The 144179-nt window shown below is 40.0% G+C and overlaps 4 protein-coding genes and 1 long non-coding RNA gene across 14 annotated transcripts in view; 2 read left to right on the top strand and 3 right to left on the bottom strand.

Moving 5' to 3' along the window:
- Positions 1-2687: 2687 nt before the first annotated feature.
- Positions 2688-5286, bottom strand: LOC119883234 (ras-related protein Rap-2b). Its single transcript, XM_038693794.1, has 2 exons — positions 4388-5286; positions 2688-3807 (listed from the first exon to the last, which is right to left on the bottom strand). Exon 1 carries the CDS (start codon positions 4990-4992, stop codon positions 4441-4443), a length of 552 nt encoding a protein of 183 aa, XP_038549722.1. The 5' UTR covers positions 4993-5286; the 3' UTR covers positions 2688-3807; positions 4388-4440.
- A 19359-nt stretch (positions 5287-24645) lies between these two features.
- On the bottom strand, positions 24646-27664 carry p2ry1 (purinergic receptor P2Y1). Its single transcript, XM_038694053.1, has 2 exons — positions 27327-27664; positions 24646-27086 (listed from the first exon to the last, which is right to left on the bottom strand). The coding sequence occupies exon 2, from the start codon at positions 27061-27063 to the stop codon at positions 26002-26004; it is 1062 nt and encodes a 353-aa protein (XP_038549981.1). The 5' UTR covers positions 27064-27086; positions 27327-27664; the 3' UTR covers positions 24646-26001.
- A 25056-nt stretch (positions 27665-52720) lies between these two features.
- LOC119883023 (muscleblind-like protein 1) lies at positions 52721-120729 on the bottom strand. 8 transcript variants are annotated; one of them, XM_038693480.1, is made up of 13 exons: positions 114503-114642; positions 111505-111577; positions 108982-109005; positions 98962-99966; positions 71351-71521; positions 66551-66769; positions 63302-63541; positions 60641-60694; positions 59624-59774; positions 57939-57974; positions 57195-57286; positions 56779-56852; positions 52721-56415 (listed from the first exon to the last, which is right to left on the bottom strand). In XM_038693480.1, exons 4-12 carry the CDS (start codon positions 99133-99135, stop codon positions 56796-56798), a joined length of 1194 nt encoding a protein of 397 aa, XP_038549408.1. In that variant the 5' UTR covers positions 99136-99966; positions 108982-109005; positions 111505-111577; positions 114503-114642; the 3' UTR covers positions 52721-56415; positions 56779-56795. The 8 variants fall into 8 exon arrangements, with proteins under 8 accessions (XP_038549408.1, XP_038549407.1, XP_038549405.1 ...); XM_038693479.1 differs by lacking the exon at positions 111505-111577; XM_038693477.1 differs by lacking the exons at positions 108982-109005; positions 111505-111577; positions 114503-114642 and adding an exon at positions 120463-120729.
- LOC119883024 lies at positions 105972-119332 on the top strand. The gene is made up of 3 exons (XR_005440575.1): positions 105972-106008; positions 107235-107787; positions 117963-119332. It is a non-coding gene; the product is annotated as an uncharacterized LOC119883024 (long non-coding RNA).
- Positions 120730-132139: 11410 nt separating the features above from the next.
- Positions 132140-144179, top strand: part of LOC119883539 (succinate receptor 1-like) — a 12175-nt gene continuing 135 nt past the window's right edge. Inside the window, exons 1-4 of one of the 3 annotated variants that reach the window (XM_038694240.1) lie at positions 132140-133808; positions 134082-134240; positions 142867-142933; positions 143119-144179. The exon at positions 143119-144179 is cut by the window's right edge and continues 135 nt beyond it. In XM_038694240.1, the coding sequence (XP_038550168.1) occupies positions 142931-142933; positions 143119-144069 (954 nt within the window). In that variant the 5' untranslated portion in view covers positions 132140-133808; positions 134082-134240; positions 142867-142930 and the 3' untranslated portion in view covers positions 144070-144179. Of the gene's footprint in view, positions 133809-134031; positions 134241-139361; positions 140805-142866; positions 142934-143118 lie in introns of those variants that run through there. The other 2 variants (XM_038694241.1, XM_038694239.1) reach the window with 2 other exon arrangements.

Genomic DNA, 144179 nt, shown 5'->3' with positions numbered 1-144179 from the left:
CCTCGCTTACAGTCACCATTCCAGCAGTTACTGAACTCCCATAGGTCACGAGGCCACCCTGAGCAGCCATACCACATCCCAACCCCCCTTAACCATGGCAACCACATCACATGACCATCTCCCATGACCAGCAACTACTGACAAACCGGGCCATCTGTAAACCTGAACACCACTGATTTCCTGTTTTAAAAATAGCCTAATTAAATTTCTTTAAATTTCTTTAAAAAACAACTCAACACTGCAAATCAAGTACGCAAAAAGGTGGCTGCAACATACTGAAACTTAAACTAAGAGGATGAAACCAATTGAACGCACAACCATACAGAGCCAACATTGGTGCTGAGCTGTGCAAAACAAATAAATAACTAAAAGTGCAGGAAGTGAAACTTTCACCTTCTCGCTCCTTAGAAAGCGATAGATAAAATGAAACGGGAACTCAACAGGCCTCTTTCCCTCCAAAGGGCAAATTCTTCTGCTATCAGATGTTTATACCACAGCAAGAGACTGAAGCTGCGCAGCAGTCGAGGATGGTGGGGGTGTACATTTACAGTATCTGGGACATAGCTGTAATAACTTCTTCCTCTCATCCACTACCAGTTCAACTATATTATTTTGAGGCAGAGTTCAACATCAGCTCTGCTCAGGTCTAAACACACAACCTGAATCAAGGCCTTGGAGGAAACATGCTATTAGCACTGACTTTACATGGACAGCACAGTTGTAAACTAGCCGCGGCTTGTGGAGGATGGAGACCTGCCATCAACAGTCACACAAACACAAACCACGTCTGCACAGAACACTAAAACCAAAATATTAACATGTAAAGCTGCCATTTCAGCTTTAGGGAGAGAGAAACACACACACACACACACATACCCTGCAAATAATATAAGACTGTTCTACTTATACATCAGGCTGGGCATAATTAGGTACATAATTACGGTATTATGTATATATATATATATATATATATATATATATATATATATATATATATAAAAATGTAATATTTCTGATTATACATTACATTTCAATGGGAAATCCTCTTGTATAAAGATGAATAAAAAACCTTGAATCACTTAATCATTAGTTCATTGCACATGTGAGGAGTTGTCAAATGTAATGCATAGCAGCAGAATACAGGTCACTGCAATATATATACATTTGATTATCTTACATGTCATATGGCATACATTAACTGTATTGTGTATATCAATATTATAAAGACTCTTATTAACATCGCAATATTGATTTCAAACATATTGCCCAGCTCTAATGTACACCACTGTTCAATTGGACCGGTTGGATACAATTTTCATGCTGAACTGCCCTGTCTCACAACCCTGTACTCTGACCTCCCCATGCCCGCAGTCACATGGTTCAGACCCAACCCAAGAATTCATATGATACCATTACTTATACTGGCTAACAGGCACTGATACCCAGGCCTACACAGTCCCACAAAGTGGCCTGAGCCTGTGCAGGACAGTGACAGGCAGACACATATGCTCAGACTCATAAGACACATACATACCATAAAACAACACATACGCACTGTGAAGACCGGGCACAGACCAGAACACTTTATGTGAAGCATGTCTTGTGTTTGTTTACTCCCCCACCCCCCCGGCCATACTGTGGTACAGCAGCCAGCCGGGGCTAGGTAATCCCTGTAGGTAAACAGAAGCAGAGCGGGGCCTGCTCAGTCATACTGGCCTCTCCACATCATACCACTACACCCACACACACACTGCACTCAGGCTGAAGCTCTCAGCTGAAACACTTCTACACCCACACTGTTAAAAAGAGGAATTTCTCTGGAGCTGCGTAGCCTGGCCTCGACTATTTATGCATGTGAAGATGAGGAGTAGATAGAGGCGCTTTCATCGTGATCACATGTTGTTCGTCAACATGGCTCACCAAAGAGGCAGGATGACAGATCTCAACAGGTACTTTTACCATTATCTTTACACGAATTCCTGCTCTAATAGCCTGAAGGTAATGGCGCTTAGATTAGCATTGTTATGTGAACGGGATAACGGACTAACTAAAGGTGAGTTACTCATCTCTTTTTCAAACTAGTCATGCCATGTATACACAGTGGTCTGTTTTCTTTCAGCTTTTGATTTTGCACATGCATCATAGTGGTCTCAGCGTTAACCACATGGAACATTTTGTGTTTGAAGAAAATAAATAAATAAATAAAAACACGGTTAGGCAGCGGTAAAAAATAAAACTAGATTTTCTGAGCAACAGCAAAATGGCTTTCATTGTTTGAACTAACCCTGCATGCATTAAAGCTTCCATTAAGGTTGCCAGTAAATTTGTCAACATAAAACTCAATAAACATATTGCATCTTGCTATTGTCCTCCTATTTCCTGCTTGCCTGTGAACGATCCTCAACTATCAAACATCTCATATCATTTGGGGTTTTGGGAAAAGTCTGCTTATTGTAAATTATGCACACAACTGGATACTCACTTTTTGAACTACTGTATTACTGGCGATATTTGTAGTAATCCAGTTATTTGTGTGTATTCAAACACACTAAGATGATATTCAAGCAATCAAACTCTTATCCCAGCTACTCATGACAACTTTGTTTAGGCTCAGAAAACTGTCAATTAGCAATTATTGTCATACACTGAAATAAGTAGATGTCAATAAAAGAGAAAACACAGACTGGTTTCTTTTTTAAAAAATGCAACTTGTATTAAAATTCTTGTTTTAAAACAGACAAGCCCACTGTTAAAGGGCTGGTCTGAAATTAAACGTACAATCAGGTTAGATTTGTCAACGGTACATCATCATATTTCCTGTTAAAAACAACAAAATGAACATAACAAAACAGAATTTGATTTAAGGGGACTGGAAGGTAAGCGTTTGATGTTGTTGTCACGTCTAGGGGGTTCCAGTACCTGTGCATTTTCAAGATATAGGTTTGGCCAGACTAAGCAGACATTGCAAAATGAACACCTTAGACTTCAAAAGGCCAACATAAAACATACAGAAAACCACCATTCCATCAACAAAAAGCCTATTGTAGTTTCTTTTTTTCAGCCTCCACCCCTACTAGATTACCCAGAAGAACAGTTCACTAAATTGTAGATTGCCATGTTGAAGGGTTCTTTTGGTGATACATGTAGGTTGGCACTATATCTGAACAGCTGATTTGTTTTGGAAAGGCACTCGACACAAGGGCGATCAGGTCACCGTCCCCATGTCACTTCAGTTAAGGTCCTCTCACACACCGAAGAGGAGATGGAGGAAAAAAAGTGGCACTCATCACGTTTACTCCACCAGCAGAAAAGTGGCGTCAATTTTTTTTTACTTTGGGAAAAAATAGGATTTGGAGTGTTGCGGAGCATTGCTCCAAAATGGGTTGGGCAGAGATATCACCCAAATCTTTACCCGCCCCAGACTGTGCACTTATTTAACAAAATATACTCTATCTCTCCGTCTTCTTCTTATACAGAAATATCCATGTACACGAGTCTCTAAGTGTTGCCCTCCATGTCTTTCCATTGGGGTTTAGTTCCAGTTGTGAGTACAGCTGGAACTGGTGAAGGGGGTGTTGCTGAAACTCTGGACCTGTGTTGACATCAACAGTGGACACTGATCGTGCAGCAAAGATACTCCAACACAGCAGAATTCCTGAAGAGTGGACCCCTCCCTCTGTCTCTGTCGCTCCCCTCCTCCTCCTCCTCCTCTTCCTCTCATCCCCCTGCAGCATTGCTCCCTGTATTTTACTCCAAGGCCAGGGTGAGACACGAAGAAGAGCTCAACAGTACACTTGCTGCAACACACTGCACACAAACAAGAGATACAAAGAGTCATGAATGCAAGGCAACAAATTCTGACAAAGGATACTCAACAAAAAACAACTTCCTGGTGATTCCTGCATGTAGGCCAAACAAGAACACAGGAATCTCCCTCATTCTGGAAAATACCACTTGAGCAGTTGTTGTAATAACTCCAGACTGTAGGTGTGCAGATTCCACCAATAACTTTATAAACCTAATCAAATCAGTCATAGCTTGCCCCTCCAGTTTTGCAAATGAGTCAGACACTTCCCCAATCTGCTTAGCAAAACAATAGACTGCAAGTGTCCTACTATAAGCTCCCTGTTAAAACTAACACTGAGCTCATATGAATGAGGACTGACAATAAACGTAAAAATTTTTTTTTAAAGTGAATGCAAGTTGAGCATACATCCAGTATTTTCCTGTTCACTATTCTATACTTATATTTAACGTTACATGTGCTAAGAAAGGATTTCAATAACATGTTTATATAAAGTACTTGTAAGTGTAGTAAGTAAGTGTCATTTAATAACGAATAACTATCGCTGATGTCAACTTTTCAGGGTATGGTGTCTCAACTTACCATTGCAAACTTAAAACCGAGCAAAGAATAAAACTTTATGGTTGTCCTTGTTCTTAAAGAATGACACAAGACGAACAGCACTGGTCGTCGCCATTTGGTGTTGAGGCATAGTTCATCTGTCGGACTATCTCTGCAAACAGTTCGTCCACCGAGGTTTTATTTTTGGCTGAAGTTTCCATGAACGGGCAGTTCCACTCGTCCGCCAGTGCCTTCCCCTCACCGGACGAGACCTCCCTTTCCCCCTCCAGGTCCACTTTGTTTCCAACCAGAATCATCGGCACTCTCTCGTACCTTTTCACCCGAATGATCTGATCCCTCATCGGTTTGATATCCTGGAAGCTCTGCTGGTTCACCAAGCTGTAGACCAGGATGAAACCCTGTCCGTTTTTTATGTACAGGTCTCGCATGGAGGCGAACTGCTCGGTCCCCGCCGTGTCCAGGATCTCCAGGACGGACGGAGAGGAGTCCACCTCAATCTCCTTCCTGTAGAAATCCTCTATCGTGGGGTCGTATTTTTCTATGAAGGACCCCGTCACGAACTGGACGGTTAATGCGGATTTCCCGACCCCTCCGGACCCGAGAACCACTACTTTGTACTCTCTCATGGTTCCCAAAACAGCCGACAGTCCTGCTTCCTCTCCGCTGTGAGCCCGCTAGCCGACCTGCTGGGATTCAAACCGCTCACCGTTGCGCCTCCGCCAGCAATTTTATACGGGCTCCGGTCGGTGGATGCGGGGCGTGGCCGTAAACTATCGCCGTTCAGGAGGTAAATACGGTTGTTTTGGACCCACACTCAGCATTTGTATTGTGACATGCTGAGTTTTCCGACGACAGTCTAGCCGGTTCTTAAGCGAGCTCCCCCCAGTTTTCGTTCAAGTAGCCACCGTGTGCCAGTTGCTGTCTTTGGCAGAGTCAAGTCAACCGTAACGGAAACCTACCGCTTCCTGTAGGAGCTTTCAAATTAAAAGTATAATGGCCTAATGTGACCTTTAAATTCAATCCTGTTATTTTTTAAATATTTGTTAAATACAGTAATTCACAAATTATTTTTTTTAAACTGTTGTGTTGCGTACTCCTATCCTTAATTATATTGTTAATGCAATAATTATATTTTATGAAAGCATTGACTTTAACTGAGCTACTTGATTTCCGGTACAGTTCTTGTTAACTAGCTAACTTGACGCCGTGTGCTCCCTGCGCTTCCTGCCCACACTCAGCACGCAGTCTGCGTCTCACGTCACTCAAGTACTCTCCAGTGCTAGTTAAAGGTGCAGTGCGGCTGATATCGCACAGTCAGCACGACTGCTACTCTCAGTACCCACTCAGACCTGCCACACCTAAGTTTCGACATCACTGATCCTTGGGCTTACTACTACTTGACTCATTCTCACACCACGTACTGGAAAGGCCTATCTACTGCAATGTCTGCAGTCAGTTTATTGCTTAACCCCCACACGCAATGAGTGTCTGTGGTTCCCCTCACCTCTTAAACTCTGGGTTCATGACATGAGATTCAATATTTCCAAAGATAGGCCTACCAAATAAGTTAAACTCAATTATAAAAAAAACATGCATACATTGGAATACATGACAAAGTTTCCTAATTGATGGGGGACATCAATTAAGACAACAGTTAAGATGTGGATTTTCCCTGCTAGCTTATATGCTGTTCAAAAATATCAACAAATATTACATAACAAGAACAGTAAAGAGGAAGTGACTCACATCAACAATCCTGTGAAGCATGACACCACCAGATGTTTAAAAACCACCGTGTGACACATTACAGGGCTTTTGTTTTGCAAGTTCCGACACTCCTTTGTTTATTGTGTGTTCTTGATGGCACTCACTATCAGATTAATTTCCTTTTCACTGACTTGCTCCACTGGACTGCCTTTTCAACTTAATCAGATCAATATATGCAGCACAGTCAGACATAGCAGGAAGAAAAGTTGTTTGTTCTCTTGGTTGTTTCTCAAATACATTAAGATTCTGGAAGTTATCCACCACTCGTGACTTGTGGTGTGTTCTTTAATCCAAGTATAGGCTACACCACGTGATTAGCCTGCATGTGAGTGTGTATAAGATCATCATTATATCCTTTTGCAAATTGTGAAATAACCACTGTTTCCAATCAATGCCTGTCAGCACAGCGCAGAGATGATTAAACCGCACAGTTGTGACCTCATCACCTCAAGGGATTGCTGGGAAAACTACGCAGGATCAATAGAGTCTTAATTCATCCACAAATCACCAACAGCAATGCAACACACACTCACGCAGTGCGGTTAGGCCCGTGAATGTAGAAGTGAATCCGATGAGTCAGTGTGAGTCACTGTGATTGTTGAAGCTCAAAGAATATGTTATAAAGTTCAAATACAAACACATAAGATTTTCAAACACCTACACAACAGATCGGAAGCACAGAGGCAAAACACAGAGGATCATTTCCACAGGTTTGGTTTTAGGTGACAGTAGGTGAAACATGTTGATTGGCCTGTCATTTCAAAGTGTCCTGCAGCCATCCCCTCCCCAAATCCCATTAAGAAAGAACAAGTCAAAGCCTATACGAAGACAATCAACACTCAGCCCCATGGGGAGTGAGGGTAATGTGACAAAGAGCCTTGTGATGCGGATTGTCACATCGGCGAGAGTGATCACCCTAGATGTAAAACCAGCTCATCCTGTCAGAGAAGAGCAGAGTTTATTTTCACACATCACTGATAATTAGATAGACATGGTCACTTTATCAATTCATGGTATGCCCAACACCCCAGGTGAATTCTTAACAACAAACTAACTGGAGCTGGATAACAGTCTGATCAAAAGGCTGCCTGGGTGTTAGTAAAGTTGTATGAAGTTCCCTTTTTGTTTTACCTGCATTTTCTCAACACATAGAAAATGCACTCTCAACGTAAAGATTCAGATTTTTTTAGACGACTGTATCTTAAAACAATGGCTCTTTTTGTCCCTCCACTGCAGCTCAGCAAGGCGTCTAGCGAAACACAAACTGTACTTTCAGACTAAAAAGTAAACTTCAAATTATATTGTAACTTTGGAAGACTTTGGAATATTATCTAAAGGCTGAATTTAAGATTGGGTTTTTATTTTTGGAATGGAAAATTGTAGCTTTCCTCCTATTTCATTATTTATTATTTACAGCTAGTATGTAGAGGAGGAATGATGAGGAAGTACTTTAGTGGATGAACTCTTTCAATGTATGTATGGTCAAGTGAGTATTAAATAAAATCTTACCTTTCTGTAGATACTTATTTTTTTGGTTAATTCAGGGCTGTGGAAACGTAACACTGAAATAAATCATCACTTTTTAAGTTAATATGGTGAACTTCTTAGCAAACAGTTGCTTATTTTTACATTTAGCAGAAAGGGAGCAACATTACAACAAAATATGACATGAAATGAATTACCTTTCCTACTTTTTGTTGGAAAAGGATTGTTGAAACTGCTTTTGTCACTGTTATGGATTATGGTGGTGTGATTTATAGGTATGCCTCTGCCTCAGTGTCTACTCTTAAGCCCTTGGAAGCTGTTTATCATTCCAGTCTGGTTTATTACTGGTGTTTGTTTATAGCACTCATCATTGTATTTTGTATAAAAAGGTTGGGTGATCTTATTTGTCTTAGATATGTGATAAGCATGTATTTGCTTATTTACAAGTATCTTATTGGGAAGTTGACATCTTATATCTCTTCCATGCTAGTTTGTTCCCAGAGTTTTTACTGAGCTTTGGAAGATCTGCTTCAGTTTCCATGCTCTGTCTACCTAGAACTATTCACCATTAGTAAAAAACAAACAAAAAATCATTCAGCTTCTGTTTGTACCTGTTTACTTTAATTATTTTTTTATCATAACTTGTATCTTTTGTGAACTGTATTGATATATTTGTTTTAATTAATTGTTTTCTTTTATCTGTAGATTTTAATTCCTTTAGTATCTTTTAAATCTTTTAAACTGTTACTCGACATCATTGACCTCAATGATGATTCAATTCAAGTATAAAGGTAATATTAATAATCATAATTTTAAAAACTGCCCTCATGTGGAGTCTATTTCTGGCAAACTGGCGATTGTAAGATATAAGTAAGTAATATCTGGCTCTTTAGTGGCTAAATGCTCCGCTATCTTCACCAGCTAGTTGCTAACTCTGATTTTGATGTGGGGCAGCTAGCATACAGTGAGTATTTTGGAAGCTTTCAGCTGAAAACACCCTCCTGCTGATGAGAGCTGTGAGACTAAGCCAAACAAAAAATACAAACACTCCACAGAGCTGAGGGGAACTGAGTTGGGTCATAATTGTTTAATTAGCCACATCTATCATTTGATCCATTGATGATAATGGTAAAAATATTGATTATTGCAACACAAGGTTAGGGTAGGCTACTGTTAGAGTCTGAAGTGTACAAATTTATTGAACATTTTTCTTTACAGCCAAGCAACAATGTCAAAAGAAATGAAAAACAGCTCTCTTACAGCATTCTGCTTTGTTTGCATTGCTAAAACTTTCTTAATCCACAGATCTGTTCTTTCCCTATTACTGCTCCTTATAAGCTCTACCAAGAGACCTGGGCTCATTGCCCCTCACCTATTACAACTTTCATCTCATATTATCCTCAGCATGTTCTAATTGAAATAGCCTGAAATAGCCTAAGGACTGCCCCTGTGTGATCCATTCGTAAAAGGTGAACATCTACAACAACACAATAAGATGTACCGCGACAGGTCTTTAATCCTCACTCTTTGTCCTGAGAGAGTGACAGTATACTAATTAAAATGTCGGAGACCACTGATCTAATTAATAGCGGAGATAAGTCCCCTCCAATATTCTCATTCCACAGGGACCTTTTAAAAAACACGTATCAGGCTGTAATTTCAAAGGGAAAAGACTTGTGGCAAAATGTTATTACCTGGTTTATAGCCTCGTGCCCTTGAATTAATGACTCTGTTTTAATAGTTTGTATTTCCACTCATCCTTCATGGCAATGTGTGCGTTTTGATTTATTAATTATTCAGAGTGTGGGTGATGCCCATTCATCATAGCATAGCATAAATAAAATACTTTCCAAAGCCATCTTGTGATTACTCTTCACAGCTATAAAGTCACAATTGAAGCCAGAACATGACAGTTACAAATAAGAGGTTCCAAGTTTTACTACTTACACATAACGGCTAAAATAAAGGCTATGAATGGTTGTCATGTCTAAATCACTTCCTCTTTTTATCTATGCCTCTTACAAAAGTTGGTAACAACAGTTTTTCCTATCAGTGTTACCTGAGTTGTTCAGCATTTTGTCTTCATAGGTACCACCAATGTGTCCAGTAGTAACAGTTCTCACAAACTAATCTTAAGCCTAATGATCTGTTTGGCATCCTGGAGACACAGGTCATCTTTAACAGCTAAAACATAAACTACATAACATTGTTTCATCAGCTTGATACTTTATGACTTTAACTAATTTAAGGAAAACTTATAAGCACAATTTTAAACTGATGAAACGTTTCAGAAATCTGCTACAGAAATGTACACATTACTTCTGTCTGGGGTCTCAAAGGCTTCAGCTGTAAAACAAACAAATATAATGGGTTTTCAAACACTCGGTATCAGTGATTGGTGTTGACAGTACTTTTTATAGCACTACTCCCAAATAAGTCTATTTGGATTTCTGTTATTGGAGTTTTTAACAGGTAGTTAGGGTTGGGTTATGCCCGAGGGGGGCTAGTTCGTTTGACATGTTGTGCAGTGAAGTGTTTATCATGGAGGGGGAGACACGACAATTTTAAAATATGTCAGACATTCTCTCCTCAAAGGCATCCATTGTGTTGCACTCAGTTCACATTAAGATGAAATAGAGCCAAGAATGAAAAAAGAGTGCTCCTTTCCTTTCCTACCATCGCACAGCCAGTCACGGCGTGAAGTGGGCGTGGATGTCAGATTGTCGCAATCGGAAAGTTACAGAAATGGTCAGACACACTGGAGAGGCATGTGAATATTTTCAATAATTTTTTGTACATTATTTTGTAGATATAGTTCGCAATGAAAGAAGATGGGAACAACAGAGGTGAATGAAAGCTGTCCTGGGCCAGATACAAACCGGGTCCGTCACACTTTAGACCATTGAGTCACTAGTAAACAATACACAATTGCAGTAGTGGTTTCCCAGCAAGGGGGTAAGGACCTCCTAAGAGTGCGCTTAATCAATCTGAGGTGCTTACCTCCTCCAAGCTATTAATATTTCAATTAACAATTTAAGAGAGGACCATCGCTCTTGAACTGATTACAACTTTGCTTCACAAGAGTCACAAGCCAAAAATGTTGGGAACCTCTGAAATAGAAGAAGAGTTGCAGAGCTGCAGTAAGGCGTTTTGTCCAGTGGAGGGCAGCAGACCTACATCCAACCATGCTCTGACATTTCCTGCATGACTTCAGATGTTGTACACAGTTGAGGTGAGCAAGAGACTCCACGCTGAGATGAGAGTGCAGTGAAATTGTGCAGTGTGTCTGTGATTTTACATAGAAAATATAGAATTAGCATTGGACATTATGTGAATTCACATGAGAAGCAAACACTAATAGCCTATCTGATTGTATTTTGAGTTGTGTCAAAACACGTTTTATTGGATAAATATGTAACAGAGATTCACAATTCCGAAAGGCACACAAATATTATGCACAAACACAGCAAGGAGAGAGATTTCTGTTGACATCGTGCTGGAGGAGAATTCAGTATTGTTCAAACTGCAGAAATAATGAAGACAAAAGGCTGTTGTCTTGTGTCGAATGCCATTATATTCATTAACAAAGCCAAAACAGAGCGGACAGAAACTGATACACTGAGAACTCAGTCGCTGACATTGTGACGTATAACTTTTCAAACAAACTTACAAAATGTATTTTTTTTAAAACAGGGAGCAAGACAATACATGATGTAAGACGAGACAGAGAGCGGAAAACAGAAAGAAGAAGTAGTAATAGAAAGAAACAGGGGGACCGAGAGAGAGGACACAGGGCCTTTCATCCAGCCCACAATGCCAGCCCTTCATGTGTGGAATTTGGCAATCATTAATAATACATACAGTTCTATCCAGATCAGTACAGTTGACTGCTGGGGGTTAAAGTTTAGGATTGAAAGGCACAGTAACCATCATCACAGAGAAGAGTCTGACATTCTCACTTCCTCACTGAAGCTGATGGGGGGAGTTCATAATAATGAGAAACGCTGTAAGCGTGTGCGTTCTTTTCATGGTTTGGAACTCGAAGGTTGCAGCAGTTTTGTACAGTCCTCAGGCAGATGTGAATATTCTTGTCATAACCAGATGCCATTCTGGGGAACGTGATATCACGGTTCAGTGCTGTTGCCAAACAGAAATGAAATTACTGCTGCTGCTAACACAATGGGAGCAATTCATCCATTAAAATAGGAGGTGTGTGTGTGTGTGTGTGTGTGTGTGTGTTTGTGTGTTCATCCGCTAACCCACTCCACACACCCTCATGCAATCTGTGTTAAATAGGAATTGGAATCAGAAAGGCTCTGAGGTCCACTGGGATTTCATGGAAGAACTTGAATAGGCACAAACAAAGTGGCTAACATCTTACCAAATATTAGACTGCCTGCTGCCATTGCAGGAAGTGCTTGGGTGACATTTAAGGCATATCCACACTAATAAGAAAATACTATTGAAGGACGTCTGTTCACATGCTTTTGCATTTTTTCCTTTGCTGTGCAGTGTATAATCGCAAAATAACATTGAATATCCTTCAGTATCTTCTATTTTCTATCCTAATCTAGCTTTCTAGCCTTTTCAGGGGCTATTACGTGGTCTTCATCAGTAGCTGCAGTTTGTTGACTTCTCATTCAAGTTAAAAATTAATCAAGAAAGTTTGTTCTTGACTTTGGAAATAGCAATTTGACAAAATAATCCCAACTCAGTATCCACTTAAAAGCTTTTCCAAAGACTTCTATCCTTGTAAATTCTAAATCACCAAGTAACTGAAATAAGAAAATTAATTGTATTTATTGGGGAAGACTTTTATTGTGTCACCTCCAACTCTGTGATGACTTCTTTGTCTTTTGATTAGGGCTGCAAATATTATTATTATTTACATTGTTGTTGATTATTTTCTCGATTGATTGATTCAGTGTTTGGTCTATGAAATATAAGAAAATGGTTAAGAATGTCAGTGTTTCCCAAAGTCTGAGATGGCGTCCTCACATGTTTTGTTTTGTCCACATCCCAAAGATATTCAGTTTACTGTCATAGAGGAGTAAAGAAACCACAGTTTTCGATATAGTAAAATACATAAAGGGGTTTCACTGATATAATTGTGTTTGATGTTATACACCTGAATGCGTATATATTTGTGAAACAGTCAGCAACAACAACAACAGTCATAAACACAGCACTAATAACCAGGCCAAACTGCATTTCCTGGTATCAGCAATGACATAATTGCTTACATAGTTTTGCAGTCATCTGACAATAGGCTGTTTTCACAGCAGACATTTTGACTTGTCATGATAAGAAAATCACACGTGCTAAAGATTTCTCCATTCTATTATGTAATGTGTCCTAGTAAGAAATGACAGTGTGACAGTGATATTATCTGGCAATAACAGATATCAGGACCCTGAAACTGAAACAGCTCATTTTATTATCTCTCACCTGTCAAAATGGCTTCTGTGAAAAATGGCAATGTAAATAGAAACCCATGTCAGTTACAACACCTGCATCGTGACGTTAGGGAAGTGATTATAGAGACAGGTGAAAGTTTGGTCATGTGGTAATCATACTGAAAGCTCAGTTTTTATGCCCTGCAGCCACTCACAGCTGTCCCCAGCTGGATCAGTATCCATTTGATCGGTTTCACATGGTGTGAGATCAGCAGGCCAAAGCAAACGGTACTCATGCCTCCTGTACCCAGAAAAACAGCGCCAGGCCACAACCAAGACTCCACACTACTACTACTCAGTGAACCAAGATTATAACCACTCAATCATGACCACAGTCATTTGGCTAAATTTAGCAGGGAATTCAGGACAAGTGGATCGACTTACAGGCGCGCACACACACACACACACACTCGCATTGCCAAATACAGGAAACAAAAGTTGTGCACAGATTGAACTAAAACTGGACAAGCACTCTGGAGCTGAACTGTCAAACTTGAGATTCGGGAGTATAAAGCAGTTTCCATCTCATTGTAAGCTGTTATGGTCAGCAAGGGTAGTTTCACAATTGCAGTATGTTCCTCTTAAATGATCCATTGCTCATTTCAAAGCACATCACTTTCACTTCATTTTAACTGCATCCCCATTTTACTTCTCTCTCATACTCAGCCCAACGAGAGAGACAACCTTGCTCTTGAGTCAGTGTATGTCCAAACCCCACCAGACAACATATTAACAGGGCACCTGTGCAAGGTTAGTGTGTGTGTTTGTTGTGTACACATGCCTATACGTGTATTTGTATGTGTCTGTATGTGTTGCCATTTTTCACCTCGCCTAAGCCAGACCATTAATCACTCGCAGCCATTCAGTGGCCACCACACTCACACACATTGGCACCACTTATAGCCTACACAGACATCTATAAACACGCACACACACACAAACACACACACACGCACGCACGCACGCACACACACACACACGCACACACACACACACACACACACACACACACACACACGCACGCACACACACACACACGCACGCACACGCTACTACTGCTGCTGCTAGGATTAATAGGGTGAGGCAGCCAAGCAGCACAGGATAATAGAATCTAAACAAAGATGCTGGAGGGGAAGAGAAAGAGGAAAGGAGAAATTGGAAGAAGCGGTGTCTGGAGAGAGAGAGCGACTAATCACTGCAGGAGGTCGGGGAAGGGGAGGTGAATTTATGGTCTAAAAGGAGAGGTCAGAGGTGGAATTGATAACTCAAAGAAGGTGTTGGATATAAAAAAACTTTCATTTTGTCAGGCTGTTGCGTCTTTCTTTAATTAACTCTCACTCTCTAGAGGTGTGTCGGTGTTACAGCAGCAGTTTTAAAGGGCAAACTGTTTTGTCAGCTATTTTCTTGAGAGGAGAATGCACTGATCATCTCTTTCTGCTAATGGATAATGGAAGAGTGTGTGCATTTGCAGTGTGTGGATGCATTTGCATGTGGGATCGTTAATATTTGCGAATGTGTGTGTGTGTGTGTGTGTGTGTGTGTGTCAGTAGAATTCAAATAAAGTACCATTCAAAGAAAAGTGAAGCTTCATCTTATATACCATTTTCTAATTTTCTGGTTGACTTCATTTCTGTAGCAGGAAGCTGGTGAAATCTGGATTTGGTTTGAATGGGGAATGACAAGACCTTCCCTTGGTACATTTTGCACCTTAAACACACCCAAGCCAACACTGCAGCAGCCGTAAAACAGCTGAACACCTGAGCGTCAAGCATGCAATGTGTATCTCTGTCTAATGAGCTAGGGAAACACACCTAGATTCTTGATAACACAGCTTTGCCTGTGGTGGATCATTAACACTCACTTGCCATAATAGGAAATACAACACAAGGTCAATGTGTACAAGAATTTGTGTCTGTGTGCGTGTGCAGGAATCTACAACACACACACTTACAGTATGGAGAGGGGAAAAGTGACAAAATAATGGAGGCACAAAAAAGAGAAAAGAACTTTGAAGCGGTTTACTTTGAAGTAGCTAAATCACAATTTCAAAGGCAAAGTTAAATGCCAATTAGCACCATGTGTCAGCTTTAAAAGAGATTTGCTATCACTGCTTTTTCATGTTAATTTTCAAAGCTGCAGTTGTTAATTAGATTGTAAAGGATTTTTAAGCTCTTCACTAATAATTTGAGGCTTTATCATTTTTTTTATGTGTAAAATACACTATGTTTGCATTAAAAGTCTAAGTGATACCACATTTTGACTTTTAATTATTAGCAGCAGTTGACTCCTCCAGTACGTGACAAAGCATTTAGCTTATTGTCATACCTTTCAGAAATGACTTTTCTGATCTATGGTGTAGATATGTCAGTCACTGTCACAAAAAGGCCATGTAGCACAGGAAGTTATTTTCTTTCTTATCAGAAATGATAAAAACAAACGTGTTGCCATTCCACACGTGTTTCCCAATCCACTGTGATCTGGAAGTATCAGGAAACATAAATTTATTATTGTCCAATTTCATCAAAGGTTCAACGGACTGCATGCTGCTATCATGCCAAATGATCAGTGGTGGAAAAAGTACTTAGATATTTTACTTAAGTAAAAGTTGCATCAAAATATACTTACAGTACCAGAAGTAATAGTGTCCATTATGCGGAATGGCCCATTTCAGAATCATGATATATGATATCACTGTAATTAGTGATGCATTGATGGATAAGTGTCACTGATGTCGTAGCTGGTAAAGGTGGGGTTAATTTCAGCTACTTTGTAAACTGCTGGGTGGCTTAATCCATAATAATTTATAAAAATGTATTAGTCGATTTATATTTTGTATAAATAATCTGAATCTGAAAAGTAACTGATAAGTTATCGAATAAATGTAACGGACTACAAAGTTCAATATTAGCTTCCAATAATTTAAGGCCATATTAAAATGCCATGTAACTCAAATTTGTAACATGTGACCTGTTCCTTTCCTTTATGTGTGATGCTTGTTTGTTTTGACTATGCTGTATTTCTATTTAAATTGTATCTGGTGTGCTGTCTTGGCCAGGTCTCCCTCGGAAAAGATATTTCATTCTCAAGAGACTTCCTGGTTAAATAAAGGTTAAATATATATATATATATTTTAAAGGTATATAGCATAAAATGGAAATACCTAAGCAAAGTGAAGTTCTATTTAAATATCCCCAAATTGTACTTAAGTACAGTACTTAAAGCAATGTACTTATAGTCCACTATTGCAAATTATTATGGAGAACTTTACTAAATGCCTGCACAAATATGTGTGAATTACATTATTTAGCAAAACATTCACCAGTAATTTAAATTTGTATGCTAATAAGAGATTCTGATATAGAAAATGAATTTCAAATTGTTTAGAATCGGCTGTAGCTACACAGCTGCTCATGTAAGACGGTTAACATAAACACAGACAACACATCCCTCCCCTCCCCAACACACACACACACTCATACATAATCCTGTCCCCACACTTTACAACAACACTCAAATGTGCTTTATGCTCATGTTGTGAACTTTTGCACGTACTTGTCAGCATTGTATTATAGTATTATTGTATTTTTTGTATACTTGTACATTTTTTGATCTCCTTAATTTCTATATATTTCTATTTCTATTTATCTTATCTATTGTTAATGTTCATGTGTACTGTAAGCACCAATTTACACCAAGGCACATTCCTCTTATGTGAAAATGTACTTGGCAATAAACCTGATTCTGATTCTGATTGTACATTTTAATGAGTTCTGATACCCTTTTGCTACTTTTTCACTCTACATTTTTTACAGTGTTTGTACAGTGTACTGTGTATTAATTCAAAAAGAGTAAATACATATATTGAATAAGTTATAAAAAAAAGTCCTGAGACTTTGCTGTAAGGATCTGCATATGAGCACATTAAAACAAGATATACATCTTTATCTTTAAGGCCATAGGTACCACTGAGAGCTCAAAGGTCGTGTCTTCTGTATTGTAAATAAAATTGTGAAATCTGGGGGATTTAAAGACCTGAGGAGGAATTATTATTATTATTATTATTATTTCACACAAATTACACATGATGGATTTTTAAAGGCTAAACATGAACTTTTAAAATTTGACTGTTAGTAGCAAAAACATTAGCAAGAAATGTTATTAAAATAAAGCCTTTTTATAGGACATGAAAGGCATTAGGAAGGGGTTTAGATCACGTATAAGAAGACAAAAGTTCTATAAAATGTAACTGGAGCAGTTTATTTGGAAATTTGGCACTTATAAGGCAATGTTTCTTTTTCAATCAGCTTATAACTGTAAATGATTGAATCTAAAAGTTACAAAATTTTTGGTTAATTCACATGAGAGATTTATTTCATACTTCGAATTGTTCATACTGGTTTGAAGTGGGTGGGGCTAAAAATATTTTTTTGATTGTTGCTTTTTTAGTTAAATAAAACAGTTTAATTTAAGAGACATATATTTGAAACATTTGAAATTTTCTTCTTTTTATCTTGTCTAAACACTGATCGTTTTGGAGGCCATCCTCCAGACTTATTCCAGTCTCGTGATTGTGTGGGTTGTAAAATTGCAAAGGCATACGGCATGCAAAAGCTTTAAGATAGTGGATCCATAAACTCTGCTGAACAAACTCAAGAGTGGTTTCATGAACACATTTCAAGTCTGATCTAAACAAAAATGAATCTTCATTGTTAGGTTGTAGCACTGGGTGTGTAGATGTTCATCGCCTAATCCCTTACAGAAACAGAGGTTTGTGTCTTTCCCATCACACACAGCTCCAGACCTGCATGACAGCAAACAAGAAGTGGTGAGGAGGAGTGAACTTGTGAAAGCGAAAGATGACCTGTCTCCTTACTTACATGGCATATATGGTTATGTTTAATGTTTCCATTATTCACCTGCTGTATATATAGATATGCCTACCCACCCCAAAGTTTCATTCGTTTTCATGCACACAAACTTATTCCCACTCTCTGTAACCCCACAGTCACTGACACACTGAATATAGAACAGTGGATGTAATCTACTGGTACATAAATTATGGTCTTAACATCCACCCTGCAGCAGGGCAGCAGGGTGCCAACTAATAAAAGCACTGGACTCTCGGTGGAGTGCCTAGCTCATCACCCTTTACAAGTTTCACAACTTGCAGACAAGCTGCAGGCAGTGAGGAGCTCAAAGCTCTAAGGATCTTATTTCATACTTTTTGAAAAACGTCTTCTTGTGTTTGTTACTGTTGTCTTTGTGATAGGGAAGGCAACAGGGGTTTAGCACTAGGACCCAGGTAAAGGGGCAGAGTCTATAAATAGGGAAGGGAAGATCACCTGGTCCTTTCTTTCTGCAGTCACACACCTGAGGGAGCAGCTGAGGCCAGCCTTTGTTTGGTTCTTGATTGGGTAGGCTCTATTTTTAAATAGGTTTTACTTTTAAAAATGTGTAAAAATCTAAGGCTAATAATGCATTTCCAGAACTAGATCTTAGAATATTTTGTAGTTTATTTTATTAAAGATAAGTTTAAGAATTGTTAAAAAACCTGTTATTTATTAGACTTCGTGGTGGTGAGGGTCCAAAGCTTGGAGTGATTGTCCAAACACATCAGCTAAAGCACAGGTATGTGTAAGATGGTTTTAAACAAGATTTTAGCCTTTTTTTATATGAATGTAACAGGAATATTTGAAAATATAGATCCCAGTCACCTGCATGCCTTCAACGGCGGGAGGGGAATGTGTTTCTAAGTCAAGCAAGGTATGATAATTGTTACATTTGCTTATGTTTCATGAAATGTTTCTTTTAAAGTGTTTTTGTATCTTACTGTGTTTTTGTTTGTCTTGTTTCAAATAGAAGTTATTAGGAGAGCCAACCACTGTTTTTTCCCACCGGTTAGTTTTATTGTGCTCACACTAGATCCTTGAATGGGCCATATTTTGTGTTTCTGGCTGTGTTAAAGGGGGAAACTGAAAGACAGAGTTTTGCATGGGTGTTTTGTGTAATTAGTGTGTAGCATGCAGATAGTGTTTTTCCATAGTATTTGGTTTAATTGGTGTGTGGGTTATTTCCTAATTTGTTTATCTGTTTGGTTATAATTTGTCGGTGCTCAATTCTACATCAGTTTCCCTGGTAACGCAGTCTAGTCCTGAATTGTGTTTTTCTTTTGTTTTGATGTAACAAATAAACTTTATATTCCTATACTGATATAGTAGCCTCTGGTCCAGTTTGTTCTGGCACTTGTGTATGAAGCAGCGTGTGGTTTACATCTTCACAGCATGGTCCATCCATTCATCGTCAACCGCTTATCCTGCGTACAGGGTCATGGGGGGCAGGAGCCAATCCCAGCTTACATCGGGCGAAAGGCGGGGTACACCCTGGACATGTCGCCAACTTAGTTCTGAGTGGTTCTTGCTTCATGATTTTAGCATTTCCAGAAACTATTTTACTTGCTGTTTGACTTGGATGGCCCTTGGTCTCATTATATTTCACTTAGACTTCTGTGTGTATTTGGACATACAGAATACACATATTTCAGGTAAAGAGAAAAGAGCTCCAGATATAAGACAGTAGAGAGGTGATATGAATTGAAGTCCAGAGCAGCAGAACATTCATGTGATTGGCCTGACCTGCCACAAAGCCGACGTATGCACTTCATTTCAGAACCATTTTGGTTATCCATCCATCCATCGTCAGCCCTCCTGCGTACAGGGTTGCGGGGGCTGGAGCCAATCTCAGCTGACATTGGGCAAAAAGCAGGGTACACCCTGGACAGGTCGCCAATCCATCACAGGGCCACACATAGACAAACAACCAGTCACACTCACACCTAAGGACAATTTAGGGTGTGTCTTTGGACGGTGGGAGGAAGCCGGAGCACCTGAAGAGAATCCACACAGACACGGGGAGAACACGCAAACTCTACTCAGAATCTGTGGCTGTTTCACAGGACTGTAATAAGCATGGCCAATCAGTTAATTTGGTTCGAATGACTCGCACCAAGGGAGTGGAAATGTGTTTTGGGGGAGTGTCTTTGGAGGAAGGCCTGCAGGGAGGGGGTGGGATTTTTTCTCTTGGACACCAAAGCTGCCTACCTTAGCTTTAAGTAAGGATTTGTTTGTACCGTTACTTCTCAACAAATTCTCTCTAGTTTACTATTGTGACCTTGATCCATTTTTTAATTCTTCATCCTTCACTTACCCAAGTACATTCTGTATAACAGTGGGCTAAGTCAAACCAAAAATTTAGCTCTATCTTTCTTTCGCAGTACTTCTTTTCTCTTTATCCTGAAGCTTTTTTTATATGCCTACAGCACATTTGGTATCGCCACTTTTCTCATCTTCTTGTTCTAACACCTTGTCTTATCTTGTCTCTTCCCTATCCTCGCAAGCAGCAGGCACCCTTTTATTTAACCTCAGTTCATTTCAGAGCTACATTTCCTATCTCATAACTCTTATCGGACAGGCAAGCTCGTTTGCGCTCCGTCTGACAACGCTCCTGTCACCCAGCCTTGTGGGTCTGTTTGCATATATCTTCTGATATCTGTTAAAAGGGAAACAGCATCAGCTTTACCTTTACTAAATGCATGTAGTAAATTGTATGGAATCAACTGGATGAGTATGACGAAATCATTTGAAACCAATCAAGCTGGACCACTTTTAGAGTTTCAAACATCTTCCTCTCAGTCCGTGTTAAAATTCTTGATCGGATCTCTATGACCCCATTATATGAAATCATAAGCACAGTTTTGTGGAGAGCAGCCAGTAAGCTGAACTTTCAAGTTGATCAATGACGGCACCAGGAAGTGGCAGAAAATCAAGAAAAAGCCAGACGGGAGTGGCTGCAGAGATATTGATCTTAAACCTTATGACAGCTGAAATATTACAGCCTGCGCTCTCTCTCACACAGCCTCTCCCACTTGTTCTTCCTTCCCCAACTAATCCTTGCACATCTTATATATAATTCCAGTCTAGTATTATTGTTACTGGCGGTCATAAGCATGGCTTTACAGCAACCCCAGGAGTTCATAAGGATGACAGTTCCCGTTCATTGTTAAGCTCATGCTATCTGTACAGTAACAGAGCAAGGGGAGTGTCTTTCATTTTGTTTTTACTTGTATATACAAGTGTTGGATCAAGGCATTTATTTAGTTTTAACACTCGAACATGTACAGAATGTGTGACAACATGATGAAAATGAAGTCATTTCATGCGGTAGTAGTAGGCCAGCATCAGCGGCGACATAAACATATTACCCTGAAGACACTAACTTCACATTGCTTTTACTGTTAAAAGCAGCCACACCCCAGGTCATTTGTATGTTTGATATGGCGTTCATGCTGCATGGCTATATACTGGATAGATAGATAGATAGATATAGTTTTTGTATTTTTATTTTTATTATTTTTTCCATCTTGGCAGTATTGCTGTATACAGTGGCAGTGCAGATGCAGACATACAAACAACAGAATGGATGGTCATTATACGATGATCCAATTCAACTGAAAATAAAAAAAAATACCCTCTCAGTGCTTTTCTTAGCAAGTGCTACTTTGTTGATCTTATTTCTGTAGTGTAGATTCTATTTTGTTGCTCTTGTGTTTGTTACAACAATGTCATACAATGTGTCAGTGCTTTTCTTGCAAAGTACTTGTTGTGATTTTTGTTTTGAAAAGTGCTTTACAAATAAATCAAATATTTTCTTACAGTGTTATTATGCCCAGTAGTGGAAGAGGAATTCAGATCTCCCACTTTAGTAAAAGTAGCAATAAACCAATGTCAAAATGCTCAATTAAAAATAATGCATTACAAATTTTACTTAAGTACTGTACATATATAATATGTCAGTGTTATCAGCCAAATTTATAAAGAAAAAGCAGTCACTATGCAGGCAAAATTGCTTCTTTCAGTGGTACATTATATATCACACTATGGGATTGTTATTACTGATGTTTTGACATTTAAGTATTTTAATGTTGTAGCTGGTTGCGGGGGAGCTAAGGCTACCCATTATGGATAGTGTTGGCTAGTTTAATTTACTGTATAAATATATCATCATATTTCATATGCTCATATTTAAAAAGAAATCTTATTCTGCAAAGTAAATAGTAAATATAGTTTCCAAAAACATTTTGAGGAATAAAAATTTAATTATTCACCTCCAAAATGTAGTGGAGTAAAAATATAAAGTACTATAAAAACTAAAATACTTTAATAAAGAACAAGTACCTCAGAAAATGTACATAAGTACGGTACTTGTGAATAGTAAATGTGGTTACTTTTTACTTGGAGAAAGTAGCAGAAACAGCTAGAAAAAGTATCCATCTGAAAAAAATCCCACCCCTTACCTTCAGGGAATTTCTTACAAAACACATTTTCATGCACAATGAGTGCACGTAGGTAGTCAGGTAGACAAGCAAGTAGGCCAGCCAATTAAATGATTGGCTGTGCTTTTTACAGTCCTGCAACAATTAATTGATTGCTATTGAGGTGTAAATAACATTTCATGAAATCTAACAAAAAAATGCTTGTGAAAAAAATCGCATACCCCAGCTATAAAGTTTTGTGTGCATGTGCAAACACATGCACTCCCTCACTGATTGCACCCGCATTTCACTGTGACAAGTTGTTTGTCAAGTCGATAACTTGCTATTGCAGAGTCTTCTGTGATGAACGACTCCATAGAGACACACACACGCAGGCATGCTTATTTCCATTTGGGCATGCGTCAACTGCCTGATTCCTTTCACAGGTATTTGGATTGTCACTGAGGTGTGAGTTATCCTTACCTGTCCAGCAATGTGCGGTCCGGATCTTAAGTAAACCGCTGGATGATGTAGGCGTGGCTAACAGAAAACGTTTTTCTAATTTTAAAAAGCTCACAATAATGTCCAAAATAAGTCATTATAGTCTGACATCACCATAAAAGTGCAAGAACGCTCCTTGAGTGCTCTGGTGTTCTGTGGGTGGAAGGTTGATGCTTGATCAGAGCAATGTCAACACATATTAATATCAAAGCGTAGCAGTAGTACAGCGTCGTAGCCAAGAGAGACTGAACAAAATATTTTTCTAATATGTTTACTTAACTGTAACAGTTGGAAAGCATGTACCTGGTAATGTGACTTCTGGTGAAAAACGGCATTGATGTACAAACACTGTACCTCCACAATGCATGGCTCTGCACAGCCTCTGTGGTGCATACTGTACCCCTGAGTACTATGTGTTGCAAAAAAAAAAAAGACTGTGTAGTGTTTCATGCAAAATCAGATGGTTCTATTACATTTTGTAACATATCAGATCACACTGTTCTGTGATTGTTTTCATCATGGGATACTCACCGAGGACAGCATGCTGACATTTAAATTATGTTTGGTTTGTGTGTGGTTAGCGGTAGTTTTTGGCTCAAGAATATGGGGCCCTCGTGATGGATGTGGTTGTGCCAGCTCCCACTGTAAATCTCCAAGAACAAAGCTCACTATTTTAGTTTGGCTGTCCTGACTGTGATTACTCTGTGGGCCCCCCTGCCACAAACAGTGTCCTCAGGACAAAACATGCACACACACAAACTTTGTCCTCCACAACTGCCATTACTTCTGCCATTCTCACTCGACTCTTGTCTCTTCCCAACACTTAGTCAAAGAGTATTCCCTTGTAGGTGGTGAAATGCAGCGAAAAAAAGCTTTTATCTAATTCTAGGTCTAGGCTCAGAATAAAGAGAGGAGGATGTAAGAGAAAAGAGGTGAAAGGTGGCTGAGAAGGGAGGGAGGAGGTACTGGCAAGCATCCCAACTTTCGCAAGTCAAGATTTGACACTCAGGCTCAAAAGCCCTAATGTTGGCTTGAGATTTGGTGCTGGCTAAACCTAACCTTCCTTTCATCTAATCACGTGTACCACAGCACAGAGGATATATTCCACAAAGATATATACAAATATATTCATGTTCCTATGGTCTATGTATATATCACAGTGCATCTCCTTTTAACAATGAACCAACGCACAGAAAATACAGCTTAAAAAGCCATCTACTCGAATAAGGTCTCCATTGCCTTCAGGCTCTCTAATGCAGAGACACACACACACTTGCCAAGGCCAGCCATGCAGTTTGCACCTCAAAGCCAGGAAAAAAGCCGTTTGTATTCATGGGGGCTGTTTGGAGGAAGAGGGTTGGTTGGTTTCCTGTGCCCACAACACAACACAGGCCTGGGGTCTTGGCAACAGCCTCACACCGCTGTCTGCATCAATAACCCCACACCATTGTGATGGACAGAAAAGCTGTCTTAGGATAAGCCAGAAGAAAAAGGTGCCATTCTTTATTCCTCCCTTGTCCCCTCATTGTGTTGAAAAATGAAGTCAACAGCGGTTCAGGAGAAGGAGGAGAAGCGGCGAGAGGACAGAACTCTGCACGAATGTCTCCAAAACTAACAGTGTTTGTGCACTCATAAAAGTCATTTGTTTAACTAATAGGATGTGCAGCTGGTACAAACAAGGTAATATAAACACTATAAATCATAGACTTAAAATGACCCACCGTCTTAAAAAGAATTATGTGAGTCTTATAACATTGTCTGGCATGTTTTAAATATAAAAATTTATTGACAAAGACACATGTGGCCCCAAATATTCTTCTATATACAGGTGATTCACTTCTTTCCTTGACAGTACCTGACCACATTACAGATTTACAAAGATTTTAGTACAGACATCAAACATCTACGTACTCCAGGGCAAAATTGATACAAAGAGCTCCACAATCATTTCTCCAGAGTTATTACTACAGATACAAAAGAGAAATGAGTATCTGTCAAAACACGGACACAGTGCAGTACTTACTTTGAGGTATCTCATACATACAAGTACATACAAATTTAATATGTTGATGGAGTCACAAAGCAGGTGATTGAGTGTGTGTGTCTGTTCAGCTCATTTAAAAGCTATTATTAATTCCCAATGTTGCAATAAACACTTACAACAGTAGTTAGAACCTGCTGTGGTTATGTCAGTGTTTCACTTATGGTATTTGATACTGGACTCACGCACTAAAGGTCTGGATTAGAGATACTGACAAAAACAGTTAACAACACAAACTCATCTGGAACTTCACAACATCCTGTACATCACACCTCAAAAAAACATTAATTGTAATATTGTATACACAAAAAAATACTGTAAGTATTATCTTCTTTTTTTTTCTGTATGGGTTAACACAGAGAGGAAGATTGTGGTAACAGGGCCGTTGCAGACCTTAACCTCAGAGCTGTCAAAATGAAAAACTAGTCAAACAAATTCCTTGACCGTTCAGTAATAGATGGAGAAAGAAATGAGGAGTGATAGGTAGCCCACTGAACAGAGAGTTCCCGGTCATAGTGCATTACAATGTCTGCACGGCACATCCATGCAGCAATGTCAGGTTCAGTGCAATCACCTTTTCCTCTAAAAGCCATCCGATCCCAGGTACACTTTCCTAACCACAAGCTCTCACCTGCTTAATAGCTATTGATTAAGCATCAGCTAGATGGCTAGAGAAGGTGCTATCCATTCTCAGTCCTATTTTTCCAGAACAAATTGATGAACAGGACATTACAGCTTGTAGGGAAACCTATTTCCCCCAGCTCGCCTCATCTTAATGTTCATTTTGTCCAAAGTGTAAGCAATGTTAACTACTCAATAAGAATGAAGAGCAATGGCTTAGAGTACAATACATGTACAGGACAATACAGTACAATAGCTTATCAACATCGTCAGGCAGCAAGCAAGCGATGGTTGTCAGAGGGTTAAATATGGAGTATTTATCTTAAAGTTCTATAAACCATCGTCCACACAGGCTTGAGTCCACACAGTGCATTTATTTATTCAATACAAAGTCCATCTTGGTTTCCAAAGCTAATAAGAGATCCACACCCATGACTAGGCACACAGAGGTGCCATGTCACAGCCTCCGGTCCCCATTCTCCACATACTCAGCCAGGCTGTTGAGAGCTGTCTCCTCGCTCTTGGACTGAAGGACATTGTCCCCCTTCTTGGAGGGTTTTTTAGTGGCCCGCGACAGCTTCCTCCTGAAGGTATCTCCAGCCAGGAAGTAAAGAATAGGATCCACACAGCTATTGAGGCTGGCCAGCCCCCGTGTCACCTGATAGGTGGCGTAGACGCGGTTATTAAAAGCACACATGTCAGGGCTCTGGAAGTACAGCCTGGCCCTCATGTTGAGGTTCTTCATCACATGGAAAGGCAGGTAGGAGACAGCAAAGACAGCAAGCACTATGATAACCAGGTGGATAGATTTTTGCCGCAGGGGCGCATTGTTCATGTCATTGCAGATTAATGCTTTGACGATCATGCCATAGCAACAAAATATGATAATAAAGGGGATGCAGAACCCAAACACAGTCAAAGTCATACTGTAGATAAAATAACCCGGTAACTCATCCTCAGTGGTGGTGTCATAACAAGTGGTTGCATTACGCTTTAAGCCAGTCCTGGAATAATAAAGGATAGGAGAGATAGCTATAACAACCACCACCCACACTAAAGCACTGGTAATAACTGCATTTTTCTTCTTCAGTCGGCCCAGAGACTTGAGTGGGTGCACGACCCCGGTGTACCTGTGAACGCTGATGCATGTCAGAAACAGAATACTCCCGTAAAGATTCACATGGAAAATAAAACGTTGCAGTCGGCACAGAACGTCCCCGAATATCCAGTCTGTTTTGTTGAAGTAGTAGAAGATGAGGAAGGGCAGCGAGAGGACGTAGCAGAAGTCAGCCAGGGCCAGGTTGAACATGTAGACAGAGATGCTGCTCCAGGGTCTCATGTGGCACACAAACATCCAAATGGCCAGGCTGTTGCCCACCAGCCCCGTGATGAAAACCATGATGTAAACAGTGGGCAGGTAGTAGAACTGGAAGCCCGTCTTGGTGAGGGAACATCCTCTTGTGTGGTTATGGAGATCTGTTACATTCAGCAGGGAGGTCAAGTTCAGGTCCGTAGTCATGGTGTCAGGGGCAGAGGCAGGTCCTTTTACAGCATAAGAGGCATTGACAAATGAGGAAATATTAGATGTTTAAGCTTTTATCTGGCATTTAAATGCAGTCTTAAACACAAATATGTCAGTGATTTGTTGCTATATGCTGTAGTTGTTTAGTTTCAACTGAAATTATGTTTGCAAAAACTTGACTGTATACACACGCACACACACACACACACACACACACAGAAAGCGAGAGAAAGGAATGATAAACGTATTACAACACTCACCGCTGACATAGACTAGTATTCCACATTCCTATAGCCTTCACAGTTGAAAAGAAGCCAGTCAACAGCCGCATAGGACGTTACGAGCTGTCAGGTGTCTTCATTCAGTCCCCTAACAGTGTTGGAAATTGTTTAAAAGTAGCGATATCCTTCGGTCCCAGTTCAAGGCGAATAAAGTCTTCCTTCGGTTCGTCATGCGAGGCGACGGTTTCACAAAAAAAACGACAGTGGGACGCCTCAGAGACTGCTGCAGGCTCTGGCACGAAGAGCAGGAATCGCAAGCAGTCTTCGTAAAGAGAGAGAGGCTCTTTTCGTTAGGAGGAGGGGAGGTGCGCACCACAGACAACCACTGAGCAGCTTCCCGTCTCCAAACACGCTCTTTCTGTTCCTCCCTCCTCCCATTGTACCCTGATCCGACATGACCCGCCAGCACGGGCGGGATATTAGAGATATGTAGATACTGGCCACTTTTGCCAGACCGAGTCAATTTGAGATTTGTGCAAGACATTAATAATATTAGGCCTATAATGCGCAGATTTACCATGCCAAAAGGTTTAGTAATTGCATTAGGTTTTCAATTAGAAAGTTCAAAAGGGAACAAGAAGTCCCCAGATCACAGTGAGAATAATGATTTCAAAATGTTTTGGGAGCGCTGGGAAGAAAACGATATATTATAATTTCAATGGGAAGTGGTCAGCGCTATATTGGACAGCAGTGATATGTCATGGTTTGTCGTTGCAATTCGGATTGCAGATTTTGGGTGAAATATTCTTCCACAATCGCTGCCAATCATAAGGAGTCAATGATTTAAAAAGGGGCAGAAGCATAAAAACAATAAATTACTGTTTTCTACAACAAGATGGTCATTTTGTGTCTCCTAGATGGCTGAGACAGACAGCTGGATGCGTGTGTGACACAGCCAAGGACACCGCAGACAGCGGCAGAAGACAGAAGGAGGATGGTGGAGAATAGTGAAGGGATGTCAAACATCTTAAAAACTGTAGGAAAGAGGAGTTAGCCAAGACTTTAGCAATAATGTAATGGATGTTATTAATAAGATGCAGAATAAATGTCCACCATAAACTTGGACAGATTTCCATTATGGTCCATCTGAGGATATTAGGTGAGGTACAGTTTGGTGGCTCTTTCCTAAGTCCTTCACAATTTCTGCTTTTTTAAATTATGAAAACAAAACATGTACAAAATAGACAAAAGCAAAGGGCAACACTTTATTTTCCAGGTCCTGGAGCTTTTCTAGAAAGGAAAATTCTTAGGTTCCTGGAAGTGATATATAATTTGGTACCAATGAAAATGAGTACAATGGACTGTCAATCATTAATTCAAATTAATTGTTGCATAACAGGGAGAGCAGCTTCAAGGAAATTCCTGTGAAAATCAGCTGCTTATAAACTCTTGTATGCTACTATAGTAAAATTTCCTGTTTCCTCCTTAAAAACTCAAAAAAGACCTTTAAAATAAAGCGCTAACAAACAGATACTATATCCATCATCACACCAAATAATCACAAATCAACAAAAAGGAGCATAAAAGACACAAAAAATCCTAAAAATAACTAGAAGGTCAACAATAAACAAAAAATTATATTCTTAGTAATCTCAAGAAGATAATTTCTTTCCAATAAAGATTATTTCTAGGCACTCACAAACAACAATAATCTTTCATAAGTCTATCTAATGTTACTTGCAACACATTGGATAGTATCTTGTTTGTGTATTTCTGTATTGGAATGCATGTACAATGGATTGCAGCATTTTAACTCACTGTTAATCTGTTCAAGATATCTGACTGTACATCTGCCAAAAAACAGAGCATGAAGGAATATGCACCTTGTGGTTTTTCTCTTCTGTGCAGTGCGAACACAGCAAGTATGCAGCTGTTGGCATTGAGGAAAAGACTTCAATCAACACAGATTTCTGCAGTCATTATGATTGAGCAATCTCATTACTAAAACATAGCTGACGAGCAAGTTTGACAAGTTGACATGTGACCTTTATCTGCTCACGCTGTCCACTCTTATGTCCTGCCAGACTCCCCCGTATGTTGTCTTATAAGACAGAGGTGAAATGAAAAGCAGGGATGTGATATCCAAAGTCTCAAGGCAGGGTGAGCAAAGTTAAGAAATGCTCACTGCTCTTGCCATTACATTTCCTGCCAAGGACCCCATCCTATTTGGCTCCGACCTCCATTTTCTGCTTCAGAGGCTGACAGGGACAGAGACATATTGGGCACAGCCGGACACTCACTGTATAAGATTAATTTAAATATATTAAGCGCCAACATTGGCGAGGTCACTGTACCTCAACCTACCAGAGGAGCTGCTAAGCGATGTTTTCCCAACATTTCATACATGGATTCAAGACATTTTGTTGTAAAAATGAGACAATAGATTTATAAAATGAAATGAGCAATATAAGTCAAATTTAAGAATACAATAAGAACCTGGAAATACCATCAATAAAAAATAAGTGATTGATTGTTGACAAAATCATCTCACCTTAAGATCCACCTGTTCTGGAGCTTTCAATCACATCACATGGTCTACTTACATGGTTATACTTATATTAATACTTATCTAATCACCCTGACAATTAGATAAATATAACTTACATTAAGTTACTTATATCAAGTTATAATTATCTAATCGTCAGGACTCAGGTGAGGACTCAAATTCATGACTAATCAGAGTCAGACAGATAGGTGTAGAGTCAGGCAAGTCTACTCAAAGCAGACAAAAATACATAAAAATCTAAACTTTTGAAAAAAGATATATGACAATCTTCCTCATACAAAGGAAAATTTTAATTCATAAGCAACAAAATACATTTTAGCTCAATCCAGTACCCTCAGGTGTTGTTCAACTATCACCTTACTAGTCTGGTATAACTAGTAGTTTATAAATATCATTGTGCACTCAGTGAGTTGACTTTATGACTCTTTTCTACCTGTGTTCCTGCTACATTACACTTTAGCATTTACTGTTATCCAGTAATTGTCATTTGTGGCTACAGTGACAGCTGTTCAGCAAAAGTTACACTGGATCGCTTTATAGAAAAACAAGTCATAAATAAAATAAGCAGACCGTCCTCCCCAAAATACGTCTGTGCAAGTAGCTTATTAAGATCCATGTTGTTGGATCCGTCAAACATGGGACTTTCTCCCAGGAGGTTGCTGTTTGTGTACTGTGTGAGAACAAAAGCCAATGTGACTTACATAACTTAACTTTCTGTACAGAACGTAACTTACTTATTTTAACACAAACCATGATCTTTTCCTGCACTTAACCACGTAGTTTTGGTGCATAAACCTGACCAAACTGCAACCCTTTCACACCTGTGATGAGACATAACTTACTTAATCATGAAAGTCCGGTACACCTGTCACTGGTACTCTCCAGTGGTCATTTCTGGGTTTTTTGGGAGTAATTGGCAAATGACCTATTCTATTGCTTAAGTATAAGCGCATGTTAAAAATTAAATATGTCATTATTCTACTAATAAAGAAAAATACAAAGATAATGGAGTCAATGCTGTCTTTATTAAAATTAAAAACAGCCTGTTACATTGCTGCATGTTGAACATTATTTATGGATAAACCTGTCCTGGCTTTTACTTACTCAGCTCAGCACTTTCACAGATTTTGGTGAGTCAGGTGTTCCCATGTCTGAGGCAACAGTGTGGACCTGCACATGCTTCCAGGTGTTAAGTTAGATAAGGACAAAGTTGAAATCATCTTGTGCCACCCCCCTCCCCCCCCCCTCACTGCCTTCCAGTCCAAAACATCCTAACCCCTGCTACATTTGGTCTCAAGTGTATAAAAAGCAAAAGATAATGCACCGGGAAGCGTGACATTGTTGCAGGCAATTTAAAACAGGCCATTACTTGAAAAACACAGCTGAAATTCTTTAGAACACATTCTTAACTTTAACAAGCCCATTGGGTCCTGTTTTTTCTCAGCTGCACCGGTGGATGTAGTCCCATTGCCAAAAGTCTCTAAACTGATTAGATGTTATAACACTTCTCTTCATGTCCCAGATGCAATCATAATGACAAGTGTAAAGTCTATTTGTCTCAGGCTCTGCTTCAGAAATACGGCTTTACTGGCTCATCTGACAACCCAATCACTACAGTCTGGACGTCTGTGCTTCCTGCATGTGTCATTCTGCTTAACAGTGGTGGAACCGCTCCTCTGCAGCAGATGAAAATCAGACCCTAAGCTGAATTAGCATACTTAGACCAGCATGCATTTGTCTCAATAGGACAATCTAATTTTACAAATTAGTGGATTTATGGGAAAATTATTTTCCTTTTTGCTGTTTCAATCCTGTATATCTCTTCAGCTTCAGCATTTGGTCCCCATTTCATCTCCTTTGTTCTCCTTTTTCTGTTTTTCTCTTTTTTGTCTGCCTTTTTGCCCAGTATAGTTATTTTTTATTAAATGAATTTGCTTCATCCAATTCCAGGCTCATCACACACCCATAAGAAGACCACCCCACACAACACATGTGATTCTGATGAGCATCTTCGCTGGTATTGATCTTTCTTATCAGCAGTCCAGCAGACTAGGCTGGAAAATAATTATTTTTCCTTTTGTCTCACATATTTCTGTCACTCTGTATCACTCACTTTACAATTTCTTTTTTATGTTTCTTTTGTTTTCCCTTCCATTCATCCTTATATGTTTCAGATGAACATCCACATGTCCTACTCTCTTCCCTGAATGAACGCCCGTAAGATGATTTGAAGTCAGTATTATCCACGTGGGAATCCTCAGTAGCCTGTATTTTCCTGTGCTTGTTCAGCCTAAACACCCATTATTTCTGGAATTCTATACCGAGGGCACAGGAGAATATAACATTTAGCCACATTTCCAGTAATAGCATGTCTGATAGCCTATCTGACTCTTTCCCTGTGGGACTCTTGCCGTAATTACACTGCATGGCTTGCTTGGTAACCAACCTGGGTACCAACCACAGTGTGATCACAGTGCTTCAGATGTCAAAAATCTGAATGTTTTGTTTGTAGCAGTGAGCCGCGTGTAACAGAACTTAGATCATAGTGCTGACATCTTGCATATTTGGTAGCAAATCAAAATATTTATGATATCACATATTTAAACTTAAGGCTTTTTGTAAGTTTATGTTAGCTTTACACAGGGAATAAAACATTTGAAAGATGGCTGAAAATTGAGTGTGTACACAGGACGAATAAACATATTATGCAGGCCTAACAGTGATGATCTGTTAAATCCACATGGACATAAACTCATCCTGCAACTCATGACTTTTGTGTGACTCATTTTGTGGGGTGAGCAGTGTATTTATTCTTTAAGACAGCGGACATCCCTTTGTTAGTTTTCATTTGACTACTCTATAATCAGAAAAAAACTGTTACTGTAAAACTGTAAAACTGTACCTAAAGCAAGGGTGGGCCACGTTGGAGAAACTATCAAGAGACAGCAAGCACCCCAGTCAAAAAAGTCTAGACATGACATTAGCATTGTTTCAGCAAAGCATGCTCTAAAACCACACTGTATGCTACCTGCACCACTAAACACCAGAGAGACAAAGTTCTCAATTAGCTTGTGATCATAGTGAAGTATTCAGTGCTAAAGAGGGGTGGATATTTCCCAAGTTTGTGGAGATAAAAATAGAACAAAAAGGAGAGTGACTGCCTATTGGTCTTTGGCCCAGGTGGCCAGAAACAGAACTCTATATGAATCCTAACACTGCCCTGTATATGCTAAATGTATAAAAAGGAAACTGTTTGCTTACACCATATCTACTTTAACAGTGATGATATGTCATTGTGTACACAAGTTGTTTCTGCTGCCCCAGGTAGCCAAAAATATAATCAAAAATATACTGGACGTATTCAAGGACAGGCTGTAATGTTAAGACGTCATCACCGTGACCTTGGAAACCTTTTGATGACTGACATTCGTAACTAATCTAAAGTACCATGCTCCCCTTCTCTCCTGATATGATTGCCAAAGAACTAGGATTCACATTGGATGGACCTTAAAAGAAAGGTCAGTTAAGTCATGGTGCACTCTTTAGTTTTCTGTAAACAGCTCAAGTGTGTTCCCACACACACACACACACACACACACACACACACACACACACAAAAAGGTCAGCTGCTCCATAGGACTCCTCTGACTGCAACTGTGATCAACAGGCTAAACCTTATGACCAACCCCACATGCAGCCAATGCTCCACTGTCTCTTCTTTTTTAAATCTTCCCTCTCCCTGCCTTCCTATCACTCTATCTGCTATCTCACCCCCATGATCTGTCTATCTTAACCAAATGGCAAGAAATTATTAACTTTTTCTGGTCCACATTGAGCAACTGGCTTTTCTATGATCTGATCAATGCAGCTGAATGTCACAGACCCTTTCTATCAAGCAGAGAGAAGGTCAGTGTGTCTGTTCTGTGTAAATACCAAAGTAATGTAATTCCCGGACCAACATTCTGCCAGGACTTTTATAGCAGAGTGAGTCAAAGTATGGCTGATATTTGTGCATTTTTGCAAGGCAGATGTTATTTGAATGCAATCTGATAGGTCTTCCCAGAATTGAAAAGAAAACAAGCTGAAGTCTGAACAATGAGGCAAAAGTTTTGGCAATGTTAAGAGAAGTGATGAACAACGTTAAATATCTGATTATATTTCTGCCTAAATATTAAGCAGTTATGCTTCAAACTAATGATTTACATTAATCTGACCAAAAATATATTATGACTATACTAATCCCAGTTAAATGATTTGCTATTGCATTTCCCATTCCCGTCACTGTTTCTCTGAGGATACAAATTGTAATGCAGTGGATCAGCTTTTCCCATGAAAGAACTTCATTTCTAACATTCCCCCCAGTTTGATGGCATTTTACCCATCACATACTGCCTGATTCCTCCCTTCCAAAAATTCAAGGTTTTTTTATTCTTCACTTGTTTATTTTCCAGGATCATTCTTCTTCCTTCACCCCATCTATATAAAGCCAAATGAGATCCTTCTGGACTTCAAACAACCAAAACATAGGGTTTATGTTTATGCGAGTGCAAATCCAGAGTGAACACAAATGCTCAATAACACATGCATGTTCACACAAAATCTCTTTTAACAATATTTATTTCTTTTTTGTAATTATAAAGTTGCATGTGAAACAAAATAAACAGAATGTGTATTTTCATAAAAGAAAATGAGTAAGCATGATAATGAAAGTTCTCACAAAGTAGACTATATATTATGCAACACCTGCCCAATGCCATCCAGCCCATCCACAATCCGCTAACAGATCCCACTGAGCCTGATCATTGAAAATGACTGAGAATATAAGAATTCAGAAGACACCTGTGATACACAAGGTAAAGTACAAGATAAATATATTTAGCTGAAATAAAATAGTATAAATAGCGGATCCGGGTGTCCAAATAATCCTTAATTCTTGCACTGTCCTTTTAAATGTAATACTTCTTGTTTCAAAACATAAGCATGTCACAGGTAATCATATAAAGTACAGTTAAATATATTCCCACCAGTTCCTTGCATTAAAACTAGTTTAAATAAAGTAGGAATATTAACAAATGTATGTGTATGAGCCTCTCAATGCTGGCCTGGTGTATCTGGTACCTTCTTCCTAACCACAGCAGAGGAAAGGCACCCATCCATTAACCCTTGCTTCATCTCGTTTTGTTCATAGGCTTCCAATGGTCTCAAAGTAGAAAAGATGTTTATTTTCACTTGCTAGAGATGCATCAGCACTTGACAAGGAGGGGTGGTGGGGGGCTGGAAGGGTAGAAGGTTATTGTTGCTACTGGGAGACCAGAGTAAAGTCTCAAGGCAATTAAGGAAATGAATGCTCTAATGGAACCGGTTGCCGGAGTAAATTTAGTTAAGGCACAAATGGGTTTGAGGAAAAGTATTTTTGACACATCTTTTAGGGAGACCCTGAAAATCAAAGACCATAATATGTGGTAGTTAATGTGATGATTGGCCTTTATTCTAAGAGATCTAAATCAGGATAACTCTTGACAAACCTCTTGTTAGTTAAATCGATGCTTAAAACCATCTAAAGCTGTATCAGATGTTTGCAATCAAGAGAGAAAGTACTTCATGGATGAGTGAGCTTAGTTTTTCTTCTGGTTTTCCCACTAACACCCTTAATCAGATGATTTTACACAAAATATCATATTTATCATGTTTATCTTTTGTTTGTTTGTTGTTGTTTTTTTATGGGGGGGAGGGGGGCTGGTTAGTGAACTAAATATGGCTTTAATTAAATATTTCCTCAATGACTTCCATTTTTACCCAACATAACAATGGGCAGTGCCTGTGACACTAAGCGGAAATTAGCTATAATTGTGTTTGTGTTTCTGTGTGTATCTCTAATTTTATGTGGAAGAAGATAAATGAGTAAATAAATGGCGCCATCTGAATGCATAGTACCTTACAGCATTAACATTATCATCATGTCTGTAAACCATAATCAGAATGGCTCTGATTCACCAAATCCTTAATGGAATATAGCCGCATGATGAAAGATGGCGCTGACAAATGGAAAAGGAGAAAATGACTTTGTCAAACTTTTCCCATTAGATGACTAAGCCACCGTAAAATTGCTGAGCATTCAGAGAGGGAAGCGAAAGAGGTTGTGCATTTTATGAGCATTTTGACAAGGTGAAAAAGAATGTGTGTTTGGTGTATTTGAGACAAAGCACAAAACGTGAGCAGTAAATCATTTCATAGAGTAGGGATCTACAGTATGGTGTGTAAACTAGCGTGTCTAAACATGCTAAGGAGTGCTACTGCACTTTTGGCAGCCAAGTTATACAGAAGAAAAGATAGAGGGACCGAAGGAAAGAAAAAAAAATGAAATATGAGAGGATGACAGGTAACAATGGAAATGACTTGATGCAACAAGTTTACACGCTTTCACACTCATTTTCTTGGTGTCTCTCTCACTGACATACACACAACTGCATTTATACATGCAATGTAATCTAGTACATCTAACATTGTCCCAAGAAATGCACATATCAGATTAACCACACTGCAAAGCTTTGACTCATTTACATGTTTAATTCAGTTTCTTAACATGAGTGTTTTCATTGTACACTGCTGCCATGGCACAAAGAAGGAGAAACAGTAAATTATTGTGGTGGCACAACAAGAACTTTTAATTATTACATTACATGAAGCCAAAAGTCAGTATTGTCAATACTAACAAGTCTTGAGTCGATGCCTGAGAAATAAAAGGAAAACATTGATGTCATGTGGAGGCTTTTCAGGAGTTGCAGTCCAGGGTTTCTCCTTGTCAGACTGCTGCTTATCAATATTCTGCACCATGACAGGAGAGGGAGAGAAATGGAAGAAGCACAGGAGGGAGGATGACTTAAAAGGCAGATGAAGGGACAAGCCATAGAGAGAAGAGAGGTGTGACAACGGGAAGCATTAGTGACAGAGAGAGAGAGAGGGACCAAAGGGTGAATGAATAAAAGAGAAGCATAGAGAGAGAGAGGACAAGGAAAGGAGACTCTGAATAGAGAGCTCCAAAATAGGGGAAACTGACAGATACGAAGAGAAAGGAAGCAACAGTGTGTTACATCTGAGAGAGAAGGGAGCGCCAAGAAAGAAACAATTCATCCTTTCTTGTTATTGGAGGCAAAGAAAAGGACAGGAAGGCAGCAGTGCACCATGGGAGTTCTGAGGCATTTAATTGGACATGAAGAGAAGCAGGCTCAGAGCCAGGTTTAAAGTGAGTAGCACTGAAGAAAATAATTTGATAGTGAAGGTGAACGTTCAAGCATATCTCACTCTCAATTTGTGTCACGGAACAGGAACTTTTCAGTTTTGTTTCAGAAGTAAGAAAACCCCATTCAAAATCATATAGAAAACACAAATGAGTAAATACTATGCTAAATAACTATGTTGGTCTATTCTGTACACCCAACATCTGTTGCATGTCTGTCTGTCCTGGGAGAATAATCCCTCCTCTGTTGCTCTTCCTGAGGTTTCTTCCTATTTTTTCCCTAATTAAAAGGTTTCCATATCACAGAGGTTGTCGTATTCTGTAAAGATTATAAAGCAGCTTGAGGCAAATGTGTGATATTGTGCCATATAAATAAAATTGACTTTGGACCCAAACGTAACACTCAGTTTCAAACAGGTTTTATTAGGGAAAAGGGGCTGAGGGAGAGGTGGATGCCGGGGACGCAGGCACGGAGGACCAAGGAACACGTGGAGCAGAGGAGGTTGAGACGAGGGAGCCGAGGGGCACCGGGGAGTGTGATGCAGGAGTATGGTGGCAGGCAGATTGGCGTGGAACGAGGAGCGAGGAGGAGCCGGGAGCACGCCGTGGAGGAGGGCAGGTAGGCGAGCCCAGCTGACACGACGGTGGACAGAGGTGAGTGAACCTGGGGAAAGGCAGACAGGATTAATCACAGGGAAACAGAACGGGGAAACAGAGATTTGCGGGATTCAAAATGGCTTGCGTAATGCAGTGGCACCAGGTCAGGAGCAACGACGATCAAGCAGGCAGAGGAGGTGGCTGATGAGTGCAGGTGTGGACTGTCAGCTGGGCTCAGGAGCAGAGAGAGAGGGAGAGCCAACGCAGGGGGGAGCTAAGGCAGGGGGGGCGGAGGAGACACAGAGGTAGGGAAAACAGAGGAAAACAGAATGGTAGGAAAAAAGGAGAAATAAACAGGACACTCACTGTCAGTGGCTGCCACCACAACAGGTGATCCCTTTGTTTAATTTTATTTTGTTCAGCTTTTGTTTTGGCACACTAAATGAACATGGTGAACCTGGTAAACATTATACCTGCTAAACATCAGCGTGTTAGCATGATCATTTTGAGCACGTTAGCGTGCTAACATCAGCATTTATCTCAAAGCACAGCTGTACCCAAGTATGGTCAGAGCTACTAGGCGTGGCTGTGAATTTATAGTATTTTTTAAAATAAAACCTCATATAATTGTTTCTGTTTTTAGCGGGTGTTAACTGAACATCATTTGCCATAAGCAAGACCACCGCAAGTTAAACGTTGAAGCAAGAGGCAACTCCAAGGGAGAGTGAAGAGGCCACAGACACTTAATGTCTGCAAACAGGACTGTAAAAAACAAACGGTGTAGACGTTTTTGGTCAGCAGAGATTGCACAAAATTAGAGGGTTGGTGGATATCATGGATATATGGGGAGTTAACCAAGATATGATGATGTACATAGCTGTACTGCCATGCTGCTAAACTTTCAGAGCTTCAGCTTTCAGCTTTTATTAGCAAATGCTATAGTAGATGCTTATTTCTTGTTAATATGGCTAAACTCCAGGAACAGGCTTTACTTTTTCAGAACAATCAAAGAAATGTTCATTGAGATATTGCGTTACAGAAACTGGTGGAACAGCTGCAAGCCTGGAGGTAAATGGAGGTAAATTTTGGCTGTCTAAACAGTATGTGTAAGAACAGCCAAACAATTGCTTCAGTAACTTTCTTTTTAAACCACCTAAACTACATGCTGCCATTTCCTCTAATAGCCTACAGAACTACAACACTTTCTCCCTTACCCTTTAGGCGATTCATATCTTTGTTTCTTTCTCTTTCCCACATTCTTCAGTTTTTCCCCCCTCCTACTTTCTCAGAAACATTAGACCAATGAACAGATATTCTACTTTTTTAACTTTGTATTAGAAAGCTGTATGGTCTGGTGAGCACCATTTTCCATGCCTAATAAGGTGACAGAAAGGATTATAAGAAGAAGCCAGTACAACTTCTGACACTTCGCTTCTCTGGTTTCATCCACTGTCCTGGTATTATTGGCTAATTAATATTAGGTTGGCAAATATAGATTGAAATATAAGTGAAATTTGAAAATATGATCTGGTGCTACCCCAAACCAACAGTAACTCAGAAAGAAACAGAGCCCCCTGAACAGCTGTTTGCTATTGTGTGATAAAGTGTCTGTCTGAGTTATGGTGCCATTGAGAGTTATTCACACATGGGTTCATGAGAAACTGCCTGCCTCAGGTTTGGCTGCCTACATGAATACACTCAAGCTGAAGGTCACATCGAGGAGCACTGTGGTGGGTTGGGCACAGGAGCAGGAAATAGCAGAGTAATTAGACTGACTGGCCCTAAATAATACAGCAAGTCACTATTTCTCTTATTGTATTTTGACCCTTTGAAGTTTTCTAAACTCATTTCAAGTGTGTAGTGATAGCTTCAACCTGACAAGACCTCATTTTGGGACAAAATATTGCTTGACAAATCTAAGCAAAGGAGCCTGTGGCTGCAAAATATATTCTTTGCAGTGGTTGCTATCTTTTGTATAAATGACACAGACATTTCCTGTATCCTGTTTGGCACCAAAAAAAAATTAAGAATGACGTAATACCCAGCCACCAGGAAGCACGTGTAATTAAATACTGGCATGAGCGGCTGGAGAGATGAAAAGATAGTTAAAGTAATATCTAGACATTTTGGGAAATGCACTTATTTGCCTTCTTCTGCCTGAGAGTTAGATGATATGGTTGATACCACTCTAATACCTGCTGTTCAATAGAAAAGGTGCTTTCAGACAGTGAGTGGTTGCCTCTGCATCTCCAAAATGCAGATTTGGACACATCGGATTCTAGTAACGACCTGCACCATATACTACAGGCTGATGTTATCCACAACACGTCCTCATAAACAACAGAATAGGTGGATTTCCAGTGACTCCCAAAACAACATAAATGACCTGTCCCCAAAACAGTGATAGAACGGAACAGGCCCTGTGTGAGTTCACCCCAACAGCAGTCGTATGCGGATTGTTCTAGTCATTATTAGGCTATCACTCAATTCTTTTAAACAGACTGCACAATCTGATTGGCCTCTCAGGTACTGTTCTTAATTGGTTCCTGATCGTATCTCACTGATAGAGAATTCTTTGTGTGTATTGATGAATCTCTATCCAGAAGACATCAAATTAATTGGGGTGTTCCACAGGGCTCAATTTTAGGCCCTACCCTTTTTACTTTTTCACAGTTATGCTGATGACACCCAGCTCTACATTGCCGTGTCCCATGATGACCCAGGACCAGTAGATGCCCTTTTTAACTGTTTTACTGTTTTATGTTTAACTGTAAACATACGACTGTATGGCAGAACATTTTCTGCAGGTCAGTCAGGACAAAAGAGAAGTATTGGTAATTGGTTCTGAATCTCAGACGGAGAAACTCAAAACGAAACTGCAAATGCTGGGACTAAATCCCTGTGATAAGATAAGAAACCTGGGAGTTATCTTTGACTCAGATCTCAGTTTTGAGTCACATATTAGAATTATTTCTAAGACTGCTTTTTATCATCTCAAGAACATTGCTAGAGTATGACCCTCTCAAGCAAATACAGAGACACTTATCCATGCTTTTATTACCTCCAGGATTGATTACTGTAATGCTCTGCTTTCTGGTCTTCCAGAAATAAAATATCTACTGCAGCTGCTTTAAAACGCTGCTGCACATCTTTTGACTAAGACCAGAAAGAGAACACACATTATCCCTATCCTGAAGTCCCTACATTGGCTTCCAGTTAATTTTAGAATTGATTTTAAGATCCTTATACTACTTTATAAGTCACTTAATGGTATTGGTGCAGAATACTTATCAGATTTGCTGTTACCTTATGAACCTTTTAGAACCCTCAGGTCCTCTTGTAGGGGCTTTTTAATTATTCCTAAAGCCTTAACTAAAACTTATGGTGAGGCGTCCTTTCAATGTTATGGCCCGCATTTGTGGAACACCCTTCCTGTTAAGCTGAGAGTAGCAGGAAATCTGGAAATGTTTAAAGGCAAACTAAAGACATACCTATTTAACCAAGCTTTTAACTGAGCTGTTGATGGGCTGTTTTTGTAGTGCTTTTTGTCCTGGGGTCCTGGGATTGACTATTATCAAAACTATTGTTTTGAAATGGCTCTGTAGTGTGAAGCACTTTGTGTTACATGTATTTGTATAAAAAGTGCTATATAAATAAAGATTGATTGATTGATACTATAACCCCTTGGATGCCGCTTAACAATAAACATAAATGTGTGTCTTAATAAGCTGCTTGAGTGGATGGCTTATATAGCTGTTTTTCTGGTGAGGACAAGTTGTTTATCCACCAACTGTAGTGTACACTAAATAGAGGGGGATATAATCTTAAAGTAGAAGAAAGTGTTACAAATATGACTGGGCAAGTTTTGCTAACTATCATAAAGGTGGTTAAGGTGAATTCAGGTAATGTAGGACACCTATGTACTTGTGTGTGTGTGTTGTTGTCAACAGGTCTTTTACGATAGGTTCAGCATGGATGTCATGTGACTGAAATCACATGAAAATGTCCGGTTCAACGTCTGTCTAAATAACTTACTAGATTTGTCACTAGTCACTTTTTAGAAATAAGGCAGCGGACCGAACCACTGTGAATTAGTTATAATTCACAATTCAGTGAATGTATTACAGAATACAATGTCACCACTGCACCAGGGAAAAAGAGGGCAACAGAAAGCGTGATGAAGATGGAGAGAGGAAAATGAGGATACAGGGTACCACAAGCACACAATCAGGAGGAAGCCCTTTATCTCCCAAAAATATTTTAAAAACTCATCGTAGAACTTGTGAAGATGTTTTGATAACCCTTTTATTTTTTATGACTTTTTAAACGTTTTTATTAATTAATTACAGTCCATGAATACTATACTTTGTCTTATTCAGCTTTCTGTCCTCAGAAATTGGTGATATTGAGCTTGGCTAAGGAGATTTAGGGTTTGAGACTAATACAAGTGTCCCAGATTACAATGTGATCTGTCCCACATTATCAAATTCAGGCAGATATCTTTTGTTGTTGTTGCCACAGACAACACTTTTAGGTATGGCATATCCCCTATGGGCATCCTAGGGATTTTAGAGAAGCCTAATGTGTTAGATGGATATCTGTGGAGCCAGGACAGCAACTTTAAAATTTGACATCGAAAATAAAACTGGAACTGAAAAAGGAAACATTGGCATTGAAACATTTGCATAAAAAGTTGTATTGGCACTGAAACAATTAGAACAGAAAAATAAAACAGATAAAAAGTTATTTTTTGCATTCTGCTGTGCTTTTAATGGCAGTGTTCAGATTTTTTACTTCATGTCACTCTTTTTTCAGTGTCACTGGTCTTAAAGTGCCTTACCACAAAAACTGGAAACAGAAGGAAACAGCTAGTCTGGCTTTTTCTAAAGATAAACGATCCACATACCAGCTCCTCTAAATCTTAACACGTTATATCTACTTTGTTTAATCTGTTTTACTGAAAGGCCACACATGAAAGTGGTCTCAATCTTCTCATCTAACGCTCAGCAAGTAGCTTAAGCTAACAAGTGTATATATCCAACCATTAATTTAATAAGACCTTGTAAAGAAGAGGCATCATCAATGAAAGTGCCAGCTACTAAACCACCAATGGAATAATTAAGTAGGCTATTATCAACTATTGTCATAAGCCCCTTTTCCATTGCATGGTACCAGCTCGACTCGCCTCGACTCTACTCGCCTTTTTTTGGTTTTCCATTGTAGAAAAGTTGTACCTGTACCTGCTCGCATGTACTTTTTTTCATATCACCTCCGTTGAGGTTCCAAGTGAGCTGAGGCGAAACTAAAATGTGATGTGAAAACACAGCAGACTACAGAGAGAATGATCACTATTCACTGCATCATCATTTTGCGCGCCTGACAGAGGCCAGCAACAGAAAGTTTTATATTTTACAATTTTCATATGTTATATCATCACTAAATCCACAGAAGTTTTGAGGTGAGAAATCAACTGTGTAGATTTCGAATATTGACTGTTTTTTTACAAAAAGTGATGGCGGAACAAAAATGCGCTTGAACATTTTCGGAGTTGAGGAGTGGCGGTGGGGGAATCCTGTGGCAACCCACGGGAGGAGCTCACGAATCTGACAAGCCACCCTCTCACAGAGCCCTCTGGTCGAGGTGAGTTGAGCTGGTACTGGTAATGGTAAAACGGCAATACAGCACATAAAGCTAACATTAGAGAAGTCTCGACGGTAAAACAGTTGAGATGAAACACCTGAGACAAGATACTAAGGAAAGGGGAGAGCTGCAAATAGGTCACATAGGCCAAAAATCCTGTCTCAGCAATAGGCTCCTCTCACTCTTCCTAAATCAGTGTAAATTAATTACTCCACCGGTGATTTAGGCGTTAACTGCCACTGTGCCGATAACTTGGTGATAGCCTCAGTGAACAGACTGCTTTATGAACTAGACATGGGTGGCAAAGATGGACGAGATAAGGAAGAGTAAGGGAGAAAAAGAGAAGGAACTGTTGAGAACACTCATTAATGAGAGGGATGGATTAGCACATACACACACATACACGAGCGGCGTACTGATTTATACTTGGTCTAGCCCCAAAGTGCAGATTCATATTAGAGCTTCAAATAGTTTGTCTTTGGACTGAAAGGTGATCCCCACCTCCCCTCTCCTCCCCTCCCCACCTTCACAAGCTGCAGGGGTGAGAGTTGATTTGAATCCATTTTGGCTCCTCACTCATGTGACTCCTCACTTAATCCTCCTAGCTGTCCACGGAGTCCTGTCACAAAGATGAAGTTTAGCCTACACCACAGCTGTTACAACAGATTGTTTCATTCTTTCTTCCTGTGGGCTATGGTGTCACAGTGGGATCTTTCTTTAGGCATTGTATCTCTCCGTACAACTCTTTTTCTCTGTCAAATACTCCTCTGCTGCTTCAGTCGTCCTCAAAGAGTACCACAGTCCTGAAAAGACAAATGACTGGATAATTTACTCAAAATAAAGAATATCGCACAGTATGTTAATAGGACCTACATCGTGCCTTCTCTGACCTCCTCTCTCATTACTTTATTCCTGTCTTTGTGTGCTACACGTAACGCCGAGGGACATCCTGTCACCATGTGAATAGTGGCTGTTCATCTCTGGGTACAGCTGTGCTCTCAGTACCCTCTTTGTATGACCGATATTCTGTCAGCAAAATGTCCTGCCAGTTGTTATGTACCCCCTGACTTGTTGTTCTCCCGCGATCTCATAGCTAAAATATTCAGTAAACTGCTAATGCTGTCACTAAGTTTGTTCAAGCCACATGGTTATACTATACGCTTAACAATGCAATGTGGCGTTCTGATTGTAATTTGAAGATTGTAGTTCAAATATTTGTCATTACATTCCCATTTAAATTACAAAACAAGACAGACATGTTAAGTCTTTTATGAAGGAGCGCTCACTGACGCTAACACAGGCCTAGAATTAAAGAAAAATGATTCTGTGCCAATTAATTTTCAAACTTCAGCCTGTTTCCAGAACATATGCCACATGCACAACTTCATACGTTGTCGGATTGACCATATGTCATGGACCCCAATGGAGGTGCCACTGCATAGTTAATCGTTGATGAAGGTTTCTCCTACAAACAAACAAAAGAAAGAAATTTGACGTTCATATGGGATTGTGGGTTTATTCTGATTATCTATGATAATTGTAATCCTATAAATTATATAAATCTATGATTATGCAACTGTCAGTTCAACACTGAGGACTTTGAGGTATTCAGAGGCTGATTTACCATGACAAAGCCCACTTTAAGCTTACAGAAAAAAGCATCAGTGACAGTAGTAGTCAGTACACTGATCTGGAGGTGGGGACGTGTCAAAAATAGCAGTCTAGTAAAAGACTCAAAAGACTTGGCACTAGGTGTACATCATCTGTCTTATAGAACAGATTTGCTTTTTTTTAGGGTTTTTTTTTTTTTTTTTAGATATTTAGGTCAATCAGTATCAACTCAGATAGACGTGCATACGTCTTGCAAAACTAACAAATCCATCAGGACTGGCAATGTCTGGTGGTTTTACATGCAGAGAGACCAACGCTCATGCTCATCCTTGCCCCCCAACATGCTATGTCCACTTTTGAGAGGCTCCCTCTTTAAGGGTAATCACTTTATTATTTAACCTGGACTCTATTTTCCCTATTTGCTGTGTCTGTGTGTCTAATTAGGACAACATATTTTGAAATTGGTCCAGTATTTAGCGAGAATAAAAATGTTGTCCCAATTAGTCACTTCCAGGTTGAAAAATACCCAAGTTACCCTTTAATGTACTATACTTTCTCTTGTCTAGCCTCACAGCGACCAAAACTAATTGTGTATTCAGGCAGTCATCTTAAAAAACTAAAGTTGAAAACATTTACCACAAGGTAAAAATTTGAAGATACCCAATTTTACAGAACAGTGGACAGTGGCTTCCATCCAGCAGGTGTTGCTATATGGTGCAAGGAAGCTAAAAATTGTTGTGCCTAAGTGGACAGACACAGGGCCTGTGTTTTTCAACAGGATTCGGTTACATGACTCCACACAACCAAATCACAGGCCTGTTATTGGCAGCACGGCAGATGGTTGGTGTAAAATTTTGTCATGGACTTCAACTGATCAGATCGATACCTCTTCCCTTACAGGAGGAGATGTGATTAGACTAAACTGCTGCTATTCCCACTCTCTTTTTCCATCAGCAGAGGAAAACACTCACAGACACTTACTGTAAACACACACGCACACACACTTAATGTAATCACATAGCCCTGAATGCATGCAAACACACACACAAACACACACACACACACACCCTGGGGAAAATTGGATGTTTGAAGTAGCACTCAGTGAAAGTCAAGCGGTGATACAGCAGACAGATAACGGTGAGGGAGGGACAGTAACAGCGTTTAAGTCTAGGTGGGGAGGGCAGTGCATAAAAATAATGAAATGATTACTTTGAAGTAAAGGTGTCAAAGAGTGAAGAAGATGATAATCTGGCTGTCCATCGTTTTGATCATCATGTATCAACCCTGGAATTACCTGTCTCTTTTTGTTTGCACATAAAACCCCTTATGATACCTGTTATCTCTGATCTGTTGTTTATCTCTGATCTCAAGGAAACACATCATCATCATTTCCTCGTGCTCTGGCATCTTACTGTCGTACCGACTGCCAAATCTAGCACTCAGTAAATTTAAAGACTCACCTGCCACCGTCGCCTTGTTTTCGTTCTCCATTTTGGCTTTTCTTGTTCTTTTTTTCTTTGACTTGGTTTCACACATTACTGCCTCTATAATGATGCCATCCCTTTAGTCCATCATGGGGTCAGTTAAAAAGAAAAGGCATTAAATTCAACTGCTTATCTAATGCCTCAGTTGACCAGACATTCCACATCACTGTTTTGTCTTTATATTTAATGCACAAAATAGAAGTGTTTACATTTTTATTGCATTTCTCAGTATTTGATTTCATTCATTAAATGATATTTATTGTGTATTAATGGACACTTAGCGGCTGAGTGCTCACAGTGCAGCGCTTCTTTTATCCCTTTTCCCCACATGACAGCTTGGCTGGGGGTGCAGTCTTTGTATTCTCACACACTCACATTATTCTGGCATCATTGTTGTTTTAAGAACTGCCTAATTGAAAAAGTAGGCATGGGAAGGGGGCAGTGGTAAGTGAGATTCATGATGTGTTGCGGACATGAGATCGTACATCATAGTGTGTGAGGCGGGCGACAGAAGCTGAATTATTGGATCAGCACTGCTTCATTAAGTCTCCACATGACACAGTCTGCCACTAATGCCTGTGGACAGAGAAATGGAGGGATAGAACTGAGAAGGAAGGGAAGGACAAATGCTGGGAGGGAAAGAGATGGAGGGGATGAGACAAGGAAAGGGAAGCTGATAACACAGTGAAGAAGGAGAGACAGCCAGAAGAGTTGTGCAATGGAGACAGGGGAAGAGAAGGAAGAATGAGACTGAATGTGAAATGGAGATACTGGAAGAGAATGACGGTATTCTGCAATTTTCTTTAATTCAAGGTAATTTAATGATTTTTTCAGGCACATAATCTGATGTAGAAATCGGTGAGTAAGGAAACAAAACATTAGGGAAAATGGCCTGCAGCTTCCTGTGCATGCTGGCTTAGTAAACATGTCCACATCAACACAAGCAGTGGGTTGGCATCCCCTTCGGTAACTCACCGCATCCAGGTCTCAGAGGTTAATTTTCAACCATCCATCCAACCATCTGTCCATCTCATTTTCCCTGATGACTATCACTATTATTTCATTTGATAACACAAATCATCGGGAACAACAATCTCAGCCTATTCAAATACTTTTATAAGTAAAGAATATGTATCCAAAGATTCAGTATATACATAGCTTCAGTGATGGACTAACAAGTGATTGCAGATTCCTTCAGTGTGTCATCACAGCTGAACTGTGAGCCCCAACTGACAAAGAGATGGTGCCATCTGGTGGCAGTACTGTGCATCACATCTCAGACAAAGCAGCATGGTTTTTCATTTTGCTTTGGAAAACATTGGTTTCTGTGAGAAGACATCAAACTATGAAGCCCCTGCAAACCTGTACTGGTGCTTTCAATTCAAGTCTTTTCAGGACTGTGTGGACATGCACAGAATGCACTTGAGGTCTAATCAGCCACATTAAATGAAAATGCCAGTGTCAGTGAACCTGGGGTGGATAAGGGCTGAGACATAGAATATTTCATACTATTTTAAATGCTAAAATGCTGACATGAACCTTGTCTCCTCCGCACTGTGTGTACGTGCTATATTAGTTGAATGAATTACCTCAACATTTCAAGCTATTCCTCACCCCTACTTCTTTTACAAAAACTGCATCTAAATTAAGTCACATTCAGACTTATCTTATTCAGACATATCAGCACGTTTCTCAAATAAATGAGGCACACATCTATATGTCAATTAAAATCTTTGCTCCTAATTAGAAGCTTCACTGCGTTGGACAAATTGATGCATCATGCGTAGAGATATCTAAAATAGGAATTTATTGAATGACTATTTATTTGGAGTCACTGAGTGCAATGAAAGCATTTAAAATTTATGTGTGACTTGTTGGACCAATGTTGGTGTTTGTGAGATAATTATGCTCGCTGACTATGAGTGTAAATATTAAAGGAACCGCAAATTAGAATTATAGATATAAATGTATTTGACAAAAGAGGTGATTTTATGGTGCATATGTTTTTTTAACAGGATGAAACTGAGACTGCAGAGACATTATTGAAAAGAATAATGAAGAATAATTATGGTTGATTACAGCAAGACTCAGTCAAAAAAACATCAGTCAAATTAACTTTAATATGAACAACAAGGTGGATAAATTGCATTTTTGCTTTATCTGCTATAGGACTTCAAAACAATCAAAACAAACTAATGTATCTGAAATTAGTAATGTTTGACATTGATGGGTTGCAAATTATTTTAGAACATTATAGTTTAAAGTGTCATTTTATGGTGTAATGTTAAGATCAGCGTTAAAACTCTATAGCTCTGAGTGTGTGTACTCCTCTCTGTGTCTAAATGCCCGGAGGCAGTAGCACATGTGTGTGTGTAAGCAGGCATGTGTGTTTTGGGAGCAGAATGAGCACAGCAAGGCATCATTGAAAACCCCAGCAAAGGAAAATGTAAAAGCAGAATTAGTGAAAATTGTGTTACAAAACATACATCAATACAGTAAGAATGTCCTGTCTACAGCACACAGCACAAGAGACACCAGCTTGACCACAACGTCAGGTTTTTGGTTAAAATAGCATGATCAGCAGAGGGCATGCCTAGGATACAGAGAGGGGGAGCATTGCAGACAAAAAATTTGACATCAGTCAAGAAACAGTCGTCAGTGATTATCCTTAATCAATATTAATAATCATTTTAATCAGTTTTATTATCATTAATCAGTTACTTTAAACAATAAGCAATCATTCTTATATCATAATTTTTAATCATTTTATTAGTATTAATCATTAATCATTCTTACTCATTTTCTTTTTACCTAGATGTGCTTCAGTTTTTACTTATAAGTAGTGAACTGTAGTCATGAACACAGAAACAAGCTCACTGTGGTTAGATTCTTGAGTGGGAGGAATGAGGATGATGGTCCAACTGTCATCTACTGAAAAAGAAATATGACCACATTACTCCTATTTTAGCTTCATTACACTGGCTCCCAGTATGTTTTAGAATTGACTTTAAAATTTTATTGATCACTTTTAAAGCTCTTCATGGCCTCTCACCTTGTTATATTTCTGACCTTTTAGTCCCATACGCACCAGCACGTACCTTGAGATCCTCGGGCAGAGGTCTGTTGTCTGTTCCAGAGTCTCGACTGAAAACTAAAGGGGACAGAGCGTTTGCTGTCAGGGCCCCGAGGCTCTGGAACAGCCTGCCTGAGGAAATCAGGTCGGCTGAGTCAGTGAACTCTTTTAAGTCCCTTCTTAAAACATACTTTTATAGGAGAGCCTTTCCTGATCTTATTTGACTTTATTTTATCCCTTTTATTTTATTGTATTTTACTAATTTTATATTAATTTTTCATGCTCTTATCTTGTTTTTTTTGTATTATTCTTTACACTTGTTAAAGCACTTTCTAACTTGTTTTTGAAAAGTGCTCTACAAATAAGGATTATTATTATTATTATTACTGTAGATTATGACTATAGGAGAGGCTGCAGGTGTGCAAGATCTGCCGACACTGTGACAGTGCATGCTTCGTTCTGCTGTTATGTATTGTTGTGATTACATGAGGAACTGCTGATGTGTTAATCTGCTAATATTAAGACTACATGCTTAATTACTGATTAAGTGTCAGATGCTTTGCAGAAAAGCAACAGAGGATGACCAAAAAACCATCAGATGCTTGATAAAAACGCGACAGAGAGATAATAAGCAGAAAGCAGAAAGCAGCCAGCATAACATCAAGATTGCTGTAAGAAACCAAGCATTAATGAAAAATGCAACTTTACTGATGTTATTCTTATATTAATTGTTTAAAATATATAATTGTGTGTCAAATTAAGCATGCGTAACCTTTAAAAAATACGGTGAGACTGAAGTTGAAATGTAAATGATGAACTTCTTATCAAGTAGTATAAAGATGTAGAAAGTCAACAATATAGTAATAAATGACAGCTGGGGAACAGTGTTAATTGGTAAAAACAACACAACAGAGGAAAAGAAGTTCATCATGAGGAAAGGAGGGAGCAAACCAGCCCAGTAGAGATATATATAAGACCATAGGATTGACTTCATCATCCGGCCTGCAGGGATGTTGTACGGGTTTATTTGTCCTGTTTTGAAATAAACTCTTTTGCACTGACTCTTGACCGTCTCCAGAGAAGTTTTTGTCTGCAAATTTATTGACTATTGTGGGAAGTTAATAGTAATAGAGTATTTTTTGACATAAGTTTATAAAGCTGGTGAAGGTGGGGACCAGGCTTAACTGGCCCAGCCTGGTCGCACATCTGACCCAACATATTGGACATATAAGTTGGTGATCAGTTGATCAGAGTGCTGACAACTTGTTTTAACAAGTATCCACAATTTCATCAAACAGACTTTAAAAGTAGCCTCTTTAACTCTGTAATGTAAATGACTAATGTCCTGTTTAAGTAACAAGCCTATGCCATAACTTTATTCGGTGCATCTTTAATTGTGGCAATACAATATCTAAATTTGCTTTGTGTTTGCATTGGCTTATTCAGAGAATTAACAACAGTATAATTTCTAATCTAAACCCATCATAAGGGTTTCCGTAGAGTAGGTATGGTTTAGATTAGTTATCAATGCCATGTTGGCTTTGCTTATAAAAATAGCCTGAAATAGTTTGGGGAAATACGCATACTTGCTTTCTTGCACAGATTAAACAAAAAAGATTTTTCATAATAATTAGTGAGCTTTAGAGCAGTGGTTCTCAAAGTGAGGTCTGGGGACCCCACTTTGAGAACCACTGCATTCGGTCCCCAGCAAAAAGGGGAATCATTTATTTTCACTATACATTCCATCCATAAGTAACACAATAAAAAATTTATTATTATTTTGGTCATGGGTTGCATAAACGTTCTGTAATAAAACATATAAAAGAAAAAAATCCTATCAGATGAGAGAAACTGGGACAAAATCATATCAAATGGGGGTCTCTATCAAATCCGTGGTCTAATTTGTGTCCGTTTAGGGGTCCTTGACAAGAAAAAGTTTGAGAACCGCTGCTTTAGAGGTGTAGGCGGATTTGTCTCCTCAAGACACATATTTGCTTTCTTACATATTTGCAGGGTTACTTGTGGTGCGAAGGGTCTCTAAAAGTGGAATGGAAGCCAGAACCTTCAGCTATCAGGCACTTCTGCTGGAATCAGATGCCTGATTGGGTTTGGGAAGCAGCCAACATCAACCTTTTTGAGAACTTTCTTTTTGATAAAGCTTTTAGTTAGGGCTGGTTTCTTCCTTTCGATAATACTTACTAGGGCTAAGTTTATTTTCAAATTTTTTTGTAATTTAAAAATAATTTATTATCCAAAGACTTTTCTCCTTTTACACTGTAAAAATGAGAACTTGAAATTGCTCATCTTAATTAGATTTTTGATTAAACTGAACAAAAAATACTCAGTGGCATTGTAAAGTATTTTCTTCAACTAACTCTCACAATTACTCATGAGAACACTACTAAGAACTGACTTAAGAGTGAAAAAATTCTTGGCTCAAAGCTGTGCTTAAAAGTTAGTTATCAAGCATCATAGTCCTAATTTGAGTGAAGTGTAGGACTAAATCTTAAGTGTCAGTCTTAGTGCTGATTTACGACACTTTACTGTGCCGCAAACAGGATTTTGGATGATGATGTCGCCAAGTACCAATCACTGAATAGATTTCCTCATTTAAGAATATTCTCAGATAAATTCACATTTAATGGTAAAATTCCTAAGAGGAGTTTATATTCAATACACATTCAACAATAAATAATTTTCAAGAGAATACATTGTGATATGGGCCTACACATTAATAAATGAAAGATAAAAAAGTTTATCTTTATATGAGCGCCATCATATTCCTAGTACTTCTGTGAAGCCGGCTATTTGCATGAACTGTGTTTGCTTCTGTCAGATTACGGGGGGTGTTGTGGGGAAGTCAATGAAACACGTGACAATGTGTGGAGCTGTAGCCTAAGTGCTATAATTGTTTCCATGACTATTCGGTTTATTGATGGTTGTGACAGGCCAAAATCATCAGCATTGCTGCGTTTGTCCTGTGGCAAAGAAACAAAGTGTCATCACAACCTTCAGTTTAGCTGAAAACGCATTACTGCGTAAAGTTACTGGTGAGATGACATCCTTCCCTATCTATTCCTATATTTCTCTATGCAAGCAAGCAAATGTGTGTTATATAACATTAATTATATCAATATATATCAAATATAAAACACAAAACAGCTGTTAGCTATAATACCCTATATATATGAAATAATGCATCTTAAGCAAATTCTTCTTTACTTCAGTTTGTTTGTACATTTTTATTACATTTTTTTTTTCATAACAGCAAGAATCAAATATAGCAATGCAGGCCCCGTGAAAAGATTTGTCAAGAACTTTTTTCTCTTTACCAGACACATCCATCAAAGTTGGCACAACACATCACAGGTTATATTAGCTACATTCATGACTTGTATTATTACATGATGTTGTAGTTAATTGAAACCACGACAATACATTTCTACCAGCCTCAGAAGGTACAATTTCCCACCTCTGTTTCATTTCTGGTTTTTCTCACACATTTCATTCTGATGAGATTATATTTTATGGCTTTAAACTGTGACAATCAAGAGGTTTTCTCTATAGGTGCTTTTCAGGGGAGGTGGCCGGCATGCAGACAGGACACATCCTTTCAGGGGGCCTGGAGCAGTAAAACAAGCAGAAACAAACTGCAGCAGAGGACAGAATACATCATATTAGCACTACAAGCAGAGAAAACAAACAACAAATGAAAAAAAAGTTCAGTTTACATTATATCAAACGTAAGCATGCGTGCTTGTAGGAGATGAGAGATGACAAAGATGATCAGGACAAAATTTCAAACTAATGACTTATTGACCAAACCACAAAACTGTATTTCAATCTGAAATTATTATTTCATTCTGCCTGATGTTAAACTACATTCCTGTTTGGTCAGTTTCATCTACTAGAAGCACAGCTTACATAAACATAAAGAACATACTTATAGCTATGGTGTTTGTGTTGCATGTGTTTTAACTCTCCAAGTGGTAAAACTTGAGTGAGTATATTCTCAGGAATATTTTTTTTAAATAAACCACTATTCTATTTTTGTATTTTTATATATATTTTATTCCATTACATTGATAGAATATTGTATACTGTAAATACATCTTTCTGTGTAACATGTTTTCTTATTCAATATTACTGTCGTGATTTTTTTAAAACGGTATATGTATTTCCTTTAACATGCATTCTTCTCTGAGTAAAGTAAAGAGACAGGACGTGTTGTGATTGGTTGGGCCTGGGAGGGCGTGGCCATGACACACAGACCTGTCAGTACAGGCAGGTTAGGGGACCAGACAAACCCAGTCAGGCCCTTACGCTGGAGGCTAGTGGATGCCTCCTCCGGAAGGTTACCTGGCAAACTACAAGCTGCTGACAAAAAAGAAGAGCAACACTTGGCCTTTTCTGAAAGGGGTCGGAGAGTGAGAACTCAGTGCCCCTTTGATGCAAGCATTTTTGTTCAGCCTTTCATAAGATTTTTTTTGTTATCCTAGCAAAATTCCTTGTCATTATAGACATTGTTTTTTTATTCAAAATAAGATCTCAATATACATGATTCTCTCTTTTTTGACTATGTACAGAAGTGCAAAAAAGTCAACCTTTATCACCTTTATCGCATCAGGATTTCCCACCCACCCTTGTTGTTTGCAGTTGGCTAAGTAAGAGATGAGTGTGCAGACTCCTCCCTACTCACCGCGTTCACCTGACCCCGCCAGCAACGCCCCCGAAAAAGTGATCAAATATGCAGCTTGTTTTCCAACATGGCCCAATTTCCAGGGAGAGTAAAAATATTAAAACAATAGTTACTATTTGAAATGGATACAGTAGAAAATAACATCTTTACTCTAAACATCTAAGAACTAGATTTTTTTTCTTATATGACTAGTTACAAACCTTACAATCATTAAAATATTACTTGGTTATCGGCGACGGTTGCCACAGTGACAACTTAGCCTCTCTGTTCTATTATTTCATCACTGTTAGATACTCATATAAAACATCTTTGTTCAAAGAACACAAAAAAGACTAGAGAAATGAACAATATGCATACAGTTCAACAATATGCATAACGTAGAAAATATTGAGTTTACAATCATAATCATATTAAAATTAACATTACATGGAATTTCAGGAAACTGTGCATGAGGAACACACAAACACACACGTTTACCTTATATTCATTATAAGAAAGATAAATATAATACGTCAAACAAAAAATCTGAACTAAATATCAAAATATCATCCAAACAAAATGAAGGAAAACACTCCTCATCTAAAGAAAAACTACAAGAAAGTTAAGAAAACACAAACAAAAAAGTGACAATTACATAGTGCTCTGTGTGTGTTAATATGGCGTGGATTAGGCAACTGGATGGTTCAGAATGGCATGTTGCATTGTGCTGACCCGATGGTACATTCTAAGGCTTTGGATGAGTAATACAATCGTTTATATTCTTGCCACTTTCCCTGTACTATCCACCAATTAAATATGCCTGAAGAACACCCAGAACACAACAAAAACAAAAAGTTCTAGAGATCTACTCTTTACACCCAATCTTTCTGTGAGCTCACTAATGATGCTCCCACATTAAAAAAAAAAAAATTCCCACTAGTCTACCCACAATATCTAATAACAATGACACAAAAAGACTTTGGCTGACTATCTGAAAACAGTTATCAGGTAGACGTATTAAACAAATATTCTTAAATATGTCAGACTATATATACACACTACACTGAATCTAATTTGACAATCTGCCTTAAAATATGCAAAAGCATATAAATGAAAAACAAATCACATCATACAAATCACATATCCATCACCAGATATGGACTTCTGTCTCACAGCAGTTAGGATACCAACTGATCGCCCTGTTGTTTCAAAGCTATTCATCACATCTTCATAATTAGGAGAGTCTTTGGTCTCTCACGCTGGCCAAGACCCCACATACAACCCACTTGACTATTGGAGTCAATAGACTCGATGATCATGGACAGACCCGTGTTAGCACAGATCTAGTCGTTTCCTGTCTAAACAACTGACAGCAACAAAGTCTAAAAAAAGAAACAATAAAAACAAGTAAAGCGGACAATCTGGAGAATCTAATCGGCGGTGGTGCTAATGAGGATCACATGTAATGACAGGTCACGACATTGGACACTACATGCTGTCCAAGAGAGAAAATAGACGTATTAAAGGGAAGCGTTGAGTTTAACGCTTTGTAACACTGCTTAAATGCCATTCATGATTTTTGAGATGAATGGCACTTTACATTGATGCCTGCAAGATTAAAGACATGTGCTTAAGAGATAGAAAGGTAGGCTACAAAGGTTTGAAAGACACCTCACAGACATTCAGTTGCTATTTTGCCGCTGAGTGCACTCATGTAATTTCCCTTTTCACTGGTTGGACAAAATAAAATCAGAAACAAAAATCATTGTTCATGCATATGTGATTCAGTCAGATTTTCCATTTCTTTGACCACAACCAATATACAAGGTGCACCTCTGTGTAAACAAATGAACACATTTAGGTTAAAGACCAACAACCAATAAACAAACACAAGTCATGATTCTTGGTCAATGGACGTACCGATCCAGTCGATTTTTTTGATGACTGCTCCACACATTTACCTCATGTTAACATTCAAAGTGTGTCCGGTGAATAAAGGTAAATTGCCTCTGCAGAGCGAAAGGCAGTCTTTTTAATGCAAATGATGTTCTTTTCTGTTGTTGTGTAATAGTGTGCATGAAGTACACATGAAAACAATCCTAACAAACTGTGCCTCCTATGTTAACATGCAGATTTATTCCAAACCAATTGAGATTTTGGTTTTCCGTTTTTGCTCTTGATGTTACAGGCATGAAGGGTGACCTCTAATCTTGGACTTGACACCAGCGCGCTCGAGTTCCTTCTGGAAAGAGGTGCGGAAAACACAGCAAATCAGATGTGAAGGAAGAGGATGAGCTGTGACAAAGCTTAGTTTAGACATTATTGTGATCTTATTGTTTTCCATATCTAGCTAAGTTAAGCTAATTGGCTGCTGCCTGTACAGTAACTTCATATTTATCATTTGAGAGTGCTATCAATCTTCTAATCTAACTCTCAGCAAGACCGCAAATAAGCGTATATATTCCAAAATGTCAAGCTATTCCTTTATGGTATATATTAATAGAATAAAGTGTTTTGATCCAAACAGTTTCCAGCTGTTTGGATCAAAAGTCAGCACTGGTTCAAATGAAGTGTGATAGATGTTAGAAAGAGGAGCAGTACATACTGTTCTGATTGAGACTCCTACATCTGGGTCACATACTTGTGACTAGTCAGATGGTCTGCAGATATTATTGGAATCTGATTGAGAGGGGGAAGGAGAGAAATAGAGGGAGTGGGAGAAAGGCAAAGACAACAGAGGGACAAAGAAGCAGGGCAGAGACTTTCAGTTGAAATAAGGACAAAGAGCACTTCACTCTACACTGATAATAAAGATAAGCATTGTATCCACCTAATTTGAGAGCATCTACAGTGTCAGATGCTCAAAAAAGCTAGCGAAGATCAGAGATGAGCCTTGTGCCCCATTCATGCATTTGTCATTACGAAGCACATGAGAATCATAAGATTAAAAATTAAATAAACTAACAGATACTGAAAAGTCAAAGCAGAGAGAGAGAGAAAGGAGACAGGAGAGGAGCAAACCTGATTTGCTGTTGCAGTTGCAAAGGGAACACTTGTGGCAGATGTGGTGGCTGCAGACACAGTGGCTGGCGTAGCACCGTGCATCATGGGTACTTGGAGGGAAAGATCACACACGCAGTTGAACCAGAGCAGATTTAAAGCTTTTTATGTTCACTTCATTTGTACGTCTGCCCACAATGCTAATAAACATGAGAAAAATGTTAATAGTTTTAAATTGCTCAAAATAAAATCTATTTTCCAGTGATCCTTTCTGCAAATGCAGAAACTTAAACTTACAACACAAACTTCTACATCCACCACTACTTCCACTATCAATAATAAATCCTCATGTTTATATGGCATGTATAGCCAGACAGCATAATGAGGTGCTCTAGAGGTTAGAGAGCTTGGGATGGAAGTATAATGAAGCAAGGATCAGGGGGGATTTTGAACTGCAACAAGCATTAGGTGACAGATAGACCTGTGGCAGAGCAAAACGGGGTTCATTCCATACACAACAATGTATTGTAGAGTATAATTAAACACTTCCAATTGACATTACACAATTAAATTCAGAATTAAAAACTGCTGTTCAGGTTTTATAAGCCACACTGTTGACTGCATTGCAAATAGATTGTATATGCTGTTTTGGGTAATGTCAAATTCCCAAAATGGAGAACGTGCAGACATTATGCAATGAGTTGAATGACACTTGGGTGACTAAAATGGGCTCAAAGATAATCGGTAAGGAAAGCTGGCACCTACCAACACTTGTTGCAGGTGTCATGCACAATATCGAGCCTGCCCATCATGCATTGCAGCAGGGAGTGGAGTGAATAGGGAGGAGAAGAAATCAAGAAAAACACATTACAAGTGTTATAAAGTCAGACATAATAGATTCAGCCTGGGTATGAACAAACTGTGCTCTGAATATGTTAACCTGTTGGCTTCAGTATGGCTATATAGCTGATTATGTGCCAATACATTAATAATTACACAAAATGATCATTCCTTTGAACACATCACAGTTGCTGCAGCCACACATATTGCAGCATATATATATATATATATGTCCAGCCCCAGTTACTGTTCAGCTCACACTGTTCCATTAAATAGAAGGGCAGATTCAACACTACCAGTAGTCCCATTTTCCTGTCAGCAGCGTAACAGCTGTTAGCACCGTGGTAGTTTCGAATGACCTGCTTTCACATTCCTCTAAGTGTGTTGCAGTGACCTGACAGCCCAGTAGCGTGGGACATATGAGGATCTGAGTATCTGAATCTCTCACAGAGGGGAATTGATGGCAGGCTATTCTTAGGCTGTCAGATGAGAATATGGGACACAGTGTGATGATGACTATGCAGTGGCCAGAGAAGAGTGGTTCAAATAAGCTGTGTGTACCTGTGTGTGTATTGTATATGCACACATACTGTACATAAATGGTGTAATTTCCGCTGGGGATGTAGGGGAGACATGTTCCCCAAAATCCCTGGTTTGCCCCCCACCAATTTTGCAGTTTCAGTTTGATTTACTCCATAAAATCTGTGTCATCTTGCTGTCCAGCTGGAAAAATCCAGATGTGGGAGAAGAGAAGCTGATAAGTATGGCTGGTCACAATAATAAGCTTCATGTAAGATTTTTGCTGCCCTTTGTTTTGCCTGCCTGTCAGGCTGCCTTGACTATCTGATGGATGTAGCTTGTTTGGGATGGATGCAGCTAGCAGAGTGCTGAATCTCAGCAGACACTCATTATGGCTGAAAAAAGTCACGTGATCTATTATACAATGGGATAGGTTTTAAATTTACAGTTGATCATGTGAAAGCATAATATTCCCCTAAAGAAAGCCAAAATAGATGATGTTGATACAAGAATTAATATGTAGTAAAAGATGCAAATGCTTTCAGGTCCAGGTTCATGTATCCATGTTTTCAGGAGTTAAGCCATTAATATCTTAATACTACAACTACTACTACTACTACTACTAATAATAATAATAATAATAATAATATTAATAATTGTGACATGCTTTATAAAAGGTGCTATATAAATAACGTTTTATTTACTTTTATTTACAATGTGAATGTGCTGAGCTGATATACTAAATACCTATATATGCGGAAAATAGCAGTCACAATTTCTTAAAAAAACAGCTCTGACTCGTGACACTAAACCTTTACCCAGGCTGTACATACATGTTGATTAAGTCCATGCAAGTTCCAACTTTTCACCAACAATGAAATCGCACTCATTCGGCCATTCACTGCTAATGCTAAAGCGCTTTAAATAGTTGGAAGAGTAGAAAGGTGCTATACAAGTACAGTACAGTTACCATTTACCATGTAATTTACCAAGTCAGGGAGTTCTGTGTGAAACTACGTGTGATTTAACAGCCAACAGCAATGGTTTAACTGCCACAACACAACATGGATTAAAGAAGGCTCAGGCCTTACCTGATGGTATGAAGGCCGCCTGCTGCTGAAACTGCATGTTGGCCAGGGCCTGTTGGTACTGGAATACGCCAGCATTGAACATAGTGGTGGCACCGTTGGCTTTTTCAAGTGCAGGTCTCTTTGGTAAAGGAGGCAAGACGGGAGGGAGCCCCTGATGAGGGGATGACACCAAAATAAAGGGATGGGAGTGAGGGAAATCAAAGGATGGTAGCAGTGACATTCAGGACAGAGAGAAGAAAGAATTTCATTAGAAGATAAAGTTGCCCTCCCAAACAGCTATTACAAAAACTGGCAAGCAAGCAGTGGACTACACTACCTCTGTCAGAGCAAGACAGGACAGTGATGCTAGCTGACATCTATCTTGCTAGTGACAACAAAAAACAGTGCTCAGCACAATGTCATGAACCTTATGATTTTTCTTATGATGATTTTGAATAATACAGTACATACAATTATTATTTTGCTGGCTAAGGCATAACTAGATCCGTCTGTAAGGAGAACTATAATGACTGAATGAATAATAAGTTATTGTACTGATTGTTGGACCATCAACAGAAATGATGTAGTTAGGGAAAGCTGCACTGCCAGCTCCATGATAATAGTACATTATAAGCCATGTTAAGACTGTAAGGACACCTCTTCAACAGTTAGACATGCAATATGGGAAGTGACAAAATCATGCAAAGACTACTATACCTTATTATAAACTAAAATATTCCAATTTCATGCCACCAATTAGTTTCCTTTGACATTCACTTAAGGTGATGAACTGACAGTTAAACATGTGAAGGGATTCCTATTTTAGTCTTTTTCATTTTTGGTGCCTTATGTCCATGATTCAAATGGGCATTTTATCAAAATGTTTTACGCTATAAAAGTAATGGCTACAATCAGTTCATCACCCCCCAGTGGTTCCTCAGTTCAGATCATTCAATATGTGCTTTATTTTAAAACTACAAAAGTCTATCTACTACACCACAGCTACATGCCAAGCTAAAAGGTGAAAGGTCATAGTACCAGGTCAAAAGTTGCGTCGAGAGGTCGCTTCAGTGATTTGACAGCCGACTGAGTCTTAATTAGCAGGCAGCGAGCACATGATGGCAATGGGCCAATGGGGTTCAAGCGCATTAACATAAACCAGCAAGCGGAGGTGCATCATGGGGGCAGCAGTGCAGTGTGGGTTGGTGAGAAAAAACAAACAAAAAACAAACAAACAAATAAAAAAACAAATCATTGGAATGCAATATACAACAATAACAAGACTAGGGCATGCTGTAGGGTTACTGAGAGGAATTATGGCTCTTGGGACCAGATTTACTAAAGGTTTGCGTGAGTAAAAACATGTGCAAACTTGATATCACCAGCAAATTAACATGTAAGCTGATCTACTAACGGTGTGCACGGAGAATGACGTCTTTCAAAAGAGCAAGATAGCACCTGTTGTTCATTTACTACTTTTGCCTTACGAATATGCACTTTTGGGTGTTTCAAATTTATTGTGAAAAGTAATGGGAGGGTTGGGATGTAAATACATTTATTTACTACACTCATTGTGATCTACCAAGCCTAAAAGCAATTTCATGTAAGTGCAAAAGCATCTGTATTTAATACGTTTGAAAGGAAGGTGCAAAAGTGTTGTGCAGATTTGACTGCTGTTATTGTTGCGAAGTGACACAGCCGTAATGAAAGAAGTCGTAGAGAAATAAAAAATATTAGATAATATTATTCTATATCCAATCCAATATATAGAAATAAAATTATTTTATTTTATATATTATATTTCACTGTATGAAGGTCATTCCAGCATACTGTATCTGTTTCTGCTGTGGTTTCCCAAAGCAACTTTTCAGGTGTGCTGTCCCAAGTACTTAGCGCAATCTTACGCAGGATGGGCAGGTACATGCAATTTCCACATACTCGGGACGCACTGAATGAAACAAACCAGTGGCTGCTTTCCCTCACGACTCTCCATGGCAGAAACTATTAAACACGCAAAACCCTCATTTAAATACTGCCTCCTCCATTGTGTTTGCACCTGTTGTCAATTACGCAAAAATTCGCAAAAATTCTTAGTTAAACACCCATAACAGGTACTACAATTACACGTGCAATATTTTAGAATGCACACGCAATTTAGTACTCTTCGAGATGTTAGTAAATTCGGGCATTGGTGTAGTTTATTGTCAGAAGAAAATTATGTTTCGTGAACTATAACTTTGAGTTTTTATATTATTAATTTATATTATATTATATAGGTTTATATTTGTTGTTCTGCACCCAGTCACCAAAACAAATTCCTTGTATGTGTAAAAACTACTTGGCAATAAAGCTGTTTCTGATTCTGATTCTGATTTGTGATATAATCTGCCATTAACAAGTCAAGCTGTTTATATAGCCCAGTATCACAAACTTCAAGGGGCTTTACAAACTGTATAGCATATGATGCCCTGTGAACAAGGGATTGCCCTGCTTAAATATAAAACTCAGGTTTGCATGAATGTAAAGAATTTTCAACGCACTTCAGTGTGTGCTTTTAAATACACCAGAAAATATATTTTTATCTGCTGATTTATTGCTTCAGCACATTGTAACTAGCTTTAGTGCTGTCCAAACAAGGTAGAGGTTAGGGGAAGATGACCAATCCGTAGGGTATTTAACCACAGCCCTTTTCACGTTAGCTTTCATTTGGATCAAAGCACAAACAGAAACACATTTTTTGTTCCCTTAGTTATGTATTTTCATAAAATTAGAATGTAAGATGTTGCCACATTGCAAAATTTGTATTTTCACCACTGATGCCAAACAACCTTAATAAGATATTTAACATTTTAAAGAGCAGAGAGGTTAAAAACGGCAGAGATTAAGGATTCAATTGTTCAAAAGTGGAGGGAGGTCTGATTATATCATGCCCAATTTCGTTTTATGGAATAACTGTAACGTGAAAGGTTAACTGAAATCAAGCTTACCCTCCTTTCTGGAATATCTGCTGCATAATGTCATCTACAGTACCTGGCTGAGCAAAACCTTTTTGTGTCTCTTTATAGAAAAGTATCAATGCTCTGCATAAACAAGGTTAAAATTAACAGTAGTCTTCATGGTTGCAAAAAGTCAATATACCTATGGACTGTGAACAGCAAAATACAAACTACCAAAGCAACAACAAGGAGGACCAGGAAGAGGAGAGCAGTAGGCTCAGTCACATGATAGCAAGATCACTGCAGCCTGCTGCTAATAAAGCACACATCGACTCTGTATCTTCCTAGTGTGTGCTGGGCCAGAGCTGAAGAGAGCAGGAACAGAGTGGAATGTGCTGGGAGAGTGAGTAAAAACACAGGGTCGAAGATGTTGACTCAAACAACTACATCATCAAGACAACTACAAAATCAAGACCCCCATTACCAAATATGAGTGTTTGTAGTATACTGTATATCCTCAAATTCCTGATAGAGCCAGGTCTTGTTTAATGTGCCCACATTAAAAAAGCTTAATGATTTGTTTTAGGGCATCACATGAGAAATCAAGTCTCACTTCTCCTCAATTTTAGGAATAAACATATGAACTGTACTCTTGGTCAAATTTTATTTGTTTTAACTGATGGTAATTCTGCTAGCTGCCCTTAACTGATGATGCTACGGTACAGTTTTTTAGCTTCTTGGTGTTCTGTGGACAGATACCTACCATGGCTGCAGCAGCCGCAGCCTGGTTGACTTGGTGTTGGGCGGCTTTGATCTTGGCCTGCAGGTGAGCGGGAGGGTGAAAGTACTTGCACTTCTCCCTCGAGCAGCGGCCCTTAATGTAGTCCATACACACAGTAACTGTGTTGTCGTTGGTGTCAATCATAGTGCTATCTGCAGGGTGGGCAAAGCGGCAGTCGTTCTCCCCACGTGTGCAGTTACCCCGCTGGTATTCCCGACATACCTGGTGCACAAAAATACACAAAAAAACACATTTTATTACTTTTATTTTGTTTTAATGACAATAAGACTTTCATCATAAACCTAAAGCTCACACATAGATGCACACAAACACCATACCCACACACACATTATGAAGTTACTGTTCACTTTACTACACATTTGATGAAGTAATCAATCTGTTCAGTCATTTCAGAACTTGACAATCACTTTACCAGACAGAGCTAACCAATCTTAATGACAGGTCTGGGCCATTACTGTTGATTGATAAGCAGAGCAGACTGTAACCAGCGTTTACAGACTCATTAATCATACAACATTTATCTATTATTCAAATGAGCTGTGTTGTTGTTCTTCCTCATAGAGACAGAAGGGGGCAGCATCTGCGTGAACAGTTGGGAAACTGATTGCCTCAGACTTAATGCAGGAGCTCAATGAGGCTCATGGGAAATATGAGGCTGGTTACCCTCAAGGGAGGCTGTAACTGACGTAAGCCCACACATAATAACACACACACACACGCACAAGGTGAATGCACATATAAATTACGAGACAGCATTTTCCCAGAATTAAATTTTGACACTAAAAGAGGTGTGCAATAACTTAAGATCTCTGTTTGAGCACAGTCAGCCACCGCTGAGTCTGAAAGGCATTCAGAATGCTTTCCTACTCCAAATGAAATGTAATTTCATGGTACGTTATATTGATCTATCAGTTATTGCGATAGAACAAGCCATTTACCAAATGTCTGTTTACTGGTCTCACTGTCTGCATGTATAAAGGATTTGATTTCTGGTGGAACAGCTACCAGACAAAAGGCCACCAATGCCGTTATCTACAAACTAACCCTGCTCTGTCTCCTGTCATAACAGCGCATCATCCACAATCACCGATCTGTGTGAGCAATGGGGCAGGATTCTCTCTCTGTCTGTCTGTTCTTTCTCTTTCGTGCATCTCACACACGCTCAGACGTTCACACATGCAATTCCAATTACACATGCACACTCACACATATTATTTCCCCACACTGCCTCCACCACCACTGCTGCTACTGGTTTTCTTTTAAAAAAGAGAGACTGCCTTGTTGTCAGGCAGATGTTGGAGAGGCGGGTGAGGGAGGGAGGAAACAAGGGAGAGAAAGGGAAAATGTAAGATTGGTTGATGAATAAAGAGTAAAGGACAGAGAGATAGGGATGAAGGAGTCTTTGGGATCGAGTGAGCGTGTCTGGCATGGAAAGAAATTAGAAAAGGGAAGACTAAGTGGAAGCAATTTGATGTTCTCTGCACCAGGTGTGGACCAGTGTGTTTTTCTTAACAGTGGTTAATCATGCATTAGAGAGAGCTAAACCGGTGGAAGTGCTAAGTTGGACAAACAAATAAAGGGCCTGTTAATCATATTTCTGTCCCCATGGTTACTGTCTCTCTGGGCCATTTACATCACCATGGTGATGTAAGCAACATATGATTTTATGCATGCTGAAATACTGCAGTATACATTCATAAGAGATAAAGACAGAGATATTGCCAGGAAATATTTCCCAGGAAATCAGTCTGGAGGATTGTCTTCTAAAATAGGAATTTCTCTCAGCCTCAAGGAAATAGTTTGTACCATATCTACTGACTGGTATGTGTGTCAGTCCACAGAATTCCAGCTATGTTTATTTTGAATGACACATGCAGAAACAAATATATGTCTGGCCCTTTTTCATTTAGATATTTTTAGTAAACCTAGTTCCTGACAAATTAGCCTAGGCTATGAATTCTTCCAGTCAAAAAGCTTCACCAGTACATGCGGGCAGAGCACTACAGGCAGGGTCTAAATATCTTGAAGGGAAAACAGTGAAAATGAGCAGATTTTCACTCCACTGCCAATTATTGCATTTGGCTAATAAATATTTCATGTCTGTTTACTGGACTTTGGTGCAGAATGCTATTAATCCTTTGCCAGACAATCATTTCAAACCCAGTCTGCATCAAGACCTGCGTGTTCCTCTTATATTAACAACTTCTTGCCTCCAATTTTCCTCAACCTCTATAACTTCTTCTCACCAGTCATCTCTATAAGATTAAATCACCAGTCTCTCCGTTATTTCTGTTATTTTTGTCTCTGTTTTTCCCAACCCCTCCTCTAATGACCACAACAGGCCTTAACATTGATTTCTAATCCCCCTGTCCATCTCTTTTTCCTGTCATTGGCCCATTCACACGCCATGCATGTCATCTACTCGGTCATTGGGCCGAGAGACTTTCTCAGCCTCACCCCAATTAATTACCCAGCTACCCAACGTTCCATTTTAGATGTAACCTTCCTAGTGTTCTCGCACGCCTCCTGCCTGCCTCCAACGATTTCCCCATTATTCCGCTGCAAGTGTTTCCCGGGTGGGGCTGCATAATGGATGAGATTGACTTACTGTCCAATTAATGATTATCTAAATACAGCTAGAGGAGCAGCACTCCTCAGGTTTCAAATGACTGATTGCTTTCATAGAAGAATTAAAGATTTTTCTGAAAATTACACACTGATACAGTATAACTTCAGCTTGTGTCAAACTTGTGTCTCCTGCCTATTGATGGGATGCAGCAAAGACAGTATTTGTGGAGAGATACTCTCATTACCATCTCTTTCTCTTTGCTTAAGTCTGGGTAATTAATGTCTGTATTATGGTAATGGGATGTAGTAACTGTAACAGAAATGGTGTACCAGATACATAATTAAAGTCTACAAACAGAAACCGTTGAGGCAAGACTTAGAGCCCATGCCTTTAATTTTCAAAAAAGCACAGACAACATTTCTAAGCCCAATCTGTTTGCATAGCAGGGAAAAGGACCCTCACCATGTGCAGTGTTTACAAGCGTTTTGTTAATCTATCTTTTAATCTGTCACTGATTTGAAAGTGAAAAATATATTATGCAAATCTTCTCATCTGCGTGATCTGTGGTGTGTTTGTGCTTATGTGGCCATATTTCTTCCTTTTTATATCTGCGCCTGTGTATGTAAATGTGTGTTTCTTACCTCCAGTCTGTCGGTCCTCATGAGTTTCTGTGCAGCAGCGGCAGCAGCAGCTGGTACGGGGACATTGGGGTTGCTGGTGACCAGTACAGGGGCACTGGGCAACATGTCAGCGGGCATCAGGCCGGGCGACACAGGACCAAGGTAGGGGTTAAACGCAGCGGCTGCTGCTGCAGCAGCATTAACATTGGTTGCAAGGCTGGGTGTGACTGAAAACATGGGCTGTGGGCACAAGCAAAATGAGAGAGTTGGTCAAAATTGACCAAAAAATTATCGAAACTATTTCACACAGATTTCTTACAATGACTATATATAAAAATGTTGAATATTTAATTACATACTATACCAATAAGTAATGTCACCCTTCCTCACTTCTACTGAAATTACCCATTGGATATAAATGGCAGAGAAATAAGAGATGTATGCAATTATCCACAGCCAAGCAGATGATTAGAATTGTGGTATGTGGAGGGGGAAAAGATTAAACATGAGGAAAAACAACTGTACTTCTTTGACGGCTGCTTGTCTTTCATTTGAGATAACACATAAAGGAGGCTTACACAGGTGGTGTCACCTACCCCCCCCCATGGATTAGATGGAATCACACGCTTCATACACCAGGGATCACACACATATAGAAGTAATAAGGATGAGGGACGTCAAGCTGTGTGTGCATTGCGGGGGCTAGAGGCACTATACTGTACATAAATTTACTGCCTATGGAGATTTGACAGAGAAAACATTTCTGTGAGAGTAAGGCTAAGGAGTATGCTAGCTGACATGGCGCACTGTAAGTTTTCCCTGCATGTTCCTGACCTCAGCCCCAGTCTGAGGATTGTCTCTTGGGCCCTTGCCAACACGACACAGTGAGTAATAGAGCAGCAGCAGCCAGGGCTGGACAGCTACATTCCTCCCAAAACTTCCTCACTGCTCTGGAATGACTCAGAAAATCAGGAACAATGGCATGGACTCGTTAATTTTTCCAGTGCTGGAATGTCTGCTGAATTATGTCCTGTCACAGTGTGCCCTGGAAAAGTTAATGTGTCTCTCTCAAGGTTTGGAGACAGTTTCAAAAATTTGCATCTCAAGGTTAAATAGGTTTGATGTCAACAAAAAGACTCCCAGCAAGGGCACTTTATGTTGAAAAATGGTGGGGACATAAGGGCTCAGTTTAGGGGTGTGACAATACACTTAGCTCACAAGAAGTGACAATGCACAATATTGGGGTCACAAGAATAGGATGAGAAGATACTTTAACACTATTTCAAAGAAATATTCAATGCTGAGATATATGAGTGGGGAGGGTCTGGGGGTCCCCAGCCCCCCCCCCCCCCCAGAAAATTTGGAGCATTATACACTTAATTTCCTGCATTCTGGAGAAAATTTCGGCACCAACTTTATTTATAGGCTTTAAAGGGAAACACAAAATCCAGGTGGCAGATGACAATTCAAAATTTAAAAATATAATTGAATATAATGCAATAATTTGTAGCTTTTTTTTAGCTTAAGTTACTCTTTGTTGGCAATGCACATTTATTTCTTCTATATTTACATTGCATGTTTTCTTTTAGTGCAAATAAACCTTTCTCAAGGTTGGTTATCAGAATTTTTTTTTCCATTCTACTTTTTTAAAAAGTAATGGAGATAAAATCAGCTATTTCAAAAAGTAGTGGGGACATGTCCCCAGCTTCCCCAGTGCAAATGACACCTATGCTCACAGTCACTGAAACAATGCAGTGATGTGATCCTGCAAAAAGTTTGTGATCCTGCTTATGTCTCTCAAATTAGCATTGAATTGTTTCCAATAATGATAGGCAACAGACTGGAAACGATTATGTTCAACTGAGCATATTTACACAGTAGGAACAGAAAAATATCTGACTGCATGCCTCCTGTCAGCAATTTGTGTTGCAGTAGTGATGTATAGCTCTTTCTGAGATCATTTTAGTTACAAAGATTCTTGAAAGATTTCCCCTTTATATACCCTGAATCCAAATGAGAAAAACATGTCATACAAAATTGAGATAATGCAATTTAAGATTAAAGATCAAGGATGACTTTTCTATGACACAGTTTCATGTGAAGGTATCATCTGAGTGAGCCCAAACAACTGGCTTTTTAAGAATTAAATGGAAAGATTAAAAGCAATGTGATCATCTGTTTCAATGCCATGCTATGCCAAAAATTCCACCATAAGTTACTGCTCATGCTAGACAGGCAGGCTGTAGCAAAAAACTGTTGAAGTTGTTGAGTTGAGATGATCTGAATTGAGCAAGGGTGTGTTTTATTACTTATTGCCTAAACATTTTGTTTGTTGTAGGGAGACTGTACTATTTCATCCATGAAAAATTACAGTGTTGCTTAAAATGCTAAATCAACAAAAGCCTTTTTTTAAAGATTTTGATTGTGATTTAAAATATGTTACTGATTCACCAATCTGTGCCAAACACATGAACCAGATCTCTACTTTATACTGAAGTCAGATCAATGGGTTGCTACACCACCGACACTGACCGCAGTCTGGGCTTTGTTTGTTATGGCATACTGGATTGCCCTTCCCTTTTGGCTTTCATTGTTTTATTTTTCTTATTTTTGCATCCACACCAAACAAGCAAACCAAACTTCCTTTAGTGGAGTGAGTGAGTTAGTGATACATTACTGTAGAAAGGTATAATTGTAATGTGGGCTACCCACTGACGTCAGTCCTGTAATAAAAAAGCATCATGAGCACCATCCCTCACAACCTGCTGTAATGGACACTAATTACCTCACCCTCTGCACAGTTCCATGTGTGAAATGAAAGCACCCTCCTATGCACATGCATGCGGGAGATGCAAGGTATAGGCAAAAACAAAATTGGGAGCAGATAAAAAGTAGGGGAAAAAGGTAGAAATACTGGGGATGGGGGGCAGGAAACACAAGGGAGGTAGCGAGGAAGAAAGTCTGATACCTGGAAAGGTTAGTACCTGGTCTTAACCTTTGTTCACTTCACACACAATATGGCTCTTTTCTTGACTCTTCTTTGAAGTGCAGGTCTAAATCCAACTCTCCTCACTGCTGTCGTCCTATCTCCTTCACTTTACCTACCTGTCTTTGCTCTTATATTTACTTTTATCTCGTCCTGCCTTCCTTTCTCCTTCTGCTGTGTCCTGCTCTGTCAGCCTGTCTTCCTCCTCCTCTTCTCTCCTTACTTTGTCTCTCCCCATGACATAAACAGAAAGAAAAAGCTTTGCAGTCCGAGGGAGATCTATTGCTTCTTTCAACCCTTTCATGGTTTCCTCTGTTCCTCTCAATGGGCCTCTCGATTCAGCCCCTCTTCCCCAGATAAGGGTGATAAGCCATTGGCTAAGTGTGCAAGTGCGTGTGTGTGTCCAAGCGTGCTGCATCTGAAGCTCTTTTGAATAGTCTGAGACAAATTCAGTCCAGTACTCTCACTTAAACATAAAGAAACAGAGGGGAAGACAGAGGAATTACTTCAAGCCTGACTGACAGGTCTCATTGAGTCTGTAAGGTCTCATGGACCAGGCAGGGAAGGATTCATTTGAATGAGCTCCGGCCATCACCTTGAAGATCCACAGAGCGTGCAGCACAGTCACAGAGCTAAAAGTGTGTGTGGATGTGAATGCATGGAATTGTCCGCATGTTAATGATTGCATGATAATAATATAATAGTTTATTAATCACTGTATACTCCCAGAGTGATGGTATGGATTCAGTGTCAAATACTTGGGTCCCGTTATCCAAACATTGATGATTAATCCAGGTTGACATAATGTTAATAACTTGCTGAAGCAATTAGTCAATTGATTGATTAGTCAATGAACAGAAGGTGAATTGGAAACTATTTTGACAATTGATTAAACACTGAAGTAATTATTCAAGCAATAATACAAATACTTCTCTGTTTCAAGCTTTTGCATTTCTCTGATTATATCACTGTAAATTAAATAGGTTTGGGTTTTGGACTGTTGGTCAGACAAAATAAAATGTTTGAAGATTTCACCTTAGGTTCCGAAAAATTTTGATGACTATTTTTCACTATATTTTAACTCTTTATAGATGGGGAGAGCACTGGGCAATAAAGTGATTTTGCCACAGTCGGCACAGTCAAAAATTCAGGTCACGTGATGCCCTCTGGACCTAAAAGACATTTCCTCATACACAACCATTACAAAAGAAACAGCTGTAAACGATTACATTTGAGGCATTAGGTCCAGTAAAAACTAAACTGTCTCAAATTCATGTCTGAAGGTAGCCAACGTGAATTCAGCTAGCTCGGCCAGAGAAGGACTCTCTGGAAACGCAGAACCCTGAGGAAGCCTGAGAAAGCCTGAGGACCTTTTACTAAATACGCACCCGGAGAGAAACTTTTATTAAAAAGAAAGGGGAACCATCTCGAAATACGGTATCCAATTCTCTTAAAATATAAGCAGTTTAAATCTTTTTATCTAAATATTGTGATATTTTTCGGTTTGAGTTAAAGTATTATTAAAGCTTCAGAAAACTAAGAAAGCCAGGCTTGTGTCAGATCATCAGAACCAGAATAGCTAAGTCACTTATCAATGTATGACAAATAGGGCCCTGTACACGCCTAAAATATTGTAACTAATAATAATAACTGTAAACTAATGTGACGGCAGAATTGTTTAAACGAAACTCAAACTGAGAAACATGCATTTTTTATCTTATCCTCAACTATCGTTGATAGTTGAACATATTAACAATCGGTTAAGGAAAATGCACGAAATGTGCAACCCTAGTTTATGTGTATAATGAACTACGTATGCATCTGTATCCTCTCACCACTGGCTGTAGCTGTGTCCCGGGCATCATAGCGTTGGCAAGCTGCATCTGCTGGGCCAACATGGCCATGTTTTTCTGCTGGATGAGGTTGTTCCTCCCATTGATCTCTAGCTGGGTCTTTAGGTGGGGAGGAGGATGCAGGTACTTACAGTTCTCCCTGGAACAGCGGCCCTGATTGGGTGAGAAAGGAGGAGGATGTAGGGAGAGACAAGGAGTGTGAAAGAGGAAAGAGGGAGGGATATGGAGGATAGAGACATGGAAAAAAGGCGAATTAGAATAGATGTTCCCTTAATGTTGCCTAATGTAAAGAAGTAATGAGCCTTGACTCAAGTTGCTGCCCTCCCATTTAGGAGGCGCTAACCTAACATCTCTGACATCTGGGCCTGCCACTGGGTTTGTCGTAAAGAAGAACGATCAGTTCTGCTTTCTTCTTCCACTTCATGACCTAAGCTGTGCGCTCGCTACCTACCCCTATTTTCTCAAAGTCCCATCGAGAGACAAATTAGCTTCAAGAGCAGAGATAAACTGATTCTGCTAACAGATTGTAATACACAGAGTGAAAGAAAACAAGACAGAAAGAAAGATGCACCTTCCCAATGATGATATAGATACTTCCTCATTCACTTTCATTAATCTATTTGTCATTTCACCCAGGTGGGTGCCACACATTGGTGGTGGTTGAGACCCCCCCCCACTTCACTCTAAAGCTCTTTGAGTTTCTGTGATAAAATGCTATATAAATGTAATGCATACTATTAATACTATTATTATTATTTGGTATCAGGAGCACGGTGGTGCAGTGGTTAGCGCTATCACCTCACAGCAAGACAGTTGCAGGTTCAAACCCTGGTTTCCCTGGCCTTTCTGTGGGGAGTTTGCCTGTTCTCCCCGTGTCTGTGTGGGTTCTCTAACAGGCTTGAGAACTGATGCTGGATCAATGCATGATTGGAGACTCCGGGTGCCCTGGCTTCCTCCCACTGTCCAAAGACATGTGGACTAGGTTTATTCTCCCTAGGTGTGAGTGTGACTGGTTATTTATCTATGTGTGGCCAGGCCAACCTGTCCAGGATGTATTTGGCCTATAACATGCACAAAATTGTGGAAAACATTTTATAATAACATGCATCTTCTTAAAGCGTGATGGGACATTTTTAAATCACTTGTTTTGTACGATCAACAGTCCAAAACCCAAATATATTAATTTTACTATCACGTAAGAAATGCAGCATATCCATACATTTAAGAATCTGTAAGAGAATGTTTGACACTTTTGCTTGAAAACGGACTTAAACAATCAATAGATTATCAAAATAAATCATTGATCAATCGCCAAATCTTGAGACAAATTATGTTACAAGTAAAAAATGCTTAAATTCAAAAAGGTCAAGAACATGATCTCTTCTTATAACAGCTGTTAAATCAGTGTGAAGACAGGAAATTAAAGGAATGAGAAAAAGCTAATTTTTTTTGCCTGCTACATGAACTACTGCTGCATTGTTGCTGGAATTCCAAATACAAATTTCAATTTGTAAAGACCCACTCTCTGCTCCATCCTAACACATCAGAAGCTGTCCCGCTTGATGCTGGATGTTATACAAGGCCCAGTGAAGTTGCTATTGATCTCCTTCCAATTGAGACAAATGAGTTCTGTCAATATTTTACATCATTTTAGAAAATAACAGGTTTGAGAACTGATGCCGGATCAATGCATGATTGGAGACTTCTGTGACAATAAACATACACACATCATGGCACTCTATCTAATATTCTGCTAGTGTCTATAGACAGTGCCGTGTGTGTCTGGATACTCTGTGCTGTGGGTGATTATATTCATCCAGCACCCGGCAGCCCAAGGGGAGAGAGAGGGAATGTAATTTACACTCTCGTAATGTCTGCTCCACTGAACACTCCCCCTGATAGGTGTAATATTTTAGATATCTCCTCCTCTTTTTTTACTCCTTCATTCCCTTCCTTCCGCCTGAATCCCATATACACCCCAAGCCCCATGCTGATATTTGCTCTCCTCATCATGAATACAGAGCAGCTGAGGTGCAGAGGTGCTGCTGTGGTCTGTGTATGTGAACATTTTCATGTATGTGTGCAGAATGGGCAAAACAGAAGTGCTTCCCTTGCTCTGTCTATGTCGCTTTCACTCTCTCTTCTTCTCTCACCTCAATCTGTCCCCATCAAAATGCATCCTCTTCCCATTACTCCTTTATACAAATCTGTCTCCCGGGGATGGGGAGACCAACCCTGCTCCACAGTACCACCTCCCATGGGGAATTAAAGGTTGGCTGTCATGCTACTGCTTATCTCAGTGAGATTACCTGCTGCCCACTGTGGCCCACTATGACACCACAACCAACACACTCTCCCACTCTTCCTCTATTCCTCCCACCTCCCCTCTTTCCTCTCCTTTCATCTCTTTGCCTCGCTGTATCTCTTCGTCTCTCCCTTTTATTTCCTCATGCAGCCAGTTCTGCCTAGCTACAGCAGGAAAGGTACTTTGCATTTGAGAGTAGCAGAATGTCAAGAGTTCTCCGAGCATTTTCATTGGCTAAGAGCTGAGAGCAATAGTACTCGCAGCCTGCCGATTGGCTTAAAGGCACACATTAACAATGCTCTTAGTCTTTGGCTCTTCCCTGTGTGGATATGACTATTGATCAGCACTAATTGGTTAATGTCTTTTGATTTTCAAGGCACATTCCCTCTGGGTGACCAGACTCCAGCATGCCAACTCCAGCTGATGTATGTGTGTGTGTGTGTGTGTGTGTGTGTGTGTGTGTGTGTGTGTGTGTGTGTGTGTGATTAACTGTAAAACTGCAGGGCTTATACTACATAGAATCCCCCAAACAGTCTTTGAAGGCAATCTCTACATAGGATTGCAGTGGTCAACTTTAAAGCCCTATTATTCAAGAATTGGTATTTATTTGTGACTTTAGTGCCCCTGTGCAATTCACTTTCAGACTGCTGTTGTAAATAATCATAAATGGGCTGACTTGGTCAAAAAGTAGCTAGTCGACAACTTTGCTAACACAGTCAAACATCAAGCAAGACATAGCGAGCCAGCTAATACTACTCACTAGTACAAAACAAGAAGGCAAGCTCATGCCTGTCTTGCAGCCTTTTATTTTGCTAAGCTCTCACCATTGACTTAAAGCCAGTCCGAGATTTACTATTGTCAGGTAAACTCTTTTTTCTCTTCTTAGCTATCTGTTTCAGCATCCTCTTCACCTCTGCCATGATGTCCGTACTGAGATCACGGAGCTAGCGTCTTCTCATAGCTAGCTGGAAACCCATAGCTGGTGGTGTGTGACATAGTGCCATTAAGCACATGTCGTGGGAGATCACACCCGCTTAACCCAAGATACATAGCGCAAGAACAAACATTTGGGAGGCAGAGTGGAGATTAAATAGGCACCATTCTCCCTATTACAAGTGCATTTACATTCATCGGGTGGCCAGAACATGACTCCAACTGAATGCTAATTGTGTTCCATGTCTGCTGGATGTGTAAATGAGCAAGTGTTTGCTAACAAGTTACGTTTAAGCCCTATCAATTTAAAAGACAATAATATGCCAGCATTTACAGCTTGTTTCAGCCACCCTCTAGTGGCCAAAAATCTGTTATTTGTCTGTTATTGCAAAATACTTTCTGACATTTCTAATCCAAATTCAAATCCATTATATTTGATCTCAGTTGATAAGTGGTAAGTGTCAAAATAGAGTGTAAAAACAAAGTTTCACTGAATCAAACATGTAAGTATAATTGTATAAATATTAACTCTGATCTTCTTACTCCTAACTCTGATCCTGGCTTTGACACTTGAAGTTTTAATGTCACCCCGCCCCCTCTGCGTAGACCTACACACACCTGTTGGCTGAAGCCAGGAGAGTCTTCATGAAAGCACCCCATTGACTGTTGGGGAACTAGGAGTCGTGCTATTGACCTGGGGCTAAACTTTAACACTGTTTGATAAGTAAATGAGGTAGTATGCGTTAACGTTATATTTTATATTGATATTGCTCTTCTGGCACCTGGTTGTTTTGCACAGCAACATACCGCCATGACGCAGTGCAAGCCATTGGAAATAATGGATTTCAAAGCGCAGCGGTGCTGTTGTTGCTGTTTGTCTGAAAGGCCCATAAAACCTTTATTCATGCAAACTTTATTTTCCAAGTATTAGCAATATGGAAGAGCTATATTCACACTTTTAAAATGTTATGGGGCTAACACTTGTGTAGGTAACAAATGATCCTCTGAGAGAGTTAATGTCTAACACTGCATAAAAGTTTTAAGAAAAACTAAATTAGTGTTAAGGTACCAACACTCCAAAAACAGTTAAATTAACACTCTTTGGTGTGGACCCATTTACACACTTTAAATGTGTTAAAAATCAACTCTGACAGTGGGTACATTTGGGTATGCTGATTTAGTGCATCATTTAAAAAAAGTTCACCCTTTTTGTACCTCACGTTAGAAGCAGGGGCGTTTGCAGGCTCTTGAAACACTGGGGGCTTAGCCCAGCCCAGAAATATTTCATGTTTTCACCCGCCAGCCACATTGCCGTCTACCCAAAGTACGTCTATAAAGCAACAGTAAATGATATACATATAGCCTACATTTATTATGATTTTTATAATTACTACTGATAATAATTAACACTGATAACATGAATTAGGGGGGTCTGGGGGTCCTCCCCCCTGAAAAAGTTGGGCTTTAAAAACATAATTTCCTGCATTCTAGTGAATTTTTTTGCACCAATTTATTGGGGAAATATCTGAGGTGACAATTCAAAATAAAAAAATATAGTGTAATATAATGCAGTAAGGCTGTCAGATATGTTTCTCCTGTAGATCAACCTTTCTAATACAATTTAATACCAGCTGAGTCTACATACATGCAGGCATGCCTGAAGTAGCCTAAAGTATTTCTTAATGTGCATATGGCACCTTTTCACCTCAATAATAAATTAGCTTAATTCATTTGAATTAAGTAAAAAAAATATTTATTAATGAAATATTGGGGGGTCTGGGGGTCCTCCCACTGAAGATTTTGAGCATAAACACTGAATTCTGGATTCTTCTCGGGGCTAAAGTCAAAACATCTGGGTCTCAAGCCTCGGAAACATGACCTGGCGACGCCGTTGGTCAGAAGCCTTAACAAAGTGGCCTGCATGTAAGACAAAAAGCCTGAACAAAGACACAGCGCCCAAATCCCTTTGGTTTGTCAAATCGCATCAGAGTGAATTGGGAATTTCTATTGGCTGAGTCCGTCACAGGAGCGCAGGAGCCCCTTGTGGCACAGCCGTAACTTCACTAAAGCCATAGAAAGAGAGTGCCAGTACCAGTCTCTCCTTGCCGTTCCACTGCCACACAAGCTGCTACAGGAGGTAACACATTTTCAGCGCTTAACTTTATTTCCCTAGGACTGTTTTCTTAAACCCTAAGCTAATTTTACTCCGTTTTACTGTGATAACGAGATAATTATCTCGTGATCTTGAGATAATGACAGTTGTTTTCATGCGATAATGGGATAATTTTCTCATGATCTCGAGATAACAAACCATAGCAGAATACAGAGGTCGGCGGGTGTGTTTCTTAAAGATAATTTCAGAGTACTTTGTACTGTGACTGGCCATCTCAGTTTGTAAAACATAGGGCTTGTAACCCAAGGATTGTAGGTTTAACTCCTGCTCTCAACAACTTTTTTTCCTCTTTTGTGTGTTTATTATTATCCTCTTCAACAAAGTTGTTATGAAGAGATTCAGGGGAATCAAATCACACTTTTCCCGAAGGCTATTTCAAAGGTTCCCAAATAGCCATCAGGAAATGTGTAACCTTAAATGGATTACGCTGAATGAGAAGCACAGGAATTTCCTCTGCCAGGGAATGATGGAGAAATGAAAAGTCCATAGGTTAATAGTTGTGGACCAATCACTAGTCTCTTCATAAAACCTTTGTTGAAGAGGATAATGAAAAAGAAAAAAAAGAAAAAAAAAGTTGATCTTCCGTGAAGATCAACTCCAAGAGTATGACTGCTGTCCTCTACCAATTGAGTTAATCGGTAACACTGACACACATAGTGAAATTACCATTAAACCACTGTGTTAAACTGCTGTTTTGTTATCTCAAGATCACGAGATTATTCCGTTACCACGGGAAATACGGATCCCGAAGGAGACCATTATACGGAACATAATGATCTCATACCTGCACAAGAAAGACACGGATGCCACACTTTACTTTACAGAAAGAAGGATAACCTCTGATGCCCCGCTTTCTCTCTGCAGTCGACTCTGCTGTTTTTCTCTGCTGCTCCGAGGATCAGCATGCTGTTGAACCCGCTAATAGCACGGTACCCCAGCTATCTTGGGAATCCGTGCTGGGAAGGACTCAGATACTGAGAAGCCATATTACCTAAATGGACTGATGCATTACATCACTACCAAGAGCAATTTTAAGTAAGAGGCTTGTGTCTGGGCAGAGATAGGTTAACTGTGTTATTGTATTATGAGCTTGGTGGTGATTTCTGTGGGAAATATTTACATTACATTTACATTTATTCATTTAGCTGACGCTTTACCCAAGGTTGCTGGTTCAAGTCAGGACCATGCAGTACGTTCTCAGGAACAGCCAGTTACACTAGCATGTTTCACTTTTATGTCAGTACCACGCTGCTGGGCCTTTGCTTGTCTTGTTCCTGACACTGTGTGTAAAGCCAATAATGGTGCTTTATCAAGACCAAAGTCCAGTAACATGACTGCTGAACGCCAGTACCTGTGTGATAAAGTGTGTTTTGTGTTTTACCATGTTAATTAGGATTTTGTGTAATTGTAGCTTGTGTTAGTTCCTGCCCTGCATGCAGATCCCATAATCCATTGTCTGGACACTTTATCAAGACCAAAATTCCAGTACCACAGTTGCTGAATGCAATTTTGCTGCGTACTATGTGATAAATTAGTGCCTACATGCCTTTTGTGCATCCACACACATACAAATCTGGAAACCAGCTTGTAGCACGGCTGTGCTTCATGACTACTTGGTGTGGACATGTAAAGTGTGTCCATCATTTTTGTTCTCCTTGCTTAAGCTTCGAGGATCACTGCGTGAAGTGCAACCCACGTGGTTGCGTCAGCCATCTTCCTTGTTCAACCCCCTCTATTGTCTTACGCACACACACCTACACACAAACACACACCCACACACACTTACATCATATGCTTGCTGATTGTTGTGTGCTTTTTAATGTGCTTAGAATAGATGATGGTGGTTTATTGGCTAAAGTTGTTGATCATTGGTCTTTTGTATTTCAGTGTAAAATGTTGCTCCAGAATGACTTACAATACAGTGCAATCTGATTTGGACAACTGCCTATCATCAGTAATATGTTTTTGAGAGTACTGTTGATTATTTTGTTTCTTGGAGACACCGCTGTGAACATGTCTGGAAAGAATATTATCATTACGGTGAAATAATTATAATATTATTATCATGCTTGTAGTAATGATGATTTACCTCTGTGCATTTTATCAGCTTAACATGGTCATATCCATCAATCAGTCCACCAATAGTCCCATTATCTGTTGCTGTGTTCTTGTTTTTTGCACAATTCAATCCTGCATGACCGTGAAATCCCCACCAATCACTGCCTGCGATGCTAATGTCCTGGCTTCTCTCCTGCCTCTTTTTGCTTTCCCCGCCATCTAAACAGTGTCACTACAGGGTAATGGTGAGCCTGTTTGATCCAAAGCAGTGCTCCCTCTAGTTAGAGTGTGGGAAGACTCACTTAAGTTAACTCTGTTCTGCCTTCACTTCACTAACATGCTAACAGACTACCTGCATCTGTCTCTTATGCCCTCTTTCGATTGCTCTATCTTATCTCCTCCTTGCCTCTTTTCTGACTGTTTCCCTCAATCCTACCTTTCAGGCAATTGTCTGAACTAGTCTGTTCTTCCAGTAAGCTTTTGCACCAAACAAACTATATTATTTATTCATTCAAAGCCACAAAATTTCAACATGCCAATTTCAAAAAGGTTTTAGTAAACAGCCTCCACATGCAGCAGTCTCATCAACAAATATAGATTCTGAAACTTGAACCACTTTGCTTTTAGGTTTTGGCTGTGGCAAAGCATAGTTTCACTTGCCTTTAACTGACAAGCTGTTAAAAGAAAGTGAACCAGCTGTCACAGTCCTTCTCTTATATATAAGTGAGGGGAATGGAGCATTCTGCACTTATAAATCACCTTGGCCTCATTACACCAGATATCTTTCATCCATATTTCAGGTCTTGGAAACACACACACACATTCACTTTTATTTCTTTTTAGGATAATGTAATAAACAGATTGGGGCAGCAGAAAGATGCTTATTAATCAGTACAGCAGGAAAAATAAAGCTAAGGTTATTCCCAGGGGCCTGCATATACATGCAAGTATGCATACACACAAACACACATACACGTGCCCTGACCTTGAGTAACTTCAATTACCAATGCGACATTTTTACTGCAGTTTAAGCTGTCACACTGGGTCTGACCTCGGCAACAACATGGTTTTAGTCAATATCACATAATCCTCTATGATAAGATTACCTCAACGAGGTCGTCCACAAAAACAACAACAAGTCAGGACAGTGGGCACTGGATTTTTTAAATTCCCACCCTCTGGACACGGTACATTTTAAAAGCTGCTATAATCAATATTTTATATCCACAATGGATCAAATGGCTATGTGTAATATGAAAGGGGTAGGTCATAGTGATAAATTACTATATTTGATTTAAAATTTTACTTAGCTCAACCGAACATTTTAGCGCCTTTCAGCTCATTGTTTTAGCTTTACAGAATGAATCTTTACTGTTTTGGTTGAGTCTCCACACTCTCATCAACCTTGTTTCAAGTAGCAGCAGCGCAGCAAAGTACACATTTAGCTGGAGAATAAGCAAGCATTTAGCAGCTTAAGAGACAGATATTTTGACTTTGTGTAGACTACAATAGAGCTAAAAGGAGACCAAATATTAGACCTATGCTCATTAGTGATCAGAAACACAATTCTAAATGACGCCCCCTTAGTTACTGTTGCTAAGTCCGACAAACTGTCGGAGCTGCCACTGTCTATTACTGCACTCACCAGAGAAATATTGTCATATTTGTTGGAAAAAGTGATCTCAGAAAGAAGCAGACAGTTTTGCAGTTGCATTATACATTTGAACGTTGTATTCAGGATGTCAAACTGACTCAAACTGACTCAAACGGAAGTGAAAAAAATGAAAGATAGAGGCTAAAGCCTACCGATCACACAGTGCAAGTGAACCACCACATACCCCGACGTTTGAGAAAAAAGACAACGATATGAACGATCAACACTGTTCCTGTAAAGCTGGGTAGGCCCCTTGTCATTATTACATTCATTAAAAAGCAGAACATTAGGGCTTTATTACGTTACATTCAGTAGGTTAGCTAAATAACATTCCATTAGGAACAATCCACAGCCGACATTTTTCTGGATTTATTTTAGGTTTTGGAAAGAGAATAAATCGTACTTCTCCTATCAACCTCTCTGGGTAGCGACTGTAATTATTACAAGTGCCCCAGGAACAGCGTTTGACCATATCTTAGAAAAATAGATTTACATTTATCTGACGCTTTTATCCAAAGGGACTTACAATTGCTATACATGTCGGAGGTCGCATGCCTCTGGAGCAACGAGGGGTTAAGTGTCTTGCTCAGGGACACAATGGTTTGTTGCTTGTGGTAGTTTGGCAGCTCTCTGAAGAATGTGTCAGTGGAATCCTAGAGAATAAAACCCGTGGCAGAATTCAACCCATGGACTAGCAACAGAGAAAAAAAACAGAACAGAAAAATAGGAAGGTATACACTCAGAGAGAGGTGCGGAAACAGAAAGAGGGAGACAGGCAGAGAGGGAGTCAGTGTGCTTTTCCGATTAATATTAATCAAAGCAGTCTGTCTGACTGATTTCAAAAGTGTCTTTGCTGGCAGATATCTTCTTCCAAGGGTTGTATGGCGCATTGCTTTCCACCAGGCCCTTCTGCATGTTCACTCCCGTAATCACACATTGATTCTAAATGATCTTTTAATCTACCCGTCCAGAATGACTCATTCCAACTTAACCACACATAATCCAACAGCCTCTGATGTTTTCCGCATTCTCTCTGTCTGCTCACGCTGTGTCTGAGCTCCCCTCAGACCGTGGCTGCTGCTGCACAGTGAACACCGTGACCAGTTTGACAACTGTAGAGCTCAAGTCTGGACAGCCACCGTCCCAAACCACTGTGCATTATTAATTTTTCTCCCATTGGCACCGCCTCTCCCTCCTGCACCCAAAGACAACCATCAATCAAGAAAGCGCCGTCTGGCTGGGGGTCGTGATGAGAATACACAAGCACATGTGCTCACACACACACACACACACACACACACACACACACACACACACACAGGGTGTGCGTTCTTGACCAAACGTTCCCGTTGGCAAGCATACGTCAGACAAATTATGACATCAGACACAGCACAAAGAACGGCCTGTCTGAGGACTGAGAGTGCTGCCAGACTGGCCAATAACACACACACACACACACACACACACATACGCTTTCTCTCTCTCTCTCTCTCTCTCTCTCTCACACACACACACACACACACATTAATACAGCATATGTATTAATGCACTCCAGCTGCAAATCACTGGCCCATTATGCCACATATTAGGAAGAAAACCTGATGACAACATGTTTTTTTTCTTTGAAGTCAACAGAGAAAATCATCATGTGTTCTTTCTCTTCTCTTTCTTCATCTCTCGGTGTGCCACTGCTAATACTAGATGTCTATATAAGTCTCATTATCCCTTCCCAATCATTTATCAAATCTGGAACACCCCTGGTGCATTAGTATAATAGCCTGGATAAGTTAATGGCCTTAAAACCTCATTTATCTGGGCAGAGGGATGAGCCTTTGAGACAATGACAAAGATAGATATGTGGACAGGAGAATCACAGACAATGATACACAGAGGTGACACAACAACGCTACCAGCAACTACAACTGGAATAAAATAGCTGATGAGTTCACAGAAAAACACTGCTGCAGAGAGTGAAGCTCCCCTACGTCACGAATGACGCAGAGTCCGCGGAAAGCTTTTAGTCGTAGTGCTCAATTAGCCAAAACACCAATTACAGCCCCCAAAAGCACTACTTAGCCTGGCAGTGTGTTAGCATGTTTTGGGTGGGTGCAAGTACAAAATCATTAGCACAGGAAGCTAATGATGGGGTAAAATCATTAGCCGTCATGGCTAATGACAGCTCTCTGCCTCTGTCAAGCTGAGCTGTCCCTTGTTTGTGTGTTAGCTGTCACTACTGCTGAAATAGCTCAAGTGGTCCATGATAAACTAATATTTAACTGTTTGATTCATGTTTACTAGTGGTTATCAGTGATCAGTGATGCTGTGGAAAATAAAAAGTGTTATTTTGATCTATTATTTATGTTATTTATGACCTGGAAAATGTATTATCTGCCCAAGAATCTTAATGTGTTAATTTGATAGCAATATAAAGCTTGTGGTTGACACTCTTGCTCACTAGTTAGAATAGCTGCCTCTCATTGATTGATTCATCTTTCAAGGATCTTTGGAATCATTTTTCAATACATTGATCAATAAAGGAAATGCCAGAAAATAGTGAAAAAATGCCCATCATAAGTTCCTGAAGCCCAACATGAAGCAGGAACCAAAAATGTCAGTTCTGTTGAACAATTTGTCCATATATTGTTTCAGCTCTCCAGCCAAAATGACTGGGAAGATACTCCGCACCAGACGACATGTGTGGTCTCACCATGCCATGCAGGTTTGGTAAATGGTAATTCTACATTTCCTAAATTCCTTGTGGGTGTGAATATGTTTTGTCATTATACATTAACCTTGTGATAGACTGGCAACCTGTCCAGCTTTTTGTCCAGCTTTTTATCTCACCTTGCTCCAGCTTCTCCACCACCCTGTAAAAAATAAACGGCTATAGACAACGGATGGAGGCACACAGATCCAGTCTTGAAGTCCACCTCAAACCTGAAGCACTGAACCCAAGCAGACTTTAATTGATGTCATCTGTGTGATCAAAATAAGTGTTCGAGTGCAGGGTGCCTCAGTCTTTTTGTGAGTCAGGAAAAACATTCATGTCAGTATATGACATGAGTGTATGACAGCGACGATTCCCACTCGGTGAAAAGAATTACCACAGTGTCAACAAAGCTGTGAATGGCTCCACACCCACCAAGTAATAGAGTAAAAGTAGCTAACATTCTGCCAACATTGCGGTAATGAAGTCTCTAAACACCATTTGAGGAGTAAGACCCAGACAGAGTCATTTCTGAGGCCAATAAAATGAGGATCATATTCCATACATGGTTTAATGAAGTGTTTGCTGTTCACTCCCTGGCTGTGTTGTACCAAATCACCATATTTGGAAATCACCTAGTTGTCATAGGGCAAACAAGTACACATGGTGACGTGTGTTTATACTAATTATTTTAGGCAACTCCTTCCATGTTCTGTTTATGTTGTTTTTTTATGCCTCCAATGTCATTATTGTTTTAATGTCACAACGCTAGAAATTATGCGTTATTCCCTTGAGCAAAGTCTGAAGAACATTTGCAAAAAGTGTGCATAAAAGGCCCAAAAGTCACTCTCCAGCACTTACTAATTTCACAGCTCTGAACCCTTGAGGACTTAAGGTGTTAGGATTGGACAAATCAGGATCAGTCATACATATCTGTTGCTGACTGCTTTGAAAGGGATCAGGAAAAGTCAGCGTTACTAGCATTTGAGAAATAAAGTTGCTGGTGAGTAAAGGGATTAAATATGAGGTCAAAGTCACCAAGTCAGCAGCAGAGCCTCTTTTCATCTTCGCTTACTATGCTCCTTTTACTGACCCGGCTGCAGTTATATAGCCCAGACTATATCGTTGGGTTACTTGTAAAATCAGCTTGAAAGGTAGGATTAAAATAGTTCAAATGAAAACGTCTGTAGAGTCTCTCTCTCTCTTTCTGGAGGGTGCAGTATAGGTGGCAAGTGTTGTCCTGGCACCTGTGGGAACGTCATTTTAGAATTGTGCAAGGCAAAGTCTCTAATTAGCTTTGTTCTCATTAGGTCTAAAACACAATCTCCCCTCAGACAGACAAACACACATATGCATGCACACACACACACACATACATACACAGATAGGGATGTAGAGGGAGAGGGCACCCCACAGCCCCTGAGATCTGGCCCTTTTCCTCTATTCCTTTTTCAATTAACCCTCTTCCTCCATCCTCTATCTGTTCATCTTTTTCTTTCTGCCTTCATCTCTCCTTCACTCTCAACCTAAGCGTTCTTTATTCACTAGTCTAACTCAGTTTTATCTCCCATTCACTGTGCCAAGGAGGCAGGCAGAGAGTAGACACATTAAAGCAGCCTTAATGGAACACCGGTGAAGAGGCACACAGGATTCAACAGCTTTTAGGCCTAATTATTTTCTGCCCATCTTTGTAACGCTCATTCTACAAATATATGGGCCTCACTTGCTGCTGGGTATAGACCTGAAGTCCAAGCCCTCCCTCCCCCGTGTTTCATATCTCAGGCTTAACCTGTTTTCAATCAAGTGTTCATCAAGATCTTTTATTTATTTATTGTGCGTGTTTCTATAAGATGACAGAGAGGGAGTAAATCAGAGTGGGAAAAAAAAGACAAAAAGAAGAAGAAATTGTCCTTGTGGATGAACAAAAGTTGCTCGCTGACAAAGACTAGCAGCTGCCTTTGGTTTGTGCTGTGATCTTCAGTACTTACACTAACTGGCTCCAAAGTGAAAAGAAAAGATGCTGCTGGCAACAGGCAGGGTGCTGCCTTCAGCTTGTGAAAATGACATGGGTGGTTACAAAAAATAAACATAGATACAGCCGCATGAGTGCACAGAAGTTGTTAATGTGCCTGTTTTGTATAATGATCTGAGGAGTGATTTAGTTTCAAATGACAATATTCTTTTTCTCTGCACTGTTGAAACGAGTCGGGATCAGATGCAGTAGAGTCAGAGGGCTGGAATGTTCTATTCTATTCTACTTCTGATGAGTCATGGAGGACGTGGCATAATCATGAGACCACACCCTGAAGCCTCCAAATACCACACACACACACACACACACACTCCTATTCTGCTACAACGAATGGTGTCACTGTACTGGTATCAGCAGCTAGTGTCATTGCCTTGAGGTTAAAGTAGATAAGAGAGGATTAGCATTCATTACTCCATAAAGTGACGATACCCACTGCAAGCACACACACACACACACACTCACATTGTGATACACAGACATGCTCAAGGCACACATGCACTCATACACACACACAAGTCAAATGGTCAAGATTTTTTCTCCACAGCCACAGCTTCACTTTTTAAAGACTAACCGTCAAAGCTAAATGCAAAGGGAAATAACAGTAATACAGAGCTACAGCATGTATCGCTTTGTATCACCAACAACGAGACAACTGGAAAACCCTCAAACTGAAGCCTTGGGTTTTCATGATCAGTTCTAACAAAGTCTGGAAAAAGAAAAAGAAAAAATAAGGACTACAGTAGAAAACAAACAGATAAAAAGGTTTATATTTCAGCATTTGATAAGATTTTTAAATGTATTGACATTTTCATGCTGAAGTTACACAATTTCCATCCAAGAATAATAATAATACAGTTAATTTTCTCCCCTGGGACCTTTGCTTCTCCACTGCAAAGGACCAGTCAGCAGGCACCATGCCCTGTTCCTATAAAAATACACGAGAGAGCCGAAGTGAGAGACAAAGACGCAGACACAGAATAGAAACAGAGACCGAGACCGAGTCATTTGTAGGTTAAGGATATATTTTGTTAGTGTGATACATCATGTAGAAAAGCATGACACAGTGTGTCTTAATTCCCTCCCACACACACACACACACACACACTGCACGACAGCATCCCTTCCCTCTCCACGTAGCGCCTTCCGGCTGCACACTCATCCACATCGATCCACATTGATCATGTCGGCCTGTACCACTTCAGCCAAGAGCGGGGTGACAGTGAGCAGGGTGATCGCCTTCCCTAAGCCTCTCTCGCAATGGGCTCATCTGCTGTCAGAGACGCCACTGCCACGTAGTCATAAAATTAGTGTTGTATATTAAAGGAGCCAAAATCTAATTATGAAGACACAAAGGTCAGATAAACACGTGAACAAATTTGGCCTAAAACTGAACTGAAGTTACACCAAAGCTGAAATAATTTGTTTTGTATGGACTCTAAGGATTTGACTGTAATCTCCATGTCATTTAGATCACATATTTTGTGATATGTAGTCCAGTTTACTCGTCAAATATCAGCACGAAAGCTGCGGTGAGAGACAGCACGGTGACAGACAGGGTGCTGTCGGCAGACCCAACACAACACAGCTGCTGTATCTCTCTCTGATTGCTGAGCCTGATACTGCTGTAATCCAGTTAAAGCCTTTTGAAGAATCACAATGTCCAACGGCAAGCCCTGCAACATGCACCATAACAATAAAGGGATATTACACACATCCTTCAATCTTCAATCTTCCCGTTCACTTCCACGCTTTCCTCCACTGTTATTACTTTTTCTCTATCCATACACCACCTATCTGCTGTTCTTTCCTCTCCATCTGTCCATCACTGTCCATGTTACACCGTTTGATGTCTATGCACCCATCCATCACCCTTTCATTCTCTTTTACTCCATTTCATCGCTGCAGTCTCTTTTCGTCTCTGGCTGCTTGTTGACACCACCCTCCTGTCAGTCTGTCTCTGCAGGGTTCACATTCTTCGCCTCATATTTAATGCCACAATGATGCAATTAGAGATGCAGGCATTTCCGCAACCAAATTGGCTTCTTGGGTCATTTTAGCGCTATTTTTGTTGTTGCTGCAGACTTGCATGACTTGCATGTTTCAGGGTGAGGCAAAAACAAGAGGGTTTTACAGGTTGCTGTAAGATGCTGATGCAGAGTTGATGTATTAACTTTTGTTGAAAGAAAGAGGGAAAGGCAAAACCCACGCAGAAAGCAGCAAAAAAACATCCGCTCCGTAATGGTCATGAAGGATCAATACTGCATGGAGACAAAGTGCTGCTAAACAGTGTGGTTTCTGTTAATTAGCACTTCTCTAATGATTTCTCTCTTTTTTTCTCCTCCTCCTTTCTCCACTCCCTCACTTTCTGTACTTCCCCTCCTACTCTTGCACTTTATTGCTCCCTTCCATTAAAACCCTTTCTTTCTTTGGCTTCATCACTTGATCATTCCACTGTCTAAGGCTGTTGATTCTGTCCTCCTAACCAATGTTCTGTCTCTCAGCAGAGAAAACAAAGCGAGGGGAGGAATCTGAGTTCTTTTCATAAGCGTGATAAATATCCCACTCCTGTGTTTGTGGCTGATGGCTCTCAAGGATGAGATTTAATGAACCTCTAATCCAACTCTGATTATTTTCTAATTAAAGGAGTGAGTGATGAGGGCAATGGGTAAATTCATGAATGCATGTTTATAACTGCGGGGTGGAAATGAAACAACAAACATGCTGATGACAGTTGCAGAGACAGAAATCATACTCAGTCGAGCCTTGTTTACCGCACTCCCTTGGGAACGAAGTTCATTTGGCAGAAAGAAATGTTTGCAATATTTAAACAAGTTACAAATATAAATCCATCCATCCACCCCGTACAGGGTCACGGGGGGCTGGAACCAATCCCAGCTTACATTGGGCGAAAGGCGGGGTACAACCTGGAGAGGTCGCCAGTCCATCGCAGGGCCACACATAGACAGACAACCAGTCACACTCACATTCACACCTGAGGACAATTTTAGAGAAATTCATCTTATAATTTTCCCTAATCCTAACCAAGTTCATTGGGTCCTTAAACACAACCATAAAGCAGACTAAGAGTCTACGGCCACATTATATTAGACTGTCCTTGGACACATGCATTGAACTAAATGCAAACGTCAGCATGCTAATATTCACAAAATGACAGTGCTAACATGCTGTCATTTACCAAGTATCATATTTATCATCTTCGCCATCTTAGGTTAGTGTGTTTGCATGCTAACACAAAGTGCAGCTGGGGTCAATGGGAATGTCATTTTTTTAAGTATTGGACACGTTAAAGTTTTGACCTGATAATGTTGCTATATGAAAAGTTAATGGATCTCTAAAGTTACAACAATTCATCCCATGGGGTCATAAATTTCAAGGCAATCCATCCAGTTGGATTTCAAGCCTTTTACTCAAAGCCACAAATGCCAACCTCATGTTTGCAAGGGTATGTTTAGTCCAAAATACTAACCGTTATTTCCACTTTGATCAACCAAACTCTCTCCTGTTCCATTTTCATTTCTCTATTCCATTATGTCATGTTTTTGAGAGCTACCGTGCAATGGCTTCCATAACGTCACACGCATACATAATCAAGTTCCAATGTCCAATAATACAGCAGTCAGAGACTTAACCAGCCTCCAACATCCTGCCTGTTGCAGCCGGCAATACCATTAACCAGGCACCAAAGCCACTCTAACACGATTACCTACCTGAGGTGAATGCTCATGATTTCACAGGACTCTGCTTTACTGAGATCAGTGTGTGTGTGTGTGTGTGTGTGTGTGTGTGTGTGTGTGAGGAGGGGTGACTGCAGTAGAGTGTAAGTGCTTGTTTGCTGTGTCGATGCATGTGTTTATGTGTTCAGGGTTGAAAGTGAAGGATTACACTTCAGAAGTGCAACTGCACAGTGCCTGAGCTCCTGAGATCAGATGAAGAGCATGGGGTCAGTGACAGATAGTGGGAAGAGGACATTGAGGAAAGGCAAGACAGGGGTAGACAGACTTACGGCGCTGCCAAACAACAAAAGCAGGAGAACAAGTTGGCAGACGACTTGCTGTCCTGGGTTGGATAAATGTTCTGTTTCTCCCACTCTCCATCTACCTCTCTCTCCATCCCTGAACACCTTACTTGTCTGCAGTCTAATTTAAATGTTTGTTTTACCGCATCACTCTCAAAGAATTACAAATAGTGTGCTTTAAAAGCGGTCAGTGGAGGAGGAGGAGGAGGAGGAGGGGAGGTGATCGTGTACTTGGAGAAAGATGGGGAGTTAGATTAGTGAGCTGGGGAGGTGGGCGAGACAGACTAACAGGAATGGATCAGGCCATAACTGATTAGATATTCTGTTCGCAACAGCAGTAGCAGCAGGAGCAGCAATAGCAATGGGACATCACGACTCAGCACGCAGAGATGCTGATATTACCTTCAGATTTCCTAAACGTCCAGGGCCCTCCAGCCTTGCACGACAACACATTCGTAAGGCAAGAAAAGGATCTCAACACGGAGATTTGTATGTAGAGAGTTGTAATTTGAGGCAATGTTAATGGTTTGGTAATGATTAAAAAAGAAAGAATTAAGGGTGCCAAAAGGTGAAAGAGATACGATTGTATGTGGTGAGAGGCTATTCCTAAATGTCCTTTCATGTATTTTGGCTCTGATCTTGCTGTGTCATGTCTCCATGCTGATGCAGCATGTTTAAAGATGGATGTGTGTTCGTGTCTATGCTGAGGCAGCATAGCATCCACAGATGGATGTAGAGATGGTGGCCTCTCCGAGGACAGAGAGACATTTAGAGGAGACATTTCAAGGGAGGACTTGCTCATGAATCCAGCCTGACAAAGTTAATAGCTGCTGGTGTGTTGCCTGCTTACTTCATGGCAATGTGCTAATAAAAGCCTCCTTTCATAATGTCCTGTGTAGGCTGTGCTATGTGAGAAATCAGATATGGTATATCTTGTTTTCTTAGGTCCAAAAATATATTCTATAAATGGATCTGCAGAGTCCTAGATGATAACCCACTTGCTAACACTAATATTTTTGAGCATGTCTTAAACCAATAACACCACTTTACAAAAACTCCTTAAAGGAGACGTGTATACATTTACACATGCACATCAAAGACTCAAAAGAAACAAAAGTTATGTCCAAACATAGCCAAAAGTATGGAAAATGCTATCACTCCCAAATTGATTGATAGTTTATTTTAAGGTTGAACTGAAATTCATTTTAACATATTTGGTATTTCTTTTGACTTGTACACTCGTGGTCAAAATTGTAATTCTTTTTGCAGTGACAGTGGCCCTCTTAAGTAAGTGTTTTCCTGGGATCATAAATATGGAAGATTTTATTGGACTTTAATATTTGTAATCCACAGAAAACAATCCACAAATGTGTACTATAATGCGCAAATATTTCACTATCTACAAACGTGTATTTTTACATTGTGATGTGTAAAATCATATCCACAAAATACAGAGTGACTTCTACACATATTTGCATGTTGCTTTCTGTCAATTTGTGGGTCATGTTACATTTGTTACTTACTTTTTACATATTTGTGGAATTTTGTCCAATGTGTACTGTGGAGATCTGTTAAAAAAATACACACAAATATCTCACTACCCAAAACGTGTATTTTTACATTTGTGTTGTGTAAAATCATATCCACAAAAATACAGTGCAATTTACAAATATGTTCAATTTACTCTGTACATGCATATTTTAACAAAGTACACATATTTATACAAAATGTTATTTAAGCATTTGTGGATCTATTTTTACACACAAAACAGCTTTTGCACATTTGCGGATCACGTTACATTTGTGACCTCCTTCTTAAGCATTTGTGGAATTTTGTCCACTCTTTACCACAGAGATCTGTAAACAGAGATCTGTACGTGTGAGAGCAGTTTATTAGCAACACCAGCAGGTGGCGGTAGTGATATTGCTTCTCATGAGTTATAAGACTATCCATTGCAGTACACAGGGTCATCTGTAAGAGACAACAACTTCTGCTTCTGCTGGACTACTGGACTCTACTCAGTCTAAATTTTTCTGTACAAGTGTATATAATTTACTATTGAATACTTTATCACTGTTTACAGTTTACACAGATAGCAATCTGCAAATGTGCAAAAACTGTTTTGTGTGTAGAAGTCACTCTGTATTTTTGTGGATATGATTTTACACATCACAAATGTAAAAATACATATTTGTAGATAGTGAAATATTTGCACAACATAGTACGCATTTGTGGATTGTTTTCTGTGGGTTACAAATATTAAAGTCCAATAAAATCTTCCATACATAAAGTCTAGATGGAATCAGTGTAAACATTTGCCAGCTATGCTAAGCTTCCACTTTTTCCGAGCAGGATACAAACTTACAAACAGCGCTGAGGTTTTGGAGAGCAATGAAGTTTAGGCTGCTCAGACACAACAAGCTAAACCTCTAGAGTGGAAGCACATTATTTTCACATAAAAACAGCTTTTTTCATATTTAGCCAGCTTGATGTAGAGGTGGCCCAAACACAGTTAGTGATCCCTGCTGACCAAAGTCTGATGATGAACAATGAGGACAAGTAAGCAGCGTCCATCGTGGAAGCATGATTCATCTCTCCCTGATGGTTGGCCACAGTAAAAAGAAACAAACAACAGAAGAAAGCCAGAGAAAAACAAATGTCTCCCCAAAATATGCTGAAAAGAGATTTAAAAAAAAAAGATAAAAACCACTGTGTGTGAAATGGAAATGAAGGCGTCTGCGATGCCCGAGAGAGACGAAGAGGGGCGGGGGGGGGGGGGGGGGGGGCAAGATGGGTTGAGTAGAGACAGATTAAGAAAGGTAATGAGAGAAGAGGATGTGAGCTAAGAGCGCGACAGTAGAATACAGACACAGAGCAGATTAACACTGTTGGAGTACGTTTCCCTTTCAAAGACTTCTTATCCATATACTGCATCCCTCTGTGCACTTCAGACTCTCACACACACACACACTCACATACACATACACACTTCCACACTTCTGCCTGTTTTCTACTGGGCTCTCATCTCAATACATATTGCCTTACCTATTCTCCTGTTATCTGTTCTCTTTGCTCTCCTCTCTCTCTCTCCTCTCCCTTGCACTCACCCTCTGTATTTCTTTTGTGTCTTTTCAAGGACTCTGAAGTATAGTGCATATGTAGGTCACCATACGTTCCCAGCATTGCTTTGCTCGTGTTTCAGTAACTATGTCGGTGCAATATTAAAATATTTGAGTGGGTCTGGGTGTATGTGAGTTGGACTCTAAAATACAGCCTATAATCATCAGTTGATCACTCTGACAGGAAAGAAAGTCCTACTCACAACTGACCAGTAAAGTGTAATGCAGTGTAATTAACATATAACTGAGTGTGTATTTATTCAGACACTGGGATTATACAACATACACTGTACATTAAAGTACTTCAGTGTTGTTGCTTCAGAGGGTACATTATGGAGTTTACAAAAGCTGTAGAGTTGTTTTATTTTAATAATTTGAATCTTACATTAATTATTTAGGTACCCTGGGGAATTCTGAACAAATATAAGACTGTATGTTTTTCTTTATTACAATTTGCTTCTCTAATAAGGTCCCAAATGGTAAGTTTGTCAGGTTTTTATTTACGTATAGATGTCTGCGTTTGTTTGTTGAGTCATTACCCAAAAGGGACTTATTGGAGACCAGACCTTGTTGTAGACCAAAGCCACACTCTCACCACACTGATAACTACCTATTGGGAAATTAAAATAGATTTCAATGCTTTTTTGGCATTCAGGGAGACTGTGCTTCCTATGTATGCAACTTTAAGAAAAACATTTCAAAAACATACTGGCACTGGCTCCAATTTATAACCGCCATTATAAACTTCAAAGTGATTATGGGAATATAATACACAGCAGGGCAATGCCCTGTGTTATTGCAATAATAGGTTCACCAATTGTCAAGGACATGTGGCATTACTAGCACAATCTTCACCTTCAGGATAATGAATGCAGAATGAAACTGAAAACAGAGTTGTGACTCTAATATACATACATAGCACCAAGTTTTCATTAAGCAGAGGCAATAACAGCCCCTTTATACGCCAGCCTTTTAGTTAAGGACATGACTGTGTTGTGTCTAACACTGCCCAAGAAACTGGAGATAACAAAAGTGTTTTGCTAAATTACCAAGCAAAAAAAACTTTACACTTTTAAAACAACTTTAAGTCACTGCAGGTGGACCTAGTGTGAAAAAACCTAGAGCACCAAATATAAGGTAAGCTTGTCTTCAGTTAGTAACAGTCAGGCACCAAACTGGCCAGAAAACTCTTGAGACCAAAATATTTATGTACCCCAGCTATAAAGAGCATCTGGTCTTTGGTGAATGTTTTCTTTGTCTTTGTTGGTCTTTGTTGAACTCTGACAGCCATACATTTTCTCTGACAATGAGCCATTCCAATAAAATCAAACCAATGGCTCTCTATCAAACACATTCTTTGTAACAGTAGCTGCCTGTTTCACTGGCTTTATACAAAGAGGTAGAATCTCAGCTTTCTACGTACTGTTTGATTGGATAATTAGCATAAACCTCAACAGTTAATAGTTAACAATAGGCTACAAGTATAATTTTCAGAAACATAAGGCAACATTTAATTACTGACAGATTTTTGAGAATGTGACAAATCAGTTGCTCCAATTGCTTTGCTTCTAAACACCAAAATGAAGGCTACAAGCCAAAATACTTGGCTTATACTATAGACAGACTACTGTATTGACACTAATAACTACATTTACTCAAATGCCCTCATATAATGTGCCACTTTTACAAAAAAGGTTTTTAACCACAACCCTTCAGATACCTAAACCTGCTATCTGGTTAATTCTTAAAGTCATGTGTTTAGGGATCGCTGTCACACCAAATGTTCAGCAATACAATACATGGCATGGAGAGGTTGCAGACTTACAAAGGTATAGTTCCTTCAATGAAAAGATAACTTGGAGCAATTTAATTTAATAAGTATTTTCAGCTTCTTTTATTTTATCTCATTCTCATTTCTTTCAATTCATTAAGATACACGTGTGTGGATATTTCCTGTGATTATAAATTCCAACAAAAAAGTATCATGGGATTTTTTGGTATCATAAAACTGTAACAAACATAGATCATAAATTCAATGAAAAATACACAATACACTGTGGGAGTTAAATTGTGGGAATATTAGATTCCTCCACTGTGAGCAGAATAATGGCCAACAGGATGAGTTACCAACATCTCAGCAACATCTCAACATTAGAGTTGTAGGCAACAGAACTACTGAAAATAAGTGGATGTTAAAGTTAAGGGTAAAAGGGTAAGGCTTTGTTAAATACTGAATATGAATAACATGAAATACAAATCCTTTCAGTGTCTGTTGTAGCTGGTTATGGCAGTGATCATCATTTTATGGTGGGATCTGTTTTTAAATCACTTTGTATTTGCATTTTAACATTGTGCTAATTTAATCAAATGCTTGGCAGAACATGGTCTTCATTATTGGCTGAAGGACACTGATGTGTAATACTGGCAAAATGTACAAATTTACATTCCTATCCTTTCATGTGAAAAATTCAAATAAATAGTGAAAACTAAGTCTGTGCAAAATATTTTCCTTTCAAAGCTCCCGGATGTTAATACAGAGAGAAAATGTATCTGCAGAGTTTTTAAAGTCTCACTCGTCACGGAGCATTTCCCTTAATAACATAAAATAATCACAACTAATTTATATCCATGACCACTTTGAAGTTTTCCATGTAATGATGTTTTCCTTGAAACAAGTAAATAAGTAAATTGGTAAATCCTGAGTGGGCTTGTTATATTGCATGTAAACACTGAATAAGAATCTCTATTTAAGTCTAAAATATAATCAGCACAAAAAGAAATCTTCGTAGAGAGTAAAAGTGCAATTACACCAACCACTCCCCGAAACTTAAGTCAAATATCTTCCTATGTGTTCCTGATATAATCTATTCCCAATAGTAAAGAATGAATTAACACATGAGTAACTATCTTTAACAATGTACCATTTTGGATTTTCACCCACCCAGTAGTCCACCCCAAATCATGAGAGAAAAGCTGCTTTGGACATTTACAATGGATTCCAAAGATAAGATTTTTCCCCAGAGACAAAGCATAGAATAGAAAGGTTGAAAATCTTAGTGACAAAAATTTACTTGGAAATTCAACCCACTGAGACAATTTCGGCATGGTCATCAGCAGCTAGTCCTTCATACTATAGTGGAGCTTACTCTCACCTGTTTCCCATCATAGCCCAATGGAGAGTTTATTGTATTTCGTCAGACTAAATACCCCCAGATTTGCTTTTTATTATCTTACAATGAACCCAGCCTTTTCTCTAGCTCTGCTAATAGCAACAAGCTGTTGGATTCCTGTAGCAGGAGCCAAAAGGACAAGCAAATACCACATTTTTCCACATTTTTATCTAATTATAGACAATTCAAACCAACAAGTCCAAAATTGGATGTTTGTCTGTGCCTTTAAACTTGCTGTTAAGTCATATGAGGGGTTTTTCTGATCTGGCACCTCTCTGGCTAAGGCTTTCATACAAATAATATGAGGGTGACACACCTAGACTGCTAAAAATCACTTGTCAGGAGAAGATAAATAGGTAGTTTAAGCATTTGAACAAACAACCAATGCCGTTGTTTTTCTGGTGAGGACCGTCTCCACAAGTTACTCTACCTGTACACAGGTTGATGTTTAAAACACACCAACTTTTTTTTGCTGGTGAAGCAGTTGGTATAATACTGCGGGGGTTGAGCTAAGCAAATTGAACCCATTCAATTCCATCAACAAAATGACCAGTTTATTATATTATTATATTATGATATGAAATTTAAAAATTGTGCTGTGGACTCAGACAGTTTACTCACATCTTTGTCAGGTTACTTTTCTTTGTTCATCCAGACTGTAATGTTAGCTATGTACAGATTCTCTCACTCATTTCATGTTCGCCTCTATCACTCCTACCTCTCCTGTGCCACCCATCAAATGGAACTTTCCACTACATTCACAGCTGACAAACACCTTTATGTGAGATAATGCTGAATGACTGAATGAAGTTTATGAGAGGCAGGGAGGAATAAAGACACTGACACACAAAGACCAACTGGCAAGATAAAAAACAAGTAATTAAACATGAGAAAGAAAGACTATTTAAATACAAAGAGAAATATGAAAAAATCAAGGGGGAGCTGCCCATATGCCTTTCTATTTGTCCAGCTACAGGCCCTCCCTTCCTTTGCAGGCCAGCATTTCAAAAGGAATGAGGGTTGGGTGGTATGCCAAATTGTCCTGGAGTGCAAAGCCACGTGTACCACCATCCATCCCTTTACTCCCCCTTTTCTCTCCCCTTTCTTTCCTTCTGCCTGTCCTTCCCTATCCCCTTTGCCCCTCTCTCCATGCCTGGGTATGTGTTATGAATTCATCTGCAGATAAATCAGATCTATCATCCTGTCATAGAGGCAGGGAAGGGAGGTGGACTGTGGAATGCCCTGGCACTGAGAGCAGGGAAGGGCTCTGAGCACAGTGCTACGCTTCCTCACACATTCCCTGCTGTGCCTGCTCTCGCCCTCTCCAGCTCTGTCTCCCTGTCTGTTTTCATGATCCATGCAATGCCCCAATAGGCCCCCTTACCCATTCCTGTCTTACCTGTACCAACCAAACCCACCCAGGCCATCAGAGCTCCAACCAAGCAGCTCAGAGCTGTAATAACACAGCGCCTGGCTTAACAAGAAGCCCCCCCCACCCCCCCTCCAGTTATAAACCAAGGTAAGCTGCGCTTGGACCGGCTTGACTGACTTCCAGCACTGATCTCCAGTTACACTGAATAACACCCTGCTTGCCAATCAGATAGGAAACAAATTACAGGACAGCGTGTACACATGCTGTGTGCTGCATGTGACTTGTATTCAGCATATGTACATGCATATGTACTTGACTTCATATATGCAATATAGTAAAGATACTATATTACCATACTAAATATATATATATATATATGTATATATATACACTACTATTACTACTATTACCATACTACTAATCACAATTACTATACTATTATTATACCACTATATTACAGAAGGCCAGTGTTTATGCTCTCAGCCACAACACATGCTGCCTCTCACACTGTTGTTGGTAAATGAAAAGTGTGACCAGATGTACACTCACAGTGTATGGGCATCCACAAGTGTGAACTGTGTACCGTATGTTTATAACTGAAGGGATAATGTGTTGCTTATAGAGTTTTAGCTAAAGTGACTTGACACATAACTTGTATGTTTATTTTAATCAATTTGTTATCAAATGGTTCATATTTAACATATCTGCAAAATATTAACTGATTACATGTTTTCAGATTAGCTCATGGCAACTAAAGCATGACTTTATGGTTATGTTTAGGTAACTTATCTGACTTGGTAAGGGTTAAGGAAATTTTAGCCATGCTAGCAGCGTGGTTCTAGGGATTGCACTGCTGGTAAGTCCACCACTTTGGTTTAAACTTTGGCATAAAGTTTGGTTTATGACCAAATACCTGGAAAAATGCTGACATTCCCATCAGCCTGCCTAGTGTGGCTGTAGAATCTAGTTCAAAATTTTGTGTTTTTGTTGCTTAAAACTAATCATATGTAGGACTGGAACCCCAGTCTCTAGTGTCCTGCGCTTCCTGTCCTGGACGAAACACTGCCAGTGAACATAATCTTGGCAGTAATAACATTTCTTTTAAAATACATTACCTGAAGCACTTTGGTCTATTAACACTATAGACATCTTATCAGTTGTGAGCATCAGGTAAACATTTCTCGCCACAATGAATATACAGCATTGTGTAATTAATCCTGTAAAGTTCTTGACCCAGTCCATACTATTTTTCTCCCTTTTTCCAGCTTCTCGTCTGTTTGATTTTTCTGCCCCCGGTCTCTGAGAGAGAGAGAGAGAACAAGAGAGAGACAGAGAGAAAGAGAGAGAGAGAGGAGCTGCAAAGTGGGAGTGTGTTGTCCCAGTGCCAGGGCAAAAATAGACAGTAAATTACAGAGCCTTCTGAGAACACCCCACTGTGTTGCATGACCTCAAAATAACACACATACAGACATACACTCACAATTTCACATACAAACACCAAACATGAAATACACAGTGTGCTGCCCTACTTCTATATTTCCCATTCAGCCTGTTGATGTGACGATCACACAGAAACTTTAGCAGTGTGCCAACCAACAGTCCTGCAGTAAGTTCTATGCCTGTGAAGGAAACTCTGAATCTGATTCACAGATGTTAACGCAATTACAGCTGCATCTCAGCTTAATGAGACACACACACACACACACACACACACGCACACACAAAAAAGTATTTATACAGATATGTATTCATCCCCTTGCCACAGCTTAACCATTACAGAAACAATATCTCACTGTACTGCAAAATCACTGACGTGTCCTTGCAACTTACTACATAAATAAGCCCACGATCTCCTCTGCATCAAACCCTGAATCACCAACTACACCTTCACTTTAGATCTAACAAGTCCTGGCATCCATATAACCCCAAAATAAAAAAAACATCCTGAAGACTATCCTTGACGACACTGCAAGCTAGAAAACAAAGAGGACAGAGCAGTGATGAATGAATATCACAGGTGTTTGCCATACTCACCTTGAGTGAGTCAAAACAGGCAATGACTCTGCCGTTTTCCACTTGACAGCTCTTGGCAGGGTGGGCAAATTTGCACTCGCTGTCCGGTCGTGAACATGTTCCTCTCTGGAATTCCCGACAAACCTCCAACGTCAGCCATTTTGTGTCCCGGATCGATGTCACGTTCACCGCCATTTTGAACCAGGCAGGAGGGGACGATAAAGGGGAATAGATATCCAGCAAATGCAGTTATGGGTGCGGCTGTATGTTTCTAATGATACAAGGACAAATGATGAGAAAGAATAGGTAAATAACATGGGAAATAGCCAGTTTTAAGAGGTTTTGTCCCCTGGGTCTGATTCTGAGGCTCTGTGAGGCCTGGGACTCGCCTACCACCTGCAGCCCATCCCAAAAGTCAGTTTGTGGCTATAATAGGAATCCTTCACCGCCTGTCACCCAGGGCCTGGGCTGGTGATGGCCACAGAGGTTTGCTTTATAATCTCACTCTCTCGTCCTCTCCCTCAAACACACACACACACACAGCAGTTCTCTCTATCGCCTCGCTCCTCGGCTGAACTGTCAGATGAGACGAATGGCAAAACACATTATCGATCGAGTTGGCCCATGATGAAAAGATGCAGGGCTGGATGAGAGGAGGAAGGAGAAGAAAGAGGAACAGAAGGAGGAGGATGAGGAGGAGAAGGCTGTGATGGAGGGGACAGCAAAGAGACAATCTCCTTCCGCTCACAGGAGCCGATAAAAGTTGTCTGTCTTCAGTATCAGGCTGTCTGCAGAAAAGGGGGAAGTGGTTGACTTCCACAGAGGAGAGCAGAGTGGCATGGACGGAGGGAGGTCTGGCTGGATGTGTCAGTTGTGTAGAGACTGTCTCAGTGGACAGACTTGGCAGTCCTGGCAGTCCTCGGGCTCCTGGCGTGGCTGGCAACTCCAGCAGACATGGACAGGCACGGAGGCAGAGGCGGCAGAGGCGGGAGCCAAACAGGGGTCAGTGAAAGAAGGCACTTCTCTCTGTGGAGAAGGAGGAAAGAGTGTCAGTGGAGCAGGGATTAACGCACTCACACACATACACACACGTCAGGCACACATTTGCATTCACACACATAGCTTCAGCATGTTTCCCAGTCATTCTCTTGCACATCCTCCCTCATGGTAGCCCTCACAGGACTGCTAGGCTCTCAGCTGGAAAATCAAATCAAACACCATATCGCTAACAGTAAAGCTCACGCAGTCAGGCGCAGACAATTTATTTCAAGGAAAGATGAGAGAGAGATCATGAGACAGAGAAAAAAAAAAGTGGGAAGAATTATGTGCATGTATTTGTGTCCAAAAAAAGTGACCAACAGAGAACAGTGACAAGAAATGTTAATACCAACATGTACCGTAAGTAGTGTTTTATGCAGCGATATTGATCATGCCACTGCTGAGTATAATATATTATAATACTATAGTAATTCCTTTAAAATGATTACTGTAGTTTGCACAGATCAGCCTTTAAAAACTTACAAAAGCAGTTTAAATGAAAAGAAAATTTGAAAGAAAGTTAATGAAACGTAACAAAATAAAATTATTACAGACTTTTACACTTTAACGTGGATGATTAAGGGAGCCATTGTTTCATAACCGCAATCGATCCTTTCCTACTAAACAATAGAGCTTGTGTTTTGAAAGGGAATACTATAACTTTTTTATAGACATCAATAACAAATGAGCAAGTGTTTGAGTAACAAAGTATTGATTAGAGAGAGTTATCAATCTGCCCAACCCTGGTGTGACTGGAAACAGCAAATCACCTGGCCAGATGGCTCCAGCATCACTTCTGGCAGGTGGCCAGGTAAGATAAGAGAGAAAATGACTACATGAGGTCACTATCAGAGAGAGAAAAAGAGAAACGGTGAGAGAGAGAAATCAAGTACTTTCTTGTTTTTCTTTTGTTACGCACATTCCAGCACGCTCCTTAAATCCACTCATTCAAACACTTTCTGACCTCTCTGCCATCATCCAGATTTTGAAAGAACCCACTGCCCGCCAGACCTTCTCCTGCGCAGTTGTCACGCTTACAGTAAGTGCCCTCCAACCTACATCCCACATGTGGTTACATAACTTTTAGGTCCCCCACACTCAGATGTAATGTTCTTATGAATATGCTGACATGAAGCACTGATGTGACCATCCAGACAAAAGTTTGTGGACAACTTTAAAAGGTCTTTATTTAGAGTAAAACTTCTATTACTGAAGTAGCCGTGCCCATGCAGTAGTCCTGTCCCAATATATGTGGGGTTGGAAATATGTAACTCCTCTTTAGCTCCAAGCCATCTACTGTATGTCATAGTTAAGGTCCGATTTGTATTCAGAAGCCTAGTCTAGCCTACTAGTAGTCATAATTTTAGTTTGAATCAAAAACAGAACACCCAGCTCTGTGTCTGCTGGGCTGACGCTGCCTTTTGAGTTTTTTTGTGTTCGTGTGCTGGTGGGAAACACCAACATCTAAGACTCTACAGTCAGCTGCCAAACAAACTATTTCATTTGAAAATAAGGCCACAAAGACAAACAGCAACAATGACTGATGATGTGAAAAAGTTGTGTGTGGTAGCATCTTGCATTGCTGTTTGTTAGTTTTGAATGCCAGAGTTTTCCACAAGCAAGTGAATACGCAACACAACAATGTGATGTATAAAAGTATAAAATGTGATGTGTTTCTCTGACCAAGGGTAGAGCTCCAGTCCTGTACTTGACTGAAAAAATTGTTTAGCCTACTATTATTAGCCTACTATCTAAGTTGACATGTAGTGGTTACACATTTAGGCATTTTTCTCTTCTCTTTTTCTCGCCAACTGTTGCAAAGTATTCTGGGAACTGAAAGAAATAATAAAATGAAACAGAAGATGAGTCAAGTAAGCTGTAGTACAAAACTGTTTTACAGCTATTTATCATATTATCATTTATAAAATAACTCTAAACACCCCAGACTGATGATATCTAAGAGTGATAGAGCATCAAAGGTTTCAATTTTGGTCTGCTAGTACTGCAAGAAAAACCCAGTGGTTTGAAGAAAAATTTGATCAAAAAAAGGATGAAAGTGAGAAAGGAAGGACGAAATAGAATAAAGTAAAATACTCCCTTGGTCAAACATTGATTGCCTGTGTGTCATGCTCTCTTCTCCTATTCGGGCCGACCACATCTGCGGTGAACTACTTTTTCAGCCGTAGGCTGATATTTCGGGTAGTGGGTGTGTGTGGGTGTGCGTGGGTGTGTGTGGGTGTGTGGACAAGAGCAAGAGGCCAGGGTAGCCCACTGTATTTGCAAGGAAGACTGTGGTAAGGAAAGAGAATACAGAGAGGGCTACCATTACCAGTGCATTAAATATGGAGTGGCAAAATGAGTCTTCTGCAGTGCCTACTCTTACTTCCTGACCTGTCCTATAACTTTCTCTCTTTCCTCTATTGCACAGCTAAATCACAAATGTTAGGATAATAGTGTAACTTTACTTTCACCACCTTTGTTGTATATGTTTGGGAAACACTTTTCCCGTAAAAAAACAAATTATTTGGGGAAAGCAGTGTGAGCCAACAACCCTCAATTATACAGGAATCTTTTAATTGCTTGTACCTGAGTCCGGTGTTTTTTAAAAGTCAAACTAGTTCTCAATTGGACAAAGAAGAAAAATACCAACACACACACACACACACACACACACACACACACACACACACACACACACACACACACACACACACACACACTTGTACACCTAAAGTGCCAGTTTTGGGCCAGAAACATAGTTTGCCACAGTTGTCCCATTGCTGTTCCAAAGACCACGGGTCTAAGCAGACAGGATAATATGAGTTCAGAAAGAAAACCCACTGAATACCCAGTAGCACTGAACTCTGGCATGTACCAACATAACAGAGAACATGCCCCATTTACACTGACTGCATGAATGAAAAGGAAGCAAATATCTGGAGAATGTACATATATTTAGGAGTAGGCAAACTTACCCTAGAGTCCTGAGGCAACGTCATGGTGGTTTTTGCAAAAGAGTTATGTTTTCTGTGGATTTTTTTATTCAACACAGTTGGAAACAGTTATGACAAAATGAGCAGCCATGAGCTTTAAAATAGGGTAGATTCAATAAATGGGGCTCAACCTGTATGTATTATTAGATCGTCCCAAAAGCTTGAACCAAATTCCCATCAAACAAGTACAACCTATTTAAATGAGTAAGGTTTATGTCAAAATAGAATATTAAATCTAAGGGGTTAAAATATGAGAAATGACTCTGGTGTTGAGGAAATATATAAATAAAGGAGTCATCAATAAGCATCTTAGCATGTATGAATAATGCATGTGGCCATTTCCCGTAGCCAGAGGCTGGAGATATTATTACACCATCATATCAACTAGCCAAGGTAATAAATTGGAGAGGAGAGGAGAGGGAGGTAGAGAAGACTGGGGATATTACGCAACCCCTAATGTCCCAACTTCCCCAAAGACACACATTCACACATACACACACACACACACACACACACTTCATTAAAAGTATACAGAGTAAAATCTTAGCTAAACATTTTGTCTCTCTCATGACTAACTTCAGCTGTTGAAGTGTGGTCGGCACAAAGCAGAGTGTAATGGCGAGAGTGTCACCAGGGTTCATGTATCTCCTCATTTAAAGAAAGCTGCCTGATCCTGTGCTAATCCGTTGGTGCCACTCGTTTGGCCGAACTCTGAATGATTTCATGGCTTCAGTATGACAACTCTCCAGGAAAAACACACCGATTTAGCCTCCAGTGGCACCACTGCTGCTGAATTACTGACTGTTAAGCCCCGATTACATACACAGTTAATGTGTTCTAATATTAGGTTATATGAAAGAGGAACATTAAGAAAAACTGGAACCTGTGCATCATTCTCTACAAAAACAGGTGTTTGTACAATGTAAAGCCAGCACTACATTTTTTGCTTGATCTAGCTGAGCCAGTATTAATTTTGGCCTGTGATCACAAGTTGACATTACAAGTCAACTTGTGAAGCAGAGATATATTTGGGCAGCCTGAGACAAAGTTCTACTAATCAGGAGTGACCATGTGTGATGCGTGCAGGTTGTTGCATAAGACTGCAATTTAAAAAAATGTGTTAATCCATAGCTTTTATTAATTCATTCATAAAAAAATATAATATACCTCATCATAGTTCTTATTTTCAAAGGTTAAGTTTTATTTAGTTGAAATTAACACTTAGCTGGGCATCTTGGCGTTAATGCGCCGTGCTTAGTGTGAGCCACATGGAATTGCACTTTCTTTCATGGAAAAGGCTCTTGCACTGTTAACACAAGCCACACTCAGCCCTGCATCTGAAGAAAGATAAATAATGAGTAAAAATGGAGTGAACAAGGGCCAGAGATGGAAGCCATTCATTCACCTTGAATGACTTCCAGAAAAAAAACAATGAGGAAAGGGGAGGAGAAGAAAGCCAGTAAGAAGGTTCCTCCAAATTTGATTTCCGGTGGCTGACCTTTGAAACACAATAGACAGAGAAAGAAAAAAGAGCAATGGTATGAATGCTAGAAAGGAAGAGGAAACAATTTGCTTCAAAACAAGTTCCCCAAGAGAGTCACAAAGTAAACTCTGATCAGCTAAAGTGCCCTTCGAGCTGCTGTCTGGCCATCAAAAGGTCTTGTTTGTTTAAGTGGCAAGTTGACGGTTCAGACTTTCCTTAAGTGTTACAAATTCAATGAAGGATGTATATCCTTAGGATCCTTAGGATGTTGGGAAATATGGTTAATTAGTGCATCTTTTGAAAAGCAAAAGGGAGATGCAAAGGTGGAGAAAGGGAGGGAAGGGAAATTCAGTAATGTGAGAGGTTAGAGGGCAGGGACTGCAGCAGCAAAAAGCAGATGCTGACGCTTCGTATTACACCGCATCACCAGCTGACCAGGATATCAGCTATATACGACCTTAGCTGCCCTTTATACTGATAGGAGCATCAGGAGGGAGGGAGGGGGAGAGGCTCTGAGAGACAAATAGAGTAACGGAGACCAGAGGTGGTGACAGGGGAAGGATTAAGGCTAGAGGAAGAGTGATGGGAGGCAAACAACAGCAATTAGTACAAGTTGGTGAGGGACAGAGGTCAGTGTCTGGCAGTGAGAGGGAAAAACAAGGAGAGTACTGGCAGGTACAAAAGAGGAGGAATCAGAGGGAAAAGTAGGGTTTGGAAAAAGTTGAATTTTGTTCCATTTCAAAGCACTGCTGGCGCTGCTCTGTGATACCATCTTGACATTTCTCATATCTCTTCATTTATCTTTCTCTGATCCCCACCTGTTCTCCTTTTCTATTTCTCTTCACGCATATGCTTCAGTGTTTTCCTCTAAAATCTTTCTTCACCTCAGAAATCCTCTCGCCTTCTGCTGGATTGCACTCTGAGTGTCATGTGACATAAACAACTTGGCGTGTCTTTTAATAGTAGCTGTCCTCATTTTATTGGGCCACTGTTTCAGCCCCCTCTATCTCTCTTTCTCGTTCCTTGTTCACACAACACCTTATGCTGCAGTACCATGGTAATGTGCTGCAAGGTCATCATCGCCACAGCAACTAAAGTAACCATGTTTAAAGCAAGGACAAAGTGATTAATTATGTCAGGTCCAGCCTGTTATCATGGCAATATGGTGGAATTCATATGAAAGATACCAAGTTTTCAGATCAACTCTATAACATCTGAACATTGTCGCCCACTATACTGTCCATTAATCCGGTTAGAGCAGTTAGCTGAGTCTAGTACAACAGTCAAACCAAGGTCTGCACACTGAAAGACAGCACAGGAAAAATCATCAACTCACTGACGGCAATGAAACCTATATCCTATTGCGCCTGGATTCTACCGGGCACGGCTCTATAACATCACATCTGCGACCCAGTTTTGTACAGTGCTCGGCATGGCTTCATACCCCACAGGGAGCATTTCAGAAGCAGAGCATTTTGCCTGTCTGATTTTGTTGACTTACTCAGATTTAGTTGATTTGGTAATTTGTCCTTGATTTTTGTGCTTCTACCATGGGTAAGTAGGTTACGTAGTTATATTGTTTCTTTTTTTGTCTGTTTTAATTGTGTTTTTGTTGATATATGATCAGGAGTCTGCAATGTTTTATTTTGAAAACTGGCCAAATTGCTCTGTGAAGCTTTCACCAAATATAGACTAGCCACGTATTCTCCCGTGAGCAGATAATAAAACACGGTGCAGCGCTATTGGTGGAATCACAAACACTGGCTGTGTCCAAAATCACTCACTATCTAGTGAGTTTGCCATTTTGTCGTGCTGGGTGAAAATATGAGAGATCTGTGTAAGAATTATAGTGGACCCAAAGTATCCCAGAATGCATTGTGAACAGTAGTGTACAACCAATGTTCACTAACCAAGCAGAATATACCATCACCCCTTTAGAAAAATGGTCCACCAGCCGATGTTAATGTGGCACATTTTAATTGTGCGACAGCAATGACATAATTGACGCCACAGAGAGAATAACCAAAGAAGTGTGTGAAAGTGTTGTTTTTATTTTGCTGGTGAGCTCTCTGTAAAGTCTTACCCTCCATCTAGAATTCCCTAGATGGGGGGTAGGGAGTAGTGAATGAGTGATGATTTTCTGACAGCCATTGCCTAAAATGTCTGTGAACACAAACAACTGGCGAATGTCCAGAACACGACGCAGCCATGCCCGGTGGAATCCAACTGTAAAAAAACATGAGAGAATCTACATAAAAATTGCTCACTTTGTTAACAGCGCTTGGCCCTGTTATTTTACTGGACGCTAGATATTCTCCTTGACCTGTATCTTCCGGCTTCACACACATATTTTCACAAAATATGATATCGGAGCAGTGTTCATTTTGTTGACAAAAACTACAACAAAAAATGTATTATTGATTATTTTCCAGAACAGAAACAAGACTAAAACTAAATAAGTTAAAAAAGTTATGATGAAACGTATTACAACCAAAACCAAAGACAGATGGTTAGACAAATGTACAAGTTAATTACCGCTTAAATGCAGTCTTATTCCATGACCTGCAGAATCACACATTGAATGCTCCTGATTGGCAAAATGTATCCTTCGCTGCCCAAAGTTATCTCAGAATTTCTTTTATCTGCTTGACCTGTTGCACTAATAAGCAGAGTCATTGCAGTACTGTTTTGACTCTGCCAGTAATTCTTTCTAATGTCATTGCTTCTTGGAAGGAAAAAAGCAACAGATTTATGGACTAAATTCATCTATACTTCCACAGAAAACTGGACAAAAAGACTGAAAGAAAACAGCTGGGACAAACCAGTAAAAAAGGCAAGCCAGCATGCTGACAATTATAAAAAGATAAGTAATGATAATGTATTGCATTGTCGAGGGCTGTGGATGTGACTGTAACTTTAATATTACTTTAAGTCTACTATCGTTTGTATGTGTAGGCTAGGAGTAGTGAGTGAATGATTAATATAAAGACGACCAAAATAAAATTAAAATACCAGTCATGCACAAAAAATGGCAAAGAAGATGTGTGAATTTTTGCTATCCAGTGTAATAGCAAAAACCACTTGCTGTAGCTGTAGCTGTAGCATATGGACAGACTGAGCTATATGAGCTAGGGGAACAGGGGCTAGCTAGCAGAGGGGGCAGGACTTTCATTCTCTATAAACACTGCAGATGACAATATTTGCTGCTTATATGAAAACACAGTGTTAGCTTACTGTGTAATTAATTGCTTTCTTGGTGCACACTGCTTTTTTCAGTTTATTTTTGAAAGCTGCTGACCGTCAGCAGGCTGATCACTTGACACAGGCCAGGAGGTGAGCTGGACCCCAAGGGGCTGTGTGCCTGTTTGGGATTTTAAATTTTTGTCAAAGTTAACCTGATGAAACAATTTGCCAACAGGAATACAAAACAACTGACTATTGAGTACTTTATAAAATATTGCATGTAATGTATGTCATTTGCTGTGTCATTCTATATGCTAAGCTAGTGCAAAATCTGCTAACAGCAGCTTTTTAACCAAGCTAATATGACATTCATTGATGGACCCTTTCAAGTAGTCTTATGAGTCATTATTGTTTGGTTGAAATGTGTTGTAGCAGAGCATCCAATATTACATTTATTCATTTGTTCATTTTACAGAAAAAGAAATACTTAGATTAGTAGCTGGACACAACAATAGCATAAATGTTGAGTTAAAATGCTAAAATATTACCCCCATAGAAGCAGGGTGGTGTTACTTTTTTCCTGCCAGAGTTTCGACAATTCTCATTTGATTTAACAGCTTTAAGTCCACTCCTGCCCCCCTACTCTGCCTCGGACTGGCTAACTCGAACTCTAACCCCACCCTTACCTTAACCTTAACCAACCCTAACCAACCGAAGCAACGAGTACTAATCAATAATAGGCAGAGTAGTTGAAACTCTTGCAGGAAAAAGAATAACGCAAGCAAGGTTCTTGTGCTTGGGGTATACAGCTAGCTGGCCTCATAGCAGTATTATCTCCGTATTTTCTCTTTAAATACAAGTCATATGTAGATTTACATAATATTCTCATTAATTATGGAGACATGGCTCATTAAGAAAACATTAAGTTACATGACAGTGAATAATGGCTGCTGGATAAGTTTTCCATTTTTACCTTAGCCAAAGAAATGGTGTTTGGTCTCCATACATCTACTGTATATCTCAGTCACTGTAAAAATTTAGCTTTTTTTCTTCCTGATCTCAGTGACATTAATGAGCTCAAATACCTTGCCAAGGGGATAACAGTATTAATAATGCTCATGCATGAGCCCTGTCAAACAGATGCTCAGTCCCACCCATGCAAGCTTGAGATTTGATCCGGCAGTCTTCGGCTGATTGCCGGTCATTCTGAAATGATACTCCATTACGATGATGTTTCCACAGATTGTACCATCAGGGTAATCTTAGACTTCATTCCATTCCCTAGTTTGTGACACACACACACACACACACACACACACACACACATCAGAATTGAGCACAAACCATGAGACAGCAGATCTGCATCATCTACGTGGGATACACAGAGATGAATGGAAGGTCAGTCAGTACATTGATATTCAGGACACAGCCAATTGAGTAATATGTATGCATATGCACACCATCAATTGTCTCTTTCGTGCACGCTCTCTATCTAACACACACACAAACAGACACACATAAACACACACAATATATGACTCCCTCCTTCGGCTGTAAGACAAACAGAGGGGAGGGTAGACAACGAAGGCAGTCAAGTGGCACGTGTGCAAGCTGTCGTCTGCACTGTGATATCACCACAAGTGTTTAAACAGCCTGATGTGCATAGAGACAAGTGATGATCCAGCTGTAGTAGACACCCACATGAATTGGGATGTGAGACTATATACATATACATATATATATATATGTATATATACAGTGAGGGAAAAAACTATTTGATCCCCTGCTGATTTAGTACGTTTGCACACTGACAAAGAAATGATCGGTCTATAATTTTAATAGTAGGTTTATTTTAACAGTGAGAGACAGAAAAACAACAAAAGAATTCTGAAAAACCTATGTCAAAAATGTTATATATTGATTTGACTTTAATGAGAGAAAATAAGTATTGGACCCCTCTCAATCAGAAAGATTTCTGTCCCCCGGGTGTCTTTTATACAGGCAATGAGCTGAGATTAGGAGCACACTCTTAAAGGGAGTGCTCCTAATCACGTTTGTTACCTCTATAAAAGACACCTGTTCACAGAAGCAATCAATCAATCAGATTCCAAACTCTCCACCATGGCCAAGACCAAAGAGCTCTCCAAGGATGTCAGGGACCTACACAAGGCTGGAATGGGCTACATGACCATCGTCAAGCAGCTTTGTGAGAAGGTGACAACAATTGGTGCGATTATTAGCAAATGGAAGAAATACAAAACAACTGTCAATCTCCCTCGGTCTGGGGCTCCATGCAAGATCTCACCTCGTGGAGCTACACTGATCATGAGAACAGTGAGGAATCAGCCCAGAACTACACAGGAGGATCTTGTCAATGATCTCAAGGCAGCTGAGAACATAGTCACCAAGAAAACAATCGGTAACACACTACGCCATGAAGGACTGAAATCCTTCAAAAGAAAGCACATGAGCACATGTACAGGCCCATCTGAAGTTTACCAATGAACATCTGAATGATTCAGAGGAGAACTGGGTGGAAGTGTTGTGGAAAGTGTAGACCAAAATCGAGCTCTTTGGCATCAACTCAACTCACCGTGTTTGGAGAAGGAGGAATGCTGCCTATGACCCCAAAAACACCATCCCCACCCTCAAACATGGAGGTGGAAACATTATGCTTTGGTTGTGTTTCTGCTAAGGGGACAGGACCACTTCATCGCATCAAAGGGAGCCATGTACCATCAAATCTTGGGTGAGAACCTCCTTCTCTCAGCCGGGGCATTGAAAATGGGTTGTGGATGGGTATTCCAGCATGACAATGACCCAAAACACACGGCCAAGGCAACAAAGGAATGCCTTAAAAAGAAGCACATTAAGGTCCTGGAGTGGCCTAGCCAATCTCCAGACCTTAATCCTATAGAAAATCTGTGGAGGGAGCTGAAAGTTCGAGTTGCCACACGTCAGCCTTAAAACCTTAATGATTTGGAGAAGATCTGCAAAGAGGAGTGGGATAACATCCCTCCATCTCAGGAGTTTGCAAACCTGGTGGCCAACTACAAAAAACGTCAACAATGGTTTTGCCACCAAGTACTAAGTCATGTTTTGCAGAGGGGTCAAATACTTATTTCACTATTAAAAAGCAAATCATGCGTTTTTCAGATTGTTTTATTCTGTCTCTCACTGTTCAAATAAACCTACCATTAAAATTATAGACCGATCATTTCTTTGTCAGTGGGCAAATGTACAAAATCAGCAGGAGATCAAATAGTTTTTTCCCTCACTGCATATATATACGTTTAAATACACGGTGGGTACGTATTCGTTTCACTGCAGTGTGGCTACCTGGCCGTGGTATTGCCAGTGTGGTGTAATGCAGCGGCAGCGGGGGTGTCATTGAGTTCATGGACATAAACAAACCCACTGCCAGACCAGTCTGCTCCTCTCAGGAATAGCAATGGAGGAGGTGTGTGTATAAGTATGTTTGTGTGTGTGTGTGTGGGGGTGGGTGGATGGAAGGGTAGATTGAGAAAGATTGAAAAACTGCGAGAATGGGGGGAAAAGTCACAGCGAAAGATAGACAGACAGACAGACAGGGTAAGAAACAGACAGTAAGTGACAGAAAAGGGAAATCCAGGAGACAAAGATGTAATAGATGGGGGTGAAAAAGTAGTCTGCCCACTTTGAAAAAGCTCCCTTGTGTAAATTTACCACCTCCGCATGTAGCATTTCAAGCACAGGGCTTTTATTGTCATAAAAAAGGCAAACACACACACAAACACAAGTACACGCAGTCTTTCCTTGTTATTTTTTCAATGTGTCATGACATGTGAATTTGAGAATGATAAAAACAAAAAACCGAGGAAGACATACAGATGGACAGACAGGTCGACAGAATGGAGGTACAGGTGGCATGGCCGGAGAAAGACTGTGGAGTGGAGATATTCTGCAAATAATGAGATGGGAGCAGAGTGAGAGAAGGGAATTAGACGGAGAGAGATGCAATACATGCAGCAAGATAAGAATTGTTTGTGACAGTGGAAAATCCTTGACAGGAAATGGTTCAGTAACAGCACAATGATCACTGATTAGGAGCTGAATGGCTGAAAATCTTAATAACATAATTGTTGTAAATATTATGAAGCTCAATATTTGATTAACACTAATGATTTGGCCTGGTGAATGTTTCACATTCCACAGTCTGGCATTTTCTGATCAACTCAGGAAATACCAAAGGAGTGAATGCTCCCCCAAAAAGAATACATCCACAATCGGTTTTCCAAATCGCGACCACACACACATGAAGTGCAGAATCACTGACTTGTCATCAGAGCAGCATTTGACTAAACAGCGGATAATCTGGACTCTTCAGCCGTCTATGACCAGTGATTCAGTTTGACACCTTAATCTGTGGAAATCACAGAGGGCTCCACCGTGGAGCCAACTGTATTTACTATAGATTACATCTTCCACTAGTGTGCATTAGTCCAGTGACAGCTTTGTAGACTGTAGGGGGAAACAGCAGTCATACACCACTGACTGACTCACTGTGATTTTGCCACTTGCCAAATGGTTTCGTAGGACTCCCTCAACCATTTGCTTGACTGACTGACTGTCTATCTGCCAGTGAGATGCTTTGTGCAGAATTTCAGAGGCTTGGGACTTAATGTCTCCACTCACATTCTCTTGCAATCACCTTGATCAGAGCATCTGCCCTATTTTCTTTTTTCTTGATAATTGAATAATGTAAATTAGCGTATCAGGGTGCTCATGTCATTACGCACATACACACACACACACGTTTTCTCTCTCTCTTACACAGACACACACACACACACTGCTCATCTGCATTCGACAGACTGCCCTGTGCCTGCTGAGGACAGCGGGGAGATGACATCACTTCTAAAGGACAGATTAGTTGAGGGATGAAACGAGAAGGTGGGGGAGGAAAAGAAAAGAGGAAACAAATCGGGTAGAAACCCCTCATTACTCTTTTTTTTTTTCACATCAACACCGTCAAATGCAGGTAGCCCTGCATCTTCTCCCTTTCACTCTTTCTCCGTTGGGGTCTTTTTCCTCTCACACACACGCACAGTTGTTTAGTCAGTCGTGTGTGATGTGAAATTCAGTATGTATCTGAGTGCTTCTGCGCTCTCACTGTTCTATACTCTAATGACCTTGTAGATCTGCCTGCTCTGATCTGCAGAGAAGCTTTTTCAACCCACTGAGAGTCAGAAACTGAAAGAATAACACAAAGTGAGCCATAATAAAAAAAAAAAGCAGAAAGACATAGAATAAGACAGACAGCTGTGGAGAGACAGAGGTGTTGCGATCAGTGGATGAGAAGAAGGTGTGCACTCCAAACAATGGGGAATATATTAGATAGACGCATCTATGAGAGCATGGCGTTGTTAATGGTTAAAAGGTAAATAAATCATAAACATATATAGGTAGGTAGGTAGGTAGGTTTATTATCACAAAAATACAAATTATATACCTATTAGTAAGTGGGCCACATTAATATTCTGGTAAAATATTGATGTGGCCCATTCCAAAATTTATTTTCCAAAATGCATTTTCTTTAGTATTTTCTTTCAGTTCTCTGAGCTGCTCTGATTTGCTGTGACTTTGGTGCTTTGGTTTATTGTGAAGGATGTAGCAACACAATGTGTAGACATTGTCATGAAGGTTAGCAACTGCCCTCACCCAACTCAAATATTAAAAAAGTTTTTTTCTGCAAGTTGATATTCAATGGTAGAAGAACATAAAGCCACATTAAGCGTATTAGATGAAGAACTGCAGGCTGTAGGCAGTCATAACAGTTTGGTTGAACCTCAAACATGTCATCCAAGTAAGTGACACCTTTTACCATAACTTCCTGTATGGGAAAACTGGCATCATAAGCTCTGAGCACAGTTGCTCACAGTGCAGCACAGAGCAGCCTATTTCAGTAATTAATCTTTCAATTTAAAACAAACAGATATGTTCTAAAATCCTGCTTGTACTCATAGGTCCTTCCTAATGGATACACAAACTTTACTAAATCATTTTTTTTTGTCCTTTCTACAACATGAACATTTTAATCATGATTTTAATGATTTTTCATGTGCATGTGTATGTGTGTTAATGCGTTTGTGTTTCAGACTGGTACAGGCGGCCTGGGCAACACAGGAGTTTAATCATTTCCTGAGGGCAGCTGTAGTGTAAACACTAGCAGACCAGTAATTATACAGGAGGAGTGTAGGGCTGTTCATATGTCTGTGTGTTTCAGAGTGAGTTGGTGTGTGTGTGTGTGTGTGTGTGTTTTCATTCATTCATCCATAAACGTGAGAGCATATTTAGCTTTAGTGTTAACAGTGGGAGTCACACAACAGGGATTTCAGTGTAGTCCAAGATAGAAACAGAGAGATAGAGTGTGTTCTGCCAGAAAAGGGAATGTGTGTCAGTGTATGTGCATTTGCGCATGAGTGTGTGTGCATGCATGTGTGTGTGTGCTAACTGCTCTGCGGAACATTAAACACTAACGTTACCCATTCTTTGTCAGCTCAGCTCTTTTCCACATTAAAACTGTCCCGCCTCAAACTACCACACATTAGCAGTGAAGCACGGTGGCTTATCTGCATATGAACACACACACACACACACACACACACACACACACACACGCACACATAATTCACTGAAATACACATCCACACATCACACTCAACATCCAGATGGTGAATAAAAATTCTAAAAGCCAAATGGCAGAACAAAGCAGAGAATGTAAGCGGGGACAACTTAGTCTTGTGTCTAAACAAACACAAATACCCCCTAAACACACACACACACACACACACACAGACACACAGAGTAAACAGCAAAGACTTACTGTATCTCTGCAAGGACTCATCTGACTGCTGCTGAGGGGAGAATGGAAAGTGAAATCCTCATGCTTGCTTCGCGGCACTCCTCTCTTTCACTCCCTCTGTCACTGCCCCCTCCTCCCTCCCTTCTCCTTCGCTTCCTCCCTCCCCTGCCTCTTTTCCTTCCTCCTCCTCCTCCTTCTCCTCTTCCTCCTTCCCTCCCTATCCTTCACTCCCTTGCTCCTTCTCTCTCTCCCTGCTTCCCTCTTGGCAGAGCCCTACTGTATTTAGACACACCAGTCTCCATATAAGGCAGCGCAGCTAAACATGTCACACATAATTTATCCACAGCAGGCTGCAAGTTCACCTTTCACAGCTCGCGCTTGGATCGTATGCAAAAGAGGGAGGAGAGGAGAGGAGGGCAACGCAGGGGAACTTAACTCAGATAAACTTCTCCTGTCAACAGCTAAGTTCCCAGCTTCACACTGCATGAGAGTGTGTGTGTGTGTGTGTGTGTGTGTGTGTGTGTGTGTGTGTGTGTGTGTGTGTGTGCGCCTGCTTGCATGTGTGTATGTTAACAAATGGTGACAATCAGACCGTGAAAATGCTACTGGAGAACAAAATGCAATTCACCTGCACTGTTTCAACACCTCCCTCTCCCTTTTTTCTTCCTCGCAGTCTCTCTACCATCTGTATCTGCAGGCAGTAAATCTCATACAGATGCTGTTTGTGAGACCTGTCCACCTGCACGCCCCCCCCCCCACCCCCACCCCCCTTTTCTCTACCTCCTTCTGCTCTCGTTATCTGTGCTGCTACCCTCATGACTGACGGAACAGAAAGAGGGAGAAAAAAAAACAAAAAAAAAACAAGAAAAGGGTTAAACAGGGGCAGAAGAAGACAGGAGTTAAATCATTTTGGGTTTTTTTTAAACAGGGTGATGCAGTGAATGAGAGTGCAAGGAGAGCGAGATAAAAATAATATGTCAACAAATAAGACGCCATAGCACAGAGTGCTGTCTAGTTGTGGCTGTGAGAATCAGCACGATTCTCTGATGATTTGTCAGCTTTTGCACACATCGATGGCTTTAAAAATGCATGCCTTCTGACCTCTCGTCTGCCTCCTCTACTTCCCCTGGTTGAGTTGTTTTTTCAACTTACAGCCTTTATATTGCACACACACACAAAAAAACAGAAAGGTGGCATGTGGATAGCAGTTGTGGTGAAGAAAAAGAAAAAGGAAAAGCTGAGAATAGAGAGACAGAGATTGGGAATAATAATAGCTGCACTTGAGTAGCAGTGCTAGCTGGTAGCTTTCTCCTCCCTCCTCCACAGCTTCAGTCCACTCACAGGACAGCAAGAGTCACAGCTCTGTTGCCATGGTGTCTAACTCCATCAAACACTACGTCAGGTGCATGTGTGTCTGTGCAAGCATGTGTGAGTGTGTGGTGTTTTGTGTGTGTGTGTGTGTGTGTGTGTTTGCAGAGGTGTGTGTGTATCTTGTGTATCTGTCAGGTGGGTGTTACCAAGTGACTCAGAGGCACATCACTGACTTGTGGCTGCAATATATCAGAGTGTTTGGAATTTATCACTGTATTTGCTTGTGTATGTGTGTGTGTGTGTGTGTGTGTGTGTGTGTGTGTGTAAGGGAAAGGTGTTGATTGAACAGCAGCCTGCAGCCTGCCCTCAGAAGCACCTATGATGGATCTGTACTGCTCTAAGTGTTAATGTTGAGCTCCAGCTTCTATAAATATTTATCAATTTGTCCATAGAGTCAAAGCAACGTACTACAGACGCCGGTTATATGGAATTTCAATTTTAGATCTGGCAAGTCACTGACTTGTGCCCAAAAAAGGCCCTGCAATTGTCTTCCAAAATTAGACTGAATTGGGAATGGGATGCAGTGTGTCCAAATGTGTACAAGTTGTTTTGTGACAATAGACTATAAACGGATTCTAAAACTACAGGACATGATGGCACTGTACATCTGAGTTATGCTTTGTAAGAAAATAACTATTTTAATTTCCCTCACGTTGAAAACACAGATGTCAGCAACAGATTTAGGGTCTTGTTGTTGTTGTTGTTGTTGTTTACTTTATTTATACCCGTAGGTAAATTTGTTTTACAGTGCAATGACATTCTATGGCATCCAGTACAAAAAACAACACACAACACAGAACATCACACTACACATAAGGACAGATAAAATAAATAAATAAAATAAAAAATTGCTTGCTCATGCACACTTAACTACCATTATGGAAAACTTTAAGCAAAATGTTCTTTGTATTTAAATATGTTTTGGTAGCAGGAACAAGCTGTAAACACAACTTTGACATATTACCACCTGATAAAGTTGTTATTGTTATGGTTGCCAATTTACACATCCAGCTGATACGGACAAACATTATTATTAGTCATGTTTCTGGATACCTGGCCAAAAATTAACAATCCTTTTACCTCTCATTTAGTCTTCACAAACTCTTGACAAAATATCTGACTCTTTTACTGCTAAATGCTCCACTATATTTGCCAGCTAGTCGCTATCTTTGTCTGTCTGCAGCTTGTCGTTGGATTGGTAATGAACAGTTATTTTTGGGTGCTGCTGAGAATGGTGAGAGTGAACCAAAACAATGAGCTAAAAGTTGCTAAAATGCTCTGTAGTGCTGAGGGGAACTGCAGAGTCAGGTGTGTATTTTCTGTGGGTTTGTCACTACAAGCCACACAATTCACATTACAGATAGTAGTTTGACCCATTGTTAATATACAAATATTGCTTAATGCAGCTTTAAGTGAAAATCTACAAAAAGTTAAATGTTGGCTACTTCTTATCAAAACTATTCAATGTTTAGGCAGAATGTCCCCTGCCAGTCTTCCATATTCCAATACTATGTATATTATATTGTATTATATTATATTGTATTGTATTGTATTATATTATATTACATTATATTATATTATATTATATTGTGTGCATTAACATGTAAGCACTATTTTAATGTTAGTGGGTTGAAATTTAGATAATTTTATCTACTTTATATACTGTTGTTGTGGTTTAATTTACTACATAAAAATGCAATATATTTAGAAGCTCATTGTAAGGTTTTAAAATATGAATCTGCAAAGCTCTTGTTCCCCCAGAGAAAAGTGCAAAGTAGTATGAAATGGTAATACTAAAATAAATAACTACTTCAGAATCAAGTACAGTACTTGAGCATATGTACTTTCCACCGGCAAGCTTCTAGTCTAAAAGGAGAGAGTAATGAAGAAACAAGGTGCAGTGAAAGGTTTTGGCCTATAATTGCCTCAAATGCAGATAATTTAATGCACACTAAGGTTCCTGCTCACTGCTATGCTGATGTCTGTGTACAGAGGAAAGGACTTTTGAGGCACTGCTTTCTTACACAAGCCAGTGTCCCTTACATCCACGCTCATTCTGAGCATCAAAATGAGGCCACGGATCCATGAACATGTGTCCCTTGTGTTTCAGATCATTACAGACAGGAATGAGGAAAATGTCTGAAAAAAATAGAACAAAGGCAGGAGGAGTTAAAAGTTGGACAACGAGATCTGGATCCATATATCACCTTTGATCCAAGCTGCTAAGCAAAGCCAGAGCTGGACAGAAAGCAAAAGAATATCTACTGGAGAACCTCAACAATCTTACCAAATGGAAAATCCAAAAGGGTGAGAGTGAGTCTGAGAGGTTTTCAGCATTCATAACAGACCTCTGATCTGTTGTTGCGTATCTAAGGTCAAATCATTAAAGAGATGATCTTCAAACTACAGTAGCTATTTCAGTCTGTTTAAACTATGACCTTGCAGAGCATCTGTGCCTTTTATTTTCTAATCTGTACAGCTCTGTGTGCTAGTACCAACATATACTGGGGCCCCAAGATGTGATCTCAGTGGAAAGTGTGGGACTCTGTCAATACAGAGCTTTATAACAGACCAGTAGTGGAATATGTGAATGACTATTGTTCAAAAACCTCCTAAACCCCAAAACTCACCACTGAAATAGCTCTGGTATGACCACATTCTTCAACTTATAACTAAAGACAGACATACATCTTTCTGCTTTTCTTTTCTTACTTAGAGTATCTCTCTTGGGATTACTGAAACACACATTTTCAAGAACACCTTACATACCCAGATAAAATATATAGACACACACTGTACATGTACATACTTTTGTGCATCAGGCAGCTTTGAGTCTCCCAAACACCAAAGATCAATTATTACAAAGCGGAGGCAGAGATATAGATGCTATTGTCACGTAGGTGACTGGTGGATAATTCTATCAGGCGACAACACAAATACAGAAGTGGGGGCTCTTATTGAAAGGAACCAATAATTAAAAAGAAGAGATTCTCCATTTTGAGTTTTGACAGGATTTCTGCAGGGGAAGAGCTGATAGAAGCGGTGCTCTGTCAGAGCTAAATGGAGACAAACCGAATATTCAAAAGATTTGATTTGGTCTGATCTGCATTATGGCTTTTGTGCATTTCATTTCCCAAGCGACAAAAGCTCTTTGCATAGTCCGTTACAATGTTCTGCATAAAGAGCTTCCCACGTCCAGATGATACACACTGTCAAAAGGTGCAAGACACACAGGTACAACAGTTTCCTTTGAGACTTTCTTACTGTTATCCCTTACTTATATAGTATAATATATTAATATAATATAATATAAATAAAATTACCTTGAGCTGTGTTTTATTTAAAAGCTGGATTTTGAGATAATACAACTTGTGTATTGTGTACGTGTGTATTGTATATTGTTATTTTCTTCAGGAATCTCTATGTACGACTGACATTTAAATAATGTCCTTTTGGAATAAATTTTTTATTTAGAAATCATCAAGATTTCAAGCCTATTCCTCACTCTAGGTCTTCATTTTGACCTTCCTTTGTATCTCCACATGACAATGTTGAAACATGATTTCATAATGGGGTTCCAGAGTGGAGGACTGAAATTTCCCATTTGAGTCCTTGGGTAATAAAGTTTAACAGTCCCTGCCCTGGGCTGCTGCAGTCGTGCTTTCCAGCCTGTCTGTGTCTCTGGCGCAACACATGTGGTCACAAGCCTCTGTGGCCGTTTAACCACAAAATGACCCGTGATGGAGAAGCCACGCTTTTACCCGCCAATAAGCTTGCACTATTTTCACTTGGCACAACATGTATATACCTCAAAATAGGCAAGTATTTGTAGTATTATCTACAACTGCTGTTAGATTTAATTTAAATTACGAAGACCTTTCCAAAAATCCTTCATCAGTGATCGTTGTCAGGGAAATGTAATTTATAGTACATCGTTGGGTGAAGCTGTTTTTGACCGGGCACATTAGACTTACATTTAAAAAAACCCATAATTTGTTTAGTGTTACACAAAGCATATCAAACAGAAACATGCAACATTAGCTGAATGTTTTGCAATTAAACTTTATGAAAACTGTAATAAATTGTGTCCTATTCTCTAACATAAATATGCTGGACTGTACCCAATGTACATAAAGAGTCTTCAGAATGGTAACATTAATACTGTGCAATTCCATGAGCCAAGTTATACCTTCCTAAAAGTTACACTGTGTTCACCAGTACTCCCATAGTACATGCAAAACCTTCCCACCATATTCAAATTAGATACAGTTAAACAGTATCTGCAAGCAGGAATTAAAAAAACACATGCAAAAAAGAACAGTGACAGACAGAAACTAACACAGATATTCCTCATGCATATCAGCTATTTCAAATCTCTCTAAGATATATCACTTACATATTTCCTTGTAAGAGGAAAAACTATAGCAGCAGTCACTAGCAACAGGCAGGGAAGTTGTCGGAATCATAACATGTCAAATATTAATGACACCCTGTCGTCTCTATAGAGCGACTCTCCCCTCTCCTCATCTCAAGAGGCAATAATAGGCAGATAAACACATCATCTGGTAAACCCAGCAGCTGTCGGCATGGTCAGGGAAAAGCTGTCTTACCTGCCTGGTTGTCTGTGTGATTCACTCGCACTCAGTCTGGGTGTATGAGTGTGTGCGCGCTCACACACGATCCCTCCGAACAGGAACTGATGAATCTGCACGACTTCAGCCCTGCAGCGTGCAGTGCATTATGGGGTTTCAGTCTCCCTCTTTCTGTCTGTCTGTCTGTCTCTCTCTCTCTCTCTCTCGCTCTCTCTCTCTCTCTCTCTGTTGGCACGGTGTTAGAGGGGGATGTCCTCGCCTCCTGTCTGGAGAGAGGAGGGTGAACTCACACACGCTGTCTCCACATACACAATGCAGAAGAAGCCTCATGATGACGACCGCCGCGGCTCTGGTTGCCGTGGCAACAGCATCCCCCCCCCACACACACACACACACACACACACTCCAACTCTCTCTCTCCCCTGCTCCTGTAGCTCTTCAGGCTCTCTCGCAGTGTGTTCTGTTTAAATACCAATAGCATTTACTTTGAGCCTAAGCTAACCAGCTAACGCAAAAATTAGGAGAGTGATCATGTGATCACTAACTGTTGCTTCTGCCTTCTGAGATAAAGGAAGGGCGGTGTGTAGAAATACAGAAGAAAATATAGAGCGTTTGTGTATATGCACATGCCTCTCTGTGCTTGTGTATGACTGTGAGTGTGTGTTAGAGTATGTGGGTTGGTGTGGTGGTTCCTGGAAGCAGGCTATAGTTCCTGTTTGTGGTTTCTTTCCTTTTCTCCATTGTTACTGCCAGTGCACTGAGGCCTGCAGCCCTTTGATAACACACATTTCAGTCACATTACCAACAAGGGAAGTATAACTGGACTGACCAATGAAATGATGGCCCGTGTGCACACATGCATGCAGGCAGACAGACACACAAAAAGACTGATTACACTGACTGGTGTAATTATTTCAATTTTCATCATTATTCACTTTCCTGGAGGTTGGTTTTATTTAGTGGGCAGAATGACAATAGGAACTCGATGGGTTATGAAGAGAGGGAGGGTTGACAGGCAGAAAAAGAGGGAGAGGGAGGGAGGGAAAGAGAGATGGAGGAATAAGTATTGTAAAAGAGAATGAGAGTGAGGAAGAAAAGGAGATGAGACCTCCTCTCCACTGTCTCCCATGGCGACAGAGTGGGTGGAAGGCTGTGTCTGTCCTTCAGACCCTCTAAATCCGCAGTTCACAGCTGAGTCCTGCAGCACAACCATAGCTGTGGTAACCCCTAACGCTCAATCTTTCATCATCTAGCCTTCCCGTTATTCTTCTCTTGCAGCTGTCATCGCCCTCTCTTCCTCTCTTCCCCTCAGTCTTGCACCTCCCCATTCGGCTCCCAACCCTACCTGAACGTACAAGAATCCGTCACCAAAACATACATACCACATGTTCATGTTTAGATCAAGATGAGAGATACCACCATGCGGAGGGAGCTAGAAAGACCCCGAGTAGTCAGATCAGTTATAAACTACATCTCCCATGGTTTGGTTCTCTGTCTTTCTAGTAGCCATGGGAACATGTAGGAAGTGGGATTCACTGAGCATAGATTCTTGATAGGATGATTAAATCAGTGAGCTTAGCAGAGGAAAGGAAAGGGAGTAGAGTAAGGTATAGACAAGGTAGGAGGCAACAGATGGTAGTGAGTGTGTGGTGTGTTTGTCCATGCAGATTGCCAATACATACTTTTTCCTCTAGTTTATTGTTTAGGTCTGCAAAGAATGTGCCACTAAGTGAAAGCTCCTCCTCCAGTCACTCGGTGCCCTGCTTTTCCGTAGCGCTTTTTTTTTGCCTCTGGAAGGAGCAAATATCTGAATAAGCTGGCATTATCACTGAACACTCATGTGCTCCATGTAATGAAGGGTCCTTGAGTTTCAGGGACACTGAATAACCTGCTCAGATTTGAAAGCCAGGGTGATTAGTCTGCTCTTTGGGACTAATGGCAACAGCAGGTGTCCACAGGCTACGTGTGCCACATCCATTCATTAGAGACATTAACACTAACCACTCCCGCACATACACCCACCCCCGCACACAGAGAGAGAGAGAGAGAGAGAGAGAACTCACTACTCATTGGAACTATTCATTAACAACATTGCAACTCCCCTTAAGCGCAATGACCATTGATTAGGCTTATGCATAATGATGGTGGTGGAACTGCTTGTGTAATTATTACTGGCCTCAGACTTTTATTCATATGGGTTATAATTTTTATAGCACCCCTGTATTATAGGTATTGTGCCTCTTTCTGATATCAATATATACTATTGCTGTGCATATTCTGCTATACAGGAGAAAACAAGGCTCTATTGCTGCATGTGCTCAGTGCTAGATAATTGTGAAGCAACTTTCAGGTAAATGCTAATTTGCAAAATACTTAGCATTCCTTTTTAGCTGTCTTTATAACCTATCAGGATCTGTTATGGTTACCAAGTGTCACTTTCAAAGAACCACATGCCACAATATGAACATTGCTTAGATCACTTTCGCCTAGTAAATGGTGTTTGTTTGGTCACAATATGATGATGATTTGTTATTGTATTGACGATTTCAGAACCACTCTTTAATATTTTATCCTCCTCCTTGGTTCTCAGCACATCCAGCACTTGGCTCTGTAAAGGTTAAAGAAGGTTGGGGTCAAAGTTGAACAAACTTTAACTTTAGGCACAGCATGTATCAGAATAAACTACCACATGACTACTGCCATAAAAAAGCCAACCAACAAAAGTGGCGAAAACCACAAAAAACTTTAATAGGGAAATGTAAAAACATCCTTAGAATATTTGTCCAGATTTATTTTTTTTATTTTGATCCTTTCTCATTTATCAGTGGATGCATAGTCTCTAGTGACAAGTAGAGCATGGAATATTTGAGTTGTCCTTGGCAGTAACAGATACAATTAGAACATTTGGGAAAGATTATTGGCTTAGCACTTACTACTGCATCACTTGTGGGGGTTGTTGAAGGAAAAATACAGTATGGAATGAATATGATTTTTACTGTACTTTGTCATACTGCATGTAAAGTATGCATAAAGTCAAAACAGGGGGACTATTCTGCTGCAGTGGATATCATTAGTTTTCTGTTCATGATCTCACAAATGCATAGCTTTTCAAATGGCGCATCTGACAGCAAAATAATATTTACCCATTTATTTTTAAACACCTCTTCCCTCATCTCTGTCAGAGAGACGAAGGGGGGTGAGGGGTTCGATGTCTGTCTCTGTTATAATCAGTCTGTTCCTGTAGAGAGGGACTCACACCAAACAGAATGGGCAAGCATCAAAGTATTGAATTATTTTTAATATTCCTTCACATGCAGACTCAGACAGTCCTCTCAGTATCACCCCAACAGGCCGTTGCAAAGTAATGTTATTATGCATCATGCTTTCCCCTGAAAAAGGTTAACAAAACATAGAAGTTTGCTTAATTTGTGGAGCAAACGTTTAAAATGAAAGGCCTGCACAGGCAGTATCAGTAATCTGTTTCCTGCTAGGGCTAGAAACTAAACAGAATGCCAAAGGGTTGTCATCACCCTGAAATTAAAAGTTGTTGTTGTTGTTTGAGGCTGAGAAACGTCCACCACACAATACCAATGAAATGCCAAGTGCAGCTTCTGTAAGTCATGGAAGCAAACAGCAACATCTCTTAAGAGTTTGGCAAGAGTCAGATTATACTGATCAACAAATAGTGAACCCGTAGCCTCTCCAAAATAAACAGTACAAACAAAAAAGGCCTTAAGGTGAGTGAGCTAAAACACTTAATCACTAACAAAATATTAAAATCATAGCAGCCTAGATGAGCTCCCACTTGTAACCTTGAAAGGCCAAGGCTGATCATTATGTTACATTCATTTGTTTGTTTTTGCTTTTGTCCAAGGTGAATTATAATAAGTGTAATAAAACTCCCTAGAAACAAAAGCTGGGTCATTACAAAAGTGGAAGTGCATCGCCCTCAAGCTAAAAGTGTTCAGCGCTTCAATGCTAATACTTGGAGTTGTTTTTTTATCTTTAAGAAAGTGCTGGTGTTCATGGTTTTTCGAGGTGTAATTCAAAAAGGTGTGCTTTGATGGACAGTGTCTGTGCTGACCTGCTTTCAGCGGGGAGTTCATTCCACAACAAAGAGCCTTGACCCATAAACACAGGGACCACCAAACAACACTGTAGCTAAATGGCTACAAGCATACTAGGCTAACCATACAATCAGAAAGCTAAGCATTCAATAGACATCATATAACCCCCATTTGTTTCAATTAAAATCCAGTCAATCAAATTTGCTTACCATCCCCTGGCTGTCAGCTTGACAACCAGTTCAGCACTGCTGCCCTTGACTGCATAGATGAGCGCCACTGAATTATTGGGACAATAATGTGATTTGTTGAGAAGTGTTGGATAGAAGAAAATTCCTTGTTAATGCCACTCAGACAGAATGGTGTAATGTAGCTGTAACCTTGTTAGTCTGTAGCAGCGTCTTGCTGGGGTGACTTAATGCAGAGAAAAGAGCTTGAACTGTAGATTGAATGTGGAGAATGTTAACTCAACTTCATTTCTCTTTCAAAAACTCATACAAATAAGCAATGGTATGAGGATGCTAAAACACTTTGCCTTCGAATCTATGTGGGAGAGATGTTGACTTTTCTGATAACAAAGGTCACAATGGGGTTTGATCCTGCCTAGAGGAGAGTCACAGTACTTACAAGTAATACACACACAGACGCATATGCATGCATACACATGAAACAGGGTGGAAGAGAACAAATCCCAGCAGGTTGCCCTTGGTAACTTACAGTTGGTAAATATTCATAAGTACAATCTCTAGACTCATCGGAACTAGCAGAAAGACATGTAAATGTGTGAGACGGAGGGGGAAAGACACAGGGAGATAATTGTTATTGGAGAGTGTGTTGGAGAGAGAGAACAGATGCTAAGACAGAGAGACAGAAGGGCGAAGGATAACAGCGGAAAAACAGAAACACTGGTTTTATTATTGGTTTTGGTAGTTTAGACACAGTTAGAACTGAAATGCTATGGTCTACAAGATACTTTCTGAAACTAACTGGCAATTATGGTAGCTTACTAATGCATAAACAAAACTAAAGTGCGCGTTGTTTGTGTGGAGATAAATAGCTGATTAGAGATGCATGAACAAAACTATCAGAGAACATTATGCACCATAACTGGATCACTGACTTTCTGAGCTAAAGCGCTGAATTTGAAGCCCAGATTATAATAACATGTTGAAACAGATTCCAAGTGCACATGACCCATGTCTACAGTTTGTACTCAGAATACCAAACTGTTACTTTTGTTGCTGTGAGAATACCTCAAAAATCACCTGCAGCAGCCGCCAGGGAATATGAAATCGAGATTTTTCTGTTTGATTTGGACAAACAATATTGCCTGCGGTGAATGTGTCCTGACCACACAAAGTGCATATTCATAATGTTGCAATGTTTATTCACCAGATGAGGTGCATTGTATTTAATGATTTACAGCACTTCTTCATTTCTTATTTCATAATTCAAAGTCAGAATATCTTTCCCTGAAGGCACACACTCGCAGCTGGTTATAAAGGCACAGCTCACAGAGCGGATCAACCCAGAAGGTGAGCAAACCCTGAAGGGCAGAGCATGTCCACTCATGAGCACTACATATACTGTACCTCTGCTTCTTCCATGTGTTCCCTTAAGAGGTGATAAGTAAAGCAACCCTCGGCTCTGCCTTCAGAGAAAGACACAAGTATAATGTTTCTGTGAGGAAAACTAGATGCTGACTTTTTGAAACTTTGTCCTGCTGTCAGGGTTGGATTTTGTACCTTATTTTAGGTGAGAATTATTTTCACTTTCCTTCTGTATTGATCACAAGCAATGTACACTCAGGCTGTACAGTATGCCTGCTACCCAATACAAAGATCTTCTCTGAGCTCAGTAATATCACTTACACTGACCAGAGGAGGGCTAAGTTGTCGCGGAGCAATGTTCTCAGTAGTGCTGGGAATTTAAAAAGAGACTTTACTGTAACTTTTCCCTTTTTTGCATTTACTTAAATTTGGCTTTGTCAACATACACAGCATCACACAATGCCTTAAAATGCTTATCTGACATGAGGCAGTCCAAAAGGATCAGCTCTCTGCTTCTGTATCAGATTTCAACTTTGGCCTTTTAAAAAAATAACAATCTCGACATCTATCTCTCCTTTAGCTAAAAATAAGTCTGTTTCTAAAAGGTGCTGGCTAGTTTAATTGACTAATTAACTCAAATCCCAAGAGGACTGTAACAGCCAAATGAAATTTAAAAAACAGCTCACACAACACTCTGCATTAGAGCCAGTCACTTAGTATTTTTGTTAGTGAGCAATAGTCTGCATGAATATCCCTTTTTTAATCTCTCTTTTTCTCTCAAATACATGTACAAACATGCAAATCTCTGTTACGCACATACTCCCCAGCGCAATGATTTTTCACTTTTCACACTCTTTTCCCCTTTCCTTTGAAACAGAAATCCCCAGCTGCAGCACTAATAGCATTAGCAGAGCATATCCAATCCCCTTAGTACCCCGACAGGGAGCACAGAGCTCAGACCTACACTGAGAAAGATACTCTGGGGGACTACACTACCCATACTGCCTTCCATCCAAAGTAAACAAGTAAAACAAATATTATTATTATTAAATATTATAAGAGTAGAAAGGTGTATGGTATATTATCAATATTATCACACTGAGGCGCAGTTAGAGCGGAGTGTTTTTTGGTGGGTGGCTGGTTCGGAGTACTGTGAGAAAAGCAAAAAGCAAATGACAGGCTGAAGAGGGTTATCTAGAGAATCAGGTAAACCCAAAACATTGTTTAACCCATTTTATCAGCCAGCTGTGTATGAGTGTGACAGGGAGAGATTTGTATAGAATATGACAGCTTACGATGAGTGAAAGCTGTCTCTATGGAGGCAGTAGGATTTAAATATACAGTAAAAACCTGTTCCAATAACAGATTTTTGCATTGCGTCATACAAAACACATAATGATAACATGATCACTGCATCGATGTCTTCTTGACAGGCCTACAGTGTTCTACCTGAGCTAATTAGTGCTGCATAATGCAGTCCCTCAAGGATTTTGTAGACCTTTTTTGTGATTGTTGCGATCTAAAATGCCTGATTTCGTGGCAGCTTATCTAACAAATTGCAATTAAAGTTGCTGTGATTTGGGGCGTTTTTTTTTAAACTTTAGAATTATAGTTAAATCATTAACCAGTCCCTTCAGGATTACACGGACATAACCCTTTCCCAAACCATGCACATTTAAACCAGCTTACCATAATTCTTTCAGCGCTTGCAATTGACCGGGATGCAACAGTGATGTGTTCAGTCTGACTTTCTGACTTCGCACATATCTGCAGCAACTTGTAAACAAGGAAATGACAAGCTGACGTGTGACAACGTTTTTTGCGGGAAACAGCGATAATAGGTCAAATTTGCGGAAAAGTTGCGGTGATTAGTCAAAATTGTCACGCTGAATTCACAGGAATTTGTTCATTTTGTGTTAATAGTTGCAATTGCGACATTGCCAAATCCTGGAGGGACTGATATTGTCTCCTTTCGTGTGAATAGTTTTATATTTAGTATAGAAATGTAATGTACAGCTATATTTTCATGAAGACAAATTCCTATAATTTATATATTCTATTTTTGTCCCCATTTTGTGTTGTCTTTTTGTAACTTGCAGGAGTGTGCTGTTGTTACATTACAAGCCAATAGGGGATCAAATAACAAAGAACTGAATGTGAAAAAACGACTAGGGCCTTCATCAGGTTGCTTCTTATTTGCAACTTACAGTAACTATAGGGACAATGATATATTTCTGCCAATTACTGTGTGCTGCTTTGTATTTAAATACATGTATGCATGACCGAACTAATTATGAAAAATAACGAAAAACAAATTCACTTGTGTTTCAGTGAGTAAACAAGGTGAAACAATGCTGACATGATATTTCAGATCAGAATTCAGAACAGCCGCCTAGTGTGTCCTGAATTATTCATTAACACAGAGCAGACAAGCATTTGTATGTAAATGTTTCTGTGTGTGCCTACGTGCATGTTACATGTTTCCCCTCTTCATCCTGTCATTTGCTGTCTAGATAGATGGATAGAGAGAAAGAGAGAGAGAGCGACAAGACAAGAACATAAAGGTACATGTGCAGTCGTCTCTGAATGGTCCCATAGTGTGAACAAACGTTGTTCCCAAACACGGCCTTCTAAGGCAGAGCAACGCCAAGCCAACCAGCAGAGGTCTTGCCCTGTTAGCCAGCCTGCCAAGCACAATGCTTCTCCATCTCCATCTCTCAGCCGTTAACCATAGCTGACAGTGAGTCACTGACTTAAAAACAGGCTGCAGTCTGCCACGGCATCAGCTTAAAAGTAATCATTCTACTATGCAGAGTCAATATTGTTTTTTCCTTTTTCTGTGTGTGTGTGTGAGAGAGAGACAGAGAAAATGATGTAAACACGGCGAGGGAAGGAGGAAGCTACAAAGGAATGAAGAGGAAAGGAAGAAGAAAAACACAGAAGCAGTTGTGTGTCAGGCCTAAGAATGAGCTGTAACCTAATGAGTCTAGATGAAAGCTGACTGTCTGAGCTAACTCAATTCTTTGCTCTGCTAGTCATAGTGCTTAGCTTAATGATGTTTGCTCCGGACTACTGATGCCACAGCCAGTGCTGGATTGCCTTTTTTTGGTCATATGTTTTCCTGTGTGCGACAACCCTCCGCCACTTTCATGTGTAGAATTTTGAACTTGGCTGAGGCCGCACACAGGCTGACATCACCCACTCTGTGCAGCAGACATCCGTTTAAGACATGTTTACAGTGCTTAAACCAACGGCATGCCTCTATCTCCGCTCCTATAAACACAGAATGTGGCGGGCCATGTGCACACTTGTATGTGTGCACAGTGTTTACACAGAACAGATAAAGAAATATGACCAGAGCAGGAGGTGAAGCTGCAGTCTGTAGGGTTGTGGTTAAATACACAACAGGAATGAAGACACAAGGCCAAGGATGTTCCAGGGAGGTCTTTGTAAAGTATCAGAGAGTTTTGAGGGGCAAGGTGTAGTGTGTACACAGAGGTGAGGAGGAGTCACGATTCTTGCTCAGGAATGCTGTAAAGCTGTTTGTAGAGTCAGCAGGACAGTGAAAAAGCTTAGGTGTTGGAGCTTTGCCAAAGCAGTGATGGGAAAAAAAAGAAGACAGAAAGCGAGTGATCGGGAATAAGAGAAAAAATTTGATCCATAAAGAGAAATCTCAGGCGTGTTGTCCATTGAGGAGAGTATTACACTCTCCATAAAAATGTAGTCTCAGGTTAATGAAATCTGGGAAGCTCTCTTTAGAATTGTATCATTCCTGCCCTTCTACACCATTTCTACCATTTCCATTTCCACTGCAGAATACAGTCATCCTCTTTGTTTCATGCTGCCTATCAGCAGCACATCTGTTTCACACATCACTGTGGTTCCTGAGCAAATTTCTATTCCCATCTACCAAATCCAGGTGTGTGTATGTGTATGTGTGTATGTGTGCCACTACAGAAGCAAAGTGAAAGAACATTCATTCATTACACAAAGCATCCAAACAATACCACATTATACCCACCAATAGAACAAAGGGGTCTACCAAGAATTATATCTCAATTCAATTCAATCAATTTGACAGTGCCTCAGTTGAAATCTAAAGGTTTAGGGTTACAGATAGAAACATGCTTCAGGCAATGTGTGCTGTTCACTTTCCAGGTATATATGAAATAGATGTCACAGATAGATCCCGACCGATATGGGATTTTTAAGTCCGATACCAATTTTGAGATTTGAGATTTTTAAAATCCGATCGCTGATATATCGGCCGATATTGTTTTTTCCCCTTATTTTAAAAAACACATTTTGAGTCACTAAAATGTTGATATGTTGAGACCATACAAAGATACCATGACATAATGCAGTATAAAAAGAAACTTTTTTACTGTTATAAATAGTACTTTGAACAAAAGTACAACCAAATGTATCAAGGTTTTGATGAATAAGAGTCAAATAAAACTACAGAAACATTTTTTTTTAAATATCTGATTTGTTATAAATTATGGAGTACTACTACTAATGAACATTAAAGTAAAAGTAGTTCCCAGGTAAGGACTACTAGCCAATCAGAAGCAGAGAAGGGCGGGTTGTAAGAAACAAGGTAGTGTGATCCAAATCAAAGCCGCTTCAGACTGCGACCGTAACCTAGCAGATGGTATAAGCTATTACCAGTCCACAACCACACAACATTATTGCTCCACATCTTACCATCAGGACTAAACATTGAACTGTTGCCGGTGTTCTGACGATCTATGCTGCCTTGCCGAAAAATGCTACCATAGCGCAAATCGATAGACTCGACTCTACTCGGCCCTGCTCCGTTTTCCATTGCAGATAGTACCCAGAGATAGTATGTAGCTTGTCGTCATAGCAACACCACACACAAACTGCCGCGACGTAATGTTCAATGTGACACACACACCAGCGATCCGCACAGCTTTCTCTTTTTTTAAGTTAAAACGTTTCAACATTACTCAGAATGTAAAGACAGATAAGCGGTATGAAAACCTTCCAGCTGTGTTTTGCTCTGCCGTTGTTGCTGCAGCGGTCTGTGTGATGGCGGGAGCAGAGGGCTCTGTGAGCGGGCGGCTGGCCGGCCTCACACGCACAGGCTTCCCCGCAGCCACTTGCGGAGCTCCTCAAATCCGACAATATTCAAGCACATTTTTGTTCAGCCATCACTTCTCGTAAAACTGTCAATATTCGAAATCTACACAGCTGATTTCTCACCTCAAAACTTCTCAGAAGTGGATTTAGTGATGAAATTCCATACGAAAAGTGTAAAATCTAAAACTTTCTGTTGCTGGCCTCTGCCTGGTGCACGCAATGATGATGCAGTGAATAGTGACGATTCTCTCTGACCAATCAGCAGTCTGTCGTGTTTTCAGGTTACATTTTAGTATCTCTCAGCTCGCTTGGAACCTGGAGGAGGTGAGGTGATACGACAAAAAGTACCTGGAAGCAGGTACAACATTTCTACAATGGAAAACCAAACAAAGGCGAGTCGAGCCAAAGGGCCTCCGCTCAGACTAGCTTGGTTTGAGGGCGTGCCTGACCCTGCTAGCCGCTTGGCAAGCTTTATGATGCGTTTTCTTTGTGATGTCACAAGTAAAGGAAGTGAAGGGCTGGACTACAAATGAGCTGTTTTCAAGCGGTTCAGAGCAGTGCTTTCTGTGGGAGATGGGAACTCCCTTTGGGCTGGACTTTCTCTTTCTTAATAGTCACATATCGGCTGTTAAAAACAGCAATGCAGATATATCTGCAAGTAGCTTATATCAGCCGATAATATCTGCAAATCCATAAATCGGCCGGGCTCTAGTCATAGAGGTTAATTCAGGAGTCAGAAAGGAGGCGTAATGTGATTGTTGTAACATCAGGGTGTTGAAAAAAGCTAATTTGACAGCAGATGTGAAAGAAATAGTTGAAATAGCAGGTGAGTAAGAGCGGTGGAGCAAGTGGTGCAAGAACTATTGTTTTTACCATTTTAGTTTAGCATGTTAGCAAACTAACATTTGTCAATTAGCACTAAACACAAAGTACAGCTGAGGCTGATGGGAATGTCATTAGTTTTGCCAACTTTTATAGCAATCCATCCAATAGCTATCAAAATGTTTCATACAAAAAAATCAGTGATCACCAGCATAGGCCTCATCCTCTGAGCACCATGAATGCATGTATAACGTTTCATAGCAGTCTATCCCGCAGTTGTTCAGATATTTCAGTCTAGACCAAAGTGGTGGACCGATCAACACACCAACATTGTCATATCCTAAAGTAGAGGCAATACATTGGTGGGACTTTTATGAAAAGACAACGTAGTGCTTTGAATAACAAAGCAAATGAGGAACTGTGGCAGAGAGAGTAGATACACTATGCAGGTTCATTTTAGATTTATCTCCATTTGAGCAAAAATCCAATTTAGATCCAGCCCTCCTAGACCACATACCCATGCAGGCTCCCCTTCATGGCGCAACATAACTCAAGGACAGTGAGTCAGCCAGTCAATATGAGCCTAATCTAATCCATGGTGCTGAAACCTGAACCACCATGAGACAAGCTGAAAGCTGTGATGTCACAGGGCGAGACCTCCGGCCCATATACCTGCCTAGAGAGATGGGAGAGTCTGCTTACCTTGTTCTAACACTGACATTCTTTATCCTTGTCTGTGTGCAGCAGAGCATTAAGTTGATATATTAGTATCAAGCCAGTCGTAATCACCACCTGGGGAGGACTCAAGGGAGAAGAAGACAGAGCGACTGACCAATGAGGAAGAAGGGAGAAATCAGAGAAAAGGATGTGGAAATATCAGGATCAGGCGCTTGGATGGACGTGAAGGCCGCCACCACATGCACAAACACAGACACACAAGCACGCACACCTCATTAACTGTATTTGACTTCTCACCATATTTTTGTTACAGATCTCTCCATATGAGAAAACAAACAGGAAAATCCTTCTCGGCCACAGAGCAAACATTTCAACTCTTAGTGGCTCTCTTTCTCTAATCCTGTGAGCACCTCCAAACATGAACGCTCCTTATTTCCTCTCTATATTTTCTTAAAACCAAGCAGACTGAGACAAAATTCCTGTGAGTGTGTTATTTACGAGAACTGTTGACCACCTCGGCAATGGCTGGCAACGTGTGTCCTGTCCTTTGGTGCCAACATATACAGGCCAGGAAGTCAAAGACACCACAGAGAAAATTCATCATTCTCCACCTCTGACACTGATATAGAGACATATTTTGAATTTGAGCTGTCAGGGGTTATTTATATTATACCTTGCCAAATCAGCTAACTCTACTTTTGTGTCAAATCTTAGTTCACCATCTTCATTTTTATCTCACCAAATTTACTGTGAAATACATCCAAATTATGTCATTGCACAACGTATTGTTTTCCTTCAAGCACCTATTGCAAAGTCTTTTTTCTTGAGTGAGGAGACAGATTTCAGTGACGTCCTCCATAGTGCTTCGAGATTTCCCAGTCCCCTGACGCCGTGTGACACCAATTAGGAGGCTGCGGATATGACAAGCCATTGGTCCAAATGCTGTAACTGACAAAAGAATAACTCTCTCGCTGTGTTTCTTTGTGTCGGACGAGAAGTGAGGGAGCAAAATGGAGACAAGTCAAGAGAATTACAATGATGAGGAGGGAGGTAGAAGCCTCATGGGAAGGAAAAAGGGAGTGAAAAGAAAGAGGGGAAACTGATTTGAAGCTGAAAGGGAATGGAGAACGGCTGATGAAGAACGGTAAGTTTTCTGTTGTCAGTCCACACACTTGACTGTCAGCTGACAGAACTGTCGATTCATGCCTCACTAAAAAGGCATGAGAAGAATGCTGATGTGCTGTTAGAGTACTTGGGAATCTGAGATATAAAGAGTACTTTTCCCCTTTACTGTTTAGAGCCTTGTACGGTATTTTACAATCCCCACAGAGGCTCACAAGACTCTCATTGTGTCTATTAACCTTGCTAAACCATTACAATGTGTTATACATAATATAACCTGTTTCACGGCTCCCAGGTTCCCACTACAGCAGTGGTATGATGTCATCAACTCAAGACACAGAACAGGAGGGCCATTATTTTCTGTGCAGTGCAGTAATGTTCACATCTGCAAAACCTGGTGATGCTGGTAATGAAACAAGAGAAGACTTTGAAAAGGCCCTGAGGTGTGCATAACGTGAGTATAGGTGTGTGTATCTGTGTGTGTGTTTGTGTGTGCGCGCTTGGAAAACAACTCCTGTAAAGAAAACGTACCATTGCCACCTGCCGTAATCAATGATAGTAATTCACATGAACGCCTTGGATGCAACTGGCAAATCACACACAGATGTTGCTGTTCGGCACGGACCCCTGTGTCACACAGCTGCCAGTTAAATGCAAGAAAAAAGTGTCATAGCTTGTGAAAAATCCACAAAGGCTCACCCAAGCTACCGTTTAGCAATAGTAATAGCAGGCAGCTGCTTACTGCATTTCTGACAGTTCACTGTATGTAAAAAGTATGCATACACTAAGCATGCATTATTTATCTGCTTTGGGCCAAAAAACAGGTAGTTAAGATAAAGATTTTGTAAAAGCTTCACACACAAATGTAAAGCATATGGATGTAGCCACGGCTTGACAATAGTTGTACTTGACTGACCCTGAGCGCTGGCTATCAGAGGCTGAAGTGAAAATGTGGCAGGGTTAGATACTAGCCCCAACTGAAGTCTTAGCTATGCGACGTGTCCAGTGACTAGGGCAGCGATTAGCTGACGGTTAGCTGACCTGACAGTGGTTTTGAATTTATGCGTCCCGGTGGACAGCAGAGGCAATCATATCAGTAACGCTGAGAAAGCCTGACACAGCATACACCACCAGCGTGTGTAAAACAAGCCTCTGGAGATGCCGTGACTGAAAATGAAATAGATCCCCAGCAGGGTGAAGAATACAAAAAGATATGTAGGAGGCACAGGGTTCAAACTGAGGGAGGCCGCATTCCCAGACCACCTATAAGACTTAAACATGGGGGGGTCGAGACTGTTTAATTAAATTTTCTGTCAAAATGAATGCCCTGACATGACTTGGTTTCATCACCTTGGCAGTTTTGATCAGGATTTTCAAAGTAGACCCCCCCCCCCCCCGCCGCCAAAAAAAATGTGCATAGACATGTAGTTGTGACATTCTATGTGTTCTGATCAACTGTAGGCAAACATTATAATGAAGAATATTTTCTGATGGAAATAATATTAATATTCTCTTTTATAATGATCTGGGTGCAAATAATCTGACATGCTGCAATTTATGATACATTTAAATTAGGATTTGTGGGATTTTGAATAAAGAAATGTCCTGAAAATGTTACCTTATGCTGAAGACTGACAATGACTGTCTTTGTTAGAGATGAGTTTTATTTCCTTTCTGCTGCAGTCAGGAGGGAACTTAATTTGACAGTGTCTCTGACACAGTTAAAACAGCATGAGCCTAACCAGTTTTCTCACTAAAGTGAAACTGTAAATTGGCCCAAAAAGCAATAGCTAGTTGTGTTTTTTTTGTGTTTTTTACAGCTAATGAGCATGTTTCATGGGACAGAATGACCACAGGCATTTGAAACAGGTAAACAAGGACTCTTTGGGGGCTTTTAAGGATATTTTTAAACCAGCCTGCGTAACCCGTCCTGGATGTGACCCCAACAAAGGGGTGAGAGCAGGTGAAGCCCCCAATCTGGCCCCTGTCTGAGCATGCCAGTTTGACTGCAGCTCAAACAAACACTGGATGAATTATTGAAACACCCTCTGACTCAAGCCCATGAGAACATGCTGGAATTTTAAGGTTGGAAGAAAATAAAAGAGACTATATTGAAAAAGAGTGAGAGTAGAGGTTGAAATGATGATAAAGGAAGATAGGAGGCTATGGGGGAGAGAAAATTCTAAAAAGACAGAACTCAAAAGAGTAGAGGAGATAGGTCATGTAGAGTGCAGAGAGCTAGACGACTTTATGGTGCACTCATAACATTTGGACATAACTCAGCAACTTCAGAATTAAATCTCTCACTTTCTCTGCCTCCATCTCATGTGACACACACTAAAACACTCATAAGCCTACACGCTACATCAGGATTCGATCCAATTAAGTCACTGTCAGATGTGAACCGTGTTGATAATTAGTGCAAAGTTGCAGTGATAAAGCTCTAAGTGTGTCACCTTCCAGAACTGGGACAGTTTAAGCTACAGGGGCCATTGGGAACACTCAGGCACAATGGACCAGCATAGGACACACACTCACTTACACCTCACTCACATGACAAAATTATATACTGTTATCAGGCCAACTCATTTATTCATATTTTCTCAGCAGAATAGATTTTTGGTGCTTCTTTTAGGTCACTCAGTCATGTCTCTGTCTCTCTCTGTCTTTCTGTGTGTGGTTGTTTGGACATGTATTACTCATGTTACAGGGACATGAATCTCTTTCAGCAGGCACATTGTGGGGGATTCACCTTCCTTTCAACACAGGTCTCCATGATGTAAATCATTAAATTTTAGGGTGACGACTTGGTTTAAGGTTAGGGCTAAGGGTTAGGGTAAGTCTTCAAGACGACTGTGTGTGTGTGTGTGTGTGTGTGTGTGTGTGTGTGTGTGTGTGTCAGGGTACATTTGGGACAAATTGGCCGTCTAAGGGTGAGAGGGAGGAATGAGGAGAAGTGAAATTAGCAGATACAGTCCATCACCTTTTCATTTATTCATTTCACGCACACACACAATCACAACTTATGAGGACAATGTGACATACTGATTGCAAAGCTCCACCCTCTACTAGCTGGTCCATCATAAGCTCAGTTATCCTTTTCTCTTCTGTCTCACTTTTCCTCATCCTGCCTCCCATTTGCCAGTTCCATTTCCATTGAACTGAAAACAATTGCTCTCATGTGTTCTCCCCTCCCATTAATACATCTGACTGATTCATGACTTGGTACTAATTACTAACTCATACATTATTTCAATTCATCTAATTTTAGGCTGTTTTCTATGTTTTTGTAGTTGATACATAATTGTATCAATGTAATCTTCCATAAACATAATGCAGGACACCTGTGGAGTTTTGGCCCATTATCTGAGCGTTGGGCCAATACTGCCCTCTGCTGGAATCAATTTGTATCACAGGGATGGTACATGAAATGCCCTGCTGGAAGATTGCAAATTGCATAGCTCGTCTTCTAGTTTCTTGCAGCAGACAAACATGAACCACAAAGTCACTTTACAGTAATATTTACAGGCTTCTTTTTTTTTTTTACATACACACAACAAATACACATACAGATGGACAGGAGACCGCTGTGGTTTTCAGTAATTGCAATCAAATTTAGGACCACTAATGGGACAAAGGCAGATCGAAGTGGTTGTGAGATGGTTAACAAGAGAAAACGCAGATGTAATATTGTACATGTATGTGAGTTTATTTTTGTTAAATTATTTTTTTATTAAATTCTATTTAAATAAAATAAAGAAAAAAACTGTTTAGTTGCTGCTCACAATCTGGTCCACAAACTGGTCACAATTGGTAGACTGGTGATGAGCGGTCACAAGTTAACACAAGGGGTCACATTGGTTTATTGTACAATATTGTATCATAGCTTGTAATTCTTAAAAATGGTTCAAACCCACACGTGCACACATGCCTTATGGTCATTTAGATGAATGAATGAATCCACCTGCTGAGGTTTAACCTATTTGTCTGAAATAGCACCAGTGACTGACAGAGGGGATGAAGTATTGGCAAGTATCCAGACTCCCTGTAAGAGACAAACACTGTTTGTTTAGTGGGAGATGGGGCTTCAAATCCTGGCTGTCTTTGTTTGATACTTTTAACTCTATGTGACTTTGTTTGCTGTGGTCTGCCACCAGAGGGCAGTCCCATTATATAAATGGCAAACAAAAACTCTCACTATATAAAATCAAAATATTAAGGGATATACAATAGGATTTTTTTTATGTTTAGCTGATTCAACAAAAGGCATTTTGTCTTCCACTCAGAAAAAAATGCTGAGATGTGCCATGAACAAAGTGAGACAAGATGAACAGGACAATAAAGAGGCAATAACATTACAATAACAACTAGAACTGCTAGCAGTTGTAAGCGGGGTCCAAGCCCCTGGCGCCAACCGCGCCCATCGCCCCGAGTGGGCCGCGCGAGTCGACGTGGCTCTGGGGGCCCGCACTAAATAAATGACCAGAGTTTAAAATGAAAGGGACTTGCGGTTATGGAGATGTAAATTTAATGTATGTCTATGGGAGGATTGTTTGATGTACAATTACTAGTGCTACCTAGAGGCCTATCGACACCAAATTTCACACAGCCACTCAGGAGGGCGTACCAGATAAGATCACCGAGTTTGATGTCGATCGACCATTCCAAACCTAAGATACGACATCATTCCTGTTTTTATCGTTTTTCGCAAACATTTGTTAGCTTATAATTTGGACATTTTTTGTCGGATCAAAATTTATTCTACAAACGTTTATGAGCTTGGTCCAGAGATTGTCCGTGCCAACTTTGGTGCCGATCGGACTTGCCATTTCGGAGGAGTTAATTAAAATAGGTTTTCAGTTTTCGAGATGTAGCAAAAAAAAATTATAGATGGAAATGGGCGTGGCCTATACCACGAGATTCAGCTCCATCCTCTGAACTCGTGGATACAAGGTTTTTGATATGCACCTACATATGCGGGAGTTTCAAGCCCAAACGCGTTGACTTTGTGCCTGAGGTGAGTTACTTGTACCTACCTTATGAGTTTCGTGTCCGTAGCACTTACTGTCTAAGCCGCAGTATGAGTTTTCTTGACGGAAGAAAAAAATAATAAAAACCAGAACGAATACAATAGGGTTCCCAGCTCAGCTGGTACTGGGAACCCCCACTTGGCTTGGACCCCTAATTACAATTACTTACAGAAAACAAAGAACCCTATGAACAAATGAACCTAACCCTCCTCAGGTAAACTATACTGCCTGTTTGAACAACAGAAATTTTGCTGTCTTGAACTGATAGAAGATGCAGCCAGGAGAGCACTGCCTGATGGTCTGAGGATTTTTCATAGTTCATATTCGACGAACATTTGTTTTGTGTAATCTTGAGAAATGCCATTTAATTCACAGACAAGCACACAATCTTTATAAATTATATAAACCAAATGACAACAAAACATAAGTAATAATATGATTCAGTATTAAAAATAAGGTTGATGTCTTTGTCCCACTGTTGAAAGATCACTCTTGTTCCCATAGTAATACAACAAAACAAACCATTGTCAGTCCCAGGGTTGGTTTCTTAAGGACATGTCTGTTACATTATACATAGCTTACTTGGTCTGCAGGGAAAGGTGTTAAAAAAAAGAAAGAAAAAAAAAAATCTACCATGACTTTGTCTCACATGTCTCTCAGCAGTAGATCATGTGCTTTCTAAAGCCCGACCAATATTGTAAGCTTTGTTGCCAAAACCTGCCGTAGGCTCCCTATCAGAATCAACATCATAAAGAAAATGGAAAAGTCAACACTGCGGTATTGTTGAGATGTTCCAAAGCAAAGTGAATGAATTGTGGTTGTACGTCACATTATTTTCACATTATTAAAGGTTATTGAATTACAAATTGGAACATTTAAAATAATTGCTCATGATAGCCAACATAATTGCTCTTTTTCTATTATTACATGTTTTTAATCAGCATGTCAAACCACCATGTTCAATTTCAAAGTTAGTTTCAAAGCTTCAAGTTACTACAAATTATTTTTGGTCCCCTTAAAAAATTGTCACAATAGACATGTAGTATGTGCCCACACAATGATTTCCTAAAAATCTCACAGTGCATTGTTTTATACTGGAAATAACTGGTCGTCAATCTGAATGCATAAAAAAACATGCAACGTTGCAAAAAAGGTTTAGCATTTATTTAGAAGGAACTTTGATGTTAAACAACGTGGACATGTATTAAGCGAGCAAACAGGGCTGCAACGTAATCATCGCAGGCAATCAACATGGATTATACTACAAAACTGTGCTGGATTAGCATTATAAGAGCATATAAACAACACACTGACATCTAGTTCACTCTACATGCACAAACCAAAATTAAAGTTTCTCCTTTTCTCCCTTTCCTTCTTCAGTCTTCAGTAGACCAGGGAGGAGTTTTTTGTCAAGGGAGTCTGGTGGTCTATCTCTGTAGGGATCAAAAATACCGAAGTTATCCTTTCAGCAATTATTTAAAATTTGAAATTGGAATCTATTTAAAATGGTAAAAATAAAGAAATAAAAATGTGTTAGCAATAAGTAATCACTATATGATCAGGGTTGTAAGTTTTACACATAGTTTTGTGTGTTAGTCAATGACTTAAAAAGAAATTAAATTAAATTAAAGAACATGGTGCGCTGATCTGAAAGTAACTGTGAGATCAAAAGATAAAAATAAATGTGTATAAGTTGATTATAATAAAAAACAGGAACTTCGAAGCGTCATAGAAAGTATCGAGTAGGAGGTGTATAAATTGCTAGTTCTTGAGAAGAGTCATATGCAATATTGTCAGAAAAACTGGAGAGCAGCTCACAACGGCTGCTTGAACAGCTATACTTAAGAATACATGCTAAAAGAAAATGTTTTCATAATATGTCTATGATTTAAGTTTTACCTGCAACAACCAATTTTCTTTTTGTAAATTCTGCAAGATTTTTTCATTGTTGCCCGTGACCAGCCATATTCTTCAGCTCTTAGAAGATTGTAAGTACAACTACATTTACATTACATTTATTCAATTAGCTGACGCTTTTATCCAAAGCGACTTACAATTGCTATACATGTCAGAGGTCGCACGCCTCTGGAGCAACGAGGGGTTAAGTGTCTTGCTCAGGGACACAATGGTGAATGTCTCACAGTGGGAATGGAACTGCGTATTGCTGTCTGTACATAAAAAGCACATACTGTAAATTATAGTTAGGCATACCTAACTGTACCTATTAGTATTCTTTAGCAATAGCAATAGCAATTCAAAAGGGTTTACATCAAAGTATCTATAGTTTGTTCTTATTAGTGAAAAAACAAAGATTGTGTGTCTAATTCAAGTGCATAGACAATGGCTTCATTGGTTGCTTTAAGAGATGAAAAATCAGCATTTTCTCCACCGCAAAATAAGACCTGCAGCTTAAAATACTTTCAAACAACATTTAAAAAAGTGGAAGTTGAGGGGGCAAACAATATCGACTAATTTGCTGGTTGATTTATGAGTTGCAAAGCCACAATTTGGTAGCACAGTTGAACTTAACACTGTTTCACTGACAGTGAACACATGGATGGTTCATCTGACAAATGAAGGTAACATATTTGTCATCTGACAAACGAAGATAGTTTTTAATTGAATATATAGTGTAGCATGCTTAAATTTGTTATGAATTTTAATAAATTTATGAGAATTAATACCCAATTATGAATTAATTAATTAATTATTAATTAATATTCATAAAATCAAAAATCATTCCTCATTTCAGGGCACCACCGGAGTTGTTATAATCCTAGAGTCGATTGTGGGAAGCATTTGACTCATACGGAATAGGAGAACTAATAAAAGTGAGCTAACACTATGAGTTTAGGAGAAAAGGAAATATTTACAGGACATCTCTGATCACAGAATGTTTGTTAGGTCTTACGGCTTGTCGGCCTGCTTTGGCCTGTTGCACGGGTCCCACGCTAGCTGCCTGATCTTGGCTTTTTGCTAGGGATTCTCCGGGGTTCTCCGTGTCTGACTGAAGAAAACGCCGTCCTCCGTCTGGCAATTCGGCTGTTTTCAGGTTTCCTTCGTTGCCGCTGGTTTGAGTCTTTGGAGATTGCAGTCTTTGGTTATTTAAAGTTCAGCTTCCTGGGTTATGTCACAACTTGGGTGAGACAGGGAGTATCCCTTTGATGGGGTAATGAAACACAGACCCAGTCAAGTTGCCACAGTTACATGTGTGGGGGGCCAGTTTTGATAGGCTGTTCAGGGAAATGCTAATCGCTGGTTCGTGTCCCTTTGTCAGTTTAACAGTCAGGCCCCGCGTTATCAGCTTCAGAATCAAAAAGGTGCCAGTTTTATGGTCAGGGATTGCACTTAGAGAAAGCAACTTTCACCCCCCCTTCCGTTGGGGTCTCCCCAGCAGTCTGTTGAAGTTGATCTTTAACACCCCCTGCTCTTCTCTGGGAGAGGAAAGAGGAATTTGGAGTAGCTCCAAATTTATTCATTATAAAATGCACAAATCCACACCGTTGTCCCACTACAATAGCTTTGGGAGACACATCAAAAACTAATATTTTTACTTTTTGCTGTGACACTGCTGTTAGTACACTTGCCACAATTTGTTTTCAAAGTCAGACTGCTGGCATTTGTATATTAATCCTGCAAACTTGCAATGACGCATGATGACTTGCATTGTAATTGGATGAAATACATAATTTAGTAAAAATGTGAAACATGAATTTTTTAAGTAGAACACTCTTCTTCGGGGCCAGGAAACCTGTATGGAGAGTTTGGTTTCATGTGGAGCATGAGGTTTTCACAGAGTTTCTGTCATCAGGTGTGTGTACAGTTCTTAGTAAGTTATTATATTACTTATAAGTAATCTATTAAGCCTGCTAGGAGTTGTAGGTTTATTTGGATTGGATCATCTTTTTATACTGTATATGCAAATGACACTCAATGGGCCAACTATATATACCATGAATGGCTATTGTAGTTGGATGTCCCAGCCATGTCATATTAGAGGCACCAGTACCCTCAGAATTTAATTTACTGTTAACTGTTTCCACTTTACAGATAGTGGCACCTGCTCGTGGTCGTACTCCCTAGTCACGCTATCAGCAATTGCAAGAACTACAGCATGGTAAGCTTTACACATACTGTTCAATATTTATGTTGAATCTGAATCTGTTTGTTGCTGTTAGTCTCTACTGAATCTAAATTGTCCTTAAAGTTATTTTAAGTTATTACTTACTGATTCAATTCCTCTCCACTCCCTTACTTCTCCTTTTGCCTTTGTCTTCTCTCTTCTCCTCCCCTCTTCACTAGGTGCTCAATTGTACAGAGATAGATTACGTGCTGAAGAGGTACTACCTGGCACCGTCTTATGGCATTGAGTTCTGTATTGGATTCCCTAGCAACCTTTTGGTTGTACTTGGTTACATTTTTTGTTTGCCCAAGTGGCACAGCTGCAACATTTACCTCTTCAACCTGGCAGTCTCTGACCTTATTTTCCTTTGCACACTGCCACGCCTCTCGTACCTCTATGCAAATGACCAATCAGAGACTTGTCCTTTGGCTTGCCTTATCAACCGCTATGTCCTGCATGTCAATCTTTACTCTTCCATCCTCTTTATGGTTTGGCTTAGCATGGACCGCTTCCTGCTCATAAGACATCCATCACGGAACCATTACCTGCTGAAGCCACGAACAGCCCTGATTGTGACAGGACTGAGCTGGCTGGCCGTCAATGTGGAAGTTGCTCCAATGATAGTACTGATGATCCATGACCTGCAGAGTGAAAATTGGAATCGCTGCAAGGATTTTGCAAGCCTAAAAGGACATGTCAATGTATTAGGCTACAGCCTGGGGCTAACTTTGACTGGTTACATTCTCCCTCTGCTAGGACTTTGCGGTTTCTCCCACCAAATTGCGCATCTGCTTTGTGTCCAGGAAAAGGCTCTACAGAACAGGTCAACTTCGTACAAGCGGCCTCTCCGGGTTGCTGCATCAACTGCAGTCCTTTTTCTAGTTCTCTACACTCCCTACCATGTGCTGAGAAATGTCAGAGTAGCTTCTCAGGAGGCCTGGACAGGGCTGCAGGTGTGTACAAAGATGTACATCGAGGCCACATACATCTTGACCCGACCGCTGGCCTTCTTGCACAGCGTCATCAACCCTGTTTTCTACTTCTTCATGGGTGACAAGTTCAAAGAGCTCCTAGAGGCTAAGTTCAGAAAGCTGGTCAGAATGACAGAGCGGCAAAGAGAATCCATCTGAAAAAATTATACCCAAGATCCCTTTAATCTGTTTTAACTGTTTAACATTTTTATTGATATAATTGTCATCCAGTAGTAAAAGTGATTAAGTAATGTAAACATGTCATGAAA

The sequence above is a fragment of the Micropterus salmoides genome, unplaced genomic scaffold (genome assembly GCF_014851395.1).
Source record: "Micropterus salmoides isolate LMB-PRFRI ecotype aquatic unplaced genomic scaffold, ASM1485139v1 Ms_hic_scaffold_3, whole genome shotgun sequence".
NCBI classification, from domain to species: Eukaryota; Metazoa; Chordata; class Actinopteri; order Centrarchiformes; family Centrarchidae; genus Micropterus; species Micropterus salmoides.
The sequence above is the reverse complement of the archived record's forward strand: the minus strand, read 5'-3'. Positions and strand labels throughout refer to the sequence as shown.

Bases quoted from the DNA above. Each gene is read 5' to 3' on its own strand.
- LOC119883234 (XM_038693794.1), bottom strand. From the start codon at position 4,992: ATGAGAGAGTACAAAGTAGTGGTTCTCGGGTCCGGAGGGGTCGGGAAA.
- LOC119883023 (XM_038693477.1), bottom strand. From the start codon at position 99,135: ATGGCGGTGAACGTGACATCGATCCGGGACACAAAATGGCTGACGTTG. The intron at 63,542-66,550 runs GTAAGAAACACA...TTTGTGCACCAG, and splicing joins TGAGGACCGACAGACTGGAG to GTATGTCGGGAATACCAGCG. The intron at 60,695-63,301 runs GTAGGTATCTGT...CTGCTAATTAAG, and splicing joins CTGCGGCTGCTGCAGCCATG to ACTCAGTCGGCTGTCAAATC.
- p2ry1 (XM_038694053.1), bottom strand. From the start codon at position 27,063: ATGACTACGGACCTGAACTTGACCTCCCTGCTGAATGTAACAGATCTC.